This window comes from Cottoperca gobio, chromosome 8, assembly GCF_900634415.1.
Source record: "Cottoperca gobio chromosome 8, fCotGob3.1, whole genome shotgun sequence".
NCBI lineage: Eukaryota > Metazoa > Chordata > Actinopteri > Perciformes > Bovichtidae > Cottoperca > Cottoperca gobio.
In genome coordinates this window covers 8,497,547-8,640,713 of record NC_041362.1, presented here as the reverse complement: position 1 = coordinate 8,640,713, position 143,167 = coordinate 8,497,547, and the positions used below count along the sequence as shown (strand labels likewise).

Below are 143,167 nucleotides of genomic sequence, written 5' to 3'. Positions count from 1 at the left end.
ACATGCGTAAAAATGTAAACAATTGTAAATATTCAATCTGCATTTGGCTCGTGAGCCAAACCCTCTGTCATAGCTGATTAACTCTTTGAGAATGGTGTTACAAAGCTATTATAATCATGTTTTGTTTTAATCAGCCGGAGGGAGTGTATTTAAGTCTTCAGAGAACGACATCAAGGGCCCAACACTCTGACATCGGCATATATAGTCATTACTGGAATCACTGTTGACATGTTCCGCTAAACAAGACCAAAGTCGACCGCGCTCTCATGTGAGGGACAAATGAAGATGAGCAGATGAGAGTTCCTGATGGGGACTCACTCTCTCTTCATCCTCCGCTGTAATTACGGCCTTTCTTTTTTCACTCTGTACTTCTTGTCGGCTGTGGTATTTTCTTGTTTTGTTTTTTTTTCCGAAGCAAAGAAAAAGCCAAAAGACTAGCATGCTGCTGGACTGAATGTCATGTTTGAGCTCAGAATAGTAAACACAAAACCTTGTAATTTGCAGAATGCTTTTGTCATCTTTACCTCTAATTTCTCTTTCAGCACAGACTGACCGCCACATATGAAGAGCGGGAATCAAAGGAAGCCGTGGAATGTGGCCGGGTAAAAATGAACACAAGAACGAATGACGCTTGCTCAGACCGCTGGCCTTACTATATGTGTCATTGCTCTTTATTTCACACCCAAAGGATTTTCAGTTCACATGCTTTCATAAAGAATTTGTCGTACGGGATGGATTGCTTTGCAGCAAGGAGTACAAGATGTAGAAGAAGTAAAACATAAAAATTGTTAAAAGTTAAGCTTTCATTGTGGCACGGAAAAGAAACCAGCGTGGTCCGAGTCTCGAAAGTGTTTTCATTCCAATGTGTCCCTACAACACGTGGTCCCTCTGGTTTTAAGATATATTATTGAGTATATCAGAATAACAACAATCGGTTAAATCACTTGGTACAGTTGTAGTAGTAGTTTTTGGCTGCATGTAGTCAGTACTTCATGGCACATTTCTGCAACATGAATGTGCATGAATATTTGAAACAAAAGTCCTGATGTTATTTAATCCATACTTGGTGTCAGGTGGTAAATCTGGTATGAACAGATGTGGAACAAAACCCTGCATGCCATCGGCCCTCCACATCGTAACACAGAAATAGAAAATATGAGATGTGCCTCGCAGCTTATGCTGTTTCAAACAGCTACCTCAGGAGGGAGCTGCAACTGCTCAGGATTCTGCTCTAGTTTCAGTCACAGCTCGACTGCAGGCTCTGTCACCTGTCACCTTCTCGACCTGCTCCTGTTTGTCCGTGCCACCTCATTTCATCATGTGAGCACTCCTGACATATGATGTAAGCGACAGCTTTGCTTGTAAAGTGAGAGTCACAATAAAATGACAGCAGTCTGTCAGCATTTCAGGTCATATTGTCTCTCTTTTGCCCTGTTAGTAGTCCTGTGATCTACCCGCTGTGTCCTTTCATGAGAGGAGAGTCAGACAAGCTGCTGGACGACTTCCTCCAGGTGACAAATGCTCTGTGCACATTATGTGTAATTCTACACCTATGTCAGTGTTGTCTTTTTTACTTTTTTATCCTTTTGGAGAAAGTGACTAGTTCGTATAATGCACTTGGTTAGTTGACAGGGCACCGCTTTCATGTCCTTCCATAATTACTTCCATTAGTTATGTGAGGGTGGAGGGTTTCAGCTGCTGTGTCTGAGATGGAATTTGCTCTCATTTAGTAGCAGTAGTTACCAGTGCCATCGGTAAATTTAACATTAAATCTTTCCGTCATTTTAACCAAGGGGTAACAGGATAAAGGACATTAAAAAGTTGGCCCTTCATTCATAGAAATCATAATAAGTTGTTACAATGATTTGTGAGTAACGTTGTTTTAGAATTAAGGCCTTGTCTTTCTCCCTTCCTTACATTAAACAGCAGCGTGTCGTCCTCTCTCTTTGAAATGTAAATAATTTTCCCGCTCCCATAGTAACACCTCCCATTTAAACAGCCTCAGCGTCATGCACCAGCTTTCCACTGATATGAACTTTGTTTAGGGGTAAAGTGAGAGAGAGAACCACTTGACTTGTGACAAACTTTAAAAGTCCCTTTCATGTTGTGGAAAAGCGATGAACTTCTGTTGTAGTTTATTGCCGGTGTGATTTTTAAAAGCATCGCCCTGGCTCTTTGAAGTGAGAACGTGTCTGTTTTTCCTCTGCAGTGGTGTAACTATGTCACTGCTTATCTGTTTCTTGTCTCTGATTGGATCAGATGAAAAGATTTTTTTCAATGTCCCGTGTTCCACTGGTCAGACTGAACTAAAACGGGTTCTAACACAGAGAACACATTGCATTCTGCGAAAGCAATTCAGTCGAGCAGGTGTCTTATCAAATCTGGTGGCTTGTCCTGTATTGGATGACATGAAGATGATTTGTTTGACACTCTGCTGTTGCTATACAGTGTGTGTAAACCTAAGAAGACTCAGCTTTAAACATTTATTCACTTTCTTGCCAAAAGTTAGATGAGAACTTCGAGACCGCTTTCATGTCTGTTAGCTTAGCTTAGCGTAAAGACTGGAAATAAGCTAGCCTGGCTCATTTCATCGGAAACGTGCTCCTCTATACCTCAATAATTAACATATTATATCTAATGCAGCAAAATAACAAAGTGTAAATAACATGTCCGGAGAGTGTCACTGGTTGTCTGCTCAGAATGACTCGGAAACATGGACACGGACACATCCAGGCTAGCTGTTTCCCCCTATTTCCAGCCTTATTGCTAAGCTAAGCTAACCAGTTTATGGCTACATATTAACCATACATGAGTGTACACATCAAGTATCAATCTTCTCATCTAACTTTCAGCAAGAAAGCAAATAAGTGTATTTTATAATGTTGATTTATTCATTTAATAGGACTGTTTTTATAGTCCTGTTTGGACTTAAGAAGATTGATTTACTGACAGAAATGCCCCCTCTTCAAAGTTAGCTGACCAGACCATAATGGTAATATATTTGCTCACTTTTTACAGATTTTGTCATGCATGCCTTCATGCTGCCGAAGCCAGTGCTTCATTATGCTTTTACTGCCTATTTCGGTCAAAATCGCACTGCGGTCACACACATCCAATTGTTCTCCTGACAGCTGTCTGTGCCTTTTATAATAGCTACTTGAAACAGAAGAAGGTTTTATTTTTCCTTCTGAGCATTATTTTTCCTGATTCATGTGTCTTTTTATGATGTTATTTCAGCTCCGAGCGGGTTTAGAAATAGTCTCAAAGTGCTATTCCCAAGCATTTATATACCTAACATATAAACAATTTTATTGCTCGAATGTAATTTTGTGGGCAGAAGTAAGGAGGGAAGACAAAAAAGACACGCATTTTTTGATTTCTTTCCAATAAATGTTTGGAATTGTAATAACCTCTGGGACAGACAGCCTGTTACTGTCTCATGTGGCTAGAGGATCCGGGTTGCTCTTTCTCTCTCTGTGGTATGCGTGTCCAAGGGCTTGTTACTCTTTGAGGCCTTGGTTTGTTTAATGAAGTGGTAATCTGTCTACACAGAGGATCACCCTTGAATCCTAAGTTCACTGTGTCAAGTGGCTCTGTTTATGAACTTCTTAGTGCCTCTAATAAAAATGGCTGTGCTTGAGATCAGTATGTCCGATACAATGATGTATTCCAGTGGCGTCTGTGATGCCACCTCCGCTAGGTTTGTATATGTTCATCCTGTTGCTGACATTGAAACCTATGCTTGTGGCTCTGCTCTGCTGAGGGCCAAATGCAAATTGTATCCTAGTGGGCAGCTGGCAGGGAAGTCCACGCAGGCCGAAGAAGGTTGCGTTCTGCCTGACTCGGGTGTGTTTTTGCAGCCCTTCTTTAAGGGTGCTGAGGACTTTCCAGCTGTGGCACTGCAGTTTGCCTCGGGAGCCATCAGCAAAACAACATCAACATTTGCGTTACAGAGAGAAGACTGAAAACACGATGTGTTTGAAATGTTAACTAAAGAAAACAAGCTGGCTAATGGTTTTGTATTTATATATTTTCTTTAGAGGCTTTGAAGTCAGACCCACATTGCATGTCAGCCCAAGGCAATTCTGGAAAGAAGACTATGACTGTGAATGTAAAGGCACCTAAAAAAAATGCTTGATTTCAACTCTGCTTCTGAGGACTTCACAGATTTCACTGAAGGATTTTCCTAAATGTTTGTGTTTTTGTGCCAGAAATTTGACCATTTTCGTTCAAATGTTATTGCTGCTGCTCCAAATGCCCTCAAGATCAAATCAACAGCGAATAGTTTTTATAGAGGCACTTTTCATGTGTTCAATTTCCCATATTTAGGAAACACTCGATTGTTCACTAAAAAACGTACAATTACTACAACCAGAGTTAGACCTGCGTATTTGTTTGTTCTTATCCTTTATTAAGTTACAAGGATTCAGTCCAGGTTCAGTCCAAAGAACATAAAGTGGTGGACTATTGAATGTATGAATTAGCCAATCCAATCCATAGTTGCCACAGTTTTTGTGTAATACGTAGCTCAGTAATGTTTCTGTACCCCATAATCAATTGACAATTTCATTACAATATCCTGTAATTTAAAACAAAGTATACTGTAGTTAAAAAATCGTCCACACATGATTAATTTACTATTCTTTCATAAGTTTTTACCTCTTTGCTTTAAGAACTCGTCTTTTGTTCCCCATAATCATATCATTGTACCCCATATTTATGGTGTAATTACACCATAAATGCTGAATAATTACACTATAATTTGCTGGCTTTCATCAAAAGCATTTGCCCGTCTTTTTATGCCTGAAGTCTAAACTAAATGGCCATCTTTAAACTTTATTTTCCGACCAGACAATTTTCTCCATCATTCGCAAGAAATTCTTCCTCGTTTGCATTTAGGCCTAATTAATGACTTCATCATTTACCAGTGAGTTCGGAACGACTTTCGACCAAATAAATAGTCCCGATGAAAACAACGAAATGCATCATCCAGTGTAAATGGAATTTCTTTTTGTTGACATTTTTTATCTAATTTATTGGCATCTGAAAACCTGCGCAAACAAAAGCCAAAATATTTGCATGGATAGTTTTTTTTACCAAATTTGGAGCCACATTTAATGTTCTGACGAATATTCAGTGCAGTCTACTAGATCCAATGTGTGTGTTTTGTTTGCTTGTGTGTGTGTATGTGTGCATGGGTGTGTGGGCTGGGGGTTATTACTGCTCCTTGTTGGTTGCGGCGCAGTTCTGTCTGTCCTGTGGGACATCTGTGGGTTGCGTGATGGGATGGTGGAACGGTGCTCTGTTAGTGGAGTTAAACAGGCACAGTCACGAGCTCTACCAGACGCCATGGGCACAAGTGGCCTTGTCTCTTTGAGGCTTCCTACACACGCACATATGCCGACATACTTTAACATAAAAACACAAACTGACACTGATACACAAACATAAAGCACAATTAGTTACAACCACAGGCTGATATCCTGACAAGTGTTTAGGAATAATTAATGCCACGGAAAGTCTTTCAATGGAGGACTTTTTTCATAGATGTTCCCACTGTCCTGCCCAAGCTGGCCAAATCTCAGAAAGCTGTGAATGAGTTGTCTTGCAGCTGCCAGCATTTTTGGTCTTTATTGGCTTACCAGCACATGTTTGATACATCCCAACCACACCAGCACCCACCATCCATATATCAGTGATGTATGCGGCCTGCACCATCTTTGAAATCCTTTACACATCAGCCAGAAATCTTAGTTTTATTCCTAATGTGTAGCTATCCAACGCTTTAATAGCTGCCTTTTATGGTTATTGATTTATTTTATTTGAGGAGGGAGTGGGTGTCTGTGTGTGTTAGCGTTTTATCTCCTTCTTGCCCAATTGTCAAAAAGCGAGCCATAAATCTCCCTGGAGGTTGAAAACAGAACATCCATTACAACGACCAACCGTTTCGTTCAAAGCGACACGAGATCCCACATAAGATGTGTTTTTTTGGTAGGAGATTAAGTGATATTGGCTGGTAAATGTTGTGTATCGAAGTGGTCACTGCACGACTCTCTTATTCTATAGCTGAAACGTTCTCATGTCAGACCCTGATAGATTTTAAATGATTTTAAGGTCAGAAGAGGATAATGAAGACCAGAGTGTAAACGGGCCAGAGTGATGTTAAAAGAGAGGAAAAACTTGGGGAGATCAAACAGCCAGTCTATTGACTTTGATGTTTGTCTCTTTCTTTCTGAGTCGTGGCTTCAGACATTTTATTAGTCTTCCACCAAGACGCTTCATCTCTTCTTCCTGCCACCTATTTTTCACACACAAATTTAAGGTTTTACTGGAACAAAATATCAGTGCAAAACTCTCAGATGAAAACATAAAGCCTCCTTTCCCTCGTCCATAGCTCAAATATTTCATATAAAGGATCACTAGCTTTACCTTAAAAGAATCTGCATACATCCACCTAATATTGTGGCCTCTTGAAAAGGCTCCACTTTCTAATGGCTCTGTGCCCCCTGTGTGGATAATGAGAAAAGGACGTGACACTTATGTGGTGTACTTTGAATGCATCCTCATAGGGATGCTCTTCATTCTGTTGTTCTGCTTTGTTTTGTTTTCCTCTGAGCTCGGATTTTTAGAAACAGACTAGCAGAGCCACACACACTGAGATGCCAGCATGGGAGGCCTGGCTGGCTTGGCAAGCAGGCTCAGTCCATCAGAGCTGTCGGCCTTTTATGAGATTACATGAAAGCGCGCGAAATAACGACAAGCGTTTGATCATCGGAGAGCAAGCTGATTTACTGCCGAACCCAACACCATAGCTTAGCCCTGGCAGAGCATCACCTACGCCCGCCTGAGAGAAAGATGAGAGTGAAACAACACAACCTCCCTCAACTTTCCCGCAGTTTACTGCGATGGCTTCAGGTAGAGGTTTGGTGCCAGGCATCCTGGTCCAATCCAACCACAAAGCATCGCCTTTACTGGGTGAACTAATGAGCTGATGCAGAGGAAATCTTTAACTTGTATCAGACATACACGCTCAACAGAAAGGAATTAACAGAATTCTTGTCAAACTAAATTGAAACGTCTGTTTTTAATATATGGGCATTATGTCATGGGATCACACTTCACTTTTGAAGTTGTTTCACCTGAGAGCAGTGGGATAATTTACCACATGTTTTTGTTGATTAAATAGATGATCGTGTTATTTGTTGTGGCATTTGGAAACTTGCCGCGGTTTGTGAAGAAGCACCTGGCTAATTCTGAGCGCCAGTTGTGAGTGTACTGTAGCATTGTAACACATTGGTAATATAAGTCAACAAAAGGCGATAAAATATTCATTAACACCAAATGCTGTTTACTAAAACTTACCCTCTGAGCCCAGTCCGACACTTTACCGTCAACGCCTGAGTATAAGTCAAGGCCACAAGGAAAAGCAACTAAACTGTGCTGCCATACTGGGAAGCACTTAGAATTAATGTGTTTGTTTGATAGCGGGTTGTTTTAAAGCTTTATATTCTACAAAAGCAACAGCTGTGGGTTTGTTTGATTATTTTGTGTGATACTCTTAAATCTGAATCTGGGATTGGGGATTGATTATGTACAAATGTGCCTAAAATCAACACACTAACTGGGCTTTTAAAAATGTTTGCCCATCCAATACGTGTCCAAAAGATTTGATGGCCTTTGATGAGCGAATGCCTCACAGAGATGGAGACAGACGAGAAAAGACAAAGACCCACTAGAAACCACAGTAGTCAATGGCATGCTTTACAAGACACAAAACATTGAACAAAAGAAAAAATAGGATAAAGGAAGTATTTGCTTCAAAGGTCTTCCTGTAAGTGTAATTTTCTAAAAGGGCTGGGTTGCCCCCGTTCTGTAATTAAGTTCTTCACATTGGGTTTGTCTGGAATTAAAAGGACTATTGCCACTTTTCAACATGGATGTTTTTATATGTCTATGTTTGTCTGTGGTGAAGGATGAAAGGGAGATGCCTTCCCCTGTCTCCTGAGAAGTCTTTACACCAGTGGAAAGTAGACGAGGGAGACTCTGCAGTGTTTGAACTTGTGTCTCGTGTCTTCCTCGTCTTCAACCAGTCAACAGAGGTGGTTTCATTTTTATTGTGTGCCTGACACTATGATGCGTTTGTTTTCTGTCCATAAACTCGGCCCAGGCGACCGTAGATGATCCCGACAGTAAGGACAGTGTCAGAAGTGTCTCCTCTTGATGAGGGAATGGTTTGTTTATCTTGTCAGACGCATATGGTCCTTCCCGATCCATTTCAGTTTCTTCGATTTATTCTCTAAACCAATCAACACACGTCTCCTCCGCGGCTCTTTGATTGTCTCAAGTTTGACATCAGTGCAATGGCCTTTGCTCTGGAGGAAACTGGAACGACAATCTTTTTCAAGTGTCTTACAAAGTGAAAATCTGATGACAGTAGTTGAGACTAGTGGACTGTAAAGCATTATCTGTGGTTCCGTGGTTTCTTCCTCAAAGTACAGCTCCGGGGCAGCTCTCAGAGTTCAATCACAACCCCTGCTCTGCTTCCAAGACTACTCTTGAAATGACAATGATACACTGACGTCAAACGCGGGTATTTTGCTAAAAACAAAAAAACCAAGGCAGAAAAATTATAATGATACAATAAGACGCTGCTGATTTTCCTGGAAGCTCTGATTCATTGGAGCCAATGAATTTAAGCTTCTTTGCTTTCTTAATACTTTTTTTTGTGTACCAGACATTATGTCTTCCTGATGAAGGATAGCATTCTTCAAAGGCACTTGATGTATAATTAATAACAGAAATCAGTCATTTGAAATTACAGCAGAGGACACCCAGGCCTCTTTGAACCCATCAAATCTCTATGGATGACTTGTGGTCTTTAATTAGCCAGGATTGAAGAAATTGGGTGGGGTCTGTCTACCATGTACCCACCACCTACCACAGGCGCCTCCACCAGCACCCTAAACTAAGGAGAAACTGTGTTTTTGATGCACAAACATTTTCTTCATATCTGACCCCAAAACATAAGCTTGAAGTCAATCCATTGACAGTGATTTTTCCCTTTTGGAAAATATCTCCTCATTCAGACAGCCATATTGGTTGGCCTTTGATTAAAAACACCACCAACAATCCTCACCGGCATCTCGCAGGCTACTGACGGAGCCTCCCCTCGTTTTAAGCATAACTTTTCTGTCAGTCAAAGCCCTGAGATGAACCACAAGCCTCAACCAGAGTCTGTGGTGGTGGTGTCTGTAAACTTCATGTGGTTCAGCCGTTCACGTATCCCTCCACCCCTCTCTGCCTCCAGACCCCACGGTTCGTACCTCAGGCGGCACAGTGTAGCCATCACATGCTTGTCTAAGCTCTGCCAGCTTTGTTTACGGCTCTCCCTTCCAGCTACTACAGTCAAGAGGTCTGTCAGTGAGACAAGAGCTAAATTTGGAACCGGGCCTGTGATTATCAGGATCATTTGAAAGTAAAGCTGTTCCCATTATGTGATAAGCCAGCAACCTAAACAATGACATACAGTATATTGTGGGAGCGTGACCTAACTATAACGTGGAAGTAAATACCTCTGATGTGCTTTGAAAATACGAATTCAGGCCGATGAGACTAAAAACTTCCGAGGTTTGTTCTCGAGATGCTTCCATCAGTCAACCGATACAAGACGGTGCCATTCACAAGGAAGGTCCACATCTGTCCAAAGTGTAGGGACAAAAAAACCATCTGTCCTTCCTCTCGCTCCTTCCTGTATTGTCCGTGCCATGGAGGTCTTGGTGAAAAACGGAGCATGTGGCCAGTCTCATGTTTCTCTCTACTCTCGGTGGGTGGTCCCATGGGGGGCTGTTTGATTATTCTGGGATAATCTTTTGATTACAATTCAATATGGCCCTCTTGGGAGAGGGAGAGCCAATGGAATTTCCTTTTTCTCTCTTGTGTGAGCAAAAGAGTTTGCCAGTCGCTTTGTTAATTTACCAGTTTTAGTTTCACATCTTCAGTGGACATATCCCAAAATCTGTTGTATTTGATATTGCTTTTCAAATTTGTGGGAGTAGAAATATGAAAATAAATCAGAAAGTGTATGCGTATTTGGCAAGATTTTCTCTTTTAACCGACATTTTGATTGACGTGTGCGTCTGCGGAAGGTTTGGGCATTCAAGAAAGAGGTGATTTACAAAAGAAAGACGTCACCGGAGCTTTGGGAAAAGATTAATGAAATACCGCCCATATACGCAATTGTTTGGTCTGGATGACACAATTATCTACCAAGGAAATTCATGGAGGAAAAGAAAGGGGAGGGGTGCGTATATATCATTCTTGTAGACTAATTCAGCTGAGATCAGTAGCCAAGATTACTTTTACAACTTGGAGTGCTGCCCTCTTGGTCTTACCTCAAAGACATATCTAAGAATTATTCTCTCTGCTGCTTTATATCGTCTATGTTTTTCTTCATGTGTGGTGGTGAACAGGTGCACCTGTCTTTGCAAAAGTCTGGCAGGAATTTAGCTTTTACTGGGAGGATAAGACTGCAATTCCTGGCCGATATCAACATGCAAGGACACAATTGAGAAAGTATCTACATGACCCCCCCCTGTTTTCAAACTATTTCCATTCTCTCCCCCCCCCCTCCTCCTCACTGTCCCTTTTGCTTTCTGTGCCCATAACGGGACAATGGATTAGCCTTCCCGTTTCCATGTGACCTCATCTGTGTTTGATTTTTCTGCCTACTTGAAATTGGCCATGGGGTTAACATTGAGTCCTTTGATCAGTCCTGCCAGGAATTGGACTTGTTTATTTTGTTTATCTGATGATGGCCCCTTAATGGGGGGGCATACATTTGGCAGGGGCATGCCTTGATGTGGGCCTTGATAGCTGCAGGACACAGAGAGAAGAGAGGACCAGGACCCTGTAATGGTCGGAGGTAAAGGAAAGACGATTGCAGATGTGGCTCCGGGACATCTGAACCTTGTCTCTCTCAGCCTCTTTCCTCCAACACTTATCTGACCCCATACAGATGGCCCCTCATCATCATCAAAAAGCACAGATACCCAGCATCCTTTCTCTCTTCAGCCGAAGCAACTCCTCTCCGTAGCTCTCTGAGATTGACATTTATTAATCCACGTGTGGACTCAACAATAGCTTCTCAAATGAGATGTTGCCTCGTTCCCCTCTTCATTGACTTGCTGACGGAGATGCAAGGAAACTGTGCGGGTAGACAGCCAGGCCCCATCCCATCACTTGCCTGGCTCGACCTCAGACCCCTGAAATGAAAGCTTTCCTCTCCTGCACCGCAGCTGGACTCCAGGGAGCCTGCAGAGGTCCTGTTTATTTGTGCAACAATGTAATCAGGGGGTCTGTCATTACAAGACCTAGCCTTTGCACCTTCTCTCTCCCCACCAGCCCCATCCTTTCTTCTGTTCCCCTCAGCTACCCTCCCCTCCTTTTACCATCTCTCTTTCACCACCCTCAATCTTTTTCTTTGAGCCTCATCATTATCCAAATCCTTTCGCTGACCCTTGTTGACCTTAGGATTTGTTTGATGTGGTACTGGCAAGGAGAGGAGATGAAATAAAGTTGAAAGTTTATTGTTTAATGGGGAGATTTCCATGATTAGGGTTTTAGAAATAAACTTTCCATCTCTTTACCTAAGAGATTGCCGAGTCCTGTGTGTTAATCTACCACGATGCCCATTGATGTTGGTCGACACATGCACACTTTCTCCTGCTCCAGTCAAAGGGGAAAAAAGTGTGTAGTGCGGTAACATGCTAATAATTTAGTCCGTTATGTTGTGGTTTAAATCATAAGATTCTTGCAGTTAAAAGCCAAGCGTACGTAAACAAGCTTGCACATGTGGCCACAATATTGCTGTTCTTCTGTCCAGAGAAGTTCTTTCTGTGGGAAAAGGGAGTGTTATCCATCCTTTTCATTCCCCACTGATACATGACAGAGCCCACAAGAGCCTCTGTGTTTTGTCCAAACGTATAGAAATTGTATGCCAAACAAATGACTGGAATACTTATTTTAAAACGTTTTTTTTAATGCAAAATAATTTATTTTTAATCTTTTTTGTAGCATTTTATTTTTTCTCAGAACATGTCCCTTTTCTAAAAGCAGCAGAAGTGGGACATGGCTAAAGTTGATATGTTCAATTCTCCATTCTGTTTTCTCTCCATGTTTGTAGTCATACATCTAAAATAACTAATGTGGGCCATGCGTGCCCATTTGATTTACAGTTTATGGAGAGTAAATTGAAGAATACTTCTAATTCCCTGCATCTTTATAACCTGTTGTGTTTTGCTATTCTGAGGTCTGTAGCTCATCCCGCTCACTTACTCATAATGACTTCCAAGCTCTTTTGCAAATCTATGATGTCTCTAGTTTCCGTGTTTGTCTCAGAGACAGACAGGCGGGTTAGTTTGGGCTGGTCTGCCTTCTGAACAACAGCATCTCCAGTCTGCGCCGCTCTGCACAGAAGAAGCATCTTGTTTTTCAACTGGTGGTTTTTCTTAAGCCACAATGTTTGATGTGGGCTTCCCTTAATCACACAACATGCTCTCTAAACATGAACTACATTCATCTTTGCTCCGGGACTTCTGGACTCTTTATTCCCCCCCTCCCACCTCCCCTGGGTTTGTTGCTGCTTTTGTTGAGTTATTGTGCAACAGAGTAGTGAGACAAGAGGAAGACAGTGGCCTTGATCTCAATGAAGTGATTTTGATCTGGCCAATCCAGCAATTAGGCTACTGAGGGAAGAGTGAACCTCTAATCCTGGATGAGACACATGTGTTCTTTGTAGTCCTAATGTCTCTCTTCCTCCTCTGTCCACATCACTATCTGATGGGACACAGAGTAAGTATTAAACCAATGCCTCAGATGGAAGCCTACCATTAAGATGGAGATGCTGTGCTCTTTGAGGCTTAGGACTTTTAATTATAAGCTGTGGACCCGATGTAGTTGTGTTTTCTTCATTCTGCTGAATAGAGGGTTTGCTCTGCGCTGGCTGGAGACATGGTGCCAGGCTCTGGAGTCAGCGTGTCACTGGCGGGTACTTTGTGGGTACGAGACGAGGCATGCCGCCACGCCAAGCCTGCCTTGTGGGACTCCTACAGGAGTCCAGAGTCCCACAAGGGGGCAGAGATAAAAGGCTTTTATCTTCCCTTCCCACCGCCCCCTTCCCCTCATGGCTCCAACTGACATGGCAGTAGGTTGAGGATAGAACTAGAATAACCGGAGCGGTTGTTAACATATCAGCCGTTGTTGAAGCTTCAAGGGCATCCAGTGAGATCAAAGCAAAGCATTCAGTCCCAAAGCATGACATTGTCTTGGACAACAATCCATCAAGCCTCCAATTCAGCTGTCAGTGAATGAGGAAGTGGTCATGAACGGCAATGGCAGGCCTTTCACTGTCCCCTAATGGGCTTTGATGATCCAGCACAAAGAAAGTGTCATAATGGTCTCATACAAAGTCTAATGTAATTTATTTCATTTGTTTATTGTCGACATTAAATCGAAAGACCCAACCCACACCTTTGTGTATTCAGTAAATGATGATGAATGTCTGACAAACGACTGCTACAGAGCAGTTTCTTTCTTTCCTACCCTTTTCTTTCTCTCCCCTCTCCCTGTTTCTTTATTTCGTCCTGTACATAGCAGCTCTTTTTCCTTTCCCCTCCAGGGTGCTATTGGGAATATCTGCCCATCCCCTCTGGGACTTCTTTATTTTTCAGTTTTGTTTTGTTTTTCAGGCACTCTGCATTTACACGCAGCAGCCCTTTGATGTTGTTGCCTGGGTGCTGGTGGACAAAAGAGCCTACATCAGCTGGATTTAAGGATGGGGTGGTGGGGATTGAGTAGGGGGGTGGGGGGATGAATAAAGAATCAAAGTAACTGGAATGGGGTTTGGAGGCGGAGGACTCCATGTGAAACCGTGAACCATGTACCCCTCTTAAATATGGGCCAGGAGTTCACAGTTGTCATTGCTTTTCTTTTTTGGCTCTGTTCCTCTGCATGCTCCATGCCATTGTCTCCATATATCTATATGTGGCCATGCTTGTTCATGCCTTTGTGGGCGCTGTATGTTCTCATTCTTCAAGTCGACCAATGGGGCAAAAAGGCCCAAATGTTACTCTTTCCAGTTAGATGATGTGATAAAAACCTTCCGCTGCCGTTGGACCTAGTGAACGTTTCTTCTGAGTACCGCTGCCTGGCTTTTTCAGTGTCACAATGCCACGCTGTTCTGTGGCACCTTGCTCTGTGGCACTGTGTTTATAACGTCTTCCACGCTGTGCTTTCTGCCCGCCTAGCCATGCACAGCAAGGGCTACTGATGCTACTGCAGCCCCTCACAACCCCACAGTGGGGGAGAGACAGTCTGTGCTCCCTCAGCCCATCAAATCCCCACAGGACCACTCTGGTCCACTGGAGGTGAATTCAGGGAGCAGCCTTTGGTGGTGCCGACACAGCAGCCCTCTTTCACCGAGGGCCTCATTAAACCTGACAACATCCCCTCCGCCTGGGCTTTATTCTTCAGCTGGCTTAATGCTAAATGGCAATTAAAGGCATCACCAAGGTGCAGGTATTAATGCGTTTGAGGAGCACAAAAGCTTTGTAAGATAGAAATTACAGCTAAACAGTCATTTAAAGTTTTCTTTGCCATTTGAGGAAAGATACACTTTGTGTTACGTAGGTCACCCTGTGTAACCTTTTATTCAGCATTTGAGCGTGCAAAATAAGAGTAAAAGCTAAATAAAAGTCTAAATATTCGATAGCTTTGCATAACAGAGTACCACGAAAATGTGAAAACAAAGCAACAAGAGCAGGGACAGTTCGTTGCAATCAACCCACCAAAAAAAACCGCATGAATCTGCAGTGAGTTTTTTCAGCTCATTGTTTAGACCGCCACTGTTTTGGTTCACTCTCATCCCATTGTTGTCAGCCACAGCAGGCAGCTGTTTTCAGTGAAAAGTCTGTAAAAAACAACAACTATACACTACCTGCTTAATACCAAGTGTAGACAGGTACACCGCAGACAGGCACAGTTGGCACTAGTTGGTGAACATAGTAGAGAATCTAACAGCTAAACAGTCAGATATAACTCAGCGGTTGGTAGAGAGATCATTTTGGTTTGGTAGCCAGAATCATGTCTCCAAATGAATAATAACGCTGCTGCATATCTGCTGGAAGTCTAAATAGGGTAATAAAGTATTTGCTAACAATTTCGCAATATCAACTCACACCGAAATGTGACGAAAATCTCAATGTTGTGTTCACAACTTGTTTCTGGTGCCCCCAAGTGGCCAGAAAGCTTTAAAGCTGTTATTACAGCTTTACATTTGTGAGACTATCAAGGGATGTTTTCAGGAATCATTGCAGATTTGTTTGTGATTCTATAAACACTTTAATTGAAACATGGACTAGAACAAAGAGCTTCACCTGCTGGACCTCCACATTTATGTCTTGGACAGTTTTAGTTGTTTGCAAGGTGGAAACTTCAGGTAATGCCGTCAAACTGATCACAGCAGTTTTGTTGCCAGGTTGTTTTCCACTATAATTAGCAGATCAAAGCTTAATGTTCTGTGTCACTTGTTTAACTCACTCCACATATACAGTCATCAGAGTCTGTTTAGATCCCGTACCCGCCAGGCCCCGCTCCTCCATGGATTACTTGTGGACATACATCTTCACTTTTTATTTATTTGCTTGTGTGCAGTCACAAAACAAGCAGAGGGCAAAGAGCATGGGCTCCACATGCCTGGAGGGGCTCCTCTATGTAAACCACCAGACCCGGCTGGCAAATGGATCCAATTGGATTGCACAGATGAATGAAGACAGTGTAAACAGTCTGTGAACCATCAATATGTACTTCAGCGTGGTGGAGGGATGCAACTGTAACATCTGTCCCACCAGCTCCACTGGAGAGTGATTAGGCCATATGTATAGGCAGCACAGGAAACAGACCCACAGCTTATCTTATTGCAGACAGGTTTAACACAGCTGGTTTTTAGAGGACAATAAGAGATTTCAAGGAAAGACAAGGCACTGGCTGCCTGTACTGTATTTGGTAGTCGCATAGTGTGTTGTGAAAGCGTACTCCTCTGTGAATCCTTTCCAGCTGATTTTATCGCCAGTTTTTGATTCAGAGAAAGCGCAGAAACTGAAGACATTTCGCTAACATTTCACCGACTCTCTCAAGACTTCAAACACACAGTGAAATAACAAAAGGAAGTCTGGCAATCGAAACGTGGCTTTGTTTGTCCATCTCTATCATTACCACATTTTGAGGTTTTTTGCATTTCAAAAATCATGTCTGCAGCCATATAAGATAGACTTAAGTAGTTTACTCAGCTGTGGATGAACAAGCTCTGCTTCCCCTCTCAGCATCTGAGAGGCAGTGAAGAATCAAATTGCTCTGATGGCTGGGGTTTTTACATTGTTGCTGAGTAGCTGACCTTCCTTTTCGTGTTGTGACAATATTTCTTCAACTAAGAAAGATGAAGGAAGGAGATAGGGCTGCGGTCAGCAAATACAAGGTTTCACAACCTCAAAAGCAAAGTGCGTGTTACGTTCTGTCCTTTCTGTGCTTTCTCCACCTGGGTCAGCAGCGCAACACCCTGAGATACCCATTCATAAAAAAAGCCTGTGTGTAAACTTTTCCCATGACCTCAGTGGGATGGAAATGGATCTGCTGTTGGCCGTGAAACACCTGTATTTGACAGTGAATTATTATTTGATCCATCTGTTCCTCATGAGCGGCTTCAACGGACAATACACACTTTAAACATCGCTCATATTTAGAAACAAAACATCGTCATAGAATGAATGTATATGCAGTTCCCATACGTACATGTTTTATATGTTTTTGTTATAGTATTGAGTTGTACAGTTTTCAACATGTGATGGTGACTGAATAATAAATTGATTATTGAAAAAAGAATCAATACATCAGTCAATAAGTAGTAGCAGCCCTCATGTTTTTTTTTACAAAAGTGCGTCAGATGATTGAGTAAAGGCATTCTTTAAATTTTTGCTCGGTGAATGGTTTCTTTTGTAGTTGATACATTTCATATCATCACTCTGAACTATGTCTCTGTTGAATGCCTTTTTCTTTTGGAAAGGTCTTCATCCAGCCCAGAAAATAGAAACCAGCAGCTCACTTTAGAGACCTTAATCGAAAGCACATTTCAGCAGAATTGTCACTCCTATCCTACCGCTGTTATGCATTTCAGCTCTTTTTTATTTAGGGGACAGTGGATTACTGTGTAGTTATGTGGTCAGATCTATACAGTGTCGATATAATCTGCGTCGGTAATCTGGGACACCTCACATACTGAAATGCCACACTAAAATGGCTTGTTTTCTTCTTTGTACATTTTTGTCTGAGATTTCCTGTCAGGCAGCAATTGTAAGTCAACTAAGTCTTCACTCCCACGCAGCTCCACAGCTCAGTGATCCTGGTTTCAGTGTCAGGGATGGTAGCTCCATGGTGCTATTAGTTAGCAGGATCAGTGCTGGATGGGGGGAAATGGAAGAGGAACTGGGGGACACCTGGCCTTTTCTCTTTGGGCGCTCAGACATGTCCTCTTTGCCTCTTGACAGAATCAGGATGCAGGATATTGCCCTCCCACTGATGAAGCTTCTCAGCCAGTGTAGTGTATCAATGCAACATCCAACAGCACCACCGGGATATCTGGTCGCAGTAGGCGGTCCTGCTTCCACTCTGCGAGTCATTCTCATGCTCTTATATATGACAGAAGATTATCTTTCGGCCCAAATTAGGCACCTATCACACCGGGCTCATTTAGCACACTAGAAAGACTGATTTAGAGCATGCTGAGACACATGGAGCTCCGTTGAAAACGTTGCTCTTTTGTTGGATAATATCACCATATTAAGACCTTTACATAGAGTGAGAGGTGAAGAGAAAAAAAAGGTGAAAGAGAAAGGAGATGAACTGTTTAGCTAACAGTCCCTTAGTCAGACACCATAAAAGCCTCTGCACATTATGTCAAAAGAGTCTTTCTTTTCTTTGCCTGCTACATCTCTCTCTCAGTGTGTTTCATCGCAGGGTGAGCGATTGTGTGGTTTAGGAACATACCGGCGCTTTGTTTTATGTACAGAAAAGTAAGAGCACCAGCGGCCCCTTTGAAGCCCCTTCAAATTTATTGTTGTTTTTCCAGGAGAGGCGTTTTTTAAATTACAGCTCATTGTGAGTGGATCTACTCCTTTGCTGTTTTTGGAGAGGGGATTACATTTTATGTCTGGAAACAAGTATTAGAACATTTAAGGGAGAGCGTTTGTGCATTGTACATGTCTTCTAAAGTCAGAGATCATCTTGTGCCGGCACCCTGTTCTTCTGTAGTTGATTATTAAACATTTTCACAAAGCCAACTGTCGCCTACAGCAGTAACCATACATCATCCAAGCTCCACTTGATGTGAAACTGTGCATTTACTCCGTCCCATTGGTTTCCAGCAGCTCTGGTTTATTTCCAGTTTGATGTCAAGGCATGCTGGTAAATCACCTCTCCTGGTCGCCCTGTTTTCATGCCAGAGAAACAAAAGAACCTGAATTGGCTCTTCCAGAATAAGAGACACCTTGCAGCGGAGCACCCTGCTGTGTCTCCTATTGACCCTGAAGTTTCACCTTCCCTCCAGCACTACAGAACTACACATGTACACAAACAGGTGCACCTTCAAAGTCTGAGGCTGAGCAGGAGCATCGGTGCAACTTGTTATATCATTTGAAATGAAACATTCATGTCAAAGATTAAATAAATTACAAAGGGCAGACCTCGAAATCTCAAAGGTTGTGGTTCAGGATTTGTTTGAAGTAAATCGCTGTCAAATAAATTGTGTTAGTGAACTTTGCTGCTACAGTTCTTGCATATTTCAAGCTGATTTTTTAGGCTAGAGGACCAGAAATACTACAACAACCGATCAGTCATGTTTACTATCCGCCTGTAATATATTATTAAAGCCACTCGATCAGGCTTGGCGTAATGGTCTACAGCCACGCGAGCGAGAGGTTGAACATTAACACAGCGGTGCTTTTAGCTTAATACCTAAGCTGGCATGACACATTTTTAACATGCTCATGTTTAGCAGGTATAATGTTTATGATGTTCACTATCTTAGATTAGGACGTTAGCATGCTGACCTTTGCTAATTAGCAATAAACACATACTACAGCTGAGGCTAATTGGATTGTCATTAGTTTAACAAGTATTTAGTTATAAACCACATTGTTTACCTGGTAATGAAAAGTAAAAGGGCCACTGAAAGTTTCAGAATTCTTCCTGACATAAACTCCTTTACCAGACTTCTCATTCAAAACCACAAATGCCAACCTCATGACGGTTCTAAAGGAAAAGTGAGGGGATCACCAAAGTCGGAAGGACTCATCCTCTGGGGACCATAAATGCCCGTACGAAATTCCATGCAAATCCATTCCTTAGTTGGTGAGATATTTCAAGCTGGATCAAAGTGTTGGAACAGCCAAGTCCGAGTGGAGTGATAAGTCCCATACCTGTACCAGAGAGTGAGGCAATCCCTATGCTTTGAACCTGTATCACAAGGGATTACCGTTCAGGTTTGCACAACTCAGCAGACAGGAAGCTGTTAAAGACAAGGACCAACACTGCATCCTGACCTCTGACCCTGACATCCTGACCTCTCCTTCAATCTGACATGAGCCCTTGTCTACATGAAAGCTGTCCAGGGCTAATTTAGAGTTCCGGTGCCCCCGACCACTGTGAGGACAGACAGCCTCTGGACTTGTGGAGGGAACTTGGAAGACATATTTGTTTTGACCCAGTACCTTTAACTCTTGTTTACTCTGGCCTCCTTTAGTCTTGAGATCTTTTTTGAAACTACAAACACTGAGAGAGACAATCTGATGCAAAGCTGACAGATGCTAAAAACTCTAACAAGCCTGTTCTCCAACATCACTCAAATTTGAAATCAAAGTCAGGCAGCAGTTTGCCTTGTGCAACACTTTTGTCCAAACAACGTGTATGGTGTTATTGCAGCTAATATTAGCCCGTTGCCAAGGGCTTCAAATGTCTGCTGACGAAGTCCTTTAACAAGCCTAACAAAGGCCAATCTCACACTGTGCCTCCTGCCACCAGCTAAAGAGATTTCAGTCATTACTTGCTCCTTTTTAAATATCACCAAACATCAGCCCTTTCATCATTCCAAGTGTGTGACCTACAAGTTCACAGCTTCTGGACTAATTTTATACCACTGCTTTTAATGGGACCTAAAAATAGATTGCTCCGCTGACCTCCGGTCCAGTCGGGTCTTGGCGGCTCGTTTGAGGTCCACCTCCCCCCACACACACACCCCTTTTGACATCACCTTGACCGAGCTGCTTCTTTATTTTTAGACGCTCCCAAAAATAATTGAATGGTTTTGTTTCGTTGAATTTGTGCAGTGTTATGTAAGGGGATTACTGTGTTGTTATCGCCTATGCCCTGACCATGTAGGCCACCACACAGAGGAAGGGGGTAGAGACAGAGAGTAGAGGGGACTTGGGGTGGAAGAGGAGGGTAATGTAGTTAAGGTAGTAGTACAGGGCTCCAGAAATAACCCAGCTGCAGGCCTAATTGTACATCTCTCTTGCTCCCTTTTCCCTCTTCAGCTGCATGCCAAGGTCTTTGACCTTATCATCCACCTCACTGGTTCCGGAAGAATCCTTTCCGCCCCCTGCGGCTACCAAAGCCCCAGCCGATACGCAGAGCACAGCAGCAGACCATCTCCAGCCTCAGACTAACAGCCAAGCGCCACAACCAGTTAGGAATGATCCCAGCAGAGTGCCCAAGTGGCTCAAACTGCCAGGTATGTTCTAATCATCCCCCGTGTGGGCCCCGTGGCTCCTTAACAAAGCTTAGCCTTAGGACCCCAGGCCCCTCAGAGAGGCCCGGGGCCTTGAGGAAACCCGCATGTCACAGCAGTATATACAGTCAACAGAGATGCTGCCTCTGTATTTGCATTCTCTCCACACACGCAAGATTTCTGTGACACACAAGCGCACCAAACGCCCGCGACCATGTTTTGTTTGTGTTTTTTTGACAGCGCTGTAAATGTTTGTAACTTTTCATGTGTGCGTGAGTTGCGTGTGGAGCATCTTAGAGGAATGCACTCACTCTGTGTCCCCTGCAGCATTCCTCCATGGTTAGACAGCACCATGCCCATGAGGGGGCCACAAGGGCCTCTTGTCTCTTCGGCACTAATGCATCACAGCCCCAGATCAAGCACAACATGCATGCAAGCACATACATGCACACAAACTTGCGAGAGTAGATGCATGCCATCACATATTTATTATAAAAATACTTACAAACATATGTAATTGAACTGGTGGGGGTAAAAATGACACTAACGGCTGATGACACCTCTAGCTTCTTTGTGGATTCATCAATTGTCTTTGCAAGGATTATAAAGTTGCTTGCATGACAGAAGCTCTCATTTGTCTTTCCCATACTTCATACTATCAAACAAATGTTTTAACCAGATTCAAAAAAGTACAAGGTCTGTCAGATAAAGACTTAGCAGCATTACTAATAAAGATGTTGTATATGGTACAGTAAATGTTTTTATATACACGTTCATGGTAAAGTGAATGTTTTATTTGCCATAGAAGCCTATAAACTTTAATGTAACTCATACTCTTCAGATGTTGCCTGCTTGCGTGTTGTTACAGCAATCTCAGAAAAACAATCAGAGAAGTGGGTGTATTATGATTACTCGTCACAGATGGTACCCTAGTTTGGGCCCGAAAAGAATGGAGCTTTAAGATGGCAGAAGCTGTGTCATTCTAACAGAAAACAACAACCACAGACTAGTGAGTCGGGTATTAAGGAGTGAAATCTGACATAATCATAACAGACTCTCAAGACTGATGCAGACAACTCCACCCTAGACAAGCATCACCCTAAACCACGATTACTGTTAACACACAGCCTTATCAGACTCACAGCCTCCATTTGTATATGTATTTATTTTTTTTTTATGGATTGTAAACCTACAGAGGACAGGTGTTCCCACAAATTATTTTATTTTATGATAAAGAATCATCCTGGCAGTCACTGGTGCTTCTATAAAATCAGTATTGATATTGATGGCTACAATCAGGCAGATATCTTCAAGTGATATGGTCCCATATGCAGCGCTGGCCAAAGAGCAGCCAGAAGGCTGGAGACAGATCAATCTGTTTCTCCTGGGAAGCGCTTCTCACTCCAGAGCTTCTTCGAAGTCTCTGGACTGGCTGTCGACACTCCCTGCCTTTAATGTATGATCAAGAAAAGCTTCAACTTATTACTCTCTTCAACGCCCCTCCCCATTATTGTCCTAACTGCTTTCGTATGTTTAATAATACTGCCTTCAGATATAATTTGTTCCACTAAGATGCATAAGGAGAAAAGTTGTACAGTAGTGCACTTATTACTTCAACAGGAATGAGACCTTCCAAAAAAATCATATTGTGGAAAAGAAAAGATGAGAGATCCAACAGAATCATTTTTTTTTATTGACAGCTGGAGATTCATTTCATCTCTAATAAACCTCCAGAAAGGACATATACCAAAGCACATCCTTTACAACTGTGTTTCCTACTGTGGTAATAAGTAAGGATGTATTGTACTTTTTCAGCAAGATTATTTGGCGTCATATCTGGTTATAAAATAACGTCATCCGAGTGATCGAGTTGTCAAAGTGCAGTTTATTGTATTCCTCAAAACTAGAGGGCAGGACGTGCTCTTGTGAATGTCTGTTATTATTAACACAAAATGATTTACTTCACTTTTTTTTTGGGCGCAAACGGTCCTCATGGCATTATGAAAATAAACTTCCCTCAACCAAACACAACTTCTCATGAAGGCCTGCTGTTGGAAGTCTCTCCTGGGAAACACAAATCCAGTCTGGGCCCGACTAAAAGGGTGCTGGGTCAAATGCCAGGTGCTGTGTCCTTGAGCACCCATCTGAGCCTGGATTCTTGACTTGAGTCGAAGTTGCTTCCAGCTGTATGTGAGCTGCATTTGTAAGCGTAGTGAGTCACTCAAGAGCCACACAAATAAATAGAGTGAGGTGTTGTACAGCTATGCTGACTCATAGAGAAGACATGTTGGTCAAATACACCATGGGTGGAAAACCATCTGAGGCACTTGGGTTAGAAAACCCCACATTAACCTCTCCCTTGTAGGCCCAACTCCCCCCTCTGCTGTGGTGAAAGGAGAGAAAGCACCTCTACTACTCGCCTCTTTTGTTTATTTACCTTCAGAATTACACCCTGCTCTTCTTGGACCATGTTCCAATGTGTTTTGTTATGTTTCCTTTCAAACAGAATATCTATGCGTGTGGTCTCTGGCCATGTTTGGCTAACACATGCACACATTCGTGCGCGCACACTCCCATTCAACTTTCCCCCTGTGCCAGAGGTCCCCTTTGCCCTTCCCCCCACCTCTAACTAAACATCGCAGGACAGCAAAAGGGAACTTCAAAGTGGCCGGAGGGGGTACTCCTTTTTTCCTGGCACTTGTCATCATCTAAGGGACTGGCTGCTCCCCTTATTACTCTAATTGCTTCCAACTGCTCCAGGAGGCTTTGATGAAGGGCACTATAGAGCATGCTGGAAGCACCTGTTGTTGCACAGAGGAGCACAGGTGGGCCTTATTGGTGGTGGCATGGAGGCGTGTGCACAGCTATGCCGCGTTCTGCTTAAAATCACATGACTCAAAAACATACAGAATGACAATATTAATGTAATCTCAAATTTGAGTTATCGTGAAATTCAAGGTTATGCAGAGAAAATAAACACGTTGGAATTGAAGTTGTAGTATTTAAGCAGGAACACGCAGACAACACTCTGGCTCCATCTTGTGGCCTCATTGTGCTAGAAGTCCAGCAGCTGCATTGGAAAAGAGATGAAAGTAATTAATGTTACTTAAAGTAATGTTTCAGGCAAAAATGGCAGAAAATGCTGTTTTCAGCCTTTCAAATATGGAGATTTTGTACAGTGATTAAAATACTAAATCAACTAAACTTTATTAACATTATAAATAATACTAACTAAAACACAAGAAGAAGACATTTGACGATCAATACTGGAAGGCCCTATACTTGTTCTTATTATTATTAGATTAGATTAGCTGTACTACAGGCAGCAGATGGAATAATGTATAAAGTGTATATTGGTTACACAGGTCATTTAAATCCAGGCTGAGAAACAATTCAGAATGCAGGAGCCAAACAAGAAAAATATGATTTTCTGAAATGCCTCGCTGGTTTTAGCAACAAATAGATTACTTATGATTATAATTTATGACTCTTGAATGACAAATTAAACCCCCAATTGTGTAGAGCTACACACCAGCTGAGGCAGGATCTTTTCAAAGTGCTCAACGTCTACTTGGTCACAGTCCTCAGTGTCAGCTTGTTTCTGTGATCTCACAGCAGCCTCTGGAAATGAGAGAACACATTAAGGGTTTCATCATTAAGCAATCTGTGTACAACTGTATTCAACAGAACTCCTTACCTTGGACAAATACTTTTAGCATCTCTGCCATGAGCAGCACAGCATCACCACTTACTGTAAGAGAGTGACATTTGTTGAGCTATAGTCACACAAAAAAACTGTTTTGGAGATGTTACTTATATCAATACAATAGATGTATCCAACTCACGTCTGGTTTTGTCCTCCTTAAAGAAACTTGACAAGAGTTTGCTTATTGTTTCCTGTAAATGAGGATAATAGAGAACATTGTATTGTGAGATATATGTTACAGACTCTCAGGAAGGAGTAAGTGGTCCAAAAAAATGTTCTTTCGGGATGATGATGATCTATGTTTACCAATGAAGCAACACTAAATAGCTACACTAGAACAATTAGTAAAGAGTGTACACACATGAACACAAACCAGCTGTAAAAATACCCATCTCCTTATCTACATTTGCTAAATGTCTCACCACAAATCTTATCTTGTAACTTGCTGATACGTTCTTACTCATACCAAACTGCCTTTGGAAAAACGGCAATGCAAAGGGCCAACGTACATAAAGCTAGTGTTATCCCTTTAATAGTGACAAAATAGCACTTTTTTAAAATCATTATGAACCGCTCTTCTATTCGGCATACATGTATTGTTAATTCACTGAATAATACGTAAGCGAGGTCTAAAGTTTCATCGTCTGACAGACAAATAAGGAACAAAGTATGAGCTCTGTGAACAGGGTAGGCGTGAATCCCTAATAGAAGCAAATACATGCAATTAAGCGACACATAAGAAGCAATATTCGTTTTTATTTAACCACGGGCGGAACAGAGTCAGTATAAACAACTGTATTCAAAGCAGCGATATTCTTCTACCTTTTTGAAACGAATTTCTGCGTCTTTCTCCGCCATGTTTTCTCCGCTGTGAGAGAAACATGGCGCTCTGCGTAGGGATTGGTCATTGATCTCTGACGTCATTCACACCGCCCACCGTAGACGGTAAACAAAAGTAAGACTTGGCAGAATTGTTTTATGATCGCAGCTCTCATATTCACTTCTATGTTTTCTGTTTTAACCCAGTTCTCATGGGTTGGATAGGATGTTAATGGATGAGAATGAACCCCGTATTTTAAAACATGACCTCGGCCTCGTGTTCATTACTGGAGGGAGCTACTATATATATATATATATATATATATATATATATATATATATATATATATATATATATATATATATATATATATATACATGACCTATTATATTTATATATATATACATTTACATATATATTTATACATTTATTATATATATTTATATAATAAATGCATATACTTTATAACAAATCATTACATTTCTGAATAAAAAAATGTTGTAGTTAAAAATATACACTACATTTTAATATTTGCCCTCCAGAATTATTGCCACCCCTTTAGTAAAAATGTGCAAAACAGGCTGTAAAATTTATTTTATTGTTTATCGTCTTGGCCTTTCACTCAAAATATTCTAATAGTTTTTATTATTATACATGTCATAAAACATCTTACTTTAAATAGTTTTGACACAGTACAGAATACAAAAACTTCCATCTTTGGTATTGTATAACATGATGATATTATATGTGCATTTTATATACACACACACACACACACACCAAAGTTTCATTATATTTGTTTATTGCTCATTATCTAACCACTGAGCATCTTCCAGTATGTAACCCAAGCCCATTGAACGCCATGGCTGAGGCGATCTCCTCATCTGAATCCTCCATCTGAAACACAGATTTTTTGTATAGTCGGCCAGAAGACGCAGACAGAAAATGTGCACTTTCAAAATCAAATACCGCTGATCAACATTTATTTCTAAAAGTTTTCTTATTTTATGTCCATTATGAGAACAGGTATACAACTATCTCTGCTCCAACAGAAGGAGAGAAACAACTCACATTTGGACTAACAACTCGTTTAACTTGTAGTGAGGTCCAGCCCATTCTGCTCTGTCGGCTTCTTCCTGGACAGAAAACCTCACATAGGCCACTGCCTTCTGTCCCTCTGAGTTTGGGGTCTTCTTCACCTTGGATCCAATTAAACAGATTAAGAGAATTTGAATAATTAAGTGACAAAATTATTATTATTACAAATAAGATAATGTCAACATGTTCTATCAAGGATTTGCATTTAAACAAATAATAAGTATGATTACTTTACAATTTCAAAGTTATATGCATGTAAAATTAGGAAAATAATAATGAAATATAAAAGGTATTACTTACTTAAGTACAGAGTCACCTGCTCTGGAGTTGGTTTATATAGTGTCCTTCTCACAGCGAGTAAATCTCGTAACGTTTTAGTTTTTTTGTACAGTTTCCTGGAAGAGTTACTAAACTTGTTCAGCAGCCAGGTTTATAAACATGTTAATGCAAAAATATGTGAACAGAGAATTTTTCATTCCCCACTTGGTAATAGAGCTGCAGACTACACAGCGAGCTAGTGTGACATCACATCAGCACGTCAATCAGGTCAGTGTTTAAAAACATTTTTTACCAGCAAATTGGTTGCCACAAGCTTTAATTTGCCCCCCTTTAACTATGTTATATTGTTATTATTATGACTATTATAATAACTATATTGACTTTTTATGGTTTTGATTAAATAAACCTACTGTACATAAAGCAATTCACAGAGGTTGACATAATATGCATTCAGTCTAGAAAGTAGTGTTATCTTTCTTTAGACAACACCAGCTAAATATTTGTTTGTGACTAAAGCATGTGTTGCATGACGTTGATATATCACTGAACAGATGTGTCTGTTTATTCTCTGCATATATTTTACATAACGACATGTTGAAATAGTTTTTTTTAGAAAATCTGATCTGAAATGAAAGTGGTGATTGTAACTGTATGTGTTCAGGTGAACGGCAATGAGGAATACTTGCAGTGTTATGGATATTCAAATACAATCTTTTCAAATAAGGGGACAGTTGCTATTTTGTCAAATTTGCCAAAAAAGTCATCAAGATGTACTCAAACAAATTTATTTTCAAACAACATATTCATAACCTTGAACAGAATCTAATACTACACATAAATGTACATCCTGGCATTCATTAGGAGCTCCATCTATAAATATATTATAGTGCCAACAGCTGGCATTAGTTTGTGTTCATCCAGTACACACACACAACTCAAACTTTGTGGCAAATATTTGAAAATAACACATTTTACTGTCTTTGCTTTTGCTTTTCACTTTTGTTCTCATCGCAGCTTGTAGGTGACCTTCCTGATAATATTGATAACCATCCATCAAAGCAAAGATGCTGGTCACTGATGAGATACCATCTTTCCATTGGTACAGTATGGTGTGCATGTTGTTCAGCTGGAAGACAGTGCATTTAAGGTTATAAGTGAGGTCAGTAAAACATTTTTAGCAAAACAATGAAGATATGTTACAACCACAAAGAGGAAATACAGTAGTGAGGCTTCCTACCTTATCTATGAGGGGAAACCAGACCACTCCGCTCATGAATGGCTTGCAAATTGTTGATGAGGAACTTTTTGTCTTTACCCTCCTGTACACAAGAAACAATGTACATTAAGATCAATATCCACATACTGTACATGTGTCATTGATTTTTAGGCATGTTAGCAAATGTCTAAACAACTATATGGATTTCCATGAAGTTTGGAACATACATTCAAAGTGCCCAGAAACTGAATCCTACTGACTGATGCTCTGACTTTACATCTAGCGCCACCAGGATGTTGACATTTTTGTTTTTTCATGATGTCTCAACAACTATTGGATGGATCGCTATGGATTAGATGTTGGTACTGATATCCATGGTGCTCCTACTGACTTTGTTGATCCCCAAATGTTTCCTCTAGCTAGTGTGACAAGAAGTCCAATTTTTCTCTCATCCATTGATATGTCTCAATCTACTATATGGATTACCATTCATGTCCCCCTCGTGATTAATTGTAATTACTTTTGGTATCCCTTAAGTTTTCCCTCTCCATCATCAGGTCTTTATTTTAATGTGTCCAATGTGGTTTAATGACATTCACATCAGCATAAGTTGTAAATTGTCTTAATGAGCAAATGTTAGCGTTCTAAAATGCTAAACTATGATGGTGAACATTTTATATGTTACACCTGCTGAACACCAGCATGTTAGCATGCTGACGTAACGTTAGCATTTGGCTCAAAGCCTACGTACAGCCTCACAAAGCAGCTAGCATGGTTGTAGCCGATAGACTCTTGTTTGATTATGCATACATTTTCAATTTGCTTTTCTAACCGAACTGATGATTTTCCTTTGGCCATCAACAACATGAGTGTGAAAATATATCACCATTCTGAAAAAAATAGAAAGCATAAGAGATTAGTTAATTTGAGAGCATGAATATTACTCTGACACAGTTGCAGTAAATGTTTCTAGAAGGCAGATACTTTCTTACCGTCATTACCACCACAATAAACAAAGTACACAATAACATGATAGTAATTGAAATAAGATGATCATATGAAATGTTAACATCATCATGTTACCACTTACAGAAAGACTCCTGTGGTGAGGAATAAGAACAGTGGGTTCTCCAGCAGAGCGTTGTACGCCCAGCTGAGCCAAGACGGGAGAGAGTGAGCTTTCTCCAGCTCCTGGGCCCACAACTGCCCCGCCTCAAACATTGTGGTGAGATTCCTGAACGGGCCGCACTCTGGCGAGGGTTTAATCCTGTGGACATCAGACGGATCAAAGATAAGTATTTAGAAAATAACACCTTTTTAATTGTTTGGCCTCCAAACTCAAGCACATTGGATTTAAATAGATGTAATACATAACATTTCCACATTAAAATGTCTGAAAACGAGCTAAAAACCAAGAGAAATTCTCAATTTTAAATCAAGGTAATGGTCCGTTTGAATCTGTACGCCTGAAATGGCTACGTATCCTCTTTTCTCATGCGTCAGCGTTGTGGTCGTCTGCCATACATTTACATTTGACCCAGTTTTAATCCACATTTCTTTTACTTGAAGCTGGGTCCGTTTTGAGCCCTCTGTGGATAATTTAGCCCCTGATAAAAAAAAAATACCTGAACGATGAACAATGAAGGAATCCTAACCGGGAGAAACTGACGGCACTCATCGGTAAACACCATCAAATTAAAACTGAAATGTGACACTTTAACGCTTTAACTTTAAAGCTAACATACAATACAAGTACAGTATGGTAAATATGCTTGAAACGCAGACTGTAATTACGTTTGAAGCGTGTCTTATGAAAGCTATGCGTGCCAAAGGTTTTGGAATTCACGTATGCCTTTCGGTGAGAAAACTGCTTGCAAGCATCACAGTTAATAAAAGTGGGGACGTTGTTTGTGGCACTCACGTCCAAATTGTATAAGTGACAGTTACAGCAGCGCCAAGAAACGAGGGTAACCACAAAAGACAGACGAACAGCGTCGTCATCTGACTGGCCCGCCAGGGTTTCCTCGAGGCTTGACAGTTGAGCAGTAGACTGCCCTGGGGGACAAAACCAGAGGAAGAATATGAAGATTGACACGCAAATCAGCATCCGTTTGACGATCAAAACAACACCTGCTGTACGGACCTTCTTCATGTAAAATAACACAAACAGTTTGATGATCTGGACTGCAGGAAGCAATGGAGCAAACAGAACCCCGAGCCTGGGAAGAACTGAAGAACATTAATTTTAATCCACCAACATGTGACGGGTTTTAAAGATGTGGTGTAATGCTGTGTCATTACCAAGTGAGGGTTTGTCCGTGTATGAGTTCCAGCACATTACGAGCAATGTCAAACACTGGCATCCTGTTCCTTTTCAGCACTTGCTTGAAAAACAGCCTATTGAAGAGGTTTAACGTTCAGTGAATGGTTTTTTTTTTAAAAGCAGCAAACAGAATCGAGTTCTGTTATTCGTGGGTAAAACTTGCCTCCACAGGAACTCTCCCAGGAAAGTGTAAAGCACTGTGAAGACAAAGTCCATCAGGAGCAAACGATACAGTTCTTGCCCCACAAAGTTCTCCCAACACTGAGGACAACAGAAACATGTAAAGATCACATCATTAGGGATGATTAAGTCAAAACCAAAAACAGGTTTGTTGTGTCTTTTAGGAATGAAGAACATTATACAATTCAGTGTCGCTCCACAAATATAATTATGAGACTTTAAAATATGAAGATGCTTGTAACCTTTAATTTTTGACTTTCTGGATCCACAGCAATCCTCCCCAGCCAGCGGTAACACAGCACTCCAACAATACTGACCTTCAAAAACAGATTCCTGAGGAAATAATGATGAGATTTTCTATTTGACAACAGCCATTTAAAAAAGGGGGGGAAACGGTTATTATCTAGAATGCGACACAGCGTCACAAGTCTATTCAAAAATGTATCGGATGATGGTTCACAGTAATGGAATAGTGAGTCGTTTTTATGAATATGCAAATTAAACAAGCGTGTTTTGCAAACTTCGCTGCACAAACAATTCAGATAGACTTCTCAGTAAAGCAGGAGACAGGTTGTGTGCAGCAGTTCAATGAGGGAGAACAAATAGATTTTCATTTAATAAGTCATTTAACTTTTTTTACATATCAGATCATATCATTGTGTGTTTGTGCGAGTCTTAAAATGTGTCTGGACTGAACAATTATATTATGTCATGATTCATCTGGGCGATATATAAAAGCAAATACAATACATAATATTCTCACGCTACAGAAAGACTTAGACATAGAATGAAACTCATGAAAGATGATTCACATTTATTATGAGGCATTGAAAGCTCCAGATTCAAAAGGCTGAGTAAATTAAATGGCAGAGATAACTTTTTACGAGTCTTTGCAGAGTAAATTAAGAGGATTTCATTTCATTGATGACTGGGTTCCTTCTATGCCAACAATAATTGAAGAGAACATTTATAGAGTAGGCTACATATACTAAAACAGAGTTTAGTAACACTTCTATTAAAGTTATACGCATCAGTAAATAATGACGTTGTATCGTAAATTATGTTCGCCCTATGTTTAAACAAGCATTGCTTCGCGTGGTTCTATGTGTCTCACTTTCACGGTTCTTCTTCTCACCTGAAGATGGAGACACAGACGCAAACGCTGGGGGAGTCATGATTCTCTATCCAAGCACACAGGTTGAACAGGCCAGGGACTAACAGGTTAATGCCCGACACCACTGCAGGCAGGAGCAGCAGCTCAGTTTCTTTGACAGGACGCTGCGTAATAGACTCCTGTGAAGGAAGAGACACAATCACTGTGAAAGCTGCAGACCAACACCTCATCACCAGGGGGAAAGAACATGGAGACAAACTAAAGTTAAAGTTCGTAAATTATATTAGTCCCCCCCCCCCCTTTTGCTTTTCCAAACCTCTGCTGTGTAAAAAGACTATGAATCTGATTATTTGGATATTTTGTTTATATGTGAAACATACTCTTCCTAGTTTTTGGTGATTCTCACGCTTAGCAGCTTTGTAAAACAAACACCAGCAGACAAAATGTGTGCCACCTCTACCAGGAAAGAAAAAGGAGAAGTAAATACACTGCGGCGGGGAGGTGCTTCTTCATCAGAGCTATTTATAATGGTATTCTTGAGAAAATGATACACGGATGTTACCAAGCTGCTCAAATGTGCATGAAATCCTGTTCAGCTGCAAAGCACTTGTTTCCTCTAACCTCTGACAAGTAGTGGACTGCCATGGTGCCCAGGAAGATGCTGGCCAGACATATAGCCCACGCCACCATGTGCAACACGACGCAGCAGAGTCGCTGCATGCAGCTCTTTTCATCTTCTCCACTCATCATCTCAGACAGCAGCTCCTGTTGGAAAAGCAGCAATTTGTGAAAAAGGGTCAAGCTCGCAACGTTTAATTCAATTTGAATCCTCTTTTATTCGTCGCACATGTACACAGCACAGCACATTTAGACTCTGCATTTAACCCATCCGCCCGGGGGAGCAGCGTGAGGCCTCTTTGTGCATGTTGAGGAGCCTGCAGTCATATCGGGTGTTGAAAATGAATCATTAAAAAGCTTCCTGGATGGATGTCGCCAGTTTGTTCGTGTTTTAAAGATTTGCATTGATATTTCTATTAATATTTCAAAAATGAGTGTCACACTTCAGTGAGTCTTAGTGAATATTCAAATGGTTGCATACTTTGAGCTGAGTGCTGATTGTCTCAGACTGCAATCTGACAGACGTCATCTTGCTGACTTTAAAGTCCCAGGAGCAGAAAACGTTTCCAGCTAGATTCCCATTGGACTTGAGGACTTGTAAACTTCTCCCGAAAGACTTGGATATGCTGCAGGAGAACAATACAGCCATAAAACACACACCCACACCGCAGAGTAAGATTAATGCGCAAGTGATTAACTTGTTGTCCAACCTGTACACGAGGATGATGCACATAATGAAGAAGGCGATGCCGATGGTAAAGAAATAGGCTGCAGGTATGCTGTATGGAACTATCTGGGGCTTGTCGGAATCACAGACTGGCAGGTCAAATGTTTCATCAGTGGAGTTAGCAGCCCGACAAGTTTTGAGGATGGTGTTGGTGTAGTAGCCGTAAAACATCACACTCTGAGAGAGGTATCCCTGCCAGAGACATACGAAAAGAGATTTAATTCCAGAGAGTGCCGCAGAAATAATCCTGCCGCTGTGATGCAGCTTACCGTCCCTGTGAGAAGCTCAAGGCCAGTGAAACTGTTGAGATGAGAGTCATGAGGAGGAGGGTTGACGGCTTGCGGGAAGACCAGGAACAGGCCGTTGATGGTGAAGAGGAGGAGGTTAAAGAGCAGGAGGGTCCGGAGGAACAGGAAGTAGGAAAGCACCCCGGTTCCAAAGCGTCCGCTCAGTCTCTTCATGGGTGAATGCCACAACTGGAGCGAAGTGAGGATAAGGAGGCAGTTGAAAAGGAACTGGCGCCAAGTCTGAGGGGAGAAAAAAAACAACATACAAGTGAAGGACTGATACACACAAAGAAAAATGGTTTTATATAATCCACTTCTTGCACTCACCCTCAACATGTACATGCTGAGACGACTGTAGCATGGGACGTTTCTGCTGAGGAGTGAACTCTCAGCTCTATCACTGAAGGCAAGTCGCCTGATAAAAGATGGTTACCAAAGAGTTACCACAGTGGCTTTGTTTTTCCAGGCCATTGAATGTTTTTAGCGCCATATGTACCTGACTTTCATCTTATCCGTCAGGCTGAGCGGCGTGGCTCGCAGCTTGCACATGGCCTCGCTCACAGAGAGGCCTCGGAGGTCAGACACCAACTGCTCCTTCTTGTTTTCTGTAAACCAAAAGGAAGAAATCTTGTACTTGCAAGATTCTTGCTGTTCTGGAGTTGTATCCTCATGATTGTTTGCACTTATTTTAAGTCACTTTGGACAAAAGCGTCAGCTAAATGTCAAAGAAATGACCAAATTATTGGCACATTCAGAGACGAGCATGACTCAGTTTTGTTTCTGTTCACCTCCGGTTCCATTTTCCTCCATATCTGTCTGGCCAAAGTCTTCCTGGATTAGTCTGGAGGTGTGAGAAGAATCATGGGAGGAGGTCTGGTGCCGTGAGACTATGGCACGCTCGGGAATTACTGCAGCGCTATTCATCCCTGCGTAGACAAGGAGCAGTCAGTTTAATAGTTCACATGAGTTTATGAACATTGTCAACAAACAATCACACAGTAGAGGAAGGTTTCATCTCACCAGCAGTGTGACTGGGCATTGAGGAGAGGACCTTTAAGGTAGCAGCTGACCAGCGATGCCTCTGCAGAGAGTGCACCTGCCCCCTGTGACGTGGCTCGTCTCTCGTGTGGCAGCTAGCAGTAAATGGCGGATTTTCTCCATTTGCACCTGTGCATTCTCGAATAACGTCCATCTGTAGGGATACAGGACACCTCTGGGTGCCGGCTGCTGGCTTTCCAACAAGCTGGAACGACTCCTGAGCAAGTTCACTTTCTCCCATGTTCCTGAAGGAGAGTAACCATCAGAGGAAATAAAGACCTGGAGTCCTAAAGGTTTTGGCCCGAGCACCCTCAGTACAGCAGCACGCGTACAGTATAAGACACGTTGCATCTTAAATATATTGTTTTTGCCCATGGTGAATTATCATGTAAAACACTTTTCGTACAGCATATTTTTAAAAAGGCACTAAATACTTTATCGTGCCAGATAAAGAGCAGCAGGCCTCACAAATAACACTATGTGCATGCAAAGGTTCTTCACACCTAAAGTCACTGAAAGCTGTGGTTATGAAAGCATTGACATGTTCTCTCCGAACACAAACATCAAGAAAGTAAAACTACAATATAGTTTATTAGTTACACAATTTAATGAAAGAAACATAGCCCACCATCAATATTGATTCAAGGTAACGGCTACATTATGTGCTTCTTAAGACTAAATGAAAACCAAAAGCATTAGGCCACCGGAGCAGAAAGATGCAGAGAAAATGACAGTCAGGTACAACTAAACTTCACAAAGTAAAGCCACTCTCACATTAAGTCTTTAAGATTACTTACTCAAAGTCAGACTCGGAATCCGAGTCCGTTTGGCAAATGTTGGCACTGTATGCCATGGTCCTTGATGATCACTGTTTACACACACAGCGGCTCAGTCTTCCCCATCAGTTAGATAGTTGACCACAGAGCAGTGGGTTATCACTGGCACATCTTCCAAATACATACTTCCTCTCTCACACTCTCTCTCTCTCTCTCTCTCTCTCTCTCTCTCTCTCTCTCTCTCTCTCTCTCTCTCTCTCTCTCTCTCTCTCTCTCAGTACAGCTGTGCCTAATTTACATGTGGTGCAACATTACCTGCCTGCATCTGATGAAGTGCAATCAGTCAAGTGTCTCTGACACGCCTTGAATGAGGGGAAATGGTACATAAATAAAAATATGTATACCAAAACAGTTACAATGTGTTGTACAAACAAAAGGCATATACAAAGTGCTTACAAAACAAATGAGTTTTTAATGGCTTCTTAAAGATATCCACTGACTTTGTGTTCTTTATAGCTAAAGGAAGTCACCTATAGATTTTGGGACAGCTAGAAGGCCTTGGTCAGAAGACATGAGGGATCTCAGTTATCCCACTGTAGCCAGGAGACACAATAATTCAGAAGTTTGCTGCGGTATTGAGTGCGCTGTGATGAAAGGTGGAATAGTCGTTTGACCTGTGTATGAGAATCATGGGTGTACACTGCCCTCCAGTGGTCGCATTGAGGAACTGCAACACAACATTACATTTGTCAAACAAGCAACAATGTTGGAAAAACTACAAGTACTGTTAGAAGTGTCAATGACTGTCAATCTGCAGCGACAATTATTATTATTATTATTATTATTATTATTATTATTATTATTATTATTATTATTATTATTATTATTATTATGGTATTATGGAGGGTACTGAATTTGAATATTATTATCGTAGCACTCTGTTCTGTTGTGTTGAATGTCCTGTCTTTGCTGTTGCATTTGGGGCACATTCCAACGACGTTTATTATCAAACAGTGCCTAAAATATATATGTACCTTTGCACCTTGTAAAATAAAAAGCCCTACAATGTTTCGTGAATGTTCTATTCCCCGTACCTTCATGCGTTGTCTACTTGGTAGATACAATTAACTACTGCCTCCTACAGATATTTAGTTACTTTTTAAGATTTATTAACTTAATATTTCCGGTTAAAAAACACCATCAATATCAGACAGTACTTTTTACTCCACTAGGTAGCCGCAGTTTACGAGATGCACTGAACGCATCAGAGCAGGGGTGGTCTTTGAAAAAGTTTTCAGGAAGCTGTTCTGACAAAACGAAACTGTCCCAACTTTCCGGCTCGTCTTTGTGTCGTTTGACAAGTACTTTTTGTGATTTAAAAAAAAAAAAAATGCAGGGCAGCGCTTACGGGGCCTCGTTGGCTGGCGGTGCTTTTGATTTAGTCAATTTTGTAAAACAGCCTCAAACCATTTTGCGCTGCCTGAGCTGGGTGAGTGACTCCACGGAAACGTTAGCATCAAAGTTAGCCAGCTGTCACATCAACGAGTTTATGTTAACAGATGTGAGCTGCCAGGGTCGACACAAATCAGTCAATAATGACGCGTGTTAGTCTTATAAACTGCTAACACGAGACGTAAAGGGGACGTTTGGTTAAAATCTTAAATAAACGTTACATAAAGTGAAAATTGGAAGTTTTTCTGTAGCACTTGTTGATATTAGCTAATGTTAGCTAGCACGTCCAGTGCTGTGTCACCACACTAACTGCCAGTTTTGCACCTGATGATGATGATGATGATGGACGATTTGTTTGGCATTGTTGTTGCTTATTCTGCTATGAGAAGTGAGGGATAAATTAAAACTCACAGAAGATGTCGCACTTTTTTTCTGGCGTGTTTACAGTTTGAGATCATGAATTAAAACGTGTCCAGCGTCATCTGTTGCGCTGCAGAGTTGTTTTCAAATCCGCAACAACGTTATAGTTCAATTAGATTAAATTGTTATGGTGAAAGCTTGATCATGTCATGATAATACTACACTTTATTTATATCACACTCTTTAATACACATTTACAAAGTGTTTTACAACAAGACACATCAAAACAATAGAAATTATAAATAAATTACTTTATAAGTGTATTTGAAAAGAAGATGCAGAGTTTGCTGCCCTTATCTCTTCAGACAAGTCATTTCTAATTCAATGAGCATTGACAGCAGAGACTTTGTCACCTTTGTTTTGAGTCTAGATTTGTAAACAAGAGGAAGGGATCTGTCAGGGGGATGAGGGGGAACATAAGGCACCAAAAGGTCAAAATATCAACAGTAAAGATTTTATAATCAGTTGAAAGAAACGCATGGAATGCCAGGATCAGTGAAATACGAATTTTGAGTTGCAACTAGCGATTATTTTGACATCTTCAAATATCTTGTTTTGTCCGACAGACAGTCCAAAACCCTAAGATATTCAATTTATAATTTAAAATGCAGAGAAGAAGCAAATCCTCACATCTGAGAAGCTTGAACCAGAGACTTTCTACTTTCCTAACTAAAGGTGAATCATTCATCTAAATTGTTGCTGAACAAGGATCACTCACAGAAGATGTCACTTTCTTTTAATGCGGTCTTAAAATTAATCAACAATTGAAACTCTTTCAGCTTCACTTGGGGGAACTGGCTTAACAGATGTTTTAATTGCTTCTTTTTTTTTATCGTGAAAGCTTTCCTGTAATGTGGCTCATGTGATGAGTCACAAGGCTCCTGCAGCTGCTGGACTTGAAACCTGCATTTTTCACCACCTCCCCCTGGCATTAACCCTGTGTGTCCCTTCTTTGCAGTTATTCTCCATCGTGGTCTTTGCAACCATCACAGCAGAAGGCTACTATAACGAAACAACGGAAAGCAACATTAAATGCATGTTCAATAGCACCGACAGCGCCTGCAGCTATGGGGTCGGAATCGGAGTCCTGGCCTTCTTGGCTTGTGTTGTCTTCCTCATACTGGACGCCTACTTCCCACAAATCAGCAATGCCAAAGAGAGAAAACTCATTGTTATAGGAGATTTGGTCTTCTCAGGTGAGAGTCAGGCTTCACTGCAGACTGCTCACACAGAATACAGGAACATTGCCCCAAAACAGGAAGTGCAACCTTGTTGAGGGTTATTGCTGTCATTATATTTCATATAATCCAGACTGTGTTTCTCTGCTTTAAATCATTTTCATTGTTTGACAGCGACTTGGACGTTCCTATGGTTTGTCTGCTTCTGTGTCCTGGCCAGCCAGTGGTCCAAAACCCAAGACCCCAAAGCCTCTCTCAATGCGGACGCCGCCCGGGCCATCGTGGCCTTCTCCTTCTTCTCGGTCATCACCTGGGTAAGCCTTCCGTCACCTCCGTGTGTGTGACCAGCGTTTGACTAACAAAATCCCAAATAACACACAACTCAGCTGGTTGAAAATGTGCCAGAGAGTCGCGTAAAAGCTCCACTTACTCAATTTGACTTCTCTCAACAGGGTCTCTTGTCCTTCTATGCGTATGTAAGGTATCGTCAAGGGGTCAGTGAGTTTGACCAGGAGTACAGAGACCCAGCCAATGACCAAAGTACTCCCTACCCGCCGTCTCCGTACGCCAGCAGCAGCGGCCCCACAGGCTACCAGCAGTCTCCTTTCTCCCAGAACCAGGAGCAGCCGGGAGAGTACCAACCTCCAGCTTACTGAAGGACTGAGATGCCAACGCATGAATCCCGCAGGAGAGTTTGCTTTTTAAATAAACATGTGTGCCAACGGTTTAATTTACAACTCGGACTGTTCTCTGCACTCCCATTTACTACCTGCGGGATGTGTTTGCATTATTTTTGGGTGCACTGATGTGTTTTTAAGTTCATTTCATTGTTGTGGCGCGTGTGGTGGAAATTTGCTGTGTTGTTCAAAGTGCCACACGGAGCAGGTGAACTCTGAATTATTATTGTTACTTTTTGATAGGAAATTGTCTTGGTAAGAGAGGGGAAGACCGTGCCATTGTTGTCTTTGTACCAAACCGATTATTTCAGTGCCCCTTTTTGTTTAGCTGGAAGAGTGCAAGCTGTTAATATCAAAGCACTAATCAACAAAGCGGTTAGGATTTACTTTGTTGCCGGGGAATCGGCTTTGCATTTTTAAGATGGACAATATAAATTTTTTGTTTTATGAATATGTTACTGTTTTGTACATATAGATATTTTCTTATACAGCAGTTCAACAACAGCAATTTGGTGATAGAGTTCATAAAATATATTTTTCAGCACAAAACAAACTCATATTATTTAATCAATGGGTGCAATGAAAACTAACTGCTGTAATGCCAGGTTTGTGTTCCTTTTCTTTAAAATCAACCACTGAAAAATGGCTTTCATGCACTGAAAATCACAGTTCATTTCTTTGGGGCAGTTAATTGCCAATATCTGATCTAAGATTGTTAATTTTAATGTTTAAAATCCAATTCTGCCACATTTACTATTTAGTATTTAAAGGTGTTTTTGTTTGTATTTTAAGGTAGCCAAACCATTGATTTGAATCAGCTACCTCTGTAGAAGTTTAATGTGCCTTTCTTGAGTTCACTTAGTTTAAAAAAAAAAAATCCTATTCAACAAATGTTTCAGCCATAATTTGGTTTCAGGAATTCAGTGATGTTGTAGTAAATTAATCTATTTATTATGTTACTTAATCCTTTCAGTCTGGGTACATGACAATCAAACTGTAAATTTTTCTACATTACTTTTTCCCCTCTTGCTTTTCTTACACTGTAGTTGTACCTTTTCTATGTGTTGCAATTATATTGTCGTGCTTAATCACTTTACAATAGATCCCCATTAAAGTGCCTTTATACAGAATTCTGTATCACACAGCGTTTGCCGAATAAAAACTGTACTCGTTTTGAACCTCTGAGTCGGCTCATAATGTATATCCTCTTCTCAAGAAACACCCGGATTCCGCTTAGGGCTTTGCTCCTTTGGCAAATATTTGAGTAGTGATTGTGTCGGTGAATGTGGAGGAACTTGTGAACTGTGGAGACGGCACCGCCACCATGTAAAGACAATAATGTTGTATGCATACTTTGCAATAAAACACCAAAAACAAGGATGTCTTCTGTGTATTCTCACATTATATCTAAGCCAATAACCGGAAGAGATAGAGGGGGCAAATAACATTAATTAATTTACCCTAGAACAAAATCTACCTAACAATCAGTATCCCCTCCATATTTGGATAAATCTTGTCCTCGTGAACAAAAGATTTCCAAATATGAAATATTCATATAATTTAGTGAAAGCATTTATATTTTCCAAAACCTACTTTTAGTTTTAGTTTTTTCATACTGTCAAAAAGATGGAACTGTGCGGGGTAAAATGTTATTTTATTCATGTATTGTGGGTTGTATTGTGTTCATATTTACTGTTCATTTTACCCACCTTCAGATGCTGACAGCCACTTCAAAATATAGAAAACTCGGTGAATAAAGTTTAATTTTAAGCTAAAACTGTGCTAAAATCGAATCCATGCAGGGTTAGTATTTGTTAATATTTGAATGGATAGAGTATGTTATGCATCGGCTCGTAGTTCTCATATTTCCGATAGCACATGAAGGCCCCGTTTGACAAACCCTCTTCCATCCACCGCGCGCATGCAGTGCACGCTGTCGTCGTCATCAGTACATACAGGAAGTAATGAGCGACTGTCGGGTGAACAGGGAACGGAGGAAAAAGGAGCCGAAGAAAGAAGACATACAATAATGACATCTGAACTGCAACCACCAGCGGACTGTGAGCTGAACATCTAACATCTGCAGTGAGTAGGAAGCAACACGAGAAGGTTTCAGGTCGCTCCTGAACGCAGCCATTTGTGATGGCATCTGTGTTAACCTCTGCGCTGCTGGCAGGACAGGTCATGAGCTAATCACACACACATACATGTACATGTACATATACATATACACACATATGCAGATGGGATGTTTATGTGTGTGCGTGAGGAAAGGAGAGGGAGAAAATATGCCTCTTCCGTTAACAAAATAACTACTAACAAACCGTTTATACTATTTTTTAAACTAACTACTTTGCTCTGAACTTTAGTGGTTTATGAATTAAAGGCCTGCAGATGGCAAAGTGGGAATGTCCCAGGGCCTTTTAATGCCTCTGAGATGGTCCAAGTTGTTTGCAAACTAAATGAGACTTACTCAAATATGACTATTGTGGATCTATTTATCATACAGATAATAAGCAACATAAATTCAAGTCCTTAGTCTAATGCACATCTGTTTGGGGCGCCTTGACATGCAGAGGATTAGGAATCTGCCCTACAGCAATAAGTGAACTTTTTATGGGCCTCACACAAACTCTCTGTGTCCTTGATCTGTTTCTTTGAAGCTGACCTCCCCAGATGTCATCCTTTTATGGTGGCACAAAGCAGAGATACTCACATTTTCACATCAGGGATCCACCATTTTTACAATTACTTGTGTCTAATGTCAGGACAGGACTTCCTACTGTCAGGGACAGCACTTCTGTCTTGTACATTGCCATTGCACGAAATTACATACATATACACATACTTAAATAAAGCTGAAACTATTAGTTGAATAATCGATAAGTAGGTCAACAGAGAAGTAATAAATAAATAAATGACTGGTTGGATAACATCTTCTATCAGATTATATATCATTTTAGATTGCAATATTGCCGTAATATAATTACCTTTTTGAAACCAAACTGAGAAACTCTTCTTCTGGAATTAAATTCTTGGCCATTTAATTTCAAACTGACAGCTACCTCAAACTGTAACATCTCTGAGTTGACACATTTTAATGTCTTATGTAATGTATATTGTCATGTCCTTCCTGTTATTGTGCAACATTCTGAATCTTTTGAGAAGCTCAGAAGTCCCTTATTGATTAATAATGCACTTCTCAAACTCCTAATATATATATTTTTTTTTTTTTCTAAAGCCCAAAGGGAATTAAATCGGTTACTGACAAATTTTACAACAATTCAAAGTAAGTTTGAGTTCCTGTTGAATGTGTAACCGCACTGCTGTTATCAGGCTGACCTCTGGCCTCAGTCTAGTCTCAGTACTCGGAGTACTTCTTGCATCACAGATGAAGGATTGAAGTTCTTGTAGTGACCGCAGGTTTGTTTTTAACTTCTATTCAGCCTGCAGGATTGTTGTCTTTCCACCCTTTAATGCAGATAAAGTTATTGTGCAGGTAAGAAATGTTTTCCTAACCTCTGGTATCTTACCCTTTTGGCTGTGATACATGATACCTTAATGAATTGTGTTGGCCTCCTGAAAGTTTTGCCCCTTTGGACTTAAACATAATCTGAGTCTAGTTAAAGTCCACGAGCATTGTAACAATCCTGAGTCATGGTTGCACTACAAATAATCTGTAAGGAGAAAGAGTTCGGGACTGATTGTGGAAGTCCGCTTTAGGGACAGAGAGATACATCTGATGACACAGTGTACCGGCAGGAAGAGACGCAGGGGTAAGCCTTTTAATTATTTAGTTTCAGTTTCAGCCTTTTAACTTGAAGAATGTCAACACTGTTGAGTGTTTAGATTGTTTTCTTGCCTCGGAGTGTGAGCCCTGATGTTGCTGCTATAATGGACTGCTGTTTGGCTCGGGGGGGGGCCCCCCTTATGAAAGAGTCTTTCAGCTCCTGCGCTCTTTTCGGAGAAACGCAGCCATATACAAGCCACAGGAGTGCAAAGCTCCTGAGGTCGAGTTTAGAGGTCCCTGGAATTTGGTTGGAATTTGTTTGGGACACACATTTTCTATTCCACAGAGCGTGGTGGGGACCCCTCAAGTGTGGACAGACAAGGTCACATTAGTTTGTTGGATGTTTAAGCAAATATCAGTAAAGGAAATACAGTTCGTAATATGACTTTTGAGACCTTTCTGTTTGTAATGTCGCATAACTCTCTTGTCCATGTTCAGGTGCTAAACTTGAGTATCTAAACTACTTCTCAACTTGGCCTTTGTCAGTCAAATGAAGGAATTTGTTTAAATGGAAATAGGGCTGCAACTGACGATTATTTTCATTATTGTTTAATCTATGTAAGGCAAAGGAGATATGCACAGTTTAAGAAGCTGGAAACTTCAAATTAATTGTGTATGTTTTTATTTTACCTTTTTGAATTACCCTCACACATACTTTATATTTATTTAATGTGATTTGTTATTTATGTGTGAAAAAAAAAATGGCTTGAAAATTGTTTAATTCTCAGTCGATCAACTTGATCAGTAAATCGACTAATAATTTGAACTTTCAACTGAACAGGCCTTAAAGGGGAATACATGCGAGTTTTCATATTAGATAGGGCTGTAACTACCAATTATTAGTTGATTTGTCTTTTGATTACCAGTAAGATCTCTTAAAATGTCTATTTTCAATAGACAACACGAATCATGGCATTAGAGATTCTTACTTGATGGGTGACTTAAACATGTTATTGAATTTCAAAATAGCTGGTGAATAAATATACAATATATACAATATATACAATATATAATATACAATAATATGTGTGACGTCAGCTGGCTGTTTGTGTTTTTCCTGTTTGACGGCCGCCTTTCAACCATGAACATTCATCATGACAGGCTCCTCCCAGCCTCCACCTGATATTCACTCAACCTAAAACTGTGCTACTTTCTGCTTCTTGTCATTTAATGGTTAACCCGACATACACTCTTTTGTGTGAGCTCTGACCAGAATATAAAATATAGGCCTAAATGAATGAGTTACCTGCCATCGGGACTAAAGACTTGATTGACGAACAGAGTCTGCCTATTGAGAGTATGTGAGTAGGATTGGATTGAGTTTTATCATCTAAATGATTGATTGATAGATACTTTATTGATCCTGAGGGAATTTTAGGGTAAAGGTGATGTTATTGGCATATTTTTCATTTAATTACTTTTCTTTTACATTACAGTCGCAAATAGTTTATCATTGTGGAAATCTATTTTCTAACAGATAGACACAAACTTACAGGGTTAAGGAACATGTAGGTTAAGCCCTCTTGGTTTAGTTTTGGTATTTCCCCACAGGGCAAAGCTGCTGTAATAACTGTTTCCTGCTAACTGAAACTATAGCTTTATATTCAAAATAAATTTTTTTAATTTTGACTTCTTTGGTCTGATATGACGAGTAGTTTTGGTTAAACGTTAGCTAATGTTAGATAGATATTGCTCCACAACAAACATTACTGTGCTGGTTTACTGACTTTATGACTCCTCTCCACTGTTGCTATAGTTACACTGTTTTAGGTGTAACATGGAGGGTTGGGCAATAGATGCAATAGATATCATGTGTACAGAACAGACCAACATATTAACGTATTTCTAGATCTATGTTGGACCTTAAATATATAAACTGTAGACTAGAAGACACTCTAACCAATCACTGTATCAAGCAGTCAATCAATAAACAAGTGAACACAGATGAGCCCTTTTCTTCTTCAGTCTGCTGCCCTGTTGTACAAGTAGGCTTAACATTTATTATATATATATATATATTATATTATATATATATTATTATTATTATTATTTTTTTTTTTATTATTTTTTTTTTTTATATATATATATTTTATTATTATATATAACTTTTTTTTTTTTTTTTTTCAGGTTACTCCAGGCCTCCGTCCTCCATGCCTGCTCCGCCAGACTTCACTCGACTGGAGAAGAATGAGCCTATGAATACTCTGCATATCTCTGTCGGAGGCCTCCCTATGTTGGCTTCCATGGCCAACCCGACTGACCCTCGTTTCCGCCTTAAGTGGAGGCCCATCGTGGTTGTGGCCTTCTCCCTGGGCCTACTTCTCCTTCTCTTTATGCACTTCAGTTCGGACTTGCACTCCTACGACTCACGCAGTTGGAAGGCCTGGTCGCAGTGACACCCAGCAGTCCGATGTCCGTTACAATGACACCTACCCTCTCAGTACGCCTGAGCGCACGCCGCAGGGCACCCGTTACCGCATTGGGATCATTGCCGACCTGGACACAAGCTCTCGTAGTGACAAGAAGCTGACGTGGTTCAGCTACATGCGGCGGGGGCACCTGTTTGTGTCCCAAAGTGGCGACAAGGTAGCAGTTGAATGGGATACGGACAAGGTGGTTCTGGAAAGCCACCTGTCGGAGAAGGGAAGGGGTATGGAGCTGTCCGAGCTGGTGGTGTTCAATGGGAAGATCTACAGCGTCGATGACAGGACGGGTGTCGTCTACCACATTGACGGTGACAAGATCGTGCCCTGGGTCATCCTACCCGACGGGGACGGCAGCGTTGCCAAAGGTCAGCATTACCCTCCTCTGATGCTGTACTAAAATATAAAGGACATACATTTGTGTTGCACAACTCCTTCTGATCATCTCACAACACCCCAGATCTATCTTGTGATCCTCTGGAGGGGCCAGACCCCTAGTTTGGATACCACTTGACTACACAATTTAACTGTATATACATGTACAAGCTCCACCTCGGCCAGCTACAAAGTACACATAATGCATCAGTCACCGCGTGTTTAATTGCTACTTATACTTAAGCACTTCTGTACTCTCTCCTGATAGGATTCAAAGCAGAGTGGCTGGCGGTTAAGGACGAGCACCTGTACGTCGGAGGTCTGGGAAAAGAGTGGACCACCACTGAAGGCGAGTTTGTCAACAACAACCCAGAGTGGGTGAAAGTGGTGGGCTTCAGAGGGGACGTACAACATGAGAACTGGGTTCCCAAGTTCAAGTCTCTCAAGTCTGCTGCCGGGATAGAGCCTCCAGGTGAGGACATAAATCTGGTCTCGCTTACGGTTGCGTTCATGTCTTTGTCCTTGTTGACTCTTTAACCGTATTCCTCTGAATCTCCGCAGGGTATCTCATCCACGAGTCAGCAGTTTGGAGCGACACCCTGCAGCGCTGGTTTTTCCTTCCTCGCCGCGCCAGCAAGGAGCGCTACGAGGAGACGGCAGACGAGAGTCGCGGCACGAACCTCGCCCTTAGCTGCTCGCCAGATTTCAAGGACATCATTGTGAGTCGAGTGGGGCCGCTTAACCCCACTCACGGATTCTCTTCCTTTAAGTTTGTCCCCAATACAGACGACCAGATCATCCTCGCTCTCAAGTCGGAGGAAGACGCCGGAAAGATCGCAACGTACATCATGGCTTTCACGCTCGACGGACGCATCCTTTTGCCCGAAACCAAGATCGGGGACGTAAAATATGAGGGCGTGGAGTTCATATAGACTGAGAGACTCGCTCTTGAGGCCACTGCACTGTTCTATTTTGTTTACAATCCAGTCACTGTTGAAGTTACTGTACTCGCTGCTTCCTCATTGACAAACAACTTCAACTCTTAAAGGATCGTCTTCAGTACCAATCGAAGAACTATGTGCTGACACTTTAAAATGTGTTTTGGGGTTTTGAGAAAGTGCCAATCAATCAACACAAACAATGCCAGCATGTCTTGCGGAGGATCGTCATCTGCCTAGGACCCTAAACAGTGCTGTAGCCTTTCTTTTAATGAATGTACAAAATATTGAATTATCAGACTGATTGCACATACTTTACGCTCACAAAGGGTCCACGGTTTGTTCCCCTTTGCTCCATGTTAGACATCATTCTGTACACACCCAACATGTTATTTTCAGTGGAATAACTAAAGGCCTGTTTTTATTCTTCATAAAATTCAACATGATTTGAAGGACATTTTGTGGAATAATGAATTGTGTAATGTTTTTGGTGGGGTGACTTGAGTAAAAACCTTAATTTCTATTTTCCGAGTCTTGTCGTTTAAGTCACATAAGGGTTTGTTTGACTATTTCAACATGAAGTTAGACAAACGAGTCACTACGTGGTGGAGAGACTGTTGTGCAACACACTGCCTTTCTGCTTTCATGTGAAACGAAAGTCTGGGAAAGCAGCGGGAAAGGAGAAGTGAACCCAGTGTTTGGCAGGACTTAAAAAGGAGTGAGATTTGTGTCCCAGACTTCAGAAGATAGAAGCACATTTTGGGACGACATCACTTTAATAACCAGAGGAGAGAAGGTAATGTGGTTTGATTATATGTAACACATTTTGTGTTTTTAAGTTTGACCTAATTGTTAACGCACACATTTAGTATAGACGGTTAAATTAAATTGCTTTCCATCTTAATGGAAACAAAGTACAGGTTTTATATTGACGCAATAAATGTATTGAATCATATGCAAAAAAAACAACAGTTGGAGCTTTTGGTTTAGATCAAAGTCAATCAAGGTATAATCTGTAAAATTGTGAAGTACAGTAGAGCATATTTCTCACATTGCCTTTTCTTCTCTGTCATCGTCTGTCTGTCAGTCTGCGGTTAAAAAATGCTTGCATATCGAAATATATTCACTCTGTGGCTCCTGCTACTTCTCCATGTCTCTGGAAGTGCAAAGAGATTGAACATGTTTGGTGAGTCACCCGAAGCATTAATGTGAAAAGTAATAAAATGCACTTTTTCCCCTTAAAATTAATTAAATGCAAAGGTGTTAATCCTGTACTGGTTTTCAATGTTGAACTGTAAACTATGCAATGCCTAATATTTGTGCTTTTACAAATGTATTCTGTCCATGCGCCCTCAACACATACTGTATAACCGTTCTGCTGTCATGGCCTCGGTCAATATCCTATGTTTGTGCTTGCATACAGGCAGAGGAAGAAACCCTGTGCTGCAGGAGGGTGATGTGAGGCTGTTTGGCGGTGTGTCCGAGGGCCGTGTGGAAATCTACCATGAGGGGAAATGGGGAACAGTGTGTGACGACGGCTGGGACATGGCTGAGGCCCAGGTCGTGTGTCGTCAGCTCCACTTCCCCAGAGCCAAATCTGTTGTCATTGGGAAGAACTACGGAAAAGGTGCCCTCTATTTCCATCCATCCCCCACCAGAGGGCAGTGGAATTATTGTAATGAGAGAGGAGCTGTGATTTGATACCAAGGCCACAAATGCAGCCTTCAAAAAGGTTTCTGTTTTAATGTCTTACTGCCTCAACTATTAACACATTTATTCCCTTTTCATTTGACATCACAGTGTCTGGACCTATTTGGCTGGATGATTTGACATGTAAAGGCACAGAGACATATCTGTCTACCTGTGCTTTCACAAGCTGGGGAACAACAGACTGCACTCACAAAGAGGACGTTGGAGTTATTTGTGAGACAAGCGGTACGTATGTAAACGTTTTTCATGCTCCTATCGGATGCTAAAAAAAGAAATAAGTTAAAAAGCATGTGAACTTCATTTGGATAGTCCGCCTGCACAATTTTGATTTGTTTAACAGACTATAGAGCACGTGCGACTCACAAGAGTGTGACTGCTCACTCAACCTATGCTGAGCTGTTCAAATATATGTTGGTATGTTCATGAATTGTCACATACCCTCTACAGATAATCTGTTAAACAAAGCAAAGCTGTTGAATTTCAACTAATAGGCTGTTGAAATGTTACAAATACTTTATAAACTCTTTGTACGGTGGACTCTCCAAATAAAAATGTTACCAAGCACGCACATCCAGATGACGCATACGAGGTGCTGGACTAAAGAACATCTAAAAGATTGAAAAAGAAAAGTCAGCAAACTAGATAATACTCCTCTGGACATGATATTTAAGTGACGTTTCGAGCACTCACATGTCACTTGGTGGTAACTTGGGTGTTTTACGTCCTATCAAATGTTCTTCCCATTTGATTTGTCGTTCCAGGCACAAATGCTACCAACAGTGATTCTCTACACTCGCTGGACCACAGTATCAGTCTGTCGGATGAGCGTGGCCAAATCTTTGACAGCGGGAACGGCTGTGACTTCCTGATCACAGTCCAGAGTGATACTGGAAACAAACATGAGGACGGGACCCCAGAGTTGGTTGGGACAACGATTTGCGTGCACAAATTGATCTTCTCACAATTCCCGCTCTTCAATGCTTCAGAGGGGATCGCTAACATCACGGTCAGCCAGTCTTGCCAACCACATTTCACCTCCTTCATCAGGTATGCTGAAATGACTATGGTTTGCATTGATTTAAGATACAGAGATCATATTGATATTTGTGTTGTGAATATGTAAATAGAAAGCAAAACGGAATGCATCTTTTAAAAACTCTGGTAAATATTCTACAATCTCAATAGGTACATTTACACCCGCAAGATAGATGTGGCATTCTCCTCCGTGCAGTGCCTCCACTGGATGGCTTATAGATTTGGGGTGATGGAGCTGATGGAGGACACAGGCCGGATGTTCTCTAAAATCCTACCAGAGGACTCCTTGTTCCACACCCAGGTGTCCCTTTACGAATATGCAGTGGAGACTGGGGACTTTGTCCTGGAGGAGATCTGTCTTCAGTATCTGGCCTGGAACTTCCAAAATCTGACCAGCTCCCCTGCTTGGACCCAACTCTCCGTTGAACTCCTTAGATCCCTTCTGCTCCGCTCAGACCTGGTGGTGCCTGATGAATATGATCTGCTTCAGACTGTGGAGAGCTGGATCACTGAGAAGGGCAGCTCGACCAGTTTGAAAACCCAGGCTGACCTGTTGCGTCTCATTCGTTTCCCTCTGATCCCTGCCGAGTCACTGTATGGCCTGGAGTTCAACTCTTCTCTCTACAGCACTCATAAGAATATATATCAGGAAAACTCCTTGAAAGCGTTCCAGTTCAATGTTCTGCTCTTCAGCAATCTTGTGTCCAACCCAAAGTTCAACGCAGAAGATGATATTTACCGGCCAAGGATCTACACCGCTGAGCCATGGAGCACTGCTATGACTACGACATCCGATTCTTACTATAACACTCAATACAGCTATCATTACGATCAAGCCGCAAGCAAAAGCTTCACTACACCTGTCCACAGCAGCCTGATCTTTCAGCACAACCAGATTTCCTGGGAAGCTAATATCTTAAAGAACCAAAATGAGTGTTCAAACCGAGGGGTGACGTGCAAGTCATTCCCTATGGCAAGGCTGTCTACAGGAAGCGTGCCTCAGCAGAAAAACATCCTCTTTCGTAACAGGCTGCTGCTGATGTGTCAAGGCAAGTACATCTGTCAGGTTCAAGACTTCAAGGAAAACCTGGCTTATATCGTTGAGAATGGGACCCAGGTTGTTGCCTATCCCTGTCCTGATGACCAGTACACCTACCACTTTGTAGTGAGACCAGAGTACGTCTGATCCAATAGCAAGGCCCGGCTCAATGTTATTCACATCTGATCAATTTCTCTGCTTATTATTCAATAGATTGCAATGATGCTGCAATATTATCCGTGTGTTTGGTTTTTTTCTCCCATTAATCTGTTGATTAGCTACAAATGTATCACCTATCTGTGCTTTAACGTAAATATAATTTTCTGCTTTTAATTAATGAAATGGCAAATAAATAGAGATATCTATATCTATATCTATTTCTGTGTGTGTGTCAGCAATTTGTTATAATTTGTATAAATCCTAACCAGGAGTTTATCCAGATGTGAGACTCATAATATGACAAATGTAAACGGTGCAACGTTAAATTAATTATCGCACTGATTCATAGCTTCACTCTATAGGACATAAGCAGAATTCTTAGCTCTAGGAGGGCCAAATTAATGCTGGAAATATACAAGTGTGCATCTACAAGGATGGAAATAAAGTTCATTACCGTTAAGAATTTTAAATTAACTTTGCTAAATGTCATTGACATACAAGTTTAAAGAAATAGTTTGTTAGTTAGTTAGAAGAAAGGATCAACATCAATTACCAATTAGCTACATTAGCACAAAGACTGAAATCAAGGGGAAACAGCTAGCATGGCTTTTACGTATGGTAAGAAAATATGCCTGAAAGCAGAGTAAAGTGTGTGTATAAGATTATGGAGTTTGTATATTCTAAGAAGTTATATCAACTGATTTAAATAATGTAAATACACAAAGGCAAATCTAACACAAAAGGTAACATTTATTCATGCTAAACTTGCACATATAAACAGATTTTAAATATGTTTTAGTATTGACTTCAAGAATAACAAGTTCAAGTTATACAAAACATTTAAATGTTGCCTGTCCCATAAATAAAATAGTTAGACAAAGGCTATCTGCCTTTTTATTTCTCTGAAACTTGCCAATGTACACAAAATAACAAATAAAACAAAAATGCTTGACACAACTCTGTCTATCGATAGCGATATCTCAGTTCTTCAGTAGATGAAATGTTTGAAATTGAATAAAAACATTTTTAAAGTTGGAAATTCATTCAGAGTTTCAGGCTTGCTGAAATAATTCTAATTTGGTTATCCTCCGTTATCATCTTTCCCTGTAAATGAGTTATAATAAACATTTATCATCACACTCCTCCCCAACAGAACGAAAACAACAAACTTTCAAACATGTCTGCTTCATTTGACATCATCCGATAAGGTACTGAATTTAAAAGGGTTGTGTGTTTACAGGGCTTTGATTGAGGATGATAGCGGTTTCCTCTTCATGAGTCATGGAATCTGTGTTTTCACAACACGATCCTCAAGTCTTCACACACAACTGACAGTCACACTTCGACAACATGCAAGGGTCTACATGCCGGGACAGGTGTGTTAGACAGCCACAATTAATAATACACAGTGACTCATGGGTTTCTGAGAAGTGTTTGGCGCACCCAAGCATGACATGACCAAAGATGATTGATCAGCTGATCATTACGATCAGTATATTTAAAGATGACTCCCTCACATGCACGCATGGTTAAGGTTCGGACAAACCCATAGTAATGGTTTAGTCGGACACGGGAGAGAGTGCTGCATCGTGTGATTCATATACAGTCTCATGCCAGAACAAGTGAACAATGTAACCTATTCACTAGGGAAAGTTTTTGATATTTCATCATTTGTTTTGCTGCGATCAACATCTGGGTGTATTTTCATTATTGTGTCATTGTGCTGACAAATAATCGCCCCCACAAGTCATGACTTACTTTGTTTGTTTGGTTTGCCCGATACTTTTGCGGTTCTATTTAGTGGGTTTAATGAGCAATGATTTAAGTAATCTCATTCATCAGCTTGTACTCCAATGGCCTCACAAAGTTTTCCGATTTCGCCTTTTGTTAGAAACAATGAGTGTGTTGTGATCACACACAATGAAACGGAAAATTCTTAATGTTAGGTAGTTTTAGCTGAACTGATATTTATTTGCATATCTACGATGGATCAAATGACTACATGCAATGTGAAAGGATTGATACTAATAAACCCAAAAAGAATTATTACCCTCGAATGTATAAAGCATTTTATCATCTATAATTTCATCGTTTTTACTCGATTTACTGTTTTGATTCACTACCATCAGCTTCTTTCAGCAGGCAGCTAAAAGAGCAACAATAAAACCTGACAAACTATATGCTGCCTTCACAGCAAAAGCCCTTATGAAAATGTTATTCACCTTTTTGGCCGCTTCGCGCACCTGTACCGTCTGGGTACGGATAAACGTGCAACATGTTTAACACACACAAACACAAAAACACACATCCTCAATTCTATCACCGGTAATGTAAAGGCACGGACTGCGTGCTATTTTGTGAAAGAAAACATATAGAGTGATCCTATAGAGGCCGTTGGATTGCGTGGCCACGCTTTTGTGTGGATTTTGATGGGCGTCTATTTGCAATTTTATGGCTTAGCGCAGGCGCTAACCCAAAATCCGGCCGGGCGGACCGGGTTTTCAAAGTTTTATACAGAATCCCTGATCCAAATAACTTCATGCACAGCACTGCACTCCCTCAGGTCCTCAACAACATGCCCGACAAGCGTGAAGTAAATCGGTCCAAGGGTTGGCGAGATAATTGAAACTCAGATACACACACACACACACACACACACATGCAAACACACAGAGACGTCTGTCATTATAGTATGGTGATGTCCACTGGATGTGTGAATAGGCAATAGCTTGCAACACGATTTTTAATTGCTCCGAGATGATAATGCGTCAGTGTTGTCTTTACAGTTTGTTCCCCAACCAGCCAAAGAAATAAATGAATGTTGCTTTAACTAAGATCCATAATAACGTTCTTCTGGCTTGATCAGTTTCACTACAATCTTTTCATGAACTTTCGGTAGATGTGCTGAAGGGGATGTAGAGGTTAAACACTTGCACAACACCAACCTGCTCATCAGTCAAAGTGCTGCCGCAGACATCCTAGTCACTCACTGGGAACATCGTAGAGGAAATGACTGTACTACTTTACTGTATTGTGTTACTTTACTAGTGTGGGTCTGCTATGTAAGTGACAGTTTCCGTGACTGCGTGCAGGGCGGTAGCTTCTACCGAAACCAATTTAGGTACACTGATGATGCTTTGTGGACGTGACCAGCAGACTCATGGTGACTAATTCATTGTGATGCCATATTGAGGACAGTCCAGACCATTTGACCCAAGAGACAATGATTTTATTGTTTCTGTCTTTTGAAGCAGATGTTTTCCTCCTGTTCTTGAGGTGAATTAGCTAAAGCTGATTCATTCTCTCACATTGTCACCAATACAATGCGAATAGCTGTACTTATGAATGGAAAATGATGGGAATTACCCCTTGGACGTGGCTGGGTCACATCAAAACAAAGGTGGTTAAAGAGGAGGACATGCAGCAGGGGATGGATAGTCAAAAAGTTATATGTTGGTCAGGTCATGTGGGATGTGTGCAGGCAACAGGGCAGGGGAGGTGGGAGTCAAAGGATGTGGGTCACTGCCACAGCACCCACCAGTTCCCGCAATGAGACCCTCTTTTTCTGTCTTACCGGGCACTTCCTTTTGAGAGTATTCCTGGCCTTGCAAGTCTGTAATTAAGGGGATGGAGGTTCAGGCCATTCCTGAGCCCCTTTTGGAGCTTGTAGTGGGTAAAGTACACAGGGGGCTGCTTACATTGCACTTCTTTGACAAACCCTCCCTCTTTCAACAAATTAAAACCAAATGTTGATACAATAATCCAGATCTTAACTGGTGAGTAAAACCCTGTTCTAAAGGGAGAGTTGCAGTGTGGGAAATAGCTCAGAATGGCAATGCTGTGAGGTCATTTGAAATATGCCCAGGAGCCGGGGACACGGCTGCGATGTGAGCAGAGCCCACCACATCAGTCAGAATCTCAGTGCAAAGGAAGCCGACTGTTTGGACAGGGGGCGGCAGGCTTTGCCCAGAAGAAAGCGTTTGCTGTTCCTCTGATGCCTTTGGTAAACTGTGGAAAGAGACAGAAGCATATTTCTACTCATTTGGTAATAGATGTGTCACTTCCTGTCGTGTCTTAATTTCCAACATCTGTGTTATTGTCCCTGTTACGTGTTTCGCGTAAGTCTGCTTATGAGTCACGCATCTAACAATTTGGAAATGTTCCTTATCTCCAAAAATGTCCAAATATTTCTTCGACACGCAGGGGACGTTAGCCATTACATATTGGTAGTCCCGTTTTCCTCTCTGCTCTCACTCTCTCTCCTCATCTGTTTTTACACAGACATCAAGTAACAGACCTGTGGAAAAGCAACCAGGCAAAAATGCTCAACTATGGAAAAGAGTGGAAATATTTGCCAGAGTGGCCAGAAGACAGACAGTTGTTGGCCAAATATGATGTCAGGGAGGGAAGCAGCCACAGCAGATACAGTCCTCTCTCGCTCTCGCTCTCTCTCCGGTCCTCTTCATTATTCTTCATCAGCTTTAATCATCTAACACACCGTGCCCTCACTGTGATCTCTTGCTTCTAATCCAGAGTCAACACCGGAGGCCACAAAACCCAAAACTCTTGAGATCTTTATTTCCTAAAGGGGGGTGTTGCAGCGGTGAACTTTCCAACAGATGAGCCATCTATTTTTGCGCATGAGTAAGGGTTGAGAAACAACTAAAGAATTCATCTACAGCATAATGTCTCTTTCACAGAAGAGCGGAGGGCTTTGGGAAGCCTACGCTTGGGGGAATCGCCACCAGATTGAATCTATTAAGTTTAAGGGGATGATGTCACTTCTCCCCACTCCTCCGCTCCTCCTTCACTCCTGTTTCTTTAGCATTTTCATCTGTTACAAACAGTGTTTTTAATAGTTACTGAAAGTGACTGTGCATGCATAAACACTCTCACTGGATTAAAACCTCAATGTACTGTGCGGCATGGGCTGACGATGACTCTGCAGGACACACGTCAGTATGTTCTCCACTGTGAATTACCATTAACATAAATGTTTAAAGTGGCTATAATCCATTTTAAGTAACAAATAACAATGTGACAATGTGAAAGGGGTTGCTCGTAGTGATGAACGGAGCGTACTATCACCTGATTCTGCAGCTTTATAGATCTCATTGTTTAGCTGTCCAGCGATGTTTTCGGCTGCAGTTCTCAATGAATATGCTTTTTCTAGGGGTTGGGGTGGAAGTTACCGGTCCCAGTCAGTTAACAGCCCGATACATAACCCCCAGTAAAACATCACACACACAATTTACATCCCTGACCAGTGTCTCATGCTCCCCAGAGGATACATTAGCCTAGCAGAATAATATTGTGAGCTTCTTTTACCATGTCGGGATGACAAAACCACAAAATAGATTTTCTGCTCACAAAGATGAAAGTGTGTGTGGCTGAGGGTGAGTCTCACACACACAATCATCCACCTCGTCATGCGACATTAGCTATTGTGACAGAAGGTGACGGGGTTTGCGGATGGGTGTGAAAACTTTGGGAGCCCCTGACCTCCACAGTGCGGCTGCAGCTCACTGGCTGAGCCCTCAGCAGGGGAGGAGTCTGCCGCCCGCCTGCAGTAATAAAATGCGGCTGCTCCTGACGGTAGTGGAAAACAGATTTGGAGGAGGAAGTCTCTGTGTCTGAGTGCAGTCTTCAACAGGAATGAACTCCCTCTCATGCCTTGTGCATATCATACTCTGACAAGTGGACCGTCTGTTATTCACGTGAAGCTGGGGACATTGCTGGTGCATCTCCATTAAACCGTCCGGACTGCTCAACTGTTCCTTCACATTTTTTTTATTTTTTACCCCCCCCCACACCTCTTTTAAATTAAGTTTTCTAAGATGATCTGGACGGCGAACGGATGTTTTGTCACTCTGGCCATCCTGTTTCTGTGGCGAGTGGAAGAAATAGCAGAAGCCTGCAGCTGCTCCCCTGCGCATCCTCAGCAGGCGTTTTGCAACTCAGACGTCGGTAAGTTGATCCACTAAGTCAAATGAATGAATATGATTCAGCATTTGGTCATTATTTGTTTGAATATATGAGGATTTAATTTGTTTCTGACGAAGAAGCTGTAAATGCTGAGAGGGAAACTTTCCCTACTCTTGTGTTTACAATTACAGGGGGAGGAGGAAGATGGAATTTTCTGTCTCTCAATCTTTCTTTCCACTGCCCTCCTCTCTTTTCCCTCTTTCTCTCTCTAATCATCTGTTGATATTCTTCAGTCTTGATAGTGACAGAAATGCACTTTGTCTCATTTGCCAACTATTGTTTAGCCAACGTTTTGATCTACAGTATATTGAAGGCACCAAATGTAAAATATTTGCAAAGTTTTTTTTTTTACAGCATTTGCTTACAAAAGCATTTTTACCACATCCTTATCGACGTTCTCGAGTTTTAATTGTTATTTATACTATAATCAGATTCCGGTTTATTAACAAGTAGGTTTTCACAAACAAGGAATTTGCTAAAGTGTGTTGGTACATAACATTAACATAGTAAGAGAAAATGAAATTGTCAATAAAAGCAAGTATTGCAACAATCTAGAATATATGAACATTACAATGCAAATAGGATAAATACATGTAGTGATAGTTTTGTGCAAAATTGTCTAAGGAATGTGCAAAGGTACCCCTGTAACTATCACTTGTGGAGTTTATGTTTCATAAGAGAATCACAGACATGGTAATATTTCATCCTGGTGATTTAAACTGTGGATAAAGGCTCATTAGTATCATGCAACCATAAATTACCCCTACCATCCTCAACTCAAAGGTTGAGCGGTTTATGTTGCACTTCCTTAATTACTACTAAATGGCAATTTCATTTGCTCTTTCTCAAAGGTCATGTGGATCCTTTCCGTCTTATGTTTGAACTATTACAGAAAACTGCTTGTTGCTGCATCAACACAGGCCTTAAGCTAACGAGAGTCTCAACAGTGACCAGCTTGTGTAGCTATTTAAATTGGTGGTTTGCTGTGGGTCTTTTTTCTTGGTTGTGAGCTGGCTGAGTGTGTGGTATGTATACAGAAGCTGACTTATTCAAAGGTTTCTCTTTAGCATTGGATTCCATGGCTCTGGAGGGTGAAGAAACCACATTATCCTGCGGGAGAGTTTACTGTAAAGGAAAGAAATAGACTTTTCAGCAGTTCCTTTTACCTTTCTCGTCGAGAATTTCAAAGTTGCTGCTTCTCGAATGCAGCAAGGTAGAAACTTGGAGTTTTGTAAGACACTTGGAGAGTGAAGAACGTTAACTAAGAGGACATTTAACTTAGATTTAAGTACTATTTCTTGTTACAAATATTACAGTATCGAAGGGTATAGGGTAGTAGACTGCTACTACTACTGCTACTACTACTAAAAATAATAATAAAAAAATAGTTTTCTTCCAATAGTCTTCTTTTTATAATGAAACAGACTGAATTAATTGCATATGATATATTTTTACTTTTTCTAAACGTAACTTATAACTTGCGTAACAAATGGCAAATGCACTTAATAATAAATACAACTCTCTTATTTTGACATAGAAGATAGATAATATTCATTCTCATAATAATTGTTGTTATTATTTTAAGAAATTGTACATTATCCTTATCACTCCACAGTTTAAGGTGATTCATTTAAAATCAGTTCTAGATGCAGGCTTTCAGGTAGAAGGCACAGGGCTGTGGTTTTTTTATTTTATTTAACCCTAAACTAATGTGCTGATAGTCTTCTACACTTCCAGACTGATTGGTTTAATTTCCTGAGGTCAGGTCCTAACATGACCTTCACCACCCTGCTCCTTCTTCAGCACCATGAATAGACCCTCCTACTGACATAAACTATCACTTTGTCAAGGAGATCAGCCTTTCTGGCTAAAAGGTTCTCGTGATGTTATTTACATGTAAAGTCACTGCGGCTGCTACATAGAAAATGAATGGGTGGACGACTTTGCAAAATGATGAGATGCTTTGTTGCGCTGGTACATTGCCAGCTCTGCCTTTTTGTTTTGTAGGCTTTTTCCTTCCGTTTTAATTGTTGTTTGTTTCTCGTCTACTATCGTCTGAACTGTAGGTGACTGGCATTTGTGTTATGATGAATCAAAGTTCTTTTTGGAATAACTACAGTATTAGTATGTTAAAACATATGGTATTTCCATGTCGCTTCTGCACAGTAAGACATTGCCTTGAGGAAACCTTACTTACTGTCAGACAGTTTACTGAAGTGAAAGTATTACTTAAGTTGCACAGACGTCTGTTTCTGGGAGTGTATGGAAAATTACTCAAGAAGTAGCTTGCAAACTTTGTTATAGTGTCTCAAGTGAAACTTTAAAAATGAGGAAGTGCAGTCAAAGTTTGCAGAAACTACACATTTGTGTGCAATTATTGCAGCATTAGGTCCCTTGCAACTTCTGTTGTATTTTTCCTCCAATGAGTAGTTTGAAGAGTTCAACCATTAATTTTAAAGTCTGATCAAACTAGTTTCAACTGGTTAGTTTCCACCACTGCCCCTAGTTGACCTCAGATTTCAGTATTTTACTAGAGCCTGGCTCATTTCTCTCTACATATACTGGAGTAAACCAAAACAGAATACCAGCAGGTCCGCTATAGTTGTAAACATGTAATTCCATTTGTCTTGTAAAAAAAAAAGACAGAGCAGGAACAAAAAAATATTTCCTCCATAAATTGAAATCCATCCCTTGGGTCCTTGGCTGAGGCAGAGGAATGCTGTGCCGTCATATGCTGCGTCCATTATGTATTTGCAGTTTGTTTCGCAATTCTCTGTGATTTGTAGAGTGTACCTGCGTCGCTTTTGTGAACAAGGAAAAGGAAATCATTTGAGATCTTGAAAGAACGCCAGTTTTCTAACGCGACTTCCGGTATGAACACGGCCCTGAGCTGCAAGCTGTGTAAACAGCGCTGCCATTAAAACCAGATAGACTGTGTGCATGCTCTCACAACATCTGCTTTACACTCCAGCATCACCGGTCATAATGCATTGCATCGATCTGTCCGGCAGGTTCATTTTAATGTGCTCACTGAAGCAAAAAAACACTTTGATTCGACTATTTTATTTCCGACCAACTCATTTTTTTTAGGATACTGCACGTAAACATTTTGTACATCAGCGTCATCCTGTGCAATCCACAAATGGAAGATAGAAAGAGAAAAATTCAAATTCAAAAAGTACATATGTGGTGCCAGAAACACAAACTATCAGCCTATTTGGGCACTGATGGAATGATGACAGGTTTTAAACTATTTTTTTTTTTTAAGTAAACAAAAGGATAATGGTGATTTTAAACCCATGTGTCCTTGTGGAGGTTCAGCAGAGGAGTCGGTTTGAATTTGTAGTTTAGTGTTTCTCATTCAAAGTCTCACCACTTTGTGGTTTCTCTGAAGGATGTACAGGCTCTGCAATTACATGACATGCATTTGCTTTCTTCTTCTCTTTTTCCTCTTTGTTTTTTAAAGCGCTCCCATCACCACAATACTACATGCAAAATAATGTGTTTATTGTTTTAGTAACTAGCTAATTAGATGCTTCTTAGTCCCCAGTTTTCTGAAACTCATGATTTTTATAGGGCTTGGTCAGCCCGTTCCAGAAAACATCATCAGGTCGTGTGCGAATGATGTATACACTGTATGTCAGTGCAGGAAATGAGGTCTGAATGAATTTCACTTCAGGAACAATAATTACAACAGACAATAATTCATGTATTAGGGCTTCAGTAAAATGGGTATCGGAGCTTGTTTTGAATTTTTATGATCCTAGAATCGGTATGTTATGCAAATAATGAATGGTAGCAAAACCTCTTATTATAATTGGTCTATTTTGGGCACGTTGAATTCAATTTAAATAACCATCACCATCACAAAGTAGTTTTTAAAGCAGAAATCCTCAACTTTTGTGATTTGTAAGCCAAAGCCTTCTTCACTTGTGTAGATTATCATTCGGTGCAGTGTCATTCTAAATCGTATTTGTCGTGCGTACAGCTGTGTTTGTCAGGATATCTGCTGCCTCACGGCAGCACGCAACTTGCACAGCTCAGTGTTTTGCACATTTTCCTGGCTATAAAACTAAATCCTCCCTCTCTCTCTGTTCTGCTCTCTGCCTCCTCTTCTCCCTGTCAACTTGGATGTTTGTGACCGTAGTGCTTTTGAAAGGGCTTCTCCCTGTACACACAAGACAATGTTAGGCTACTTCTGCAGCGTGACTGCTAATCATGTCCGTTCTCTCCTCTGTTCCCCTGCCTCGTGAATGCAACCACCCTCATCACTCCATCACTCTCTCCATCTGCGCACACACTCTCCTTTTCCCCCTGTTTTTCTTTTTTTTAAGGGTCGACTCTTTAGACCCTTAAAAGGAGATATTCTCTAAGCCTCTATTGTCATGGAATTAGGGCACATGTGGCTCGCAGCTTCATACCCCGTTATATAAAAAGTAAATGAAAAGGCTTGATCTTATTTGGTAAGGAAGCAGGCGGGTGATGGTCTGAGGCAGTCAGTAGCTGCCACCTTGAGAAGGCAAGGACTTAAACTGCGACTTCGGAGAGAACATCTGTTAAACATTAACTGTATGACTTTGTAAGTGTAGTAGTCATGTGCATGTGCATGTGCATGTGCATGAGATGCCAGTAATCCACAGGTATTCAGGTGGCATATGATCAATGCTATACTGTACTTCAGCGTTTGGATTCGCATGACGGAAGCAGTGACTGTGTCATATTTTTGTGTTGAATACTCAGTTTTTGAGCTCAAAGGCTCATCCGTATGGCTCTGATAATATTTTTCCACTTGAACTGTTGGATTTCTTTTTTTTTCCCACATCCCAACCTCTCTGAATCTGGGAGTTGGAACTTCAGAGTGTGAGAGAGAGAGAGAGAGAGAGAGAGAGAGAGAAAGAGAGAGAGAGAGAGAGAGAGAGAGAGAGAAAATGAAAGGCTGCACACGAAAGGAAGAGGGGCTGATTTGCATGTCAGCACCTCTATCCAGACAGAGAGGCAGGCCGGCAGAGAGGACTGGGGGCGTAGGGGAGCATTCTAGTTCAGCTTTTCAAAGATTGCTGACTGGCTTCCTCCTGTGTCGGCCCAGGAGCCTGGGAGCAGGCAGCACACATTCCTCCCTCTGATTGCAGCTGATGAAACACTCATGTTGCCTCTGTCTTCCCAGCACCTGGCACATGCAAACTCCTCAGATCCAAGCCACAGCAATGTGTTGTGGCCGACTCCAGCATGCCAAACCTGGGCAGGGCTTAGATCAGATACAGACAGACCCAGATTCTGTTCTGTTTTAACATGACAATAGTGTTTGACTTTGAAACTTTGTCTTCAGATGCAATGAATGTAAATGTGTTGTCTCTTTCTAGTTATCAGGGCAAAGGTAGTTGGAGAGCAGGAGGTTGACGTTGGCAATGACATCTATGGAAACCCCATCAAGCGTATCAAGTATGACATCAAACAAATGAAGGTACGTGCGATAAAGCTATCGTTTTCATGTTGGTGTATAAACTCAATTCCAATATGAATCTAAATGTTCTTTGCTCTGTTTGAATTGTCAGATGTTCAAAGGTCCCGCCAACGATATTGATGCCATCTACACCGCTCCCACTTCTGCAGTGTGTGGAGTGAATCTGGAGAATAATGGCAAGGAGTATCTCATCACAGGTACGACTTTTACCACATTTCAAATCTCACAGTATTAAATATAATAAATATTGTTCCTTGATACGTCTTTGTGTTAGTTTTTTTTTATATGTATTTTTCTTCCTCCTGAAGGCAAACTGGAGACTGATGGGACGATGCATATCACACTGTGTGACTTCCTTGAGCCCTGGGATGCCCTGAGTGACACCCAGAAGAAGAGCCTGACTCAGCGCTATGAAATGGGCTGTGATTGCAAGGTAGAAAATGACCACAAACTAAAATCTTGAAAGACGCAGAGTTCAGAATGAGAAATCCTTTATTAGTCCCACAATGAGGAAATTGACGTTGTTACAGCAAAAGATCAAGAAAGTAAATTGTCGAGTACACAATAATTAAATAGAGTAACAGTACTATAAGTACACAGTCGTTGATAAAAGTTGTAAAAGTGAATATTGCACATGGCAGTGATCATTGCACAACATTGGTGGAATAGTCTGTTTTGGTGTGGAGTTGCAAGACTTGTAAATTTAATCCCCGATTTTTTCCTTTTCCGATCCTCAGATCACCCGCTGCACCTCCATCCCCTGCGTGTTGAACAGCCCGACTGAGTGCCTGTGGACGGACTGGTTGATTGAACAGAAGGTCAACGGAAGGCAGGCCAAACACTTTGCTTGTATCAAGAGGAGTGATGACTCTTGTGCCTGGTACAGAGCGGCAGCACCGCCCAAAAAAGAATTCATGGACATCGAAGACCCTTAATTCCACCACTGTCCAATAGTCTGAGGATGTCTAAGATATACTAAGATACAAATGCAGTCAAATACAGTTTTTTTTTTTTCTTCTTAAGAAAGCCATTGGGGTTGTGCTCTCTGTGGTGAAGTTGTTTTTATTTACAGGACTCATTATGTTTTTAATCAACAGTCAGTCATGATTCAGCACTTTCAGACACTTCTGCCCCTAAAATCGAAAGCACTTCTTCATAAACCACTTCTCCCTCAGCTGAAATAAAGGGATAATCATTACAATTCCATATTCATAGCATTTTTGTTCTTGAGCAATTCATTCACTACTTTTTTTTTTTTTTTTAAACCAAAGGTATTGTTTAACGTGAACTATAATTCTATAATGCCATACATACATACATACCTATAACTCAAAGTGTATCAATTCTGTGAATCTGTGTGTGTTCATAAATAACATTAGCTGGCAATTGGCGCCCTGATTTGTGACAGCAGCGCTATCACAAGGAACAAGTGCCACCTCTTTCCTGTCCTGCTTCAGATTCTTTCTTTTGCTGAAAATGCAAAACTCTTCCCCTCTGTTTTTTTTGTTTGTTTTTTTCCCCCAGGTGTGACACACCTGTTTCGAGTGAATACAATCAGTGCATTTGCTAATAGTTTTTCTTTAATTAATCCTGAATAAAGAAGAATGCACTTTGAACACAATTGTCACAGCAGTCATATTGTCTCTAATGAAAAAGAGGATTGAATCCTTTTATTTTGTATTTTTTTTTTATATTACAGCTCTTCTCTTTGTAATGCTTTAGTGTACAAGCATATTTTTATTTAAGAAGGTTATATGACAACACACATTTTATGTGCATTAAAGGTCAAATTGTAGGCCTTAATTGTCCGCTGTCTGACTGGCTCATCCTTTAGGACAGTGGTTAAAGAACATATTGTAATCAATCATCCATTTACTTGCAGAGCCTTTGATATGACTATAAAAGTGTTGAGAAAATTGAAAAAGATTCTTCATTTGATACTGTAGTCAAGTATGATGTCTTGTGCTGGTTTCACATGAGACGTTTGAGATTATTTTTGCATGCATGTCCAGCTGAAACAATACTGTACATTGTGACTATTATATTAAATGCCAAACCCTGTTTTGTTGTTTTGCACTGGTTATTTTCACATGAATGGGCAATGTATTCACATCGACAAGACTCCAGCATTCAATGATAATTAATTCCAAAGAATTTAAATTAATCAAAGAATCAGAGTGGCTTCATTTGCTAGTTATGTACACACAATAAACATACTCTGTTTTAAGTGACACAAATCTAACTAGTAACTGGCACACATGGTATAGAGAACAGGACTTCACTTTTGTTCTAGGGAGGTAGAATTCATACAGCAGGCAACAGAAAAAAAACATCAAAATAAACTTATGTACCATGTATAATTTTCAGTTTCTTAAATCAGTATTTAACATACTTAATAGAGACAGGGTCAGTAGTTACAGTAGGCTAGATATTTTAACAGCAATCTACTGCCGCTTAGTGGAGACAACAAAATGTGACATTCAGACTTTTCTTCACGAGCCCATCTATGTGCACAGATGTGTCGCTAATTATCAAAATAATATTAAAAGTTAACTATATAGCACTGTTACTGTTGGATTTATTAGTCAAATTACAAGTCTGTGTACCTTTTTATATGGATTAAATCTGCGGGCATTTTACGATAATGAAATATTTAGTAAAATCAGTAGCACTAGGGAAATTGACACTAGAGAAGCGACTTCATTCCTCGAGGGATTTTAATGTGAGCGAGAGGCAGCTTCTCTTGGAAACAGTAATTCAAGCCTCACATAACTGCAGCATAAAACCACAACCTAGGATTTATTGGCGCTCTTTGTTGTTACATTACATTACAAATTGTTAACATGTATCGCGCCGATAGCTTCAATGGTAAACAGCGCTGGCTGGAAGTCACGTGGGGCTCGCTCCCGACAGCGCTGCGTCAGTTTAAGCGCTGATTGGCTGAGCCTTTCAGCTACTGCGTGACCTATTCACCGATTGGCCTTTCATCCTTGTCAATCATTGTTGTCACCGCCCTCTGATAATGCAGCATGGGCGAAAATACCAGAACCAAAAGCTACAGCTGAGGAAGCAGACCGCTCTACTGTTAACGTTTTTGGACGATTGAACGAAAGGTGAGATAACAAACGCCTTTTGGATATACGTATTATGTGTTAGCATAAATTTCCAAGATGATAAAGTTAAACAAACCGGCTGTATGTGGCGGCTGGGGATTGTTAGCCACCTGGACGCTGAGATGCTAACCCACATTGCAACATTGAGGGAGGCTCTCGCCACGTTAAGTTAGCTCGCTGGCTAATTTGCTGCTGCTACTGTCAAGTGTAAAAAGACAGAAAACGATTCATCGGGCATCAGTAAACGGCCAATAATTAAACATAGAAGGATTTAAATACATATCAAAGTAATGTCGACGTTTTGTTTAAAAACTTGAGACCGTTCAGGTCGACATTACCGTTAGCTGTGGTCGATGTTAGCAACTTAGCATTTATGCTATGATGAGTTGACTCCAGCTGGTGTACTGAGGCTGCCCTGCTAGTGGAGTGTATAACGATAATTGCGAACCAGGAGAACTGAAAATCCGTGAAATCGGGCAGCTAAGTAGTTGTCTAATGAAGCAATAACTATGGAGGGGTTTTAGAAGTGACAGCAGTAGCTGTGTTGCCTTCAGGTGCTCCCTGTAAAGTCCATCGTTCGCATTTTTAGACCACGAGTGGATTTGAGGTGCTTATTGGTTACTATTATAATGTTTTGCTTTTCATTGTCTGTTCTTTGTCATTGTCATTTAAGCATTAACTGGTCCATCAGCTTTATTTGTGACAGCAACACTATTGCGTTAATTAAGTAAATTGTCAAATAAAGTTATACCTTTAATTTCTTTTTAATAAATGAACCGTTATGTAAACTCCATCTGTTCTCTATATCTGGGCTAATTGTGTATCTTAAAACGTTGACATGTCTATTTGCATGGTATACTTTGTTTACTTGTGTTTTCATCAGTCGTGATTACAATACTTTAGAAAGCCATTGAAGGCGTCACGTATCGCTCATCTAAATGAAACTCATTTATCTGTTTTACGATAATATAATAGGCACAATTAAAATCGTAACATTAGTCTTAGGCTTGCAACTAACACTATTTTATACATGTTTTAATGTTCTAATTATTCTCAATTGGTTTAAACGTTTGTCTGTAAAATGTCAGAAAATAGTGAAACTGGTTAAAAACAAAAGAATCCTCACATTTGAGAAGCTTTTTCTACTTAAAAAATGTCTATAGCAAAATATTTAATAGTCTATCCAGTTATTTTCTCTCTAACGTGGGTGGGTAGCTATGTTTTATTGATACATGTTGGCTCCTGCAGAGAGGTTGTTCTAAATGCATTAAAAAAATAAAATAATTGTGTCTCATATGTTGACAAATTGCAACACAGCATTATATTTCGATAAGATAACTTCTAATCAGTCTTTTTTTCAAAAATATTTAGTCTTTAATTAAGTTTGCCCACAAATATAGCATTCTGTCAGACTTATCTAGTAACCTATTTCAACATGGACTTTATATGAATGCAGGAAAAAAATGGCACATTTATTTGGGTGGCCAATCAAATATATTTTGTATATCAGAGACTTACAATGCAGCTGTTAAAACTAAATGCATTTTTGCACACTTTTTGGAATATTCAGAGTTGGGACGCCCTAATTTCCCTCAAATGAACATTTGTTGGGCTCCGTGAACTCCACTTTGTCAATGTTTTTCCCCCAAACCATTTCTATGTATTGGTCCTAATATATGATGTGCTAGTGCATTTTTACGCTGATTAATATTATCTGTATTTTGTCAGAAACTACATTTAAGTAAAAAAATTGCATTTTTCTAATAGTATTCTTTTGCTGAAAATTGGTCTGTGATTGCATTATTATATGTATTTTATTATGTATCTAAGCATGTCAGAGTGAGGAATACCTCCAAAATCTAAGGCAAGCAGACAATAGTTTCATATTGGGAGGTAATTACATATTAAACACACAGCAGTTGCTTGGCTAGAGAGTACCTCAATACAAACTCTTAAAATGTCATTTTTTCAGTACATACGGTGATTTGACGTAATTATTGGTGGTGGTTGTATTCTTACAAGGATGTGGCGGTCAGTCTAGCCACAGTCTCGCATGCAGAAAGTGAGATCAAATATAATTGCTAATTGTCGTGACATAATAACAGGATTAAACACCTGTGTAGTGGTCAGTGTATCAATACTGCTGCCTGGTCTTGCAGTTGCATCACTGCAGTTAGCGGAGTCCCTGTGGGCCGTGTAGTTTTTAGTTGTGTCAGGCGCACGTGAAGGTCAGCGTGCCCTTGTGCATACAATGCATGTTCAGCCCTCCTTCCCTCTTCATGACGTCAATGCCCACTCTGATGAGCACGATTATCATGGTGCTCCATGCCTTTGGTGTCAGTGTCGTACTGTAACATCTACATGATGTAATGCTTTCCCTCTTTTAGGACGATGTGTTGTGTTAAGGGAACCTCGGCTGCATCCTGAGTAAATTGAGGCAATAGGAGACTGAACGCTCCTCGGTCAGCATTGAACACATTTTGCCGGCTTGCTGCCTTTTTGTAGGAAACACGTGAGAAGTCATTCACGGGGCTGTCTCTGGGAGACAGTTATTGTTATCTACAGTCAAATGCTCCTTTTACTGCACTCAGCTACACTGTATTCAAAGGGATGGCAGAAAACCAATGCAACTGTTTTAACTGTTATCTTTTAGTCCAAATGTATAGCTCAAATACCACTGATAGTCTAGATGACAAATTGAATTGAAAAACATGCCAATTGGTTGAAGATAACAATAGAAACATTGATGCAGGCAAAGTAAATGGCCGTTAACAGCAACTGTTTACACCTCATGTGCGCTCATGCTTGTCCTCCCCCTATCTCATACACTCTCCGCCACCCTCCGTACCAACGTCTGCTGTCTTGCATAACCGTGGGGACAGCTGCCAAGACCGAGCTGGCTCCTCGGATGCATTCAGTCCTTATATCTCTTGTGGATCCACGTCAGAATATGTGGCCTGGAGGGGGCGTTATTGAGCACTTAAGTGATTATGTGAGAGATAAATTCAACATTCATTTGCTCAACTGAAGGTTTACTTTAGGTCCTGTTGAGCTCAGAGGGCCATTAACACTGCCAAAGTGACAGTTTCTGGTCCCAACACTGTGGCATTGTAAAAAAAAAAAAGACAGTAAAGTTACTGTGAGGTGCTTTTTTGATCTTTTGTGGGCCTAGTGAATTGGTTCTGTGAACAATTTATGACATCCAACTTTCTCTTCAGTGATGTTCCAACAATGCCGATAGTGGATAAACTCAAGGAGGCATTAAAACCTGGTCGAAAGGAGACGGGTGATGAGGGTGACCTCAACAAACTGTTGGCCTCTTCGGCCAAGAAGGTCCTCTTGCAGAAGATTGAGTTTGAGCCCGCAAGCAAAGGTTTCTCATATCAACTGGACAGCCTGAAGAACAAGTATGTGATCCTCAATCCCCGGAATGAGGGCGCTACGGGCCAGAAGGCCACAGAGCCTGCCCAAATAAAGAGGCAAGGTAAGCTCTCAAATTGAACTGAACATTTCTGATTGTTTGACATTTTCCATATTCGCCTTTTTGGCACAAGCCATAAAAGCTCACTTTCTGTATTACTGTTCCGATAATGTCACAAATCTGACTGCACTCCTCCTTCAGTCTCAGAGAACTTAGTTGGGGGCCAGAGCGATGGGATCCCTGGCCCACAGAAGATGCTCTTTCCATGGAACAAGCTTACCCTTAAATGGGAGCGCGTGTACAGGGTGGGAGCCGGTCTCCACAACCTAGGGAACACCTGCTTCCTCAACTCCACAGTGCAGTGTCTCACCTACACCCCACCACTTGCCAACTACTTACTCTCAAAGGAGCACAGCCGTGCCTGTGAGTATTTGAATCATGCTCTTCAATGCTGCCAGACTCTGGGCACTTTCACTTATATTTAAACCCACGTAGTTTTTAAGTTTTGCAAACGATTCTAACCCCACTTTTGCGGCCTTATGTGCGGCCACATGTGGCTGAATGTCACTGTGGAATGCAAGCCAAAGCAGCTGAAGAAGACAAACAAAAACAGCTGCTCAATTTGCCCACTTAGTTCACACTAAGTTTTATTCAGGCTCTGAAAGTCTGTGATTTACGGGCTTAACCTTTTTAACAAGCCAAGACAACAAAGACTGGCTGACTTCTTAAGCGTTGTGGATTAAAATGTAAAATAGCACCAGACCAGTGCAACCGGGCTGCAGATGCACAGCCTTGAGTTTTCATTTCACCATACATATTGTGTTTTGGTATTACAGGTGACGAAGACATTGAGATAAAATGTCACAATTTAATTTGCCCATATTTGTAATGAGGGACAACCTGCTTGGTAGAGACCCCACAGCCATAACAATGCTAATACCATTAACTCAATTCAGACTTTAACATTTTTTAATCCTATATGTTTTTATGTGAGTTTTTAACTTCCTATGTGAAGGAGCCACAAAGACCACTGTGATGACATTAGCAGTATAGTTTTATATGGTTTACATTACATTTGTTATGAACAATGTTTTTCTGAATCCTGTCGCACTTCACATTTCTGTACATTAATCATGTTGTTGTCTGTGTTTCAGGTCACCAGTCAGGCTTTTGTATGATCTGTATAATGCAGAACCATATCATCCAAGCCTTTGCCAACACAGGCAATGCCATCAAGCCTGTCTCCTTCATCAGAGACCTGAAAAGTAAGCCCCCGGTTTCCCCCCCCTAACACTGTGTGATTATGTCTGAGCGGTTTGTGCACACGCTAGTCTCCAGGTAAGTGTTGTCAGGAGTCACTGACACCAGGTTTTTGGTTTAGTACCGTCACAGGCGTGATGACTCAACACTGGCCACAGTGTCCCGTATGACAGCAGCCAGTAACTGCAGTGCAAAAAAAAAAACAGAGCGGTGAGACTGCAGGCTGTCAATGAACACCATGTAGAGTAGAGATGAGGTGTGAGTTGCACCTTGACATTGTGAGGGACTGTGCTGTAATCTCACAGAAGCCCTCCCTCCCTACCTGCCCCGCTACTTCCTTATGTGCTGCTGCAATCATGTCTCCACCTCCTGTGCCTCTTTTTCCATCTCCCCCTCCCCCTTCACCCCCCCCCCCCCCCCCCCCCCCCCCCCCCTCCCCGATGCCCTCTCTGTCTCCTTGTGACTGCGGGCTGAGAGGAGCAGCTTTAGCACAAATATGTGCAGTCCACCTTTTCCCCTCCTTTTCAATCAGGACTTGGAGATGCACTGTATGGGTTTTTATGGTTTCCCTTTACATCCATCTCGCTGGTGGTCAACCCCCCCCACCGTTAGAAATGTCCCTCCAAAGCTAGAACAATGCAAATGCATACAATGAAAATTCAACATCTGTGCCCCTTGCTCAGCGTGCCCCCCTACCCTCCAAAAAATACAAATGTAGCGCAATGTCATCACACTAAAATCGAAAGCGCTTACAGCAACTGATCCTGAAATCGCCCCTGGATCTCGCAGCCGCTGCCTCACAATCAAAATAAAACCACAACCACCCAATCTTAAGCTCACAGAGTTCACATCTTCACGATGTGGTCTCCCCCATCGGTGAGAAGTGCCCTGAACAGGTCATTAGAGCATGGTGTCTTATTCCTCTTTCCCACTCAGGGGTGACTCATTGTCATAAATGCGCAGCGATGCTATGCCAGGAATGTGGTGGTGACCACATAATTCTACCAGCTCTTTTTCCATCAGGAAATAACTGTACATTATCTCTAATGTGAGGCTTTTAGATGAGACGTCAGTCTGCTGAAGGCTGTAAGCTGCTTATGAGGTCATTGAACTGCATGTCTGAGATACATGAGGAACTAACCTTTTTATAGTAGCTGTAAGTAGCCAGTAAAGTGTACTCTTTAAACTTTACAACATATTTAAATAAATAATCTTCATTGATTATTACTTCATGATATGTGCATGTGCTTCATTGCCATGCGTAAACATCTTGAATACTTGCAACCTGCTACTCTATAATACTTCAAATGGTTTTGGGAGTAAAGATGGTCTAGTTGCCATCATTTAAATAAATAAAAACTCTTTTGCATCCTTTAATTCTGGCAGGAAGTTGTCAGGTTATGAATTAGAGCACGTCTGTTATTGAGCGTCTTCTCTGTTGTTTTGCAGAAACCTATTTTTAGAGAATACAAATGTTTGCTGATGAAAGGATTATTAATGTTTCCTCTAGCTGCTCTGCTGTCCTTTTTTATTATCACGTCTGCGACCTATTTCAAATATGAAAAATATGGGCAACTACTGGCCCGTTAAAAATATTGCAACATCTATTCTGAACTGTTTCAGCAAGTCTAGTGGCTAACGCATGAATCATTTCCCCCAAACACTTTAATTTTGTTAATGCATTCAGGGTTGGAAGCATAAAATTAGCACAAAGCTAAGATGCTCTTTTGTCTCCCACAGAAATTGCCAGACATTTTCGCTTTGGAAGCCAAGAGGATGCCCATGAATTTTTGCGGTACACCATCGATGCCATGCAGAAAGCATGTCTCAATGGCTACCCTAAGTAAGGCTTTATTCTTTTTTTCTTAAAAGTATGTTTTTTTTTTTTAAATGTATTTACTTCCTTTTACTACTGGGGCCTCCTAGTGGAGCTAAACCTGGGAGGTGAGCTTGCTGTCACTAAGACCTTCACCCATCTCCACTAACTTATTAGCCCGCTGACACCGCGGCCCTGCCCCGGATAAGCGGCAGAAAACGGATGGATGCCTGGTTATTATATGGAATCTGTTTTTGATTATGTTTTTCTTCCTCTCTGTAGGCTTGACAGGCAGACCCAGGCCACGACGCTGGTTCACCAGATCTTTGGAGGTTACCTCAGGTCAAGAGGTATTGACTTTTTATTTCCACAGAAAGAGAAATTGGAAAAATATTGCCTCTCGAGCTGTTTACTCTTTATGAATGTCCACATGTGATTCTTTTGGTATTGATCCATTAGCCCCGTCTCTCCACTCTCCAAATTTCAGATATTAAATAGAATTTAACCAAATGTCCTGCTGATTAGGGCACTTAAGTTTATTCATACATTTGTTAAGATGCAGTAACTTCATATTAGGCAGCAACTTGTAAAATTGTAAGACATACAGTCGGATCTGAAATGCAACTATTGAGAAGAGAGCATTTAAAGGCGTTTGACCTGAGAGTCTGAGGCCGTTGGTTTGAGTTCACAGGGATTAGAACAAAGGCGTGTGTGAAATATTCCAGTAATCACTGATCAACCTGTTGCATTAAAATGTATTTCTTTGGAACGAGTGCACAAGAGTCACATTTGTTTTTAATGTTTTCTTTCAGTGAAATGCTCTATTTGTAAAAGTGTGTCGGACACGTATGACCCTTACCTCGACATCGCTGTGGAGATTCGGGTATGTTACACAAGATCTCAATATAACCTTTATTTCCATTAAAATATATATTTTTTTACTTTCCTCAGTAACACCATGTATATTCTGTTTTTTTTTTTTTTTACTTTCAGCAAGCAGCAAACATTGTGCGAGCCCTGGAACTGTTTGTTAAACCAGACGTACTCTGTGGAGAGAATGCCTACATGTGTGCCAAGTAAGTGACGTCTGACAGCATCTAATGGCATTTAACTAATAGATTTTTAGTTTATCCACATTAGACATCCTTTTTGTATCGTGACTTTCTTTTTTTTTCTTCTTCTCTGCAGGTGTAAAAAGAAAGTGCCAGCGACCAAGCGCTTTACAATCCATCGGACGTCTAACGTACTGACTGTTTCCCTGAAGAGGTTCGCCAACTTCAGCGGAGGAAAAATAACAAAGGTTAACAAAGACTCCTCGCACTCTTGGCTGTTTTTTGAAAGAGCCGTCTCATTTCTCAGTGAGCTCATATTTCTGTTCTTCTTCTTTTCTTCTCCCCAGGATGTTGGTTACCCAGAATTTCTGAACATCCGCCCCTACATGTCTCAGAACTCAGGCGATCCCATTATGTACGGCCTCTATGCTGTTCTGGTGCACTCTGGCTACAGTTGTCACGCTGGCCACTACTACTGCTATGTCAAGGTGAGCTGAGCAAATGCAACATCTGAGGGGAAAACACATGACATGATTCAACAGATGCAGGACAATTAACAGACAATACAGTCAAATAAAAACAAAAAAAGGAACATAATAAAGGCAAATAAGGCTCAAATTAAATGTCTTAACCAACAAATTACTTAAAATGTCCTACCGTCATACCTGGTGGATTCATATTACAGCAATGAGGCAAAAACATACAGAATAAGGAATAGAAATGGCGAATAACAATATTTAATTGCTATAAAAGCAAAACTTTATTGTTTTGAAACTTGTTTTGTTTGTAACCGCTTTGAACTACACTGCTCATGAGAGAAGTAACATTACGCTGTAACGTTAGTATTTCTTTCTAATATTGTATGACTTCAGTTGCATAACTTTGTACCTAAAACCTTTTTTTTTTTTTTGAAATTCTAGCTCTAAAGAATCTTCTATCATGGTATATGTTATTTTGTATCATTTTATTTTATACAAAAATATCGAGATATAAGAAAATCTAATATATTTCTTGGGAATTCAATGGATAAACAGTTGAAATAAGCAGTCTGTCTTTGGCTAATCCAGACTTTAATACCTGGAAACATCAGTCACAGCAATCCTATGAGTCCAGTTGTGCCAAAAAGCAGTTCTTCCTATTAATCTGCAAAATTACAAAGAAAACTACCTCACTATAAACTGTATAGCAAAATCTGACGGTTAACAAATTCCTATCGTCTCATGGTATATATATATATCGTCCTATCAACAACTGCAGTAGTGTATCGATTTATAGTGGTGGGCATATCAATTCTAATCTGATCTGAAAGGAAACCGGCCATTTGCCTGCCTCTCACTGCTTTAACTAAGCCTGAATGTTTCAGTATTTTGTGCTCTTTTGCTTTTTGTTTTTGAACTTTAAAAAAATACATATTTTAACTGTAAATAAATAAAGATTCAATCAATACATTTTGCAGCATGCTTCATTTTAAAGTTGTATCTCTTCCTTGTTTCCTCTTAGGCAAGCAACGGGCAATGGTACCAAATGAATGATTCAATGGTTCACTCGAGTAACATCAAAGTGGTCTTGAACCAGCAAGCTTACGTGCTTTTCTACCTGAGGTAAGACACTGCAGGGCTGCAGAAGATCAAAGGAGGGGTTGTCTGGATATAGAATTAAATAAACCAGAGCTCTTTTTTTTATTTGTATATTAAAGGATCCCTGAAACCAAGAAGAATGCAGATGGACAGACCACCAAGCAGGCGATGTTGCATCCTGGGAAGAACAGTGTGTCATCAGAACAGATAAAGAGGGCCAACCTGAACGGGCCTCTCTCGTCCCCGCAGGTCACAAAGGTATGAGACGAGATGACACCTGGCTCACGCTTTGACATGTGGACTTGATATGGGCTGCAGTTTCTAAATACAATACTCCTCCTTTTTAGAAACTTGAGCCTGCACAACTGCGCAAGATCCAGTCTATGGATGGCGGTTTGGGCCTGCCCATTTCCAGGAACGGTGTGAGCTCTCAGCCGATGCCCAGACTTTCCAACTGGTCGTCGTCCTCCAACGGCCCACCGAAGCTGCCCGGTGGACCCACGGTTATCGAGGAGCCTTTCAAGAAGCTGAAGAAGCCGTCTCCGCAGAGCCAAGTGCAGTCCCGCAGCAGCACGCCGACCCCTTTCAACAACGGGGTCAGCAGGACGGAGGGAGATAAAAAGCAAGGCGGGGAGGGCAGAGGCATGTCAGCGTCTACCTCATTTAAGTCTTTGTCTGACTCTTCCTCTGCCGACACATCTGACTCGAAGGTAATACTTGCAGTGGAAAAGCAAAGACAAACATTAGATGAGATAATGTCATTTAGATTGGCACATCATGTGCAAAAGAGTATTTGTATCGGCAAAACTAGATTAACATTCTTATTGTGATCTAAAAACGCATTGTGTGGACATATAGAGGAGTGCTTTGCATACAAGCTATTTGAATATAATGTTGAAGAACCCAGAGATATTCAGTTTACCATAACATAAAACAAAGTTTTTAAAATCTTGCTGATTTACTGATTACTTGACTTGTTTGAGCTATAATGTAATAAGTTTATTAAATGAGCACACAATGCATACTGCAAACTGTATATGGAATAGTGTTTAAAATGGCTCAGACATTGCAACAGATCTTTACTATGGACACTAAGGAGATGCATAACCAGGAGCCTGTGATTGCTTTTGTTTCCGTCCAGGATTCCGTGGGTACCAAAAGTGCGCCAGTAGGAGAGACTCCCTCCACCCCGCGGAAAGGCTCCAATGGCCTGGCGTCTCCGGCCAAGAGCGTGGAGCGCTCTCAGAGCACAGAGGAGCAGAAGACGGCGAAAATAAAACCCCCGGCACTCAACAACATCACGTCTGAAGCCACCAGCGCCATGTCGCCTCCACCTGCCAAGAAACTGGCCCTGTCAGCCAAGAAGGTGAACTTCATTCCCATCCACAGCAGCAGCACCACCTCCTGTCTTAGTGAAAGCTCATGATACCTTGGTTTCCTGTTGACTCAATCTACACTGCTATCCCAAATTTGAGCATTGATTTCAATAAGTAGTTTTTATAAAGGCAAGTAAACTCTTCCTTCCTAGTTTATGTTCTGCTGTATGTAACATGTTATTTCTCTAGCTTGTCTAATCAACCACCTGATAGCATTTGTTTAGAGTTTGTCTTCTTTTCCTTTAGTTTGTTCTTTTTTTCTAACCATTTCTAATTCTTCTCTGCCATACCCTTTCCTCTTATTTTCCCTCCCTCCATCTTTTCCTGCCATCCCTTTAATCTTCCTCTTCCTTATTTTGATTCTCTTCCTTATTTTTGTCACATTCATGGCTATTTTTTTTAGACCACCAAGTTTTTATTTATGTCGATAACTGCAGGCTCGCAGCCGGAGACCGAGCAGCATTGATGCTCTGCCCCCTTTGCCACGCCAGCTGTCCAGTGACCCCACGCATCAAAATCAACTTAACCCCCTCACCTTTGCCTCACCTACTCACAGGTATGAACTCTGAACCCCACATCACATTTAGAAATGCACAAGAAATGCAGATTTGTCAGTCAAAAATATTGGCGGAGTGAATCCCAAAGTCTTCTCTCGTTCTCTTCCCAGAGCTGGTCCATTCCATTCACCTAAAGTCCACTCATCGCCTTTTGCCCACTCAAGTGGATGCTTCAAACAGCAGAGCCCTCAGAAACAGTCCCTTCTCTCCACACCTCAAAAAACAAACGCCAGCCTTTCTCTTAAAACAAACGGGCTTCACAGTGCCGGCCCAAAGAGCCCCAAGTCTTCCAACAACCTCAGCTCCTTGGTCCAAGAACCAGACCTCGACAGCGCTACAGCTCCCAAGGTCAACCAAAAGAAGAAGAAGAAAAAGAAGCGGCGGCATTCTGAGGTGGAGGGCGACGCAGAGCCAGCGGCATCCGCAGCTACAGTGACGCAAGCCGACCCCGTGGAATCAGCCAGCGAGAAGAAGCGAAAGAAGAAAAAGAAAAAGCGAAAGAAGGAGCATGAAGATGGAGAGGAAGCTAAGGAGAGGGAGTGCGTCCCGTCTCACCTGGACACATCAAGCCAGGAAGAGGATTGGTGCCAGGGTGGCATGTGGAGTCTTACATCCCATCCAGATACAGAACAGTCTGAACAAAAGCCTCAGTTAGCTGCCAAAACCCCAACGCTTTGCGAGTCAAATCAGGAAGAACAGGGAAGGGACTCTGTAAAGTTGTTGAAGAAGAAGAAGAAGAAGAAGAAAAAGAAGATGCAGCTGGACGAGGCTCTGCAGGATGAAACTTCAGCGTGCTCTGCACCAGAGAGGTGGGTTCAAGTGAAGGATTGTTTCAGTCCAAAGCCAAACACACACAAATCTTTGCTTCCTTCCTCCTCTTCTCCCGTTCTCTCCTCTTCTTTTTCCCCTTTCAATCCCCCCCCCCCCCCTCTTAACTCTATCAGTTTAAAGAATCCTTCCAATATCATCATTAGTATTGAACTCATTTCTAAATTAAGAAATTGGCTGAGGAAGATCATTCATTGCAGCAGATAGTAAAATCAATAGTGTGTGTGTGTGTGTGTGTGTGTGTGTGTGTGTGTGTGTGTGTGTGTGTGTGTGTGTGTGTGTGTGTGTGTGTGTGTGTGTGTGTGTGTGTGTGTGTGTGTGTGTGTGTGTGTGTGTGTGTGTGTGTGTGTGTGTGTGTGTGTGTGTGTGTGTGTGTGTGTGTGTTTTGTTTCCCAATATTTTTAATTTCTGTTCAAAAAGTGCTGCCTGAAGTTAAATTTAAGGCCATCATTTTGGAAGAAAAGGAACGTAACTTTCTATAACAACTAGTTGAGTTCATGCAGCCAGCGTGCAATAAACTCACTGAACTTGCTCTTCCCTCCCAACAGCACTTCTGAGGTGAAGGCCGCAGTCATTCAGAATGATACAGGAGAAATGCTAATGTTGAAAAAGAAATTAAAGGTGAAGAAGAAGAAGAGGCTAAAAGAAGAGGTGAGAATGTGGGAGGAGAGCCGGCGCTGCTCCAACGGACAGAACGACGAGGCCGAAGAAGTAGAACCCCCTTCCAGCAAGAACACGACGGAGAACGGCAAAATAAGTAGACAAAGCGCAGGTATGCGAGCGCACGTGTTCTGTTCAAGCAGCAGGCATTCATACGATGTGTACTGCAGTGAGAAATATGCAATCTCGTTTCCATGCCAACACAGAACGTACAATACACTCTATATTGATTTTAGAGCACAGGGAGAAACTGCACCACTACAGCCTTTCATCTGTGTGACCAGTCATTTCACATGTATACTAAGAGAGCGTGGCTGATTTTGTCTTTTTTATTTTATTCTTATTTCTCTTACATCCAGCCACGGTGGTAGTGTGGGACAGCCATGTGAAGGACGGCTACAAACGCAGCCAGGCGCCAGCGGCTGATGGAGAAGAGTCGGGAGACGCCCCGACCCGTGCTGCTCCTGTAGCCTGGGACGGGAAAAAGACAAGCGGGGTGGTAGAGGAGCTGCTCAAGAACGCCACAGATAAGGCCTATGGAGCCAACGGTGAGACACGGGGTGTAAATCTGATCCTTTTGTATTGATAATACTTTAATTTGAAGCAAAATACGTTTATTTATTTATATTTATATATGCATGCATTTTTATAGCTTTTGTTTGTCTTATCTAGTCCTCAGTTGGGATGGAGAGGTCTCCGCTATTAGTAGAGATGCTGCCGATGATGTCCGCAACGCCATGTGTGACACTGTGATCGACGAGTGGGATGAAGACTTTGACAGGGGAAAGGTGAGGGGGGGGGGGAATAAAAATGAGAAATGACTAATAATATCATTTTAAATCTGCTAATCTCAAGGCTCAGTATTGCTGTCCCTCGTCTTCAACATCTCCTGTTTTTCTTCTTTCTTTTTGTACGAATTAACAGGTGAAGAAAATGAAAAACTATAAAAGAGAGAAGTGGAGAAGTGGCAGCAGCATCTTCCAGAAGATCCAGGACAGGCGGAGCAAGTGGTCTGTAACACCAGGAGGGAAGAGAGGTTTTGGAGTCCGTCGCTGAGAGTCCAGATTTGCTGTTGAGGTCATGCTGACTGGATATCAAGACAACAATACTGTATACCAAACTTCTGTACCCTTTTTTCCTCTCACTTGTTTTTTAATCTCTCTGTCTTGTGTTGAGACCCAAATTCCTGAATTAGATGAGTTAATTTCAAACGCAGCACAGACTACCTTGACAAGTCTCAATCTCAATTTTAAACAAACCTGAAATGTTGGCTTCAGTAATGACAAATCCCCTTTTAATCCAAATACAACAGTGAGTGGCTCAAGCCTTTCTATGCATGCAGGATGTAACAGAAACCCCTACACCTTCATGGAAAATGAATATGAAAAGGAATATTTTGGCCTCCTTTTTATAGCCTTTGTTATTAAAACCCAACAATCTTGAGCTACTATGAAATGACCATATTTGGGACGGGTAGGTATTGTTCTTGTCTTGTATTGGAAATTGTCTCAGAGCATGCTTTTGCAGACATAAGGGCTCAGTTAGTTGGACATTTTTAAACCTTCTCCTGGAAGTATTCTATACCAAATTACAAAGATCCAAAATTCTTTATTAATTAGAAACTTATATATCATTTTAGATTTTTATGATTTTCCTGTTTTATACCTTTATCGGCCGACATTTTATTTTTGCTGCCGTGTCTGTGCCACGTGGCTTGTTTTTAAGGACCATATTTTGCCTGCATATTGTTGGTAAAATTGAGCTCTAAAATTGCCACTACTTTCTAAATATGCATGTCTAAATCGGTTCAAAAGATTTACGAAAGGTGAATTTTGTTTTTAGTTGTTCTAGCTTTTGGTTATATACCTTCTTTTTTTTTTTTTTTTTTTTTTTTTTTTGCTCCTTCCCGCTCATTTTAGATTTAATGTGGATACATTTTCGGGCCACAGAAAAATGCTCTGCAGAATACCGTTTGTGGTCGTGTTGACTTTGAAGAACAATGTATTGGATGCTATAAATATCACCACACCTCCTGTTTATCTGGATGTTATTGTTTTCCGACAACTCGTAGTGCAACGTGCATGTTGCGGAATAGAAATTGGGGTTGTTGGCAGGAACGGTCGTCAGCCCAGCGTTCAGAAGCTCTGTGTGGAGATTTGACCTTTTCACAGACTGTTCTTCACCAATGTCCTGAAATAAAAGGGGTTACATTTTATACTTGAGGCACTGTGTTATAATGGGACTGCCACATGCTAATAATTTATTTCCCCCTTGTATCTTATATCTCTATGCAATTTTCTGATGCTCATGCTGGTCACCTAGAAACTGGGCCAAGTCTCAGGAACCCAGACAACCTGTATCTCATCTTCATCTCTGATCAGACCCCTCCCCCCCGTTTCATATCGGAGTAGAACCACAATTGTTTTGCATCCTGTACATCCTGTAGAAATTGTTTTATACAAAGTATTTCAGGTGTGGAAACCATGGGATCATCTTGCACCAATCCTGACACAGATGCGTAGAGAAACTAGCGTTATAACAAAAATGCTTTGCCAGCGTAGAAGCCTGTACAGTCCATCTTGTGCTACCCATTTCCCTCCCAACGCTGTAAAGATTTGCCCACGCATTTCTTTTCATTCTAGAGATGTTGCCTTGAATTGGCTATTAAAAAAAAAAAAGTATAGGATTTAATGTTATAAATAATTTAAAGAAGAAAAGACACAGATCTTTAATGTGCTACTAATACTCAATCAGTTGGTGGATGTTGACTTGAGAAATTATCTGCAAATGTGTTAGCTCATTTGTGTGTAAAGAGAGTTGGATGTCTTCATGCAAGGCCTCCCCCATGTCACTGTAGTGTGTGTGTGTGTACAGTACAAGAGACTACGACGGTCTAATTTCCATAGGACGTGTTTGTCGGCTGTGAAATCGACAGAGGGTGTGACTCTCAAACTGACGGAGAGGAACATTTACCAGTGTGAACGGACGGTCCACATGTTTGCATTGACGGCTCTATATTTTGCACCACTTTTTCTGACCAGGGAAGATACCTTTCATACTGAAAGTGGCTCTTACCACACTATAGTTAACTAAAGGTGCAATAAAGTTGTGACTTTTGTGAGATGATTGTGTATTTGACTGTCTTCTACTGCTTTTGAAAGAATGTTTTTTTTTTTTAGCTTGTAATTTGATATGTAGTAATGATGGCAGTAAGAAACTGTAGAAAGCAACTCATTTGACATTTTACAGCAATGTATGTGATCAGCTAAATCACATTTGTTCATTGTTACTGTGGGGGGGGGGGGATCCATGCACTGCTGTGTATGGATTGAAATGTTAGGGCCACGCCCCATTCAGTGATGTCATAGCAGGTATGTTTATCTTTGAAAACTGAGGACAACCGACTACTGTGACGTCATTGATTAGCCAGATGGGGCAAAAGATGCTGAAACTTTAAAGCAGCTGTAATCTATATATATTTTAATAATGTGTCAAATAACAACGTTCAAAGCGGTCGCCTGAATCTGCAGCTCTGCTCTACAGATCTTTATAGTGAGTTGTTGCTCATTGTTTACCTGTCTGTCCCACAACTTAACTGTTTTAGTTCACTCACTGCACTTGTTTAGTTTTTAAATCCAAGCAACCTTGTTGTTGTTGTTGTGAAAAAGCTCTTAAAACCGACTGTACACTACCTGCTCAGCACCAACACAGACACAGCTGGTGTCTGACCTTCGTGGAGCATTTAGCAGCTAAATAAATGTTCCCCTCAGCAGATGGTACAGACCGATAAAACTGATGAGTGAATATTTCATTTAAATTCACATGTGGCCTGAAACACGACTCCAAAAAAATTCAGGATTATATACATTCAATTATTGGATTAATTATTGGATTATGTTTGCATTCAGATGTACAATACTTTATAATTGCAGCCAGTAAAGGAGGAGCTTTTATAAAAAATATGTTTTTACTTTGTATACTGCCAGGTAACTTGAATTTCAACAAGTGGTCAATATAGCTTATCTTTACCAATAATAATAATAATACATGATCATTTATTTGTTTTTTATTTTTAATGAGTAACCTTAATCTTCAAGGTAAAATATTGACTTCTGAATTGTAGTGAAGTAGAAGTAGCAGAACACTGAGATTCTAAAGTCAAGTACTTTAATATTTTACTTAAGTAGAGCACTTGAGTAAATGTACTTAGTTACTTTCCACCACTTTCTATAACTGCTAAACTTGTTTTCTAGCACGTTCACTGCATCAGGTTAAAAGGTGAGATGCTGTGTTCACAAGTTGCTTCTGCTGCCCCTAAGTGGCCAGAAGAATCAGTTAATGCAGGTTTATTAAAGAGCAATGCAGCAGCAATTTTCTGCATACATAAATCATACCAGTAGTCAGCAATGGTTTTTTTTAATTGACAAAAGGATACTATACAAACCATTCAGGTAAACAGCAGCAGCACATATCAGAGATATAGGTTACACAAATGCATATGAAGAGCATACAATGAGAATATTAAAAAACATTACTTGGAATAAAATAATTAAAAGAACCGGGGTACATACACAGATGAAGAACATCAACGTTTCCCAGAAAAAAGTTTCTGTTTTGAGTTGTTGAGTATATAATTCATTTATTAGAAAAAAACTTAAAAGGGAGGTAGTGATGAATAAATGTCTTGCATACAGAATAATGAAATGAATCAGATGTTCAAGATCGCCTTTGTGCAGCAAAGTTGTTGGTTAAAGATAAAAAAGTTCCACCATGACATCACATCTGGGGTGGGCGGGGCTAACATGTGCACCCGTTTCTCTGGATGCATATCAGCAGCCGGCCAACATCGGCACACACACACACACACACACACACATTTTAAACTAGGCACAAACAAAACAGCAACAAGCGGAAAAGTACCACCTTGTATTAAGCTAGCTAGCATATTCAGAGAGCCTGCTATCAAGTTGAAACCTGGCAGGTGAGCGAAGGCAGAGCGAAGAAGAGACCAGGAAGGAAGGGAAGAAGGTATCCGGATTGCTGCCGGCGCTTGGCGAGAGACATCCCCGGGCTGTGACGCCTGCAGCAGCATCAGGACCACCAGGATGGAGGGGGAGAATCACGGTTTGTCTTCATCCCACTATTGCATAGACTTTTTTTTGCATTTGGTGGACGCTTTGAGCCCCTGACAGTACATGTGCATGTTTTGTGTAGCGATCAGTATTCGTGCTCAGCTGTGCCAAGTGTTAACAAATGACAGACAGTCCACTAAGCATTGATGTTGCTGCCAGTCTGACTGCGTGGTGGGACTGTTAGAATGACAGCATGACTGACTGTACTGAACTATACTAAAGGGACTCGTTAATCATGTTGATTAAATCGAATTGCTTTCACAAGAAAGGAATGACCCTGTTGTGTATTTATATACCATTTTTAAAAAACAGGTGCCTCTTTAGTATTCACTGCCAAAGGCGTATAAAATGATCGGTATGATGAATTATTAAGCTTCACACTGCAGTACAGTGGGAGAGAAGCATGGTGGAGTAGAATTAATGCAGTGAAAGATGGAAAAGTTCAATCCCTGAGGGAATTTAGATGCAACAACGATTTATGTATATGCTGGCATCTAGTCTAAGGCGCTAGTATGCTCTTCAGATTGCACAATTTCACAAAATGCCTTCTTTTAAAACTGTCCTCATCTTTACAGGAAGTTATGACATCAAGTATAGGCTGATTTCCTCCTCACCCTGATGATGTTAGGCCATGATGGCTCAGTTTAGGCAATGATAGAGGCTTCATCTCAATTATTTAGCAATTTAGTTTTTCTTTGAGCTTAATGCATCTCAAAATAGAACCATCAGCAATGGCCTCATTGCAAAACTGATGCTCTGTAGATAGAAGGGAGGGCTGGTACCCCACATCTGAGTCACAGAAGAGATTAAGAAAAAGTTAAAAATCTAATCTGAGTAGAAATGAAAGCTGTACAGTGAGAACGTTGTACTAATGTTTCACTTATCAATCTAAAGTATTTGCCTTTTGATTGGGTTTTGGACATAGACACACAGGGTCCAGTAGTTTGTTCTGGGCTCGCAGAGGATAATCATATTTATTTGCATTTACTTGCCAGTACTTTCCACTCAACTCTGGAACATTTGCAACTCTTATAGCACACACACTTGTAAATAAACTCATGAATTTCCCTTGTCGTGTGCAAAGAATCATTCGACGATTATTATGTAATTATTATTGCCAAAGTGTAAGGCGCAAGAGAAGGGACAACTCCCAGCACATTCAAATAACACTCTCACTGTCCCCGACACCTCTTTAGTCAAATCAGCGGCTTGTGGATCTGAATGAATAAGTACAAGTCATATCATCGCTTCTGTCCCTGAACACCGTGACTGTTCAGCATAATTGAAGTCTGAAAAAGAGGTAGGATAGAAATAATCCATCCGCCGTCAAGTCTCGACTCTAACAGACTATTTTTGTAGAGCTCCATTTTTATTATTAATGCAGACTTATGCAACCAAAACATGTCGTGTTCGTGAGGATAATCTGTGCATTTTGCAGCCTTGCAGTGTTGTAAGTCACCATTCTAAAGTTTATGACAGGATTACCATACTGTGTTTTTGCAAACCAGCTATCTTGGGATTCAATGTTTCAAGACTCATGCACTTCAAAGGCTTTGAGCTGCACATTTTCAAAATAACTTTTGCTATTATGCCATCTACACCCACTTGTGCAGTTCATTTTTCCTTTACATAAAGAAATGTGTGCATACAAAGGAAATGGTGTGCTGGTGTATAGGCGTGGTGTACTATAGCGGCAGATACTTGTGGTAGCTGTGGTTATACGTGTCACCTCCCCTCGCTGTTTGAAATAGAGTTGCTTCTCCTGGCCTGATATATGTTGTTTTTCTACTGTATACTGTCACTCTCTACCAATCATCAGACAGGTTTACTACAGCACTAAGCTCCTCTATCTTTCAAAGCGCACTCTGTCAAAGCAGCAACAGCCGAATCTCAGTGGATTTACCCAGGCATATTGTATTCCTGGTATAAAAGAAAAAAGTGTGACATGAAAATCAAAGGAGAAGAAGTTGAAATGTGTCACTTCAAGGTCTATTCAGATTTGCACATGTGCTGTTCTTACTTAACCATGTAAGGTACCAGTCTAGAAATAATCATTGATATGAAGCTGATAAAAAACATCACCCCTTTGTTTCCCATCATTAAATCTACTCCAAATCACAAAGACATGTAGATAAAGATAATCACATAAAGACAGACTATTAAAGCGCTGACACGGTTGAAATAAAAATAAGTTTGTTCTGGTGAGTTCTGCTCCCACCCGGCCAGCTGTTAGTCACTGGAGGTGATGCTAACAGTGTAGGAGTTCCACCAACACAGATCAGCGAGCTCTCTGTAGGTTTTATACCCACATGAGGAAACTCTTTCATCACACAGAAGACATGTCTACCTACCTGACTGTTTGAAGACAAACATATGATTCATCACAATCTCCTGGTAGACTTGTCCGCTGAGGCAGCTGACACTCACAATGTTTGTACATGAACTTCACTTGGTGTATGACTGAAGGTGTTGTTCCTTGCTATGTCCACCTGGTGGCATGTAATCATAACAGCTCATGTAAAGTGATCATGTGCAGTTCCTGTTCAAGGCCGGGACTACATCTGCAGCACTGGCTGCACCAGATATTGTTGTAATGTGAAAATGTATTGATTGCTATAGGAAGGCAGAGATTGCAGGATCAGCTACAGAACAGCAACTATGACCGTTGTATTAAGCTTTAATATGCTATTGTGGATTGGAGACAGCAACATGTTTCCCCTGCAGTTTGACTACAGACTGTTCACTCTTCACAGTTAATAGAACTGAGCAGGCATGTGAATATTTATGCATCGTCTGTAACGTTAAATATTAATGTTACACAAGATAAACAAAAGGGAGACCCGCTAATAGAAAAAAAGCCTCCCCACAGCGCTACTAGATATCAAAAACTCAACAGGAAACTTCTAAGGGATGTCCAGGCTGCACTGACTGCAATCGTTACTCTAAGTACCCAACTGTGTTTTGCACTTTGCCTAAAATAACCCTGCAAGACGTTATGGGGCAATATTAGGCGTAATGAATAGAAATCTACTGTTATTGCTATGGCTAATTTGCGTTTATAGTTTTCATTAGGGTACTTACAGTTTGCTATGTGGACTCAGGCGTGGACACTTGACAGTTTAGTCTAATACACTGACGTTATTCCATTTACAACAATGAGCTGATGTATTCTTTGACCTTGCCAGCAGGGGGACAAGGTATTAGTTTGACAAATCTATCTATCTATCTATCTATCTATCTATCTATCTATCTATCTATCTATCTATCTATCTATCTATCTATCTATCTATCTATCTATCTATCTATCTATCTATCTATCTATCTATCCATCTACCACCTGTTTACTTATGTATACTCTCTGCAGGTGCTCAGCGAGGTGCTGACTACACACACTTATTCAGAGAGGTAGCGTGGAGCCAATTGGAAGTCGAGGAATATGCATACTAAAAAAGAGAAGACAAACATTTGTGCTGACTTCCCCATGTGCCCTGCTGCTGGTCCTCTGGGTGACGTGCAGCTGCAGCATTATAAAGTGGTCAAGACTGACTTTGCAGTTAATGCAGGGGTCACTCCGAGGCCCTCTGGCCATGAACTGGGCAATGATTGTCAGAGCAGAGGTGATGTCAGAGCCATGCAGAGTGTAGTGTGCGTCACATCTAGCTAGTCGTGTTCTGTAATTGCTACCTATCCTGTAGTCGCTGACATGCTTGCAATAGAGGGGGGTGAAATGAATTGTGACTGACACTGAAGAAGAGAGGCTGTTATTAAGGAGTGAGAAACACTTTGAGTGATTGACAGGTTGGTTGACAGAGTGGCAGTGGTTCAAGAGTAGATAAACGTTTTTGAAAAATCCAAAATCGATTGCCGTTGATTATGAGCGCATCTGTGGCCGAACCAGACCAGTTTATTGTGTGTGTGTGTGTGGGTGTGTGTGTGTGTGGGTGTGTGTTTCCCATGTGTGTTATGTGGTTTCAGGACTCCAAAAATGGGACTGTGTCGTGGTGAATAACCTCGATAGATGTGAAGATATAATCTAATCAAAACAAATGGCTCACAGTGTTTTGCCCAGGAGCAAATAATTTCTTCCACCCCGTTGCCAAGCAACAATGATATCTTGATTTTATGTACAAGGCTTTTGAAGCCAAAAATGATGAGTGGCTAGAAGCTAAAAAGCAACAGAGGAGATGTAACTCAAACACTGCACCGCACCAAACAAATCAATGTGCGGCTGAGAATCCCCCATGAGGCTGATGCACGGCAAAACTTTCTCCCTCATTGTTTCTTTAATTGATTCTGCCTTTGATTCTACTCTTTATCAGGCACACTTGGTTGCAGCAGAAAAAGAAAAGAGTAATAGAAATAAAGGTCTGTCCTGAAGGTACATTAATGTACGCTTTGACATACAACCTGACTTTTACATTTGTGTGTGCAGTCTGTTATGTCTAAGAATATCTGCTTGAATTAATATGGAAAGTAGCAAGACAGTGCAAGTGGGAGAGGATGAGAGAGAGAGAGAGAGAGAGAGAGAGAGAGAGAGAGAGAGAGAGAGAGAGAGAGAGAGAGAGAGAGAGAGAGAGAGAGAGAGAGAGAGAAAGAGAGAGAGAGCAGAGGAGGATAGAGAGAGGCTGAGACACCAGCACAAAAGGGGAACTGGGAGAAAGCAGAAATGATTTCAGCGTGCTGGCAAGTTGCACATTCTAATCGAGGGGGAAGAGAAAGTAGGTGAGTGTGAGAGATTGGCCGGGGAGAAGGGGGATTCATCCAGCTGGGGGGGGGGGGATTAGGTGAAGCAGAGTGACAGAGAGAAGGACCTTACAGTTGGGAGTCTCTCCATGGACTGAACTGCTGGGAGTGACTACGGCCGGGTGCCCGGGCCTCCGCAACTTCCCTTTTTCCTCCATTTCAATTTGAATCATCAGGAGGAAGCGTTCACACAGTCCACTTACGGAGACATACCTTCACACACAGAAAGACATATTATACACTGACGCCATGGGGTCAGTGAGTGAACTGTGCGTGTCCAGCCTTCAGACGTTCTTGTGTCCAGCTGTGAAGCCGCTCCAGCAAGCTACAGGTAAAGTCACACAAACTGTGGGCCTTTTCAATGCATACAGTGTTGTTGTATGGGTTTTGTTTTGTAGGTTGCTTGTTGGCATGTGTTGTAGCATTACTGTGATGCTGTTACATGGCTATTAGTTTTGAAAGACTTCTCACACTGTTGATAAAAAAAAACCTGTTGATCGAAGGTGTACCCGTGCACATGGCTCCACCAGAGATGAAAGCAGTTGCACAGAAATAGAGGGAGCTTCTCATGGCTAAGGAGGCTCCCTCTTTAAGCACAATTTAATCCTCTGTGCACACACACACACACACACACACACACACACACACACACACACACACACACACACACACACACACACACACACACACACACACACACTGAGAGGGAGCGACCTAATGTTATTACTTACTGTGCAGATCTAATCTCCAGCAGGTCTCACACACTATCCACAGCCAGACTGATTTGAACTGCTCGCGACGACTTCTCACATCCTTATTTACACATGGAACAGATCCAACGATGGTATGGCAACATTAAAAACCTCAGGTGAAAACACAGCCACACAGAGTGACATGTTTCTGCTCCTACCCGGCATGGAAGTGTCTCTTCTCGTCCCTGTTACTAGTTCTTCCATAGCGTGGACGGCAGTGTTGTGGATAAACAACTCTCAGTTTAATTACAGATGGAGGAGAAATGGAGCTGGCTAAGACGTTGACCTCTTTAGAGTATTTTTATACTCCCCATCTGTTCTCAGATTTATCCTTGCACACTGTCGTAATAACATGATCTGAATTGTGATGGAGGTAGTGTGTGTTATTGTTTAGGATCGTTGGTTGTTAACTGCATTACACTACAGTGCACAGGTTCCTATTGGGAGTGTTTGAAATTGTGTTGGCAGACAGTGTTGACATGACTAAAGAGGCTTTGCTGAGTTGTGGTGAATCAGCTGACTGAGTGCGTAGCAAAGGGGAAACGGTGCTGTCTCCGTGATTTCAAAAACACCTGAATCAGCACCACGGACGTGATGCGAAAAGAAGGGACTTCTTTTTTGGTTTTTGGATATTTAAGAGGGAAGAAATCTGGATTGTTCTGGTATGAAGAACATGGCGGCAGCAGAGTTTCAAAGATTTTTGTCAAGCTAACAAAAATTAGTTTGACATTTTGGGTAGAATTGAAGGAAAAGTTCTAGTTAGATATGACACCGGTTTGTCATTTGAATATTCAGCCTCCAGTCTTAAAGCAATATATTCCCAAAGGCTTAATTCCAGCTGTCACCCGCCTGCAAGTGTCAGTTATTTTGTAATAGAAAATGTTCATGTCGTGATGGCAGCCATTGCATTTTGGACTCCTTGAGGTGGGAAGAGCTTAGGCAGTGTTCAGCGAGTGTTGGTGTTTCTGTTTTTAATCGTGAATCATGCAAGTGATTCATGTGTGACTCATCGAATGGTCGTCCAGCGAGTTCACATTGTATAAGCAGAAGCATTAAATCACTCCTGAAATATAGCCAAATGCTTGACATGAAAAAAACAAACTTAAATATGAGTGATAAGTTAAAAAAAAAAGGTAACTTGGAAGCTTCACTGGCTGACCTCACTGTAGTGACGTCTTATTTCATGAAGGCATTATGTTTCTCAGGGGAAGCAAATGGATTATTTCAGTCGTCTCAGTCACTCTCCCCTTGCATCTAAATGAATTAAGCACACACGCAGTGTTACGTCAGTGCCCTTTCAGACTGTAAATGTTACTGTGAGTCTTACTTTCGCAGCCACTGTGACTCAACATGCCCAATTCATCTTCACATAGCACAGGCTGGGACTGATAGCGGACGGTGTATCGCCCCAAAGCAGTCATGATAGCAATTTAGCTAATTAATATCAGCGCAGTTACGAGGGCCATCTGCGCTGTGAGGCAGGTGTGACGGGCTTTTCCTAGATTTTCTCCAATGAAATGAATCCATGTGGGCTCCAGAGGCAGCTGAGGACAAGGTGATCTATTTGAGAGCACAAACAAGGCCGTCAGAGTGCGAGTGCTCCGAATATTTGTCAAATCAGCTTGATGTGAAGGAGGGTATGGTGCAGAAGTGGCAGCGGGTGATGATGCTAACGTGATTATGGTCGTGTTTGGGGCCATTTGTCGACTTGATACTAAATTACTTGTTGTAATTTTATGAATATTGAGTGTAAACATGATATTAAATTGATAACGTGTTTTAGAAGTTGTCCAGCAAAACCTCTCCAAAATCCCAAATAAGTCAGGATTGTTTTCTGTTCTTAGAGTTTGACCTCTCTGGGGTCTAACGGGCCCCAAACATATGTAGCATCAGTATGTAGCATTACATACAGAGCATTTTTTTGTCTGAAATGTAAAGCCTGTATAATATATTTTTTGTCATCACTATGCGTGTAAGTGCACAGCTGCAGTGAGCTAAACACACTTCCAATGAAGGCTGAAGTTTGTGGTTTGCCTTTGAGTTTTTACTGGAAGAAATTGTGAAACTAAAAACGGAACAATTATAATGATTACAAATCAGAAAACCCCAGATTCCATAGAAAAGAGTGACACCGAGGAAATGACAAACTAGTCAAATTGGTTTTGTTCTGTCCCTCATGAAACAAAGTATCAAGTGAAGGGAACAAAGGTAGAGTGTGGCAACATTACCCTCAGACAGCTTGTATAGTGGCTCCCTTTGTTAGCAGTACGCTGATCATAGAAACAAATAATTCTACAAAGTAACAAAGTCACAAAAAAGAGTACCTACAGATAATCCTCCAACACGGACATTTGAGAAGTAGAACAAACCTAGAAGTCTATTTCTTTAGTCGCAAATCTGACAAAAAGGAGGATGTAATGTCAGTGAAGTAGCAACTGCTGTAGAGCTGTACCAGTAGGGGTTGCTATAACAACAGGGTGTTCAACTGACACCAACTGCTAATGTCAGTACAATAGAAAACATGAAATGTGTCCTGGTTTGGTGTAATAACAACACAAACAATGAGGAAGTAGAGCCAGAACATAAGGGTTACAGTGAAATAAACTGTGAGCAGTTAAACTAAAGAGTGCTTCCCCTCCTCAGACTGTTCATTTCAGAGGCCTGAAGAGGATACAACTGTCCAGCATTTCAAAATATAAAATCAAGTATTAGAGAAAATATCAATCTAATCGAAGTTCTGTCTATTAGGTCTTCTTCTTCTTCTTCTTCTTCTTCTTCTTCTTCTTCTTCTCCTTCTTCTTCTTCTTCTTCTTCTTCTTCTTCTTCTTCTTCTTCTTCTTCTTCTTCTTCTTCTTCTTCTTCTTCTTCCCATCTTGTGATCCGTCAGATGTTTTTTGGGATGCAAACCTCTGACTTTGTGTAATGATAAAGAAACACACACTAATTATAAGGCCTGGTCGATCAGTAAGCTCCTGTGTCCATTTACCTGAAAAAAGAGAATTATTTTGATATCTTATCATCTATATCATTCTTGTACTAATTGTTATGTTTTTGCTGTGAAGCACTTTGTATGTAATGTATGTATGTAATTCTTGTATGAAAGGTGCTATACAAATAAAGCTTATTATTATTATTATTATTATTATTATTATTATTATTATTATTATTATTATTATTATTATTATTATCTTATAAGATTCTTCTGATGCATTTTTGGATGCTGAACAAAACAGACACTGCCAGCGAGCTGCTTCTGCTTCAAAGAGGCGTGTGTGGGAATCAAAACAGAGGCAGATGAAATCCACACAGCTCTGTAAGCCAAATAAGATTATTCTGGTTGCATGGGAGGATTTGCTTTTCTCTGAGTTTTAGGTTTTTAACTTGATGAAAACAGGCGTGCATTGCAGAAAGTATTTTTTGGTACTATTTCAAAAATGTATGACATACTGTAATCCCTATTGTTGTACTGTTAATGTGTATGTACTGTTAATGTGTATGCTGGCCTCCAACTCATCAAGCTTTCATGCCTGCGGACACAATCCATCTGTGAACAGAAGGGGTTTTATGTTGTCAAGATTTATGCATAATGAATAACAGATGAAAAAATGCTTTGTCAGCCTGCAGTCTTCCACGGCTTGTTGGGGTGATGCCAACTGCAGAAATGTATGCAGTGCACAATGCTTAGAGTCTAGCCTGAGGAAGAGTGACTTTTAGACATGTTGTCCTACTTCAGCAGGAGCTCTCTGCTCTTCATAAATATGATTTGCAAAGTCACATCTTCTGACAGCAGTATTTATGTATGTGTATGTGAGTTCCCCTGTAGGCTGCTACAAAGGAAACATCTAAAAAAAAAAGAATCTGCTGTTGATAAAACAGAGTATTATGCTTGTAATTGCACAGTAAATGGCCACCCACATCAGAAAAGTGACACGAGAGCTATTTTCTTATAGTATGCCTCATGTCAGTAATTAATCGCTCAGATCTGCACACCCTCACCCTCGGGAAAATTATAGGCTGGATTGATCCAAAGGTCTCATTACCTCTGACTGCACCTGTGAAAGGAAAGCAGTGGTTTCAGAATCAGCTTGTGCAATGAGTCACGATGCATGGAGCAACAAAACTCCAGCCGCAGCTTATCCCAAAGAATGTCTGCCATGCGTGTAGTAATCGTAACAGACGCATTTTTCATGCCTGGTGTTTACTTCTTTCAAGCAGGTATGCAGAAACTAACCTCCTATTTCTCAATAAGCTATAGGAGTTCATTTAGTTTATAAGTCAAACACTATATGTTAAGAAATATGAGTCATTTGTGTGGGTATATGCGTAATATTGTCTAGCCCTGATAATTGATCATTTAGGGATCGTTTTAGTGACGTGTGTGTCTAAATAAATGCTCTTTCTTGTTTCTGCAGTTTGAACTATAATTACTGCAAATGATCAGCAGGGGTCATTTTTAGCCGCTCTTCTGATGGTTAAAAGAAGATTTTCTCCCATTTAATTCAGGCTATTTAAACACATAGATTTACTATTGTAGCTTCAGCTGTGTTGTTATGGCTGTATGGCTAATAATAGAGTCTTGTGGTTTCAGGAACAACCCTGTTGTACAGTTAAAGGTACAGCCATGATGATTGTGGAGAGTTGACCACTACATTGCCAAAGAGCTAACCCTAAACCCTAAAGTCCTAACCCTAACCCTTCAGCCAAGATTACCATTCCAGGGTCTGTTCCCCTGATTTTACACATCAAGATCAGTTTATATATATATGTATATGTGTGTCTTCTCTGCCTTTACATGGTGTTTTCTAAAGTTAGAGAAGAAAACCCTGATGATGTACACATTTTTAATAGAAAGCCTGTGATATAAACTGGGAGTGTGGCGTAACACATGGGCATATACTGAACACAGGCACTCGAACAGAGACACTATCTAATTGCATTTTGGGAAGTGTGGGATCCAGTGGAACTGGGCTCATACTAAGGGATAAAACTCAGGCTATTTTCCCAAAAGTAACTTTATTGCTGGAATATCAAAGAAAAAGGCAAAATCTAATTTTAAATATGAGAACCAGGATTGCTCCTGAGAATTGGCTCTGTCACTTATACAACAACACTGTAATCCAAGGGCTTAACATAATACGCCAAGACCGAACAACAGCTTTGTCATAATATGACCAAGGCTTGTGTAAGGTTAAAATGTTCCCGGACGTTATTGAGCTGCTTTCAGTTTATGCAGATTTAGCTGCTGGAAAGTTATCAAAAGAAACTCTGTCTTGATTTTCTAACCGAGTCTACCTTTCCTCCATTGCAGACAAAACAGTAGATGTTCTTAACAAACAATAGTACAGATTACGGCAAAAATAATAGTATCACAAAATGATGTTCAAACTGTGTCAGAAAGGTGTTGATTGTTTGTAACCTGTGAGATGTTATTGTATTGTACTATCCTTACATTGTCAGGCCTTCTTGTTATTTTCAAACAGAAGTAGCCTGAACAACAGAGAGTGAATAAAAAAGAAAACTTTGTCCTTCCAAGGAATTTCTCTAACTTGCAAGAACAAAACCCTCTTTGCAGTTAATAATCTAGAATGACGCTGCTTTGACGTTTGCATAATACACCTCATTAACATCACATTTATTCGAGGATCAGTTCTACATGTCTTTGTGTAGATCAGAAAGTTGCAGACAACAATGTGTTGATATCAACTGATGTCTCTTTATTTAAAGGTCAAACAGCTCTCTGGTTTCACTTGTCCCGGGTAGATTTACAGCAGTGCTCTGGGGAATGGATGAACTCTTAACAATGAATAGCAACTTTGTGTGAACAGGGTTCACTTCACACAAACTGCATTGTCAGTTGTTGAGTTTGGGCAGCACAACTGAGGCATTCATAGGCCACAGCTTGAAGCCGATCCCTTCAAATGAAGAGGCCATGCAGACTGGGGCCTTTCAAGGGAGGGTTTGTGCTTTTATGCTTTAGGTGTTTAGTCACATTTTTTCTCATGGTGAATCAGAGAGTAGGTGTTATCTCCTGGTCTCTGTCATTGGCTGGTAGCGCAGCATTCCTCTTGGCTCTCCTGTGTTCATCAACAGGCAGGGACAGGCTCTGCCCCTTCCTATCTGACAGCAGCACATGAGCAGGTGTTATACAAACAGCAGGCTGATTTATTCTCTTTTAACATGAGGATGAAAAACTGGGTAGCTGTGCTGTCTGCTCTTACAGTTTCCCCTAAAATATGCAGGCAAGATATTGTCTCCCTGCAAGAGCGACCATCAGTTGCACCTTTGATCACAGGCAGCATAAAAAGTGAATATACTGTGTGTTGACGGGCCAGGATGAAACATGAAAGTAATAAATCCCTAAAAAGATCAGACTTTTATTTCTGAGCAGATGCTAACATCTGGCAAGTTGTATCAGCCATTAAAACATGCTGGTCTCACTGGGATTTGGTAAAACCAGTTTCACCATTAAGGACTCATTGGTATGTAGGACACTTGGTCTTGTGTAACAATGACAGTGTAATGACAAGCAACTATTTACCTAAACCACTGAAACATCCATAATGATAAAAAATAAAATAAAATTGCAGTTTTGCCATAATAGCTTTTGGGAGGGTGGCTTTCAAAATGTTCTAATTTCAAGAGCATTTTCTTTTAGCAAATAATACAAAATACCATTAAGTGTGGTAAAGCTTGGTAAAAAATAATGAGCTTCTGTCAGACTTATGCAAATATAGCCTACTGTGCTTTTATATAAATAATAATATAATTCAACAGGTGTTTGTAAGGCTGTCTTCGCCACAGACCGGTGTTGTTGCTATTTTCTACACTCGTCTACTCTCAGCGGATGTGGTGGTGAAACATAAGCGCAAAATCAGCAGTAGTGAATAGCTGTGCCTGTGTGTGTCAATCACTTTTCTCTCCCTGCCCCCACTCAACCATGCCCTAACAACAGTTTAGTGTGTGTGTTCGTGTGCGTGAGAGAGAGAAGGCAGTGCCAAAGGCAACAGGCTGGGAACGCAAGCAGCAGACGCGTCATCTGGCCCATTTGCTGCACCTTCAGCCTGAACAACGTCAAGTCAGCAGAGATGGGAGACTGTTACCGGATAGGGAGCAGCTCTTACAAATAAGAGTCTAAAATTATAATGATATAGGACAGGCTAATATTAAATGAACTATACTTGTTGTAAACCAGTAGTTTTATATGCGTATCTTTATTTCCAATTTGCTGAGGAGGCGATGCATTTGCTATAATCATAATCAAAATATAATGCAATGTTCTTGGCCAATTACGTATTCTTTTGAATCCGTAATTGATATTTTTTAATATACACACAGAGTAAAGTTGTTGATCTCATAACCCACGCATGTGTCGCACAATTCAATGCATATCTGACGTTTATAATGATTTAAAATTTAAATCATCACTGTATCTGCTACTTTCTGGAGGTGCAAGTACAATTTCAGTATTTGATTCATTCATGACGGTTTTATTGTGAAAGTCACGACCGGAAGCTCATTGATTTCATCCAGCCGCGTGTCTTGACATTATCCCTCGCACGAAAGATTGGTTGTAAAAGTCCTCCTTCGTCTCTTCAAACCACTCCCTTGAGCTGTCGACATAGCCACCCTTCACTTACTGAAGAAACCATTCCTAAGTGTGTTACTTAACTCGGCAGAAAAACTTATAAACAGGTCAATATATTTACCGATACTAGTAACTGGTCAAAGTTTTGACGCTCGGAAACCGCTTAAAACTTTTTGAACTCGGACCTGCCAAGCGGAGGCAACATGGTGTTAAAATCGGAAGACGGAGTAGGTGAGTAAAGCAGTCAAGGAAAAGCATTTTTTCTTCGTCTACACTTCGTGTAAATGTCTTAACAGGGTGTGTTTAGTTGAATACATGTTTATGAGAAGTTTACAGGTGAACGTTTTAAGGTTAATGTCAGGAACCAAATGTGTGAATGCGTGCTGGGTCGTTTGGCCTTGTTTACAGTGTTCTCTGCTCCATTTCAATCATTCTTACTGAGTCAGCTCTGTGCATTGAGACTATGTGGTTTTCTAAACTTGGGCCACTAACCTAAAAACACAAATAATAAAACAAAGTACAACATACAAATATAATATGTTGCTATTTATAGTGTCAACAAATAAAATTAATCCACCAAACTGACAATTGAGTTAAAAAACATAAAATAAAAAAGACACTATAGGTTTGCTATACTATTTTAAGTGTTAATTGTTATAAACAAATTGCCACAGTTTAATATTTGGCAATCTGCTTGAAAGAAATAGCTATTGCAGATTAACATTTTAGCACTGTTGGTGTTATTTCTTAACCACATGTTGTAACACATTAGTAACAGATTTTTATCTCTTGGCCTTTTTATGTGTTGATGCAGAACACATTTTTCAGTGACTGCTGAACTGCAGCAACAGGTGTTCAAGCTGATAGTTTCTCCTTCCAAAGTCAGCATAGCAGCACAACACTGTCATTCATGTAACATTTAAATGTATCTTTATCATCATCTTAGTTGACATCGTTATATTATCCTTATAGATATTGTTTGAAACTCTATTAAGAGGATGGTTGTAATTCCTTTACACGCGGTTATTATTTTTAAATTAATACCACAGAGGACTGAATGAGGGACCAGCCTTTTAAGTCAACCACAAACCCTTTTGTTGCTGAGCATGACGCTTTCATGTCTTTGCCTTGGGTTAGCCAGCCTGCATTAATTAGCACCCTCGACTTGCGTCACTATTAATCCTGTTAGATAACAGTGAACATCTGACTGACTGATCCTGTTTTATGCTGCTGCTCTTTTGTTCTGCTGATGGAGAGGGAGAACTTACACACTCTTTTCCTCAGTGGCCCCACGGCTGTTACACACAGCTGCATTGTGTTTTCGGGGATGAGAGAGGTGAACAGTCGACCCTCTTTGAGTCCATTTGTCTCTGCCACTTAGAGGTGGGTGGTCTGGGAAGTTAAGGTAGTTGTCACTAATGGTTTCCTAATGAGTGGTGCTGAGAGATCTAATGGGCTCTCCAGAACAATGTGCCCTGCCTGGCACTAATGCCCCGGTGGTTTGATAATCATCATCCTCTCCCCATAATCATATTTTAACCTTCTTTCTGCATCTGCTGAAGCCCTCGTTCCTCTCAGGCTGGTTTTCATTCTGCACACTTACTGCTATAATGCAATTGGGATAAATGTGTATTTACTATAGTGCAGTGAGGTCTTTGTTGTGAGGCTAATGGTTGGTAGCTCGGCATCGCACAGTAGGCTGCATTGCTGAAAGGTTTTAGGGCAGTATCATCAGTCAATGAAAGGGGCAGAAAAACAATGGTGTACAGTATTTAAACCACGACAACCTACCGCAGTAATGTTTGGCTATATGTAGGAGTGTGATCATTAAGAATTTTCTTTGTTTATTTATTGTTTTCTTTGTATTTTTTTATGTATTGAATAATAAATAAAAGCCAAAAAAGTTTTCTTAAAGTTTTAGGCTAGTTTCATTAGCAGCCAAAGACAAAATATGAAGTCGTTACATAGCAATGCAAAAAAAGAGGAAAGCAAATCTTAACATCTGAGCTGTCTTTTCTTACATCAAACTAAATAATATTTCTTGGCCACATACAATGCAGCTCTATCCAAGTCTAATTGATAATTCCATTGACAGAAAGTTAATTGTAAACATTTTTGGTCCTCCAGTAATCGTTTTAAGGCATTTATCGAGGACAAATTCCAGATATTTGACAGTTCAAGCCTTGCAAATATAATAATTTGCTGTTAGTCTCGCTATAATACGAGCGTGAGTTTGATATCTTTGAATCTGAAGTGTTAGTAGGACAACACAACCAATTTCACTGTGTCCCCTTGGGCTCTGGTAGCTTGTGTGATTTAATCAATTTTATTTGATAAACTTACTGCTGTCACTCACGGTGCTGCCTGTCAGGATAACGGGAGGATTTACCTGCCAAACTCCTTTCACTTCATTTTGCTGTTAACACAGTTGACTGTTATGGCTGATTTGCATGGGAGCTGTATTTGTTCTCATAAGCTTGTCATCATGCAGGCCTGTGAGAAGCCATATCCTCTGTGTTCTGCAAATAGATCAACCAATCCTAAACTTTTAAATGTGCGAGGGGACGCTGTAGATAAGTGTGTTGCAGGAGTTTGCCAGCCACTCGTGCCTAGGCTTCGTTTTGGTAATAATTTACTTCTCTTTCTCTCAGTCTAAAGCATGTTAAGTGGCACACACAGCTTTTCTTTCTCCGAGAACCAAATTGCACCAGAACTTTTCACTTCTACTTCTGTCTTTTTCTCTCTGTTTTGCACAGTTTAGCCTGCAGTTAATCTTTCTCTCTTCCCAGCTTTAACTTAATGTGAGTGACTTCCAGGTTTGTCCGCGGCAGGTATAGACACGCCAGGAGTCATTTCCTGCATACAGAACAAATCGCTGTTCAGTCCTGTAGATATGGCCCAGAAATTCAAAATGGCGTTTGGCAGGAACTCCATAGAGAAAGCATTTTGAAGGAGTGTGCTAATTTCCCTACCGAACACAGCTCTGGTGCACGCGTAGGCTGCTCAGCATTATTTGTTTATGATGTGTTTGTGCTGCAGGAAAGTGATGTTAAATGGAAAGCATCACATTACATTACATGCTTTGCTCCTGATTTTTAGAGTTGCTTATCACATCTCTTTTGATTCGACTCGTCTCATTTTACAAATGATTTGGGATAGTTACTATTTGTATGGTGTGTGTGTGTGTGTGTGTGTGTGTTAGGGCAGTCTCTTTTTGAAAGTGCAAAGAATGCATTGCGAAAGACCACCATAGCACCTTTGTCAAAGCGGTGTACAATGCATGCTAAGTTGAATAGCTGCTTTGTTGGAGTCATTTTAGTTTTGGTGCACTGTTCAGATGACGGTTGAATGCAAGCATGCCACCATGTTGTGATAGAGCTGAAGAAGTAAAGTTATGAAGAATGGCTATTATGTTACATTTTCCACAGGATGGGTGGGTTTAGCCACAGCTTTCACTCCTCCCCTGCACTGTGAGAGTGGCTCAGAAACAGGAAGCTGAGATGTTGACAATATGCTTGACAGGAAATGAAATCCCACGGTTTGTGTGTGGGCTAACATTTCTACACTGCTTTGCTACAGAGAAAGCAACGCAGAGACACACCGATTGGTGGCTCTTCCAGCTTTCACATCATGTGTGTTTTTTTTTTGTTTTGTTTTTTTTTTACTGGCAAGAGAGGATGTTGATAGTAGGACAGCCCCGATAACAATCAAGGCCAGCCACATTGGAGGACAAAGGCATGCATTGTGAGTAGTAACAGCACTTCCGCTTTTCAGAAAAAACATTGAGAAGCCTCTGCATTGGCCTAACAAAACAATTAAAGTTGATAAATGCCATTAAAACAAAGTGGAGATTAATAAAGTACGCTGATCTTTTGTGCTCATAGTGATGGGTTGTGTGCGTATGTCTGCATCAGGATGTTTATGCTGTTGAGTCGTCCGCACGTTTGCTTTACATTGAAGCCGTGTGACCTCGCTGTACGTTCTCCGGCTCCACCCAGTCACATCCTCTGGTCCGAGCATTCCTTCACAGCAGCAGAAACACAACTAGCAGACTGACCGTGAACTGTTTCTGGGACGTTAATGTTCTTTCAGGGGAGCAACAGTCATTTGAATCCCGTGACTCGATAGTGAGACATACACCTGACCCGACTTGTGTACAATACAACAATACCAGGTTGTTTTTGTGGGACAGACAAGGCTCCAGAGTATGGGATGGTTTTAACTGTGCAGTGCAGTGGTTCCCAACCGGGGGGTCGGGAGCCCACAATAGGTCCCAATATAAATCTATAGGTTCACAGCATGATTAAAAGGATAAGAAAGAAGGAACGAAATGTATATCTGTCTATAATTTATTTATTTGTCTTTGATTTCTTTTTCTTATGGAATACTGGTTAGCTCTTAATGCCTCCAAAAGTTATTCAAATTATTCGTCTTGAGGAGGAATCCCTCCTTTGGTTGTACTGCTCACAACTCATGTTCATTCTGAGGCTGTAACCTGTAATTAGGAGTAATGAGAACACATTGCTTAATTTTAAAAGGGTAACGAGCCACAAAGGGTTGGGAACCACTAGTGTAGTGAATATGGGCTCCATACATGTTTTATTTATTTTTTTATTTATATACTCTGTGATTTCTTACATTTCCTAGAAAACAAACTTGAGTCAAAGTGCCTGATTTTTAACTACATGTTTAAAAAAAATAAAAATAACGATACTGATAGTGGTAGCATGACCAAGTGAACACGATGTTCCTGTCCCATTGCATTTTGGTCTTTCTAGTCATCTAATGCAGGATATAAATCATCAGCTCCAGCTCCATGTCAGAGCAGGCTGTAACCCTACTAACACATGGATCCCATACTCCCACTAGTCAGAGGAAGTTGGCTCACTGTGGAGCTGCAGAGTGCAGCCGGCACAGCAGAGGGCTCCAGGTTGACTCATAAAGACATGCAGACATTAGCAAACACTCACATCTGCTCTGTGATGCAGACGTACCCGGGGCGAGTGTACACTCATGCTGTATATACACACTCGGGATACGACGTGGATGAATGCTGTGCAATCTTTTGGCATGAATCATAATCGTTGGGATTATGCTCATACACTAGTCTCAACATAAAATACAAGCTTGTCTCCGGGACAGACTGGAGTTTGGAGGTGATGATATGACCCAATGAAAATATTCCATATAAGCTGTTCATCATCACGTTCAGTACTATTTTTGCCATGTTGTATCTGGAGACTGAAAAGATTTTTTAATATGAACTTTAATATGAATATGAACTTTTTTTGATAATATGCTGTTTTGAACACAAGGCAGACTTTGTTTTCTCTTTGGGGCCGCTGGCTCCGGGTCGTATGATCATCTTACGTCTAAAACACTGTGAATGTTTTTTTAAAGTGCATATTGTCATCCCATCATTAGGTCTGGGTGTCAAACATCAATATTTTTAAGTGCCAAGTAAATTGTTTCATTCATTGTGTTACAGGTTGGTTACTAAGTCAGATTTCTCCCAAAATATTTTTCAATACTATCATTTAAAATGACAATCATGATTAATCATACATTGGCGATCTGTTTTGAAAGAATTCATGTGGTTATTTTTGATATAGACCTTTTTTATATAGCCATGTGTGTCTCTGTGAGGAGGAGGCAGAACAAAGAATGACCACTGGGTGGAGCCTCCATGTTAATGGTACTGACAGCAAAATAGAGAAAGGGAGGGAGTGAGGTAGTGAGTAAGGCTCCTTCCCCAAATGGACTATGTCAGTGTGCTGTGAGCATGCTGGGAGCTGATAGCTGTGCTGTACAGTTGAGGAAACCCGGCAGTATCTCTCCCTGACTGGAGGAGCTGGCTGCTTCTCTCTGCCACTTGTCATGTGGACATCTGGCCCGCCTGCGTTAAGCCACAGGAGCTGACAGAAAAAGGGGACTGCTTTTCTTTTTTTTATATCAAGGAAGAGAGATAAGGTGGAGTAGAGAAAGAAGAAGAGCTCTCTGGAAAGACACAAAACTGACTCTTTGGAGGATTTCTCTCACAGGTTGGCACTTAAATTTGCTGTCGCTCATGTGTTTTATTTGTTGCATTGAAATTGTGTTGTTTTCCACAGGTCTGTTTGGGTAGCTTGTCGTCTCTGGTAGTTTGCTGTCATGTGGAACTTTGGTCAGTTTTCATTGATTCTGTGTCCACCCCCGGCCACACTTTGTCAGTACTGAAGATTAAATCAGTAAAGCTGGACATAATGCGTGCTAGCCAGATAAAAGCAGATGGGATGAAAATCATTTAATGTGCTAGGGGTTTTACTTTCGTCTGCTGGGCTGTCCTGTCATTCTCCACCCGGGTTTGGTTGTGTTGTGGTTAAGCCCGGTGGATGAGCTTTCACTCAGTGACACTTGAGATGATTGAGTACTGGTGCAGCGGGCCAATGACTGGGCAGTGCGGTGCTGTCAGTAAGGGTGAGGTGTGTTTGTATGACTTGGCGTGGATGGTATAACCAGAGGCAGGGTCTTCATGACCACGGCTGCTGAAGTCAGACTGCGATTTCACTTTATTATGGAACTTGGTGGCACAAACGTAGCTGGGATGGCCAACAAATGAATGTTGAGCCTGGAATCGCAAGTAAAGCCAAGGAGGCTTAAGCAATCAGTCCCCCTGCCTGGTCCTTGTTGAGGAATTTCATGAGAGGCTACTTGCAGACACAAAGGGAAAGCTGTGATCATCCCACTGCTCTTCCCACTGTCTCTGTGTTCTCCTGCCATTCGCCGTCCCACGCCTCCTCGGCCAAACACAAGGCTCCTTCTCCTGTTATCTGTCCTCTCTCAGTCCCCTTCACTTCCTCCTCCGCTCATGCCAGGTCAGGTTGGACGCTTTGTGGCTTTCTGATCCATAACTGGTGGTCCATTTTGGCCTTTTTGGGTTTGACTGCAATGGATCTGAAGGTCAGAGGTGAAAAAGTTATTTCAGGTCGGACCCCGTATTTAACACTGGCATTTCTTCACAGCCCATGCTCGGCTTTGTTACAAGCTGTCTGTTCCAGAAGATGAAGGTGTGTGTCTGTGTTTCTCTGTGTGTGTGTGTGTGGTTTCAAATATATATGAGGGAGAGTTCCCTTGGGGTTTACTGTAGTAATGAGATTCAGTCTCAGATCAGAGATCAGCGGATGAGGTGTTTTTAAATCACCCTTTGTTGTTCAAGCAGGAAAGATCAGAAAGCTTAGAGCCATTTTAATAGACCTTGGTGTACTATTGTGTGTGTTTATTCCTATCCCAGCTCACATAATCGATTGTGTGCATGTGTTTTGTGCTGAATGCCTTAAACCTCATCATGAAGTAGACTGCTTCTTGTTACAGCTAGTGCTCGTATTGGTTTAGGCTAGGGATCGATTGATTGGAGTCTACAGGGACCTTGGGGGGGGGGGGGGGGGGGGGTGGAGGGTGCATTTGGCAGCTTTGAGGGAACTATCCATGTAACTGTAAGGATAAAGCCTGTACAGCAACAGCTTCAACAGCCTTAAGGAACAGAGGGAGGGGAGGAGGTGGGTGTAGAAAACTGATAAGATTGGCTAGAAACGGAAAGAGAGGCAGGTACAAAGCAGTAGATGAGAGGAGATATGATGGAGGAAGAAGAAGGGTAATCAAGCCTAATGTAAGGTGTGTGTGTGTGAGGACCAAATTACAAGCTGTTTCTTCTGCAAAGATGTAGAGGACAAACGCTGTAAACACAGAACAGATGAAGGACTTTGTGGCGGGAGAAATCTATGTTATCAGTGTCATTCATCTTCCTTGATCAGTGCATGCACTTCATCAAAATGTAATTTGGACAGGCACACAGACACGTGGCTGCAGAAATGGATGAGTATCTCTTTGCATATCGCCTCAGTTAGCAGATCATAGGCAGCGCTGTAGCACAAATATATTAATTGATGTCTTCATCTGGTCCAGTAGATATAGGGAGAATAGATCCGGTGTCACACTACACTGTGTAATTTAACCATTCAGATCTGTGTGGAGCATAGATGTGTCTTAAGTTAACCTACGAGTGTATCTTGTGACCCCGACCAGTAGCTGTGTCACTCGGGGCAGCTAGGTGAGGAGCTTTTTTGAGTCCTTAAGAGCTGAGAGGAGCTCCCTAAATTGGGTCACATCTGCTGGGAAAGGGAGGGCTGAGAGATCCTACAAGCACTTAAGAATTTAATTTCCTTATTTTCCAAGGAGAGTTCTTCAGTGATCTGGGTGGAAATGAGACGTCTGCCTCTTTTTCAAGGATGGCAATCAGGAAGTGTATTAGTGGGCTTCGCCGCTGTGGGAGAGGGAGCTATAATTGGGATCTCCCTTGATGTCACCTCCCCTGTGCTCTCCGCTGACCCAGCCCTCACTAAACACTACTTTGCCCATCTAGGAACTCTTCAGATGCTTTTAGAAGCAAAAAATAAGGACAAATACTGTCAAGCAGTTCAATGGGATTTAGGGTTAAAATGAAACATTGTGGTAAGTTAACGGTGTTAAAAGCACAAAGATCATATTTGCAAGAAATGTACTAGTAGAGGATAGGGATGTATCAATTCAAGAGTGGGCACCATGATTCTACTCATACGTTTAGGTTTTTACAGCAGTCCGTAGTAATGAGGGCCAAAACTCTGATTATACTGTCCCAGATTTGGCAGAAGGACACTTGTGTTTGTACCCTAACGTAGGGATATAGTCATTATCTACTTTCTAGTCCTTTCCAAATCACTTCGCACCACCTTGGCTATTTAATCTAGAGTAAAAGACTTGATGTATTAATATTCTTTGTGTAGTGTTGGAGGTAATTTCATTTTCTTCTCTGAATGCCCTGCCATGTTTCCCCATACTGACTTTGGTTAATATCCTCTGTATTTGAAACAGTTTTACAGTGATGTAATGGATTCAGTCTGAATATGACAGTCTGGACAGATCCAGTCAGATGGTGTTATTGTTGACAGTTGAAACAAAAAGCAAGTTGCTGAGCGCTGACACAGCGCCAGGCACACGCAGCGGAAGACTCACTGTTTCGTGTGTGTGTGTGTGTGTGTGTGTGTGTGTGTGTGTGTGTGTGTGTGTGTGTGTGTGTGTGTGTGTGTGTGTGTGTGTGTGTGTGTGTGTGTGTGTGTGTGTGTGTGTGTGTGTGTGTGTGTGACTGTACGCTGGTCTACGTGCACGACTGCACTCGTTGAATGCACGCCTCCGTATGCATGTGATTTCCCCTGAATGACCTGAATGAGTGAAGATGTGTTTTTCTCTTTCAGCCTTTGGAAATCCCTACATGCAGGTCAGATTTCTGTCTGGGGCACGTAGAGACACATTTCTTCAAATCTATCTAAATGAAAGGATAATTAGCTTTCACTTGTAAAGAAAATGTGTTTCTGTATCACTCTTTCTTTACCGTATTTACCGTGTCTTTGTTATTTCCTGTCTTTTTCTGATGAGTCTCTTTTCATTGACCTTACCAGTGCAGACGTTTGCTGAATGACAGCCAAGCAGCACTCCCTGACAGAAGGGAAACAAGCCGTGCTCAGCATTTACTTAAGTGGATGGGTTCCCCCCTCATCTGCTGTGTTCAGGGAAATGACACCCACTTGGTGCCTACCTTTGGCACATGGGTGAGTGGGGCCTTTCCCTTCCCTGATGTGGTCTTGATTATTTTGGGTGAAGTTGGGAAGACAGTGATGTGTGTACATGATTGGCTCCTTGAGCAAATCTGCTCTTCAATCCCTTCATGACCCAAGGTGTCATCGTGCATCTGCACTGCTGATGGGCTAAGATACTGATTTCCTACAAGCTCCTTGTTTGTTGTCCTGAAGGAGGCAAATGAACAGATGATTTCCATCCTCTTCCTCCCTGTCTCCTTCACTTTGTGGTTCCTTCTTACAACAGGAATGCTGTGGTTGGTCCGGCTGTTTTGTTTGGTGTGGCCGTGACTCCCTTCAACGTCCACCAGCCGCCCAACCTGAGATCATATTTCCAGAAAAAGGAATAGACTTCCTGCTTTAAGCTTGTCCTCCCTGTCACTCTTGTTTGTGCTGTTGAACTTGGATGTGGTTGCACAAGTATTTATTTTGATGTCAGCTCCCTTTTTTGTAAGTGAGAGCAGTTGTGTTTCCGTGGATAGCCATAATATTTGGGAGGGTTACGGCTCGTTTTGCCAGGGATACTGTAGGCTGTGAGGTATGATGTGTGAAAGGTCAACCTCGAGTGGACTGCCATGCTCCCCCAGCTGTCTGAAAATAAGACAACATGGCTTTGTTTTGGAGCTCCTTAACAGCCCCGCTATAAGGCTCTTGTTTAGGACTTCCATTGTCTATTACCCCTGTGTTAAATAGTAGCTGACATTCCTTTGAATGTAATGGGTATTTGGCTCAATGTGTTTTAGGTAATCATACTTTCTGTTATTAAAATAAGTGCCCTCCATTATGCAACATATATTTTTCTCTCTAGGTTATCATTTAATGAGGATTTTACGCTTGGATTAAATCCTCTTTACGGGAAAATTAAATAAGCCGATCTTGTTTTTTGCTAATTGCAAAGATGTGCGTGTCAAAGCACAACGGAGCTCATACTTTCTGGATGGCTTGCCTCGTCCTTGTTTTATTGATTGCGGTGCCAGATTTTGTTTAGCTTTTGTAACCTTCATTTCACTGACCTCTTACCGCAGGTACACTGAGTCCACAGTTTAGTCGTTCACACGTAGTCGGATATTTTTGCGGTTTTATTAGGATTATGTTTTCATAACAGAGGAAAAAGGGCGATTTTTTTTCAGGTCATTGTTGCTATCATAGAGGGTTGTGAAATGAGTAATATAAAACCTTGTTGAAGATTCCTCTGTCCTCAGCTTCCAACACTCTTTAAGCATTACCTTGTTAACCGTTAGCTGAGGTCCCTAGCCTCGACCCCTTTAACCTTTGAACTCTGGCGCTGAGGCAATGAGGGGAAGAGGAGAGGTCACAGGAGGGGCTTGTGCTTGGCCACTGGGGGAATCAGAGAAAGAGTCCCTGAGTGACAGAGATGATCTCCCAACATAACCGCTGTGACTTAAGCAGCTCATCACACTGCCAGAGTTTAGAAAAGTTGCTACTCATGCTAAATATCTCTAGTTTCGTGATACATTTATTTTAGTGCAAGTGTCTACCAAAAAACCCCTTGCAGCTGTCGAGGCCGCAGACTTTCATTTTAATTCACAGGAAGTTAAACTAAACTTTGCGTTCACTAAAGGAGGTCATTGTTATTGCAAATTGGATAATGCATCACTTCAGCAAGTGAAAACAAGTGTTTGTAAACATGAAGAGGATGAAATCAGTTTCCTCAAGGCATCACACATATTTTTAGAAATGTGCATTTTAATCGTATCCTTTCAATTTTATTTTCTGAAATAAAATGGAGAAGGTGTAAAGGGGAAATGCTTCCATCGCATTGTTTAAGTAAAGAGAGATTGTGCTTGGACTGCTGTTGTGATTAAAGTGCTGGTGTCCTATTATGCTTGTAGTGCAGGTAGGGGTTATGCGCACACAAACACATTGTCCATCAATCAGGACATATTGCTCGTCCCTCAAAGCTAATTATAGCAGCCTAGTGACCGCAGCTTTGAGACCTGTCACATTTGTGCTACTATGGCCGGCTGACCTGAGCCGTTTCATTTAGTCGGGCAGATTACACCCAAAAGTGCACCCCGCTGCTGCACACTTGATTTATTGTTGGTGTAGATGTTTCATACGCTGAGATTGTGTTGCTGTCCTCTCCTCTCTGACCACATATCTGTTGCTAATGAGAAACATCTTTCTTTCTATCATCGTCATTGCCACAGTCTCATCTTATGTGGCACACTCCACACGCCTTGCCGTGGGCTTTCAATCACCTACTGATATCAAGGAACATTATAATGATATTTCTGTGCACTGACATGCCCTCAGGGACACGCCCCCGGGGATAGATATGTATAGAGAAGGATTAGGGTGCATTATATTATGGCCGACTTTGTCCTAACCCTTCATCCTCTCGCTCATCTCTCCCCAGTGCCGGACGACCTCACCCCGGAGGAGCAGCAGGAGCTGGAGAATATCCGCCGGCGCAAGCAGGAGCTGCTGGAGGACATTCAGGTAATACTGGAACAGGATATGGGGCTGTTATGTTTATGTAGACATTTTAAAACACAAACACAGTAGATAGCTAAAAAAGCAAGCATGTACTCTATGTATTTGACTGAAAATGTTCATCTTAAGCTTATTTACTCTCAATAAAAAATAAAGTTTCACTACAGAAAATAATCTACTTTATTTTAAAGTCAGAGTAAGTATTTTACCCAACTGTAACGCATTTCAGATTGGCTGGAAGAGGTTGTACATTTTGTGTAAACTATACTGATTAGACCCAATTAAACTTTTGTATCACAATTGGTCTGATCTTAATAAAACCAAAATGAAAATGACCTTGAGATTTAGAGGATCTTAATTTTTATGTCCAGACATTTGGCTTACCTCCACTGCCTTTAGCTACAACTGCAACTCTGCTATTTGGTTAAATATTTATCTTTTATCCAGTTGTACAAATGTTCCTTCTCCAAGGAGTCCTTTAAAACATTTCACCCCGAGTGGAATGCTGAGTTATTTCCTGCCGAGTGGTCACTTCCTTAGCTAACCATTTCTTGCTGTTTGAGTCATTTGTGTTGTGTGGATGCACTGTGTCAACAAAGACCTCAATTTATGGATACAAGGTCATCTCTTTTTAGATGTTTTTATTGAAATGTGGTTTTGAATATAACGTGAGTTTAAAAACAAGATAAGCATACAGATAAATAGGATTATGCTCTCATGAGGAACGTGCTCATGCAGCCAGTCGAATATCCTTCATGTCCTCTCTGATTTCCAAAGAGAGCCAGGATTCAAATCAGCTTGGCCACATTTCCCTAAAGTGGTTTGTTTGATTCCTATCCATGGCCCATGATGGGTTTTTTTATCCTTCACCCAAGAGCAGAGCTGATTATCGATGCGAGCTGCTCAGATCAGCTCTGTCACTCGGTAACCAGCTCCGTAAGCACATGACACACAGCGGTGACACAGCTGTGGGGCCCTGGCAGAGAGCTGGCCTCCATATGTCCCAGGGGGCAACTCAACTTCCACTGGCCCTGACGGACAAACATTAGAGGCATGATCCGACACCCTCTCTTTTATGGGCCTCCCCCCTTCTCTGCCCCCCCCCCTCTCATCTCCTCTGTAGTCTGCACACTGAGCCCTCTCCTCCATCTCGACACCCTCTGGTCCTGTATGTCAAGCCCCCCTCACCACAACCACCCACTTTCCTGTTTGAGCACACCCTTTGTATGCGGAGGCAAGCATCTGAGGAATGTGTTGTAATCGTGCAGGCCTTGAACACGCAGATGTTCCTTTTTGTGGTTTGGCCTAAAGTGAGTTGGTATTACGGATAAGAAGTGATAAACTAACAGTGCAGCTGGATATGAATGGAGAGGCTCGATGATTGTAACCTTTTACTTGAAGAGTTGCAGCCTCTCTTGATCAAGAGTAAGCTCTGTCTGTGTACAGGACTCCTTTTTTATGCTACAGTTTATTATTCCACACTTTCATCAAGCTGACTCCACCCTCTCCATCCTCTTCTTACTGCGCCAGTCTGGCACCAGCGGTCCTGGTTTGATCGACTAAATCTGCCTCTAAGGCCATTAATCACTAAAACGCTACACAATCCACTTTTACGCTTTCTTACTCCATTTGTATTGCGGTTATCCCTGAATGTTCTCCGCCTAATTGAATCCAGAAAGAGAGGATTGTTTATAAGAGCATACACACGCAAACACATGTGTTGTTATGACATTAACTGTAGACAGTTGCTATCACTTTTTAGTCGAATAGAACTGAGGAGAGCTGGATGTGTACCAGTGTGTGACGTTTCAGCTCATCAGAAGCTTTTAAAAGTGACTGCTCTTTTGTTGAGCCAATTGTTCCGATGTGAGTATTTACTGGATGTGATGAAAGGCCGGACGTGATAAAAGGCCACCTGGCTTATAGACAAACAGAGGTGATTCAGGGATGATGGCCTCTCCCTCTGCACTGTTTAATCGAGCAATGCAAACTTTGCATGTTGTTTGTGTCGGTCACACCCGTCCTCGCTTCTCCTGGTGTCTGGGTAATTATCAGGCCGATGATGAATTCACCCTGTTGTCATACTCATGACGTATTAAGTCTAACATTTATGTCTTTTTCTGCAGCGGCTGAAGGATGAGATAGCAGAAGTGACAAGTGAGATCGAGAACCTGGGTTCCACTGAGGAGAGGTAAGAATAAGGGATCCGCCCCTTCCCTTCCCCCTCTTCACACACACTTCCCTCTCCATTTTGCCTAAATTGGCTTGTTGTTTGCCGTCTTTTAACTTAGCAAATGAAGCTATCAATTATTAATGATTGATGGGCAGGTCGGGCGATCCCGTCACACCAAATCCGCTCCCCAAATTGGCTAATGCTGCTTTTAAGGCAGGTTAAATGTTTCATCAGGCACACCCCCATGATGGGAGGCTTCAGTGAATAATGCAGTGGGTGTACGGGCAGAGGCAGACAATGGATGGTCCCAGGGGAGGGAGTGCTGATGTTTGGTCTACTCAAGTGGATAGGGATCCCATCAGCTACCAAATAATCTCTTGGATTTAAAACCTATTAAGGGTTACAGAACTTTCTTGTGATCAAAGTTTCCTTCAATCCATTTATTGAAGAAAGTACACTAGTCTGTTCAGTTGGACTTTGGCGGTAAAGAGCCTAAGGAATGCTGGTGCGAGTGAATCAGTGGGAAGAAGTGGTGACCTCTCACCGGCTGGAGATGGAGATGTAACCACGGTGACAGCGGACTCTTTGAGTGCACTTTGACCCCTGAATAACTCGAGGCCTGAGAAATGAGACGTTCCCATATGCATGATGTTAAACGCTTTATCAAAGCGGTGGAGGGGGAGGACAGGCCAGACAAATGAAAAATGTTAATGAGGAAATACACTTTCAGGAAATGAAGGGAATACATTTATTGTATTGCACTGAACGTTGTTGAATCAATGTGTTGCATTTGAATACCAAAAAGGCAAACAATCCAAATGTATTCATGATGGAGCAATGATTACATTATTTATCAAGCAAAAATGTCAAATCACTGGTTTCAGCTTCTAAAATTATGTTCTTCTCTGATATTGAATTTAATATATTTGGGTTTTGAAAAGTTAGTTGGACTAAAGAAACTTTTTAAAGACATTACTTTGAGTTTGGGGAATTTGTGATTGTCATTTTGTTAGTCGGATTAATCGAAAAATGAAGGTAAATGTTAGTTGCAGCCCTTTTTACATACCAGAGTTTGTTCATGTGCACCATTATGTTCACATCAAGAACACCTAACCACAACCTACACTCTCATGTTCCAGGAAAAATATGCAGAGGAATAAACAGGTGGCCATGGGCCGTAAGAAATTTAACATGGACCCCAAAAAGGTAAGTGTTAGAAACTGTTGGGATTCTTCAGAAATGTGATTTGCCCCACATGTTCTCATAAGCAGGAAGTGACCTGGGGCTCTGTCTCTTTTTTAGGGGATCCAGTTCCTGATTGAGAACGACTTGCTGAAGAATACCAGTGACGACATTGCGCAATTCCTCTGCAAAGGCGAGGGCCTCAACAAAACAGCCATCGGAGATTACCTCGGAGAGCGGTCAGGATGAAGATTGACTATTTCACTCTCTTTTACCATCTCCCTCTAATATTCTCTATCATGACTCACCAGCACCCATCCATGTGGTTTATAAAAGCCTCGAACAGCGAGTGCATATTTTCCGTATTGCTGTATTTCCTCTTGGTCAGGCACACACCCATCCTTTTATAGTTTATTGGTCCCAAATTTATTCTCTCAAGACGATGTCCGTTACTCAATAGCCTCCATCTGTCTTTGATTATCGATCTCATTCATAAGTAACGCGATCAAGAGACTCACAGCTTGGAAATGCACATGTGTGAAGACAAAGTCGAGCTGAGACCACCCTCGTTAGAGGGAACACATAATAGTAATGGGCCTGATATACAGTACGTGCTGCTCGGGGACTATAGGGCAGGCAGAGTTACAGCCGGGGCGTGGTCTGTGAGGCCAAACCAGGAAAGGGAGCTCAAGCGGTTGATGGATCCTCTTAGTTTGATTGTTATCAAGCTTTTCAAGTGTTTTTGATTCCGTAAGGAGGGGCCGGAGCAGTGTGAGAGCCTTGAGGCACGATTGGTCACTTCTCTACTGGGAACAGTCGTGACTGGATATGACTTAGAGCCTTCCCATGATCCCACAGGAGAGATCATTTACTCTGAAGGGCATAAAGGTCGGGATGATGTCATGATTGAGATTAGATGATAAATGAAAGGGAGGTGGCAGGGGTTTTTCCCCTTCTATTGGGTTTGTTGGAAATATGCAGCGTACCACAGATCCCTTAATCCTACGTTAGCCAGATCACACCCTGAGTCCTCAGACATGCTCCTGATGGGGTCTACTTTTCAACAAACTTTTACAAAGAGCTACAATACGAGCACAGCTTAGTCTTAGCCTGCCCCAGCGTCCACACAATCACTTTTATAGATTTGTTTTAGAGCTTCACTGATTATTCAATTAACCAATTAAAAATAATTTACCAATTTTACACTTCTTAGTCAGTTTACAGCTCTTGGGGAGTATTACTGCATATATTTTGTGGATGCTGTCCATCATGAGTGGGACACTCTTATAAGAGTGCTGCACTAAATAATTGTATTATTCCTGTTAAAATAGTTTTTCAAGCAAAAATTAAAAACATTCCCTTGTTCCAGCTTCTCATTGTGAGAAATTGCTGCTTTCTTTCTCTTACATGATAGGAAATTGAATATCTTTGGGTTTTGGACAAAACTATAAATTATGTTTGGTCATTTTGGGCTTGTGATGGGCATTTTTCACATTTTTATTTGTCAAATATTTGAACAAAAATAATTGGAGGATGAATATAATGCGGCCTTAATCTTTTTGTATGTTTATTTTTGCCTTGGTTTTTGCAGAAAAGGCCTTTTTATAATGTTTACCAGTAAGACATTTGTCCTTTATGTTTTGTCTCTGCAGAGATGACTTCAATATCGAAGTCCTCCATGCCTTCGTGGAGCTTCATGAGTTCACAGACCTCAACCTGGTTCAGGCCCTAAGGTAAGACATCTCCCCAGGAACTTGTATCATCAGGTCTCCTACATACTCACCAAGTCCCTGACTAGATCCTCATAGCTTTGCCCCCCCTTTTTTATGTAAACCATGTCTGATACAGTCCATTCTTTAAGAGTCTCCTTATTTGCTATTGTGCATCTGTCAGTTTCTGTCTTGTGCCATTTCTTTTTAAGAGCGCTCATTCAGCCTTTTTACAGCCTTTGCTCACTGTTGTGTCCCCTGACAGACAGTTCCTGTGGAGTTTTCGGCTACCGGGAGAAGCTCAGAAGATCGACCGCATGATGGAGGCCTTTGCTCAGCGCTACTGCCAATGCAACCCTGGCGTTTTCCAGTCCACAGGTAGTGCTGGCAAGCCATACAGACCGGCTTTCAGTGTTGTGATTCAAAGCCAAAGAGCTGTGAATGTGTGCGCAGTGAAACAAACGACTTCAGTTTTTTGTTAATAGTCTAAAATATAGCCACTAGATAATCAGATAATAGTAACTACATTACTACAGCAGATACACTATTGTCTCCCTGAAGCATTTGATTTTCCATATAACATTGAGATCTAATGGCTTGTCAACGGAACTCGTATCTAAACTGCTTTGTTTAGCAGACACAAAGTCTGCGGAGGTGAACTGTACGCTAGAAGAGTGTCTGGCTTTTGGGAAATAATGTTCATAGCAGACAGCCGCCTGCCTCTAACATGGATGCAGATGGATGTGAATAATGCATGGGACTTCTCAACAACCTAACGGGCCAGATAAAGTGCTGCTGTATCAGCCCTGCGCTTGCCACGTTGACTTTCAGTAAACACACACCCATTAGAGTGCACATCCTCAAACACGCATGCATACTTAGCTGCCCACTCGCAGCCTTTCACTCCCACCCACTCTCCTCGCTAACGAAGCTTTGCCTATCTGCTCCTCTCTGTTTGACTGTGGTCCCCTAAGTGCAGTCCTTTCAGCGCAGCTAATTTACATTTATATTTAAACATTGGCTGCAGTTTTATGGTAAACGGCAACCTTTTGCTCATCCCTCTCTTATGGTGGGATCTTGTTTGTGTGTGTGTTACAGACACCTGTTACATCCTGTCGTTTGCCATCATCATGCTAAACACCAGCCTCCACAACCCGAATGTGAAGGACAAGCCTTCCGTGGAACGATTCATCTCCATGAACAGAGGAATCAACGAAGGAGGAGACTTGCCTGAAGACCTGCTACGGGTCAGTGTGGCTTTAAAACTCAGTTATTTGCCTCCTCGTGAGTGATTTCTCCACCCGCTGCGTGTTCATAGTCAACTTTCTGTTATTGTAGAATCTGTATGACAGCATCAAGAATGAGCCTTTTAAAATCCCAGAGGACGACGGCAACGACCTCACACACACTTTCTTCAACCCAGACCGAGAGGGCTGGCTGCTAAAACTGGGTGAGTGACTCCGGAAGTACATGTGCACTGCTGTTTGAATACATAATGAATAACACTAATTCATTTTCATAGCGGTACATATCGGTAGATCTCGTGTGTGTGTGTGTGTGTGTGTGTGTGTGTGTGTGTGTGTGTGTGTGTGTGTGTGTGTGTGTGTGTGTGTGTGTGTGTGTGTGTGTGTGTGTGTGTGTGTGTTGTGTGTGTGTGTGTGTGTGTGTGTGTGTGTGTGTGTGTGTGTGTGTTCGACCTGAGACATCTGAAGACATCTCTGCCTGCTTTCATGTATTATGAATATGGCTTTGAGATCAGACCACAACACGTGGAGGCCTTTTGAATCATTTAAGACGAGGCACTGACATGCACGCACAAATCCTCACTTTTATATCTTGTAAATCAGGAGTATGCACATATACTGTACATACACAAAGTTTAGAACATTTTATTTGAGGACTTTATTTTTATATAGATCAGATTGTTTTTTCTTTAGACATTTTCAGCCTGATCTTATTGGAGATTTAAAGCACATTCTTTGTACCATTGTAGAAACTCCTTGGAATGTATTTTATAATGAATGGTTTGTCTTAGTGTTTATAATTATTTTTCTTATCTTAATTATATTTTAGGATTTTCTTTCGACATTTGATGGCACCTTTTTGTCCTGACCTATTGATGATTATTGACTTGAACATGTCCACAAACATTTGCAAATGCATGTACCTGAATCTTTACAGGATGTCAGCTGTTACTTTCACTGGTCACAATCACTCTACCAACAGAAAGGCACAAACCTGGACCCCTGAACTCTTCATCCTCTGTTTCCTCTGAGATCTCTCTCTGTTGTACAGATTCACAATTAATTTAACAAAAAAAAGCATGTTCAAAGTGAAATTTAATCTTTCAATCACTGTGAATCTTTACAACCGACTAAAACAAGAAAGTGAAGAATTACTCTTGTCTCCAATGACTCCAAATTGGCAGATTACAGTAAAGCAATCAGGGATAAATGACTGTATATAACAGAAATGGACCCAAGTGGAGGCGATATTTAATGTAGTGCTTTACAGTACTTGTGACATTGAGTAGAACTCCCCCTTGTGGGCGGATATAACAACAGCAGATATGTCAAATCTGTTGACCCTTATTGCAAAGTACAGAAAATAGAAGCTGTAAAGCAGTGCATCAAAGCCTCCAGATTAACAGGACTGTGGTGCAATAATTCCTTATCATTTAATTTGATTTTTTTTGTTTCTTTTCCTCTTCGTTTGTTTGTTTCCATGTTTTTGGCTGTTGTCTTTCCTCAGGAGGTATGTACACCTGCTCTTCCCAAACGCTAGTCCATCTCTCAGCTCTCGGGTGCTTTTGGTGGTCCGCCATGCTTTTGTTCTCTTCCTCATATTTTTTTCTTATGTTCACACAGGGCCTTTTTTTTTTTTTTTTTTCCATCCATAGATTTTTATTTTTTGTCTCCATTGACTCATTTGAACTTCAGTTTGTCTGTTCAGTCTCTCATTGAGCTGGTGGTTTGTCCACTCTCTTTTATCTCTGTGGGTGGTTGCCGGGCAGTCACCTGGTTCATTTGCCACCCCATGGGCTCGGCTCGGGGAGCTGATGCTTTGTGACCACTCTACTGAGCAGTTTGCCCCTCTTTTCTCTGTATGCTGTGGTGGTCACTCCCTTTGATCTATGTTTTTTTTTTTGGGAAGCTGCATTATCCCCTTTTTCCATACAGCGAGCACAACAAAGGACTTTTGCTTGACTCTCCAAATTCACCATGAACCCATTTACCCATTGGCTTATTGTTGTTTGCTCTGGCTGCATGGAAAGGGAATACTGCACCTTTTCAACAATGTGGCTCTGCTCTCCTGATCTTATGCTGTAAATGGATCTGAAGGGTGAAAGTGTGGCTGCGGCCCGGTGTGGTGCTAGACCGGACTGGACCAAACTGTGGGAGAGAAGCGTGGGCAGAGGAGCTGAAAGGGATGCATTAATATTTTCAAATGATTCATTAATGCTTATATACTTAAAGTGCACATGGTTCGAAATGTGACTGTGCATTCTTGTTATTTATGAAGTGTTCCTATTAATTACACAATAAGAGCCCTTGTGAGAAAAAAAATAAATGGGGGGGGGAAAGAACCATTAGGTAAGAAGAGAACCAGTTACTAGTTTAACCTGTTGAGATCAATCATTTCCAAAGAAATCCTAAAACTACCAACAACTAGATATGATTTACAAGAAACCTGTTCCCTCTTAACCTCTCCTCGCCCAGCCTCCCACAGTCCCGTCTTGCATGGGTGCCCCCCCTCCACTCAGCTCCACTCCGGCCCAGCACCGTCCACACATCTCTGCATCAATCTGCTGGGACGTCCCGCCTCGTCCCAGACATTCTTGCACGGGAGTAGGTCATCTCTCTTTCTTGGGAGTGACAGGAACTGACATGACCATGAACAACTCAAACCCAAACAACTCGGGCCGCCAACTGCGTGATTCTGACATCGCGTCTGTGTTTTTCTGTTTGTCTGCTTTTTTGTTGGCAACACGCTGACGAGTCGAGATGTGGCGATGGGGCTCTCCATCTCTGCCTGTCAAGTGAATCATGTGTCGATGGTGTCTGTAGATTATAACAAGCATAGACTGAAGTGTTTGACCTATCATGATGTCTGTGATATGATGGGATATCATATACAGTGCTACTGCTGTTATATGATAATACGCGTGTGTTCTACATGTCTGTGTGTATATATACATCCTAAAAGCCTCCTCTATCCTGGTAGATTCGTTTCACAATGCAGCTTTTTACTAACATCGGTGGTGGGATAGGATAGTCTAGACGAGGCTTAGATCTTTGTCATGTTCAGAAAGACATGTTGTCCCCCCCCCACCCACTGGACACTGCTCCTATATGACTTAGAAGTTACTAAACAAAGCCAAAACAGGATATTCAAGTCTGAGATGCCTGTACAGAAGCTGAGCATAGCTCCAGGCGCAGAGCTTCCCAAGTCTCTGTTTGTTAGCATCCCATCCTCTCAGTGAGAGTGCCATCTGCTACTGTGATCAGGTTTACCCTCACAGGAAGTATGGGTGACAATAGGGGGTCAGAGGTCAGTTATAGATCAAGGGACGCAGAGTTAACCAGAGAGCCCCCACTGGGCGTGAAGTTAATCCTCCGTCACTCCTTACTCTCCACATCCAGCCCTCATTAAAGTGCTTGCTTTCCACATTTATAACGGTCTTCTAGTCACTTCATTTGGGTGGCAGTTCATTAAGTTCAGGGAGTCCAAAGCACATAGATCTGTATCCTGTCCATCGATCCTGGCTTTCCACACTCATTCCTCTGAGTCAGCAACTAAGGAAAGAGAACTGGGGCCAAGTGAGCAGAGTTTCCAGACTAATACATTAATGGAGACATGTAGCTTTATCGTATAGCATCACTTTGACTCCAGTTAGCCTTAATATACCATTCATTAACTATTTTAAATTATCTTAAAGTATTTACAGAAAAATAGCCAAATAACTGAAGGCTATGCAGTTGTGGTGATGGTGAGCGCATGCTGCGACGGTGGATGAGGGTGAATAGCGGGAAGTTGTGGGTAAAAGGAGTCGTCCTGTAGCCGTCATCTGTCTGTCTGCACATACATCCGTCTGCCTGTCTGCTGCTCGACCCGGTGCTTCGGTGCTCGTTTCTCTCCCTTTTCTCTCGCTGAGCCTCTCTGACGCTGGCTGTTTGCTCCGCAGGGGGACGCGTTAAAACCTGGAAGAGAAGGTGGTTCATCCTCACGGACAACTGTCTCTACTACTTTGAGTACACCACAGTGAGTACAATTCAGTTTCTCAGTCACAGTGAAGTCACTCTGTTCTCGTCGTCTCCTGTGAGCAGCGCTCTCACTCGCATGTTTTGTGTTTGTCCAGGACAAAGAGCCCAGAGGAATCATCCCACTGGAGAACCTGAGCATCAAGGAGGTGGAGGACAAGAAGCCTGTAAGTGCAGCGCCCTCTACTGGTGCATATTCTGATTACACACAGTCAGGACTGGGATTTGGATTTTTACTACAACCCATTTATTAAATAGGGATTTTCTTCAGTGCTGCCCTTTTTACAAAATTGACAACTGAGATTATTGTTGGCTGAATTTCCATTGCTGTGATTTGCACTATGCACCGCTTTGACATTTGAACTAGAACTCAATTAAACTGATTTATTAAATAAATATAGACACATGACGGGGTACATGAGCTAATAGTTTTTAGCATTTTTGGATAAATAGTTTTGTTTTGTCTTAATGCATTATATTTTCTATGATTTCTAACCTCCGTCCACTTTACTTCTGTAGAACTGCTTTGAGCTTTTCATTCCTGACAACAAAGACCAGGTGATAAAAGCGTGCAAGACTGAGGCGGACGGACGCGTTGTGGAGGGCAACCACACCTTCTACCGTATCTCTGCCCCCACTGCAGAGGAGAAAGAGGAATGGATGAACAGCATCAAGTAAATGTTTTTTTTACTTCACTTCTTGAAGGCGTAGTATGACGCCGCTTGTGTTTGTAAAGTTGCTCCTATTATTAGGTTTTACTACAGCTTCAATTTCACTTTGGGGCTTTTTGTGGTGCGTAAACAGGAAACAGGAAGTATAATGTTGCCATAGGTCTGAACATTGAACAATTGTGGCTCCATTAAAAGTATGTCCAGTTAGCTATCGGCTCTTCCTGTTCACACCCAATGTACCCATGGATACACAGACAACTTTCTTGAATACTGGATGACTAAAAACGTGATGCTCAGGATTCAAGTTCTGGAGTCATAAGGAGTGTTTTGTTTCTATGACTTTCAAGCCGATTCATGAAAGTACAGTAACTCTGACACTTTCCTCTGTCTGTGCCCACAGAGCTGCCATCAGCAGGGACCCCTTTTACGAGATGCTGGCAGCCAGGAAGAAGAAGGTGTCATCCATGAAGAGGCACTAGAGCGGCTCTGCACTCCAGATGTTGCACTTGACAGAGCAGGGGTCCGGCTATCTGCTCGCCCTGTCTGGGTCGGTGCAGAGGCCGCGGTTGAGGTCTCTCTCAGACCTCTCCAGGGGATTTCTCTAGGATACATACTAGGTCTGGCTTTGGGACTCTACAGGCCAAAAAAACAGGAAGCATGCTGGGGTTTCTAGATAAGAGTCGGGGCCAAAGCGTCCTCTAACCTCCTGTCTCTCTTTCTCTCTCAGCTTTGTGTGTGCTCTCTGTCTATGAGGCTGAAAGGAAATCTTGCTGTATCGCTCAGCAAAACCCCCTTTGAAGATACTTAAAAAACAAACACAGTCCCCATATACATTGTTGCACACGTACACAACATGCATACACTCATGCAGTCCCCCGTAGCACACATCCTTTAAACTCAGCAGGTCTGACCAAGTGTGACACTCCAACCAAAATATTCCTCGCTTTCTGAAAGAAGAGTAAAGACCTCATGTGCTTTAACATGTTAGGGTAATACGTGTCTATTTTTACAGCTTTAAATGTCAATTCCTCCTGCGTCTCTTTTGTTTGTTTGCTTTTGTAAAAAATAAATAAACAAAATAAAATAAAAAGGTCTTGCAACAGAAACTACAGGGGGGGGGCGGGTATGGGGAGGGAGGGTATGATTTTCCAACTGTTAGTGATTTTATAGAAAAAAAGAAAATAAAAAGAGAAAAAAAAGTTGCCACTCAGGAGATTGTTACGAAGCTCTGAAACTTTCCACATGGATCCTGTTCACAACACGACAGCCATGTGAGGAATGAAAGCCTCATCTGTGTCCCAGACTGAACTGTTTTTGTAAATATGAAGCTGCATTATGGGGACGTACCGCTGCAGATGAGGGTGTCTGCTTGTTTTGGATCTGGATCTCGCTGTTCATTTCCTGAAAGTCCTGGAGATGAATCCTGGGGATTAGTGTCTTTTGAAGGGATGAGCGTTTATCACCCTGGGCTTCATTTTGAGGTTTTAGGTTGTCTGGAAATTAGAACTTGTGGCCCCTTTTTTCATTTTCTCTTCCCATACATTTGTCTCATTTCGTCTGAAACACAAGACCACTTTCTATTACTTAATTTTATTGTTGGGGAAAGTTACTGCTGCACCGTGCCTGGCGATCTAGATGAAATGTGAGAAAAGCTGCTGGTTAGCGACAGTTTTCTTCCCCCAGTCGACAACATTACATCTTTTATTTTCTACCTTTTTAATATTGTTTTCCTTTGTTACCTATTTAATAGTAAAACAAGTCCTGTAATTTTCAGCCGTCAGCCCGACCTCATTGATCGTTGTACAATACTGTGTGCTTCAGGTTTATGTAGAAGACATAATATATGACATATTGTTGTAGAGGCTTTAAAGCGGCACAAATAAACATGTGGTTTATTAAAGCTATGCCTGGTAAATAATGGGTTGTCCCTGTCTCAGGATCCAAAGTGTGATGTGAAACTGCTAGTTGTGTGAAGAATGTACTGCGGTGAACCAAAAGACAAAGGGCAGGACGGCTGATTGGTCACGCTGAGGCAGTGATTTTGTCAAATTGCAAACTCAACTGCGTCACGGTACAGTTTTGCAAACGCAGTCCGAGTTGCACATCAAGCGGTTGTCTTTTCTACTCTTGTCTACTGTCCTCTCATCTGTGCCTGCTGGTCCTTATCCTCACTCACTGCCTCCTCCATTTCCTCGTTCTCTTCCTCTCTCTGCGCACTAATCCTAGGTCATTTAGGAAAATGCAAAAACAATCAGAATTCTAGACTGTATTGGTTTATTTATCGAAGTTGTATATACTTAAATGTATAGTGGGTATTTTTGTCCTAATTTTGTTTCTTATTAGTTGTGCCATTTTCTTTTGGTATTCTGTTCAATAATGTTTGATTTGAGGTTTGTATAATTGCCATTTAATCGAGCTGAAATAAAGACATTTGTCACAACACTGGCTGTGAATGTCTTTTACACAACTGCATGTCAAGTTCAAGTACTGTACAGTAGGACAGTAGTAAAGTACTTTACTACTGTCCTACTGTAAAGTACTGTACAGTAGGACAGTACTGTACAGTAGGACAGTAGTAAAGTACTTTACTACTGTCCTACTGTACAGTACTTTACAGTAGTGCAGTAGTAAAGTACTGTACAGTAGAACAGTAGTGAAGTACTTTACAATAGTAAAGTACTTTACTACTGTCCTACTGTACAGTACTTTACTACTGCACTACTGTAAAGTACTTTACAGTAGTGCCAGCAGGTGGCAGTATGTGATAAACACTGTTGGGGCATTCTGCTGCAGAGACTACTGCAGCAGCAAACATGGAAGTCTAACTTGGATTTTTATGGTGCTTATTAATTACAGTTGAGTTAGTTATGCCAAATCAATCAGACATTAAATTATGGGTTAAGTGGGGCCAACCTGCTCAACCTCCTCATATGCCCATGAATACTGAATACTACTTCCAGTTGAGGGCAGAATTGAAATGAAATAATCCCCTCTCTGTTTTGCCTAAGTGCACAACTTCCAAAGTTTGCATTATTGCAACCACATTTACCCTCAATAAAAAAGAAAAGATAAGATAATTCCAACCTTTATTTTACAGCTTCATAACATTTCATATCTTTTCACAAGCAGGCTTTCAAAGTATTTATGGCACAAACGCCGGGGCAGCAGGGAAAAGGTCGATATTTACAAGTGAATATGTATCATATTAAATGATGCCTGGAAAAGCAATCAATAGACTTTCTGAATGGAACGGCCATGCAGGAAATGCAGTTGAAAATACATATACACATATGCGCCTTTGGATTTCTGTTAGCGTCTACTGAACTTGACTCGCATATTATTGGTTATATTAAATGACTGAAAAAGAAAAGACTTGTGGAGAGTTGTGATTGTGTACTTCTAATGTCACACATTCATAGTGACTACACTATGAATGAGGGATGGAGGAGTTGCCAAAAAGTCTTGGTTGTAAAAAGTTGCGAAAGTAACTCAAATGTTGTTGTTTTTTAATCTGATTTTCAGCATGTAACCCAGAGTCAGAGGACACTGCCATTTAAAGCAAGTTTGGGTAAACATTTCAGCTACAAAAGCATTTTGTAGTAACACAAATCAGCTTCAGTCTCTGTTGTACATTCACAGTAAATGAGTTGCAGAGGCCCATGGGTAATGTTGAGCAGGAAGGTAGCAAGTACAGTGATGAAGTAAAACCTACAACAGTTCTCTCTTGTGAATACCTAAGTTTATTCAAGTTGAGACTTGTTTATCTGAGCAGAAAGAATTGCTTTCAAAAGCCCTTTTGATCTGTGAAAGATTAAAATAATGTTTTTCCCAGCAAAAGCAGATTATGCTCCACGTTCAAGGCTAAATGAATAGGTGCTTTTCTTTTGTATATTTTCTTCGGGGCCATAGTCTGCAGTGTTTTTGGGAAACTTGGCTACACACTTGCTATTTGTTCCAGATGTGCATTAAATAACAAGGCGTTTGCAAAATGAGATTCCATCTGTGCATTCTGATATAAAATGAATAGAGTTTTGGTGGATCGGAAATTGGCTGTACTTCTTTTTTCTCACAACTGCAGTCAAAACAACATTTTGCACCACCGTAACAGGATGATAATGACATATTTGAGAATTACAGTGCAGGGTCAAGGAGGTGACCCTGCACTGATGGGAAATGAGAGGCATGTTGCCACGGCAAGAAAAACAGTGAAAAAAAAAGTTTGAGAATGTGTGGTGGTGAGGCAGCAGCAGGGAAGTCTTTGTTCTTCACCATCTTCACTTCTCATATTTCTCAGTGGATACGCAAGCACATGAAAAGACTACGTGTTTTTGTGAGGTTGAGGTTTGTGTGTGCGTGAGAAGGGGAATGTGATATACTGTTGGAGGGGGAGGTTTCATCAGTCCTGACCCAGAATGAGTTTACAGGGAACAATAGTAGGAGGGTGCATGTACTGTACAGAAAGGAGATCCTTGGAACAAACTGTACTGAAAGGGTTGTACAAAGGTCAATATTGTTTTTGTTAAAAATATACAAGGAAATATAATGCTTAGTATAACCTACCTGACCTCACTGCACTGAAACACAGCAGACCACACCACTCAGTCATGCTGTCATGTCAGGTCTGCTTGGTGAATTCACTTCTGTGTGGTAATGCTGATGAAGGGGGAAAGGCCTGGGTCTACAGCAGCTCTCATAGGCCAGGCAGCGGGATCCTCCGTCTCCTCCAGTAAGTGGAGACATGTGAGACCAGTCAGGCTCCAATTAGGCCCAGACTGTTTCCCAGAAGCACTGGAGGCCTCCCCCTGCCTCTCAGCCCACCGCGGCGGGAGAAGGGTGCACCCCACGGTGTCCGGACCTGACCTCAGCTGGCATGAGAAGGGCCCTGCCTCATGCAGGCAAAGAATGCTGCACACAGACAGGCGTGTGCACACACAAAAACTGTCACGCATACAATTACCAAGTTAATTTAGGAAGGGTGACGCTTTGAAGTTGACATTTTAAGATTAAAAGATGTCAATCATGTAAGTCACCATTGTTCTTAGACAACAACAAGCTGTCGAGGCCAATTCAGAAAACAACATCTCATCAGATCTCCCTAAACCCGTTTGTCATGTTTTTACAAATACAAATACAAGACACAGACAGACTGGAGCCATGTGTATCTCATACTTAAATGATATTGGCATTACCCTACATAGCAGTGTTTTAGGTGCATGTACACTTCAGGTGCTGTGTTGGCAGATGTTGCTTAACAGGAAGGATAAATCCTGCTTAAATCCCTTCAGGAATCTGCTGTTCTGCCGAGAGACACTGAATTCATCCTCAGGGCAGGATTTCTGAGAAAGGGAGTTTAAAAGCGACCACAACTAAGTCTATCCCTCCCCTTCCCCTTCCCCCGTTCCACTATCTCTCTCTCCTTATCTCTCTCTGTCCCTGTCTTCTTTACACATACTCCATGCAAACATCATATTTACAGTATATCACAGCATTTGAGCCGGCGGAAAGTGAGGTAATAGCACTGATAGTGAAAAGCAGTAAAACTTTGGCCTGGGTTCAGAGCAACGAGTAAAATACTGCTGGGATGTGTGGAATATATCATTTATTGTTTTTGGTTCAAAGTATGTTCCCAGAAACATGGAGTTTGGAAATTGCCTCCATACTAAATCGTGCAAAAACACTCACTTTGGTTTTAATTTTAAATTATGCGACCGACTTTGACTCATTAAAATGGTAAAACGCTGGGCAGCTGGTGTTTGCATGAATTATTTTAGTGAATTGATAACTTTTGGCCTGTGTTTGAAATGAGACATCCCTAATCTCTCTTGATGTGCAATTTTCCTAAAAGCTATCACAAGGAGAACGTCCGTAGGTGACATGATCAGATTTATGACCCAGTTATCATGCGTAGCTAATAAAAAGTACTGGAAATGTTTAACAGATAGACAGTGTAGTAAGTAACTGCAGTTACTGGCCTTCTTGGATTACAACGGAGAAATGATGCAGCCAACTTAAGTTTAAGTATTTGTTCCTGAATTGAATTTGACTGAATAGAATCGAGTTGAGAAATAGATGCCGTCTGAGTGCCAAACCAATTCGATTTACTGGAAAACAAGAATCAACTTTTTTTTCTTGTGTACAATATTTTTTTTTGCTGATGCAGGGCTGCAGAATAACTGTGTGAACAAGACAGAAGGTTGTTTGTCCCAGTGGGAAAATGGTGTTGTGGGATTTGTTTCTGCACATTCATTGAACTGTGGGTGGCTTTTATTCTGGGAAACTTTTTCAATGTGGTGCGAAAAAAAAAAGCAATTTATTTTTCCTGTGGTACTTTTACGATTTATCTCATGTCTTAATGGAGCGTCCTGTATATTATCACTTGCTGATTGCAGTATATTGTGCAGCTTTTAATGAGTACAGGCATTGCATAAAAAAACTCAGATGAGAACTGCTGATAGGTGGATAAAATGAAGCGATTTCTGGAACAGGCAGATTGTTTGTTTACATGCAGGTCGGAGGTTGGAACACACTGTACCCTCCTTCCAATATTTCTAGTAAAAGAGGGGGGAAAAAAAGGAGGTCATGGTTTGGAACGTCTCCATAAGAATTTCCTGTCTAAAGGGAGTGCCTAGCTAGAAGGGGACAAAAGGAAATGCCTTGAAATGAGAGGGAGTCAGAGAGGCCTTCAGTGTTTTCCAGTTTATACTGCAGCATTCGAGGGACAGAGTCAAAGTGAAAAGTCCCTTTGAGCTCCTCTGTGTGATGCTTGCAATCCGAATACATATCTGAAATCTGTAGGAGAGGCTGAGGCGACAGGAGCTCCCTCTGTTAGGCCTCTCTGGGAAACTGAGTTTCTGTTTGCAGAGGTCACAAACCTCAAAGTGTAGGAGTTGTACATCTACAATTCAAAATGGGAATATTGCAGCTGAAACAAAGAGAACTGAGCTGTAAAAGACGAAGAAATACTTATATATTCATACTATATTATCTAAAACCAGGGCACAAACATTCCCAGAGGATGAATGAGAAGATGAAAGAGCACTCCTGTAACTCGCACCAGTAACAATAGTTTCTATTCAACACTCCCATTGTCCCGTTATATGACTACATTGTGTCTGCCGTGAAGACATTACGTGCAAGGTCATTGAAAGCCTTAGTCATGCTTACATGTGGAGTCATTTACTGATTGAGGGAATAGCTAGGATCAAAGCTTTCCTCTGAGTGACTGATGCATCCTGGGTAGTATCCTCAAACATCTGTGACTGAGTCAGGCCCTTTAGATAATGTGGAATATCAAGGGAAATGTGACTTATCCTTGAGGGATAACTTGGAAGTAAGGTTTTGGCTCCTCTAGGATTACACGTCATCTTCCAGGTAAATCCCTTCTGATCCTTCAAAACGTCCCTGCCCTCTGCATGCCACATATCACAGGCCGCTATCAGCACTCTTATATGGACAGTGACCACAAAACGGCTGTGTGAACGTTGCACATACACACTAAATCTATCCGGAAATGTCAGACTTACTGGCACAGCTCAGGATCAAGTTACCACTACTGTGTTATAGAGGAAGTGTGTGTGTTTGCATGTGTTCATGAGTGTAGACACATACAGATAAGCAGCATATTATTCTATTTGCATATCAATACTGTATGCATGCCCATGAGTATGTGCCCTCGCCTGAGTGCATTTAAACAAGGTGTGTGTGTGTGTGTGTGTGTGTGTGTGTGTGTGCGTGTTTGTGTGTGTGTGTGCGTGTTTGTGTGCGTGCGTGTGTGTGTGTAACAACATCTCACAGCCAAACTGGTATTATAGTGTAGACAGATTTATTACCATCTGCCCAATGACATCAGCTAGCTATTCCTGGGGTTTGTGGGAATCATGGTCCATTTTGAAGATCCTGATTATGTCATTGGCTCCCTTTGTCTCCAAGTATTTGATACTGATAAACGGAGGGAGGCGGCAGTGGCAGGCGAGTCTAGATAGGCGGACAGCGTCAGATCAATCATATTATCTGCCATGATGCAATCTGAATGTTTGAGGCAGCAGTTGATCACGATCTGGACACCGGCCGTTTCGGGGAACATTGCAGATGTGTGCATTTTCCAGATGCAGCTCGAGCCGCCACGGTGGTATGACCTCACATGCTTATTTCAGTCGGGAAGTGCAGTGATCAAAGAGGTGCAGATTGTAATGCTGCACATGACGGTTTCTTGCAGGGTGTTAATTAGTGTTCCCTCTTGTTTACACGACTTATACATTGTAAAATGTATTAAAAGAGTTTGGCATTGTGGGAAACATGCGTACGCACTTTCGTGACCAGAGTTCGACGAGAAGAACAATCCCACTCTCATGCCTGTGTGTTAAATATGATTTATAATATGAACATCTTGAGCTTACTGAGGTAACAAATCATTGAGAAGTAGGGTTATTTTCTAATAGACTTACATACAACAAACTTCTTTTTGCAACCAGGGGTCTCGCCCTGCAGGTTTAATTGCTTTAGCTTCTCTTTTCCGACCCGGATGTGGCCGATTGCTACCAGCATGCGTGAAGCTCTGCTGTGGTGTTGTGTGCAGGATTATTTCTTGGTTGAGACCAATAACTTCCTGAAGTCTCCAATGGTTGCCTAGCCACTATGTTTTACTGGAGGCGTAACCCCCAATAAAACAGCACATTTCGGCTTTTTACCCTTTGTTTTCTCTAAGGATTAAACAAACAAGATATAACCTGGTGATAATTAGTGAGCTTTAGGTGCTTTTGTTACCTCTGGACAGAGCCAGGCTAGCTTCCCCCCTGTTTCCAGTCTTTTTGCTAAGCTAAGCTAACATACAGACATGAGAGTGGCATTGATGTTCTCGTCTAACTCTCAGCAAGAAAGAGGATAGGCGTATTTCCCCAAATGTCAACCACAATGTCAGCTGTTCCTCTTCAAGTAAACAGGGTTTTGCACCCAGTTGAATCTCAAAAATGAAGATGACTATTTCATAACTTAATATAATAATTTTCTATCTTTTTAGACAGAGTGAGATGTGGTGCACTGTGGATCAGCTGATTTACACACTAAAATTTGCACTTCAACTTTCCAGTAAATGTTGAGGTGCCACGTGCTTAGAAAACCACATCTATCACAATGCAGCTCGTGGTGGAAAATAATGACACACTGGATGCCAGGCTCTGATGATGTATGTGAAATTCACTTCTTTCTTTAACTTCTCTCTCTACACCATGACTGTGCAGTCAGACTGAATCACACGTTCCCATAGTGAGCATTTCCCCGTATCAATTTTCTCAAGTTAGCACTAAATGTTAAAATAGTAATTGACCCAATAGTGTTAGTTATTTGTGATTTGGAAATATAGGGTTTTGAAATTCCAGTGCAGGAGTTAGTCCTGTGATAGTCTCAATACTAGCCCCAGCTGAAGTTCCCAGCTCACTGTGACATGTCTGAAATGTTGGCAACTGCCCCTCGTGCTCTTCCAGTTGCAACTTATCACAACAGCACTGGACGTTCCTATTATCGTCTCATTGGCTTATGCCAGGAAAATAAAAGAGAAAGACGAACAGGCTCTGGAAAAACGCCCGTAAGTTCATCACAGCTCTCCTGTTGTCTCCTCTCCTCCTCTTGTTAACCTTGAGAGGAGCAGAGTATGCTTTGACCGCGTCAATGGGCCACAGTGTGGTGAAATGTAAATAGACTATTGGAGCGGTTTCCAGTCATTTGCTGGCAGGGCCGACGACAAACAATGCCAGAAAATATGTCATGAAATCGGGAATCAAATAATTTATTCAAAGAGTATTTGTGGCAATGTAATAAGCTACTGTTAAGAAGGTTTACTGTTGTGTGTTGAGCGATGGACACATTTTTGAGGGGTAATAATAAATGCCAGTAGCGGGAAGTACATTTACTCAATACTGAACATATTAAACACTAGGAAGTAGTTAAAATCAGCTACAACATTTAAGTACCACTTACATATTCATACATCAACAATAATCATCCAATGATATTATAGTAAAAAAACTACTAGGGATCATTCTGCAGTCCTTTTGATACTTTGTGTAAATGTTGTCTTTAATACTTCTATATCTTTACTTGAGTAACATTTTAAATCCAGGACCTGTAGGAGTATATTATGTAGTTGGATGAGTAAAATAAGAATAACTATTTGAACTATGACAGGCCTGATACTTATCTAGAATTGCGATTGTGAAATATCATTGTGGGTAGTATTGTGGGTGTTACATCTACGTTATTCAATGTTCTGTGTTTAGCACTTCCCAGAAGGCAGCTGTGGCACTGACGATACTCTCAGACAGAAATAGCCTCCATGCTATGTTGTACACTGGGAGGCATTCCAAGTACTGCATGTGCCCAGTATGTTACGCTAGATTCCCATGCCAACTATCACCGCCAAGTTTTACTGCACACTTTCACTAAGAGCTTTTACTCCTCAATGTCAATCCTTTGTTTATAAGTAGCCTCTTTATTGATATGAGAAAAAAAATGTTTCTGCTCAATAGTGGAGGCGGATTTGATCAGCCATGCAGACAGAGATACAATAGAGTGCACAATTACAACTGTGCATAATAAAAATAAAGAATAATAGGATCTCACCTTTTCTTAATTTCTTCTCATCTTTTTTTCAATTCTTCACTTCCTGCTCAGGGGTATAAGTGAAATTAATAATAGCAATAACAACGTGTTCTTCCCTGTCAGTAATACAGTAATGCTCTAGAGTTGTGCAATAAGCGTGAAGACAAACATCTCTGACACTCGTGAACAAAGTGTTCTTTAGGGAATTGATGGCGTCATTTCACATACCAGAAAAATATTAATGTTTCTAAGCAACACGAAATAGTTGAGTTTGTGAATATTTTATTATTATTATTATTATAGAGAGAGAGAGAGAGAGAGAGAGAGAGAGAGAGAGGAGAGAGAGAGAGAGAGAGAGACACACACACAGAGAGATAGTGAGAGAAAGAGAGATGAGAGAGAATGGATAGAGAGAAGGGAGACAGAGAGAGACAAACACAGAGAGAGAGAGAGAGAGAGAGAGAGAGAGAGAGAGAGAGAGAGGGAGAGAGAGAGAGAGAGACACACAAACAGAGAGAGAGAGAGAGAGAGAGGGAGAGAGATAGGAGACACACAGAGAGGAGAGAGAGAGAGAGCTCCTAGAGAGAATAGTAAGAGAAGATAGAAGAGCGAAGAGAGAGAGAACAAACCAATACAAACACACAACAAACAATAGAGATTATGAATATATAATATCTAGTAGAGGATACGTAGAGATAGAGATAGGCCAGAGACGGAGAATAGATAGCCATATATCTAGCTATAACAACACCCACAGATGAGAGAGGAGCCACACAAGACACAGAGAGAGAGAGAGACACACACACACAGAGAGAGAGAGAGAGAGCGTTACCAGGAAATTATTACTGGATGATTGGTAATCACACAGATCTGGTCTTGCCCAACCTAAAAGGTTGTTTTAAAGTGTTACAGTGACATTAAGGGAGACATGCAGGTAGAGGCAGGAAGTAAATCTACAGTTTGACACAAGTCTAACAGGAATTAAATTGAACGATATGCCAGGAACCTTGCTGCGTATCTAAGACAATCAGTGACAGTTCCACATTAATTCAATTATCTTTTACAACTATTACTGTGGCAACAACAGTGTTTCCTCTCGCAACACTTTGTTTCATTTAATGTCATTTTAAGGTTTCCGAAAAACAGGTTTTTATTCGTAGGTTAACCCCCCACAATTGCAGATGATATTCAATAAATAACGTTTTCTGTTGACTCGACCTGAATTCAAGGCTCACTGTGTTCAGCTGTGCAAGCAATAAGCAGCACCTTTGTAAATGCCAACACCACAAATAATTTCACATAATTGGCGAAACACGCAGAGGTTTTCTCCCTGCTCAGTGAAAATCTGCTAGACCGAGAAGCTCCCAAATATTTTGTTGAATAACATTTTTCTGCTTTTCAACCCTCTTTCCTGTCGAGATCTCCTCTTTTTCCCCCTCGTACTCAGCGGGTTTACGGGAACCATGACCTAGAGTCAATTTCTGAGTCAGTTTGGGAAAACCTAAACAGCTGCCTTTTCAACAAAACAGTGGTTTAGTCAAACACGCCATCACGCGAGGGCTTGTCGCAGCCGCTAAACAAAGGTTGAATTCTATGACTTTGCATGTGAATTGAAACTCATCCGCTTCTTGTGTCATGCCAAGAGTATTATGAGGATACACGTTTAAAAACCTGACAAAACATAGACCGAGTGCTGTTTTTGGTTTTGACAAAATCAAATCTGTCATTGCCAAGCCTCGCTACCTGAGCCTCAGACGTTTGGCCGAAGTCCCACGACGCACTAAAGCAACAGAGTGGAAAAGCTTTCTCAGCTCCAGGTCGCTTGGTTCGTCAGCTGCCTCGTCTGACCAACCATTTGAGGGTTGATCTCTGGTTAAGTAAACACTGACTTTGGTTTGTTTATTATTATTTTTTGTCTTGACGTCTGGGAGCACTTACAGGACCTTTTTTTCCCCAGCATCTTCATCTTCATCCTCACTATGCTTAAACGTCCTTCTTTTCCACTCCATTGACTTGAGAAATGACAGCATGCTGAAGAGTCAATTCAGCATGCTGTACTAATGTGCATGGTGGTTTGCGTGGAGACTTGGTGATCTAAAACATGGTGTGGGGGGTTTCTCCCTCCCTTCTTATTTTCATTGACTCCCATTATGTTCCCAGAGGAGACTTTGGATGCTAAATACATTCCTCACAATGATGACACAATAGATTTTCTGGAAACAAGTGGACTTTTACGAGGCTATCCTAGTGATTTCCCTTCCCCCCCTATCCTGCTGGTGGTCTGAATCAGACAACACCTGACTCACCTCTGTGGACGCAGCTGGCTTTTACCAAAACCCATCAGGCTCTGTGGCGTCAGCCCCTTGCCCACAACCTCCTCCCTCTGTCCAGCTCCCAGCCGAGGTTTGGTAAACGAAGGTTTCAGAGCTGTTTTCTGCCTGACTCTAACTTACAGGCCGTCTTCTATATGATAAGTACGGCTGTGTTGGTTAAAGGACGGCAAAACCAGAAATGACACCATAGCCTGGCATTAGTCTGCAGTACAATAACCACCTGAGGCTAATATGGCCATAGCTGAGTCAGCAAGGAGGGAGTTGATATGGATGGTGTGAGTACTCTATCTGTCACACACATGTTGCCAAATATTAGTCTGACTTCACATGAGGATGTGAAATCAGCTTCCTTTAGACAACTGATATACTAATGATTTTAAAGTGATGATAAAGAAAGTCTTACGGTCAGGGGAGAGTCAGAAGAAGAGTTAGGGACTAAAATGTTTCCACCTGATAGTTGAGGATCAGCAATGGACTATCAAAATGAGATCTTAGATAAAATAGGATTTTGCAAAAAACTTCTTTTTAATTTTTATTTCTAATTATTTCTGGTTGGATTATTATAAGAAACGATCATTTAGCATTCATAATCATTATATAAACATTTAATAAATGGTTTGTAACACACTATAATGTAGTTGTAAACACAAATGGGGACATTTCAAATGTTTATTTAATACAAAAATGGCACAATTTCTTTGTCAACAATTGTAATTCCTCCTATAAAGACATTCTTTATGTAATTACAAATGTGTTTCACTATATTGTCATTCATTATCTATTTATACACCAGCCTTCACTTACTGTATGTGTGACCACAGGAGGAGTTATAGTTGGTAAACACTTATATCTGCTTATAACTATTGTGTTTTTAATTGTAGGTTCTGTCTGGATGGATCATAGAGCTTTGGACAGGCAATACAGCTGAGAGCCCTCACCTGATTTTAATATAGATTTTAGGATAGTACTTAAAAACAATCATGCTCATAGTGACTGCAGGGAAACACAGACAAAAAAACTTCACAACAATCAGTAAATAATATGCTGCCCCTGGATACCAGCTGTTGATATTGGGAAATAAAGTCAAAGTCAAAAATGTGGCGCCCTCTCTGGAGAACTAGTGCTCAGCATGCGAGCGACTATTACTGTGAATTTCTCAGAAACCGACTCACTACACAAAGCTGGAGTGAATCATTACCTCATACTTGAAAAAAAAAAAAAAAAAAAAAAAGAACATACAATCAAATTGAGCTGTTTCTTAAATGTTCAAAAAATAAAATAAAAATATGGTATTATTTAAATGTGTTTATAAGACCCTGAATAGACAGACACCTCGTTACCAAAGCTAAATAAGTATTGCTTGGAAAACTCCTCCTTAACTTCATTTGGAGGAACAGAGGGGGGAGGGCTCTTCTCATTGCAGGAATCCTTAAAAAAAAAAAAGAAGAAGAAATAAATAGGCTCGAGGCTTCATGCTAAAAGGATTTCCTGGAAGAGGCGGAGTCCAGATCCTCACAGTTATAACTCCTCTCCTCCTCCTGAGCTTGTCTAGTAGCTCACAGCTCAGCAAAGCAGCACTTGGGCTGATACACACCGAGAGAAAAGTACTTTACAAGTCTGAAGTTTGTTGGCAAAGAACTTCAAAACATTTCTGAGAGACGCTGACCAGTAAACACATATCTATCCAGGATTTATTCGAGAAGAGCGAGTTTGGAGAAACATTGAAGGTGAGGATCTGGTTTTTTTTTCTTCCACTTAATACTTCTCGTTTATATTGAATACAAACGTGGATAAATAATGGGTTTTTTTTGCGTGTTTGTCTAAGTGAGGTTTGTTTAGTGAAGCTGGTCATGGCGTGTAAATTGCGCAATCGGGAATACAATGTCCTTACTGGAACTGACCGAGTCTCGAGGGCAGATTACACACAAAAAGTTTCCCCGAAATGGCTATAATTTACATGGAAGCAATTTAGCTAAACACGCTGTTAAAAGACATAACTCACTTCAAGCACCGGATAGGAGTCACACAGTTTTGGGTCTATTTTTTATTTTATTTCTAGAAGACAAAAAACAAGTCTTGGCACTCTGGGGCAATTTTCCCATCATCACCAGGGATGTTTAAAGTATGATGTACAGAGCTTCCACATCTGGAAAAATAGTTTCCAGTATAGCTGCTGGAGCTGAGGGGTGTTACATTATACCTCAACGTGAATAACGCACATCTGGGCTATACTGTATATCAATGTTAAACTTTTAAACTGCATTTTAATGTTTAGTTTCATCTTTTCCACACTGAGCTCACATCCCCTCTCTTGTCTCTTCAGGTGTTTTACTTCCAGACAGACCGACCTCTTCATGCCCTCCTAGACAACCCTCTGAACCTCTCTTTGACCCTACCTCTTCTTCTCTTGTCTGTGTGGCGCCCAGTGCTACCCAGGCTGCCTAGAGATCGGGCACAGCGCCATGGTAACTTACAGCAAGTTTGACTCCGCAATGAGCAGCAGCCTCTTGGACTCCAGCATTCGGCTGCCTCAGCGTTACAAGACTTTCACCTCCAAGACGCAGTACCAGATGGTCCTCACCACGCTCCACAAGCTCCAGGAGAGTGGCTTCTACTGGGGAGCCATCTCGGGGAAGGAGGCCAACGCCATCCTGGCGGCAGAGAGCACCGGCACGTTCCTCGTCAGGGACAGCTCCGACAACCGACACCTGTACGCCCTCAGTGTCAAGACGGCGTCGGGCACCAAGAACCTGCGTATTCAATGTGACTCTTCCTCTTTCTACCTGCAAACAGACCCTAAGAACATTCAATCTGTTCCCCACTTTGACTGCGTCCTCAAGCTGATCCATTTCTACATGCCTCAGAGCAAAGGGAACACTCGCAGTGGGAATATGTACTACATTTACTCCGGAGGGGAGAAGATCCCTCTGGAGCTCATCAAACCTCTCTCCTGTAACTTATCCACCTTGCAGCACTTGTGCAGGAAAACTGTCAATGGACATTTGGACATTTCTTCTAAAAGAGAACAACTTCCTCATCCTCTTAAGGAGTTCCTCCAGGAGTATGATGCTCCTATCTAGAGGCGTATGACTGATGCTCTCGAAGGGGCAAAGACTTAAAAGGGAACTGGATGGTTTCAGCGCAGCTACCTCTGAAGACACGTGCTGTGTCTGAGGAGTAATGACGAAGCAGAGTCAAGAGAGTCAAGCCCGAGTTCGAGCTTGCGAAAAGGAGCAGTACTGACCAGATGTGTGTAGGTCTCACAGAAAAGTGCGCCCAGGAGAAAGGGAGTACTGTTGTAATATGGCGGTATGAAAGAGCCCTCACTGATGACATACAACTTACTGATAACTGAAGTGAGACTCACAGTCAGCTGTCTACAGTCTGATGACACACAGGTTCCCTCTGCTGCTGCTGCTGCTGCTGCTGCTGCTGCTGCTGCTGCTAACCTAATGTGCTGCGAGGCTGTCGAGCTCACACACATCAGCCTCAGAAAATCATCCATCCATTAAAGCCGGACTGGCTTTTACGGTCAGGCCGGCTTTTTTGCTGACCTCGGATGATAATCTTTGGACGTATTAGACACGTCCGTCCAGCATCCTGGCGTCTCTGACCAGGCTGGAAAATCATAGACAATGGAAACTTAGTATGAGTGGACACTGATGGCCTTCTGGATGCATATTTGCACCAGCCACGATGGGAAAACGGAACAAGAAGAAAAAAGAAAAAAGAAAAATCTGAATCTAATTACATGTTTTAAAAAGTGGAAAGAAGACGTGTTTGAGATATTTTATTTTAGAGAAAGGGTTTATGCCAAACTTGCCTGAACTAGACGACAGTTTGTTGGAATACTAACATGACTGAATCCTAGACAATCTTACTTGAGAGAACTGTACCACTGCCTAATATGGCTTCAGTGGGGAGGAAATGTATCTATCAAAATATGTGGTAGTATTTGTGGCACAGAAAGGATTGCCATTGCTTGCAGATGAATGTATTAAACATCGTATCTGTCTTTTCCCAATAAGGAGAAGAGTCAAAATGTATCTTATATTCATGAGTTTTCATGAGTGAAGATGTTTTTTTTGTGCTGTCTTTTATAAAGATTTACTTTTGCCAGCCAAATCACTGGCTTTGGATGCTTGAATATATTTGTTTGACGAAGCAAGCAAACTGATACGACTTTGCACTTATTTATATTTGTATGAACATTTCATTAATTTATAATAAAAGAGCACTATTTTTCTATGAAATGAGATCTCACTATTTCCTGTGTTTTATGATGACTGAAACCTTATTTCCACAGGCAGAGTAAACTGACTAATAGTGAAACACACTTTATATGCATGATAAGTTTAGGTAACAGCACTTTTGGTTTCATTAAGATCAGTTCACTGTGTCATGATTTCCTCTTAAATTAAATGAAATAAAGATACACAAACGTATCTTAATATGTTGTCGATGTATCTAGAGCTTCAGAGTTTCTCTTCTAAAGATACATTTCCTAGAAGACACTACACGCTTATTAGTTTCAGCTTCAAACAGCAAAAACAACATTGCATTCCTATTTACTGCGCTGATAACTTCTTCCTCTAACAAAGAAGTTGAGCAGCTGCTTCAGAGGAAATACACCAGAACTGTAAAAAGGGCAGCCCAGTCCTCTAGAGAAGTACAGGCGGACTCCTTTTAATCTCCTGTGACTCACTGGATTTTCTGTAGGTGTTAACATAACCTTACATGTTCTCGCATGCACATACATAGTAATGTCTGCTTATAACATGAATGCCTCTTGGCGGTATACAACTTCTCAGAAAAGTCCCCCCTCCCTGTACACAAACACAAAACATACACACAGTTCATTGGAATTTGTAGATAACATTGCACATGGTGCACCTTATCCTATACCTTAACAGCTGCCAGATCACTGGAACAACGTGTTCTCAAACAACACGTCTGACGTACTGTCTGTTCACCTGCGCATAGTCTAACCTCAGCCAACTTAACCACAGTGTTTATCAGCAAAGATGTCAGATCCCCTCCCCCCCAAGTGTGAATTATTGTAATGATTATTTTTAGAACAACACATCCTGTACTCCATGGCCCTCTTCCTTTGTAGAAAAGTGCCTGGTTATTATCTGTATGTGTGTGAGTGCTTTCGTTTTATAGTCTCTTTGAAATCTAAAATAAAACATCACATAACCTTTCTTTGGCAAATTTTATTGAAGCAGAAACGACTTAATTTAGCAGTTTCTTTAACCTCCTGAAGGCAGATCACAAACAACTAATTGGGTTTTATTCTTATTTAACGTTATCTGGGTTGTTAGCCCCCCAGATACCCAAATGTATGTGCACAAACACTGAACATGTGAGTCGTTCATGATATATCTCTTTTAACTAATTCTATGATTTTAAACTGATGACATGTTTCAGAAGTCCGCTACAGAAAATGACGCATAACTTCAGTTTTGGGTCTCAGAGACAACTGCTGTAAAACATAGTTATATACAAGGAGTTTGCACAGGTTCTATACGTGTGTTTTCTATGCAACATTATCCTTCCCAAATCCCAAATGAGTCTTTTATGAATAGTTTGTTCATAAGCGGTCTAAGTCTCTGGAATCGTTACTGTATGTAGTATAACCGTACATTTGTTGTCATATAAAAAATGAAATATTTCCACATTTGGTTTAATAACAATGCTTTAGGGTTGATTCTGTATTTTGTCTCCGACCAGTTTGTGGCAAAGGGAAGGATTGCCACTTCAATCTTCTTCTTTAATTAAGCTTTCTACCGTGACATAATACATGACTGCTAAGATTCTGTGTTTTTACTTGAGTCTGCTGAGAGTGATTTGTATAGTCATGTACCGTGACCAGATGTGACTTCTTTATTGCAGTTCCTTAATGTTTTAACTGTACACAACATTAAGGGCCACTTCAGCCAGGAACATGTGCACATTTACAGCAAACTGCTACAATGATGGATGAATGGGAATCTCCAATAACCTCCACATCCAACATAATTACAGGAATCAGCTACTGCTCCACCTGCTTCCACAGCACTTTATTGTTTCCTCTCGGCCAAAGGGGCTCAGTGAAGAGGTTTCAGGGAGATAAGGGGTCTCTGAGGTGATTTGTGCTCCAGTGTGATGAGTGGTCCAGAAAACTGTCTTTTTTTCTCAGTAATGTCCTGATACCAAACCAACACGGCTCTACTGAAATACAGCGCCAGAAGCCCCTTTATAACTTTAATTAATGTCTCAGATAATGCTCAGATGCTTTCCATGTAAAACATAAAACTATCCACCCTTTTATTACTAATAATAGTAATAATGATTAGGGAAACATTATGAATCACTTTTCTTGTTGAATTTATTTTAGACAGATGAGTGCACAATGGGGCTGGAAGTATGGGAAAAAATCTATTTGTAATAACACCAAATAAGTGCAGGCTGCTGCAAAACTGCTGAAAATAAAAAAAACTGAAACATCATCACACCACTCTTAATTCCCAGTAAGCCTGAGCATCTGTCAGTTATATCACTTTTAGTATTATTGCAAGTTATTAGGTATTAAATGAGAAGTATCAATAACCTTTCAAAGACACATGAGAGACTGTAACACCTTTAAAGCCAGCTGAAACTAGTCTGACCTTCATTGGAGGGTTATTAAAAGCACTCAGGCTTACTGCGTGGTTCAGGAGAAATTCTCTGGTAGTCCTTGGTCATGTGATTCTAGAGAACAAGCGCTGCAGAGTTAGTGCACTGCTCACACAAGCCATATACTGTGTTTGCCATTGTATACACACCCAGCCAGTCGCTGCGTCAGAAACCATAACAACGGCATCAGGTTTTTCTAAAGAAGTGTCAGTATGTTCTCCACAGCTGTACTCAAAACGTGTCACGTTACACAGCACAAAACACAAAACTGATAGTTACTCATTTTTTTTCATTTATTTAAAGAGTGCTCGAGGCAATCTAGAAACGTTTTCATATAGTACATCAGTATTGGTTAAAATACAGAGTTTATTAAGTCAGTTAGGAAACTTTATAACGTTCACTTTTTGGCTACAATGTTCAAAATATATTTCTTGTGTTTGTTTCTGGATATAATCATTTATAATACTGCATGTCAGCCTTATCTGGTCAGACAGGAGACAGTTGTGCAACAAATATCTTTTTAATCTGCCACATTTTAAATATTACTTTAAGATCACCTTTGTATTTTACGTTTTTCAAAGTGTAATGTTTGTACAAATCAGACAAATACAATTAGATTAGACACATTTCTGAGGATATAGGTTTCTGAGGACCGTTGTTCTTAGAACTTAGAACTTAGCCTGACTTAGGAAAGTCCATTCACGTCAGCCTTTTGGTTGTATTAGCAGGACGTGGGGTTTTTGTGGACTTCGGTATCTCCAGGTTCACGCCACAAATTGTTGAAGTACACTACTTCCACAGAAGCCAAACAACTACAACTACTTGTGAACAGTGAGTAGTGTCATGCCTGCCCTAATTCATTTATGCTTGTTTTTGAACTTTTGTAGCAATAAGAATTATTTTGAATGTAGCCGTGTAAAAAGTGTGTCCCACTTAGATGTACAGTATATGTATTTATCTACTTTCCCCCACTGTGGCCCAAATGCACAATAAAGTGATAGAGCTCAGGACGGTGGGTAACAAATACCGCAAACAAAGACACGTGTCGGTAAATATTCAGATAACTTTGCATAGTCTGATAATCCATTTCTATTCAAAACAATTACAGCTGAATTTTGATTTCAAATATAAGATTGGAAAACATATATATAGACATAAAGTAACTATTTGCATTGTTGAGCTAGCCTCTTTTGCATCTGCTCCCATGATGTTTTGACAGGATGTCTATTGAGTCTTACAGGGTTTTACAGGGAAGGCCAACATTAGGGGAAGCTCCTGGTCCTGATAGCATTGTGGTTCATTTGTTGTTAGCAGGTGGCAGGTGGCAGGTGCTAATGTTGTCTGATCATCAGCAGCAGAACTTATCTTTTTTGAATTGTTTAAAAAATGTTTAAAAAATGTTTTAAAAAATGTTTAAAAAATGTTTAAAAAATGTTTAAAAAATGTTTAAAATTTTTTTTTTAAATGTTTAAAAAATATTTAAAAAATATTTTTTGATTTCTTTTCTAGATTTTTTTTTAAATTATTTTTTAATATTATTTTGGCATTTTTGTTCCTTTATTAGATAGAGAGGACAGATAGACAGGTAAGGAGGAGAGAGAGAGGACGACTTGCACTCCCGGCACATGTGGCGAGCCACCCGGGCGCCCCAGAAATGATCTTTTAAATAAGAGGCTTCTCGACCGTCTACACTGAATTCAAGCCCCACAGTTTCTCACTCAAAGTGCCGCTGAGACTTTGTTTGAAATGAAGTTACTGGTAGTTCTGGGAGGAGGGGAACTACAGAGAAAGTTTGAAATTGTAGTTCCCCGGGGAACTGGGCTACTGCTACGGTGTAAGTAATAATGATGCAAAAAATGAGGAAGGTTACACGAACTGAAAATGAAATCCAGTTTAATTCAACATAATATAGCTGCAATATAATATTAACATTAATATTTTCTGTAATATAAGGGAAGTAGGACATATTGTACAATACAATGTACAATAGATTAAAAATACTGAACGCGTGTACTAGAACAGTTAGCAATGAACTTTTTACAGTGGTAAAAAGAACTCTGACAACAAAGCTGCACTGAATCCTGAATGCTGCAGAAATGCATGTTACATATTGTGCAAGGGTTAAGGCCTTTACTTGTGCGTCTGGTCATTTAGCCTCATTTGCTCTCTTTAACCTCAGTAAACAGTACAGCATACAGTAAGCCGTCATCCTTGTTGGAGAAACGGCGAAAGCCGGCTTCCTTCTCGTCTTTCCAGTCTCTCAGTCTGTTTACAATTCCACAACTGCTGGTTGCCGTGGAGACATGTCAATGAGCTCCAGATGCCAGATACAAGAGCCAACCAGGGAGAAGCGGTGAGTCACCATGGCCCGCAAGTCCCACCCTCTGAGACTGTTCTCCGGGCACGCTCCTCCTGTTCCTCCTCCAGGCCTCCAGATTTACTGTTAGCACTCCACTTCCCTGTACTACACTCCACTCCACTACCTGGCTGTAAAACTGTAAATCTGCACTTCCGTCTTCACGGTATTATTTAAATCCACTGCCACTTCAGCAGCTCTTTGTGCAGACTGTTATATGACTGAAGCAGGAATACATATGAGGCAACGCTACAACATTAGAAAGCACTGATGCTATTGTGCATAATCTTTTTGACAGTTTCCAAATAGAACCATGGCTAGTTAAGTCATATGGTGTATGTCACAGATCCCAGATTTCAAGAAAGCAATAGACAAATAAAGATTGTGTTAAGTTAAACTCCACTCACTATATATTAAGTACATCTTATTTCAGTAACTATGGTTGCAGTTGCACCACACTGCCAACGTATAGTCTCTACTTTATGTTATATTCACAGTGAGTGTGATACACCCTCCCTGGTCACTTTAATAGGAACACCTTCCTTTAAAAAGATTATAATGATCAGTTTTTGTTCATTCATGTGTATTACTGAGGTCGTATTTAGTGGTTGTGCTGTACTGCACTGCATTATATTTGAAAACCATATTTCTAATATTCTTTCACCCCTCAAGTGTGAAACACTTCTCAATAAAACCAGTCCAGTTCAACACCACTGCAAACCTTAACCTCAATAATAAACCGGTAGTTAAATCAATACCTCTCTGACAGTGTCAATACAAATATGACATTTTATGCATTACAATTAAAAAGGTAGAATTTATGGCTGAGCTGTTGGATCACAATAGATTGTACAGGTCTACCTAATAAATTGGCCATTGCGTGTACATGTATATCCAGAATGTTTCCAGAAGTATAAATTAAGTGTTCTTTCGCAAGTTGTCAGTCGAGGATGCAATAATCCAGAAATGTTTTGAGTCATAAAAGTTTAACCAGGTCTTATTGAAAACCTGCCTTCAGTTTTACTGGAAACCAGCAACACAAGTACCAACAGGACACCTTTAAATATTTAGATTTCCTTGGTAATTTGACCTGTGTTACACAATTTGTTCATTTTGAGGATGGGTTTGGCATTAAAATTTGAATACTTTGAGTCACACCATAGCCACAATTAGGCCTTGTCACAGCGTGGTTCCACACACCTACACAGTCAGCTAACAATAGTCGGCACATTCAACACAAAGATTTACACTGGGTATAGTGTGACCTGATGAGGCCGTTGGTTTGGCTTTCATTTAATAAAAGTCATGAAGTCAGTTCAGATAAATCGCTGATCGCTTTCCTTTTTTTTTCTGCATTTCCAGAAACTGAAATTACAGTTGCCGTGCTTGTAATTGTGAAGCGGGCACTAAATGTAAACAATGTCAGCTGAAGAGAAACCCCTAACAGTCCTCCTTCACTGCCGGGAAACACCCTCTGAGTCATTTCTACAAAAGAAGCTGCCTGGTGTATGCAGCAGTTTGCTGGAACCGAGCAGAATGACGTATTTCTGGTGGATGGTTGCTGCACGAGATACTTAAATACACTGTGCTAACACAGCCTTCGTTAGTTTAAACATGGGACACGGCGGCACCCATACACGGCAGGGTAAGCTGCATAACAATTGCGATTGGATAACAGTGAACAGTGTAGTGTAAGATGTAAAATAAAATGTGGTGAGGTCTTTAACGAGCGATACCATGACTTCCTGCTTATCTTATGTGAGTGGAACACAACTCAAACAATCAACGTGTGTTGACTATCTTTGGTTATCATCACACATTCAAACTAATAAGCAGCAATAGAGTACGCTGCAGGGACACTTTTCTATCTGTTGGAATTATAAAACAGTGTTTGTTTACAAAATAAGTTGAACAGTTTGTTCTAAAATGAATCTACGCATTGTTATGAATGCTTTTTTTCCTTTGTTGGACAACAATATGACACCACTCTATGTGTGTGTGTATGTGTGTAAGAGTTTTTTATTGGAACAGGGTTTGTCTCTGTCACGTCATGATGATCCGATTGCACTGTGACACAATTAAAGCTAAAACTGTCCCCGGTCATTAAGAAGCACAGCTTGTCATCACCATGGGTACCAAATAATGCAGTATGCTCTGTGTGTGGAGACGTATCCAAGCAGTAACAGTTTAGGTGTACACGCTGCCCACATTAACCACAAATGGAATTTCATTTTAATAACAGTACTTCTCTAATGTTTAGGAAGAGAAGTGAGAGCTCAGCAGTTTTGCATATACTAACTAAATAGAGGAAAAAACATAATACGGAAACTTTCTTCTCCTTGTGAAACCTTATAGTTTTGCAAGTGTAGCCAAGTGTTCTTTACCTCAGACGTTTGCAAGTACTTCCATCGATATTTCAGGGACTTTTCTTGGGTATCAGAAAGATCAGACAAACACTCTTTGATCTTGTGCTTTCTGAAGATAACCTACAGCACCACCACCAACGGAGAATCTAACACTCCTGCAGCTGTCTGTACTGCTCTGGCACACCGTATGAATACCGCACCGTATTACACAGAAAGTCTTTTTGTCTTCTACCCTT

At 41.2% G+C, this 143,167-nt stretch overlaps 9 protein-coding genes across 13 annotated transcripts; 7 read left to right on the top strand and 2 right to left on the bottom strand.

Moving 5' to 3' along the window:
* Positions 1-22,695: 22,695 nt before the first annotated feature.
* Positions 22,696-25,474, bottom strand: cenpx (centromere protein X). The gene is made up of 5 exons (XM_029437920.1): positions 25,359-25,474; positions 24,676-24,727; positions 24,528-24,581; positions 24,363-24,451; positions 22,696-23,900 (listed from the first exon to the last, which is right to left on the bottom strand). The coding sequence occupies exons 1-5, from the start codon at positions 25,458-25,460 to the stop codon at positions 23,886-23,888; spliced, it is 312 nt and encodes a 103-aa protein (XP_029293780.1). The 5' UTR covers positions 25,461-25,474; the 3' UTR covers positions 22,696-23,885.
* Positions 25,475-27,502: 2,028 nt separating this feature from the next.
* On the bottom strand, positions 27,503-35,266 carry LOC115011614 (transmembrane channel-like protein 6). Its single transcript, XM_029436753.1, is given in 20 exon segments — positions 27,503-27,859; positions 27,971-28,052; positions 28,760-28,783; positions 28,785-28,839; positions 29,040-29,216; positions 29,871-30,004; positions 30,093-30,168; positions 30,251-30,346; positions 30,436-30,533; positions 30,695-30,785; positions 31,588-31,745; positions 32,188-32,331; positions 32,666-32,810; positions 32,895-33,103; positions 33,181-33,438; positions 33,526-33,613; positions 33,695-33,803; positions 33,987-34,124; positions 34,219-34,481; positions 35,034-35,266. Coding segments are annotated over 19 exon segments (2,400 nt in total). The 5' UTR covers positions 35,090-35,266; the 3' UTR covers positions 27,503-27,859; position 27,971.
* Positions 35,267-36,251: 985 nt separating this feature from the next.
* Positions 36,252-40,116, top strand: syngr2a (synaptogyrin 2a). Its single transcript, XM_029438595.1, has 4 exons — positions 36,252-36,501; positions 37,843-38,080; positions 38,237-38,376; positions 38,515-40,116. Exons 1-4 carry the CDS (start codon positions 36,403-36,405, stop codon positions 38,716-38,718), a joined length of 681 nt encoding a protein of 226 aa, XP_029294455.1. The 5' UTR covers positions 36,252-36,402; the 3' UTR covers positions 38,719-40,116.
* A 535-nt stretch (positions 40,117-40,651) lies between these two features.
* Positions 40,652-46,788, top strand: cant1a (calcium activated nucleotidase 1a). Its single transcript, XM_029437976.1, is given in 5 exon segments — positions 40,652-40,824; positions 44,657-44,913; positions 44,915-45,320; positions 45,596-45,799; positions 45,889-46,788. Coding segments are annotated over 4 exon segments (1,215 nt in total). The 5' UTR covers positions 40,652-40,824; positions 44,657-44,679; the 3' UTR covers positions 46,260-46,788.
* Positions 46,789-46,916: 128 nt separating this feature from the next.
* On the top strand, positions 46,917-50,426 carry LOC115012381 (galectin-3-binding protein A-like). Its single transcript, XM_029437975.1, has 6 exons — positions 46,917-47,061; positions 47,353-47,451; positions 47,689-47,892; positions 48,066-48,200; positions 48,737-49,022; positions 49,161-50,426. Exons 2-6 carry the CDS (start codon positions 47,367-47,369, stop codon positions 50,194-50,196), a joined length of 1,746 nt encoding a protein of 581 aa, XP_029293835.1. The 5' UTR covers positions 46,917-47,061; positions 47,353-47,366; the 3' UTR covers positions 50,197-50,426.
* A 5,372-nt stretch (positions 50,427-55,798) lies between these two features.
* Positions 55,799-63,715, top strand: timp2b (TIMP metallopeptidase inhibitor 2b). The gene is made up of 5 exons (XM_029438274.1): positions 55,799-56,175; positions 61,554-61,654; positions 61,746-61,851; positions 61,963-62,087; positions 62,392-63,715. Exons 1-5 carry the CDS (start codon positions 56,046-56,048, stop codon positions 62,587-62,589), a joined length of 660 nt encoding a protein of 219 aa, XP_029294134.1. The 5' UTR covers positions 55,799-56,045; the 3' UTR covers positions 62,590-63,715.
* A 911-nt stretch (positions 63,716-64,626) lies between these two features.
* On the top strand, positions 64,627-80,435 carry usp36 (ubiquitin specific peptidase 36). Of its 2 annotated transcripts, none has more exons than XM_029437759.1 (20): positions 64,627-64,767; positions 67,986-68,251; positions 68,390-68,611; positions 69,343-69,453; positions 71,189-71,291; positions 71,547-71,614; positions 72,077-72,147; positions 72,258-72,340; positions 72,453-72,564; positions 72,664-72,804; positions 73,817-73,917; positions 74,013-74,151; positions 74,241-74,603; positions 75,035-75,259; positions 75,707-75,824; positions 75,930-76,635; positions 77,203-77,426; positions 77,674-77,862; positions 77,987-78,102; positions 78,239-80,435. In XM_029437759.1, exons 2-20 carry the CDS (start codon positions 67,999-68,001, stop codon positions 78,368-78,370), a joined length of 3,477 nt encoding a protein of 1,158 aa, XP_029293619.1. In that variant the 5' UTR covers positions 64,627-64,767; positions 67,986-67,998; the 3' UTR covers positions 78,371-80,435. The 2 variants fall into 2 exon arrangements, with proteins under 2 accessions (XP_029293619.1, XP_029293620.1); XM_029437760.1 differs by having other exon boundaries at positions 75,707-75,825; positions 75,937-76,635.
* Positions 80,436-82,183: 1,748 nt separating this feature from the next.
* cyth1a (cytohesin 1a) lies at positions 82,184-121,066 on the top strand. Of its 4 annotated transcripts, none has more exons than XM_029437162.1 (13): positions 82,184-82,438; positions 107,554-107,636; positions 109,757-109,821; positions 110,943-111,009; positions 111,106-111,224; positions 112,638-112,718; positions 112,960-113,072; positions 113,793-113,941; positions 114,033-114,145; positions 117,878-117,956; positions 118,054-118,122; positions 118,475-118,629; positions 119,027-121,066. In XM_029437162.1, exons 1-13 carry the CDS (start codon positions 82,420-82,422, stop codon positions 119,103-119,105), a joined length of 1,191 nt encoding a protein of 396 aa, XP_029293022.1. In that variant the 5' UTR covers positions 82,184-82,419; the 3' UTR covers positions 119,106-121,066. The 4 variants fall into 4 exon arrangements, with proteins under 4 accessions (XP_029293022.1, XP_029293020.1, XP_029293021.1 ...); XM_029437160.1 differs by lacking the exon at positions 82,184-82,438 and adding an exon at positions 87,476-87,520 and having other exon boundaries at positions 114,033-114,144; positions 117,880-117,956; XM_029437161.1 differs by lacking the exon at positions 82,184-82,438 and adding an exon at positions 95,497-95,757.
* Positions 121,067-133,031: 11,965 nt separating this feature from the next.
* On the top strand, positions 133,032-135,997 carry socs3a (suppressor of cytokine signaling 3a). The gene is made up of 2 exons (XM_029438352.1): positions 133,032-133,279; positions 133,876-135,997. Exon 2 carries the CDS (start codon positions 134,015-134,017, stop codon positions 134,630-134,632), a length of 618 nt encoding a protein of 205 aa, XP_029294212.1. The 5' UTR covers positions 133,032-133,279; positions 133,876-134,014; the 3' UTR covers positions 134,633-135,997.
* The last annotated feature ends 7,170 nt before the right edge of the window (positions 135,998-143,167 follow it).

What these genes read in the sequence shown, in the direction of transcription:
- cenpx (XM_029437920.1), bottom strand. Translation starts at nt 25,460, where the DNA reads ATGACGTCAGAGATCAATGACCAATCCCTACGCAGAGCGCCATGTTTC. An exon ending in CAGAAATTCGTTTCAAAAAG is followed by an intron (nt 24,728 to 25,358) that starts GTAGAAGAATAT and finishes CCTCATTTACAG; the next exon opens with GAAACAATAAGCAAACTCTT. An exon ending in TAAGGAGGACAAAACCAGAC is followed by an intron (nt 24,582 to 24,675) that starts GTGAGTTGGATA and finishes ACTCTCTTACAG; the next exon opens with TAAGTGGTGATGCTGTGCTG.
- syngr2a (XM_029438595.1), top strand. Translation starts at nt 36,403, where the DNA reads ATGCAGGGCAGCGCTTACGGGGCCTCGTTGGCTGGCGGTGCTTTTGAT. An exon ending in TTTTGCGCTGCCTGAGCTGG is followed by an intron (nt 36,502 to 37,842) that starts GTGAGTGACTCC and finishes CCTTCTTTGCAG; the next exon opens with TTATTCTCCATCGTGGTCTT. An exon ending in AGGAGATTTGGTCTTCTCAG is followed by an intron (nt 38,081 to 38,236) that starts GTGAGAGTCAGG and finishes ATTGTTTGACAG; the next exon opens with CGACTTGGACGTTCCTATGG.
- LOC115012381 (XM_029437975.1), top strand. Translation starts at nt 47,367, where the DNA reads ATGCTTGCATATCGAAATATATTCACTCTGTGGCTCCTGCTACTTCTC. An exon ending in AAAGAGATTGAACATGTTTG is followed by an intron (nt 47,452 to 47,688) that starts GTGAGTCACCCG and finishes GCTTGCATACAG; the next exon opens with GCAGAGGAAGAAACCCTGTG. An exon ending in TGGGAAGAACTACGGAAAAG is followed by an intron (nt 47,893 to 48,065) that starts GTGCCCTCTATT and finishes TTGACATCACAG; the next exon opens with TGTCTGGACCTATTTGGCTG.
- timp2b (XM_029438274.1), top strand. Translation starts at nt 56,046, where the DNA reads ATGATCTGGACGGCGAACGGATGTTTTGTCACTCTGGCCATCCTGTTT. An exon ending in CAAGGAGTATCTCATCACAG is followed by an intron (nt 61,852 to 61,962) that starts GTACGACTTTTA and finishes TTCCTCCTGAAG; the next exon opens with GCAAACTGGAGACTGATGGG. An exon ending in AAATGGGCTGTGATTGCAAG is followed by an intron (nt 62,088 to 62,391) that starts GTAGAAAATGAC and finishes TCCGATCCTCAG; the next exon opens with ATCACCCGCTGCACCTCCAT.
- usp36 (XM_029437759.1), top strand. Translation starts at nt 67,999, where the DNA reads ATGCCGATAGTGGATAAACTCAAGGAGGCATTAAAACCTGGTCGAAAG. An exon ending in TGCCCAAATAAAGAGGCAAG is followed by an intron (nt 68,252 to 68,389) that starts GTAAGCTCTCAA and finishes CTCCTCCTTCAG; the next exon opens with TCTCAGAGAACTTAGTTGGG. An exon ending in TAAGGCCTATGGAGCCAACG is followed by an intron (nt 77,863 to 77,986) that starts GTGAGACACGGG and finishes TGTCTTATCTAG; the next exon opens with TCCTCAGTTGGGATGGAGAG.
- cyth1a (XM_029437161.1), top strand. Translation starts at nt 95,730, where the DNA reads ATGGTGTTAAAATCGGAAGACGGAGTAG. An exon ending in CTGGGTTCCACTGAGGAGAG is followed by an intron (nt 109,822 to 110,942) that starts GTAAGAATAAGG and finishes CTCATGTTCCAG; the next exon opens with GAAAAATATGCAGAGGAATA. An exon ending in ACTACTTTGAGTACACCACA is followed by an intron (nt 117,957 to 118,053) that starts GTGAGTACAATT and finishes GTGTTTGTCCAG; the next exon opens with GACAAAGAGCCCAGAGGAAT.
- socs3a (XM_029438352.1), top strand. Translation starts at nt 134,015, where the DNA reads ATGGTAACTTACAGCAAGTTTGACTCCGCAATGAGCAGCAGCCTCTTG.